Raw genomic sequence first — 116,670 nt, 5'->3', positions numbered from 1 at the left:
AGGACGGAGAGGGGAGCTATGTACTGACTGGGCATGAGTACCTCTTTACAGAGTCCTCTCTTGGCTAGCGGCTTTCAGCGGGATGTGGTTTGGCTCATTACTATCAGGATTATGAGTTATCTGCAGTCACTACCTGTGGCCTCAGGAAAAGATTCCCACATACTCTGGTCATTATTGAGGGTAATGTCATCTGTGATAAGGAACTCCATAGGGTTAATGCAACAAAAGTTTATTATTTTACCCATCCAGTGTGGGAGGCCTTAATTAGCAAGTGACTCTCCTCCATGTAGACGTTCAGGAGCCTGGAGTCCTTTCATCTTTTGATCTAGCACCCTCCCAAGACAGAGGTTCCCAAACAGTTTTTGCTACTGTTTATAAATGACCTGGAGTCTCAGTAATATATAGCCAAGGCTTCAGATCAAAAGAGATGCCTAACACCTTTAAAATGTATTTAATTTCTTCATGTGTCTGTATTTGGGTACCCACAGAGGGCAGGAGGCATCAGATTCCCTGGAAACTTCCTGGTGTGGATGTTGGGAACTGACCCCAGGCCCTCTGGTCTCTACCATGTGCTCTTAACCACGGAGTCGTCTCTCCAGCTCCTTTGCCCAAGGGTTTGTTCAGTACTAATGGCTCACCTGTTGCCCTGTTTGGAGTATCCAAAAGACGCTGCTCTTACACTCTGCAAACAGACTGAGATTGCCGGATGTTGGGGAAGAGCTGGCCCAAAGGCGCTGGGGTGTTTCCTTCCAACCACAGAAAAGCCAAAGGGTGGTGGGGAGTTATACCTGCTCCGCAATCATTTCTGCTCACTTCGTGGACAGGAGCCAGGCCTGCTGTCATAGCGATTATGCTAACAAGGTTGTGGGGTGCAGGGCTGAGCTGAGATGTCATCAGTCATTTCCGAAACAAGACACAGCTTTGGTGTGTCCATGGAGACCTTGAGAGAGAACACGGATCCTATGGAGGTCTTAGGTCCTTCCTCAGACTCCTCTCAACCTTGAGATACGGCAGTCCGCACTTAAAGATGTTTTGACCTGGTGTGCATCAGTTCATCTTGTGTGGGTCCGTCCCCCACCATGTTTGCCTTGCTCACTGCCATGCTACAGCCCCGGCACCACGTGGGTCTCTTGGCTGCTCTACAAGGCCTGCAAGTTCATGGGCTATGGTGTGGGAAGTTGTAGTATCGTCTCCTGGGAATTCAAAACCGGTCCCGCATTTTCTTACTAAATATCTCCACACCCTGAAACACCCTTGCAGGGTGACTCCACCCCGGCGTAGAACTGCACCCATTGTCTTGACGTCTGTATTTCTCTTAGCAGCTGCTCAGCTGTGTAGGCACCTCTGTGCCGACAGCTGGGCCTAGGAGTCAATCCCATGTTATTTATATATATATTTGCGATCTAATTTACTCTTCTTCAGTGTGCCCTGTGCCCTTTACCTCTGTATATGTTGTCCCATTTTCTAAATCAAGCTTTTGGATATTTCAAAAACACTTTTTCTTCTTCAAAGCCTTACAGATTTAGTGGCTTTGAAGGCATCTGTCTCTGTGCATATAAAGCCTCCAAAAACCACAAAGTGCATTCTGCTTTTCCAATGTGTTCGTTTTCCTCTCCCTTGAGCAATTAATTCTTAGAATGATCCTTATGGAAGAATATTTACTGAATTGAATTGTGTGTGTGTGTGTGTGTGTGTGTGTGTGAGTGTGTGTGTGTGTGTGTGTGTGTGTGTGTGTGTGAGAGAGAGAGAGAGAGAGAGAGAGAGAGAGAGAGAGAGAGAGGAAGAATGTATATGCAGTCATGGTCCATTTCTGGAGATTAGAGTGTGATTTTATGGGGTCACCTCTCTTCTCCCACCACTATAAGAATTCTACAGATTGACCTCAGATCATCAAACTTGTCCAGCCTTTCCCACTGAGCCGTCTCACCAGCACAAGAATGTTTTGAGACTGAAGGGTTGCAAAGCCCTATTCAGAGTTATGCCTAATTACTCTTACATGCACGCATATCTGTCACTGAGCTGCTTGCCTTTTCTGTTTCTTTTGCCTCTGTGCGCACGTACGGCCATTGGTAGTTAAACCTACCATCAGTTTATCAATATCATAGTTTTGAGTCAACTTACTGTAGAAATGAAGTATGAATGATCATTCCAGAGGCGTCAAGGTCTTGGGCTAATCCAGTCGGTGGTACTGGTCTCAGTTGCTTAAACAGGGTCTGTGCCATCTTTGCTAGCCCTGCATACATGCTACCTCCCATTGTAATCCAGCCTGCAGGTGCCTTGCAAATTGGGCATGGGAAGAAAAGAATGTCACTGATCCAGAAACTCTGGGGGAGGGGAGTCAAGTGTTGACCACAACACTGGGGCTGAAAAGGAGGACTCCAAAAGGTGGCTACCAACCGGACGAGGGTTATGGGGATTATTTATTTATCAGTTGGTCAATTGATTTGCTCATCATTTTGTCAAAGGCAAAGTTAGGAATGTCCCACTCTGTTACAAATCCTCTTCCTATCCTCCAAAGAGGCTGAAAACCCAACCACTCAGTACTTCTGGGGCCAAGAGTATTTCTGCATTGTTTAGAGCACATTGCTTTAAACCACACACACACACACACACACACACACACACACACACACACACTCTTCTTTCCTCATTGCTCCCCTAGGTATCTTCCTGCATCTCTTTCCTAAGTGGGATGGCTACATCCAAAAGCTGTTGTCAGCTTCCTCTGATTTGCTACATCGTCGGTGCTTATCTTCCTTGCACAAGACATGACCCTTCCCTAGTGGTACTTAAGTTTGTAGATGAAGAACATCTCTGTACCAAACCATGGCCTTGTGTTTACTTGACTCGTGCTATGCCCCTGGGTTTGGTTTTTTTTTTTTTGTGTGTGTGTGTGTGTGTGTGTGTGTGTGTGTGTGTGTGAGAGAGAGAGAGAGAGAGAGAGAGAGAGAGAGAGTAGAGGTCAGAGGTCAGAGGTCAACTTTCCGTGTCATTTCTAGACACCATCTGCCTGTTTGTGTGTGGTTGGGTTTTTAAGATTTCTTATTTTTATATCTATGTATTTGTGTATGGGCTTGGGGGGGCAGTTTATGCTCATGACTACAGATGCCTGTGGAGGCCAGTGGCATCATGTCTCCTAAAGCTGGAGTTCCAGTGGTTGTAAGCCACCTGATGTGGGTGCTGGGAACTGAACTTGGGTCCTCTGGACTCTGAACTGCTGACCTATCTTTCCAGTTCTTCATCTAGTTTTTGGAGACAGGGTCTCTCACTGGCTGGGAGCTTGCCAACTAGGCAAGGTTGGCTGGTCAGTGAGCCCCAGGGAGCTGCCTCCTCAGTGCTGGAGTTACAGGCAGTGCCACCATATCTGGTTTGATTTTCCGTGCATTCTGTGTATATGTATGTGGACGACAGAGAACGACACGAAGCAGTCTGTTCTCCCAGGGCCTCACGCAGACTGGCAATGCTCTTCTGCTGAGTGATACGTCCACCTTCCACATTGTTTTCGGGGGTTAGCTTTTAATGAACTTTTGCTCACTGGCTTTCTGGGCAGTGGGGTCTAGAACCTTCCTTTCCATGCCACTGCTCTCACCTAAGCCTGAGGTGCCCCCTGGGAGTCTACAAATCTCTTCTTGTCTCTTCTCTCCACAGAGGTGATGGCTACAGGCAGTGGAATAGCAGCCATAAAGAAAATAGCAGACTTGGGCACCGAGGAGCTGGCTCAGTGGGTAAGAGTGCCGTTCCTCTGCTCTTGCAAAGGAATTTGGTTCCCAGAACCCACGCTGGGAGGCTCACAGGTGTGTGTAAAACTCCAGCTCCAGAGAATCTGACTTCCTTTTCCTGGCCTCTGAGGATGCGCCCCCCCCCCCCCCCACAGAGAGAGAGAGAGAGAGAAAGAGAGAGAGAGACAGAGACAGAGAGCAACATAAATCTTTTTTTAAAACTGGAATTGGTACCCACTCAAAGAAGATAAATACTGTGAACATTCCAGAAGAGAGAGGGAGGAGGAATGTCACTGGTAGAGTATTAAAATCAAATTGACTTTCTCTTCTCTGTTATAAAATTCAAAATAATATAGAATACCATCCTCCGGATTTTTCTTTTTTTAGATTTGTTTTACAGGTATGAGTGTTCTATGCCGCTCTGTGTGCCTGGTGCCCACAGAGGTTGAAGGAGGGCCTTTGCTCCCTTGAACTCGTATTACAGATGACTGTGAGCCACCATGCTGGTTCTTAGACCTGAACTTGGAACCCCAGGAAGAGCAGCCACCTCTCCAGCCCATCTTCAGACTTCTTGAGGGGAAACGCTGATCATGACATTTTAGGCACAGTTAACTTCAGTTCAGGTGTGAAGGCGAATTCTCAGTCATGGGAAACATGAAACTTCTAGGAACTGTTTTTGAAAAAATTACTATGACGCCCGTCAACTAACTAGTGAGTACAAATTAAGACCTAATGCAGATGGAAGTAACAATGTGAAAAAATTCTAGGGGCTCTCCCACCTGGGTTGGTATAAGACTTCTCAGCTGGCTTCTGCCACCTGAGCACAGTTTGCCCTCAGCGTGTCTATCAGGGCTGAACTATCCTTTTTGCCAAGTGACGCAAGTATGTTCTCCAAACAATGCCCTCTCCAGCGTGACTCCCGTCTGTGTCTGTTTTGGGGTGATGATGGCACAAGGCACTTTTGAGGGAGGCTTTTCTTTGTGTCACTCACTACCAGGTAACTCGGATGGGTGGTTAGTCAACAAGAATTACATAACAGAAGCAGCATTACATAAAAACCATAATGGCCATTTCCATTGCCAAATAAATTGAGCAATGCCTTTGCGCATCCTGACAACTCCTAGTGAATTGTGTACTTTTAAAGCTAGCTATGGAAAGCAAGTGGCTAAGGGGTGCTGTGCAGCTGGCTCTCACTATCCCTGGGCTGTGCCTCCGGGGAGCAGGTCGACTGTAGGTCACAAGTACTGGAGAAGCAAACGTGGTGACTGTGTTAGGCATGGACACACTTTAGTTTATGGAGACGAGGTCTCACTGTGTAATCCTGGCTGGTCTAGAACTCATGAGGTTTGACAGCTTCTGTTTCCTTCCAAGCTGGGATTTCAATCATTGCACCACTGTGCCTTGCTGTGCAACACCTATTAGCACTTACAGAAGATTCTGTAAGTTATCAAAAAAAAAAAAAAACACTTTAAAGAAAACAGAAGAAGGATCTGGTAGCACACACCAGTAATTCCAGCAGAGGGAAGCTGACACAGGAGATCACCATTACAAGGTCAGCCTAGATTATGCAGCAAGACCTTGCCTCAGATCCAACAGACAATAGAAAAAAAAAAAAGAAAAAAGAAAGAAGCCAGATGTGGAAACTCACACCCTTAATCCCTGCACTCTGGAGACTGAGGCAGGACAATTTCTAGAAATTGGAAGTCAGCCTGGGCTGTAGTCATCGAAGCCATTGTGATTGGCTAGTTTTGAAAAGCTTTGTCAAGTCGACCTGGTTTTTCAGAAGACCTTTGTGGGCTATTGTTTTGAAAACAAAACAAAACAAAACAAAAACCAGCGAACCCAATAAGAACATGAATCTTATTTCACCTTAGAAAGGTAAGTACAAATATCAAGACCTTGGGACAGGTCTGGGAGTCAAATAACGAGAGAATTGGAGGTGCTATTGGTTTTTAGCAGGTGAAGTAAATTATTTTAATTGTATTAAAATCAATAGTGAAGACAGAAGTGGGGTAGCTAGCCTCTAACACGGCATTTGAAAACTCTGGGCCCTGAACAGCTTGTGCCAAAAATGAAACCGGGACACTTTCAGGAAAATGGACGGGACTGGAGATTTCAAGCTAAGGTCAGAAAGACAAACTATTGCCTTTCTCTCACATGCAGAACTGAGATTCAAAATTACATGAGTGAGTATATATGTAAGTGTGTGTAACAAAAAGAGAAAAACAAAACTACTACCACTACTAGCGAAATAAATCTTATTTCCTACAGGATGAGCTTACTGGATAAAGTGCTTATTGTTTTAACAACTCAAGCCCCGGAACTTGAGTTTGATCCGTGAAGCCTAAATAAAGCCGGAAGGAGAGAATCAGCTCCTAAAATCCGTACTCTGACTTCCCTATGCGTACCATGATATGTAAACACCTGTCACTCACACGCATACACACGTACTCACATTAAAGCAAACAAACGGGTAAACCTTATATGGTCTCATACTGAGACTTCTTTGCAGGGCAGCCGCTTTAATTCTTGTACATCTTTAGCCCTTTCTCGTCTTCTGTAACCTGCTCATCACTGTGGCAGGTACATTTTGATCTGAGCATTAGTGTTAGCAAACAAAAGGGGGGGGTGGCTTAATTTAGTATGTGCCTGCCATGTAAGCATGAGTCCCAGCATCCATGTAAGAGCCAGGTATGGTGGTGTGTGCCGGTTGGCTCAGAGCTGGGAGGCAGAGATCCCCGCCAGCCATCCCAGCTCCAGGTCCAGTAATAGATTCTGTCTCAAAAACCAAGGCAGAAAGTAATCCCAGAAGACACTTGGTGTGGACCGCTGGGCTCTGCACACATGTTCATATTCACCGTCACACACACGCACGCACATGCACACGCACACACACGACTCCCCTGCTAGACGGACACACCACAATCCTCAGTCCCAGGAGCTTCAAGGAGGGAGGAAGTCGAGACCCAGGCAGCTTTCCTGGGTTGCTTCAGGTCTGTCTGACACATTCCAAGGGCTACGCCGCCATTTGTCCCACCTGGGCCAGTATCTAGTTCACACCTGGTACAAACAGATCTATCTTCGGATCCCTTGAAATCAAGCGAAGTCTGTTTTTTGTCTGTTTGTTTGTTTTTAATTAAGAGTTTTGTTCCACAGTCTAGGCTTGCCTTGAACTCAAGTTCTTCTCCAGTTGGCCCCAAAGTGCTTGGGTTGCAGGAGTGACAGATACCATGCTTGACTTGCAAGGTAAAATCCAAATGAATCCTGTCTTTCCCGAGAGCACCCCGACACAGTGAGGTCCCTGTGTTGTCTGTAGCAGGATTGTAGCTGAGGTGGGTCATCAACCATCTGAATGAGGGGCTCACAGTGGCTCTGAAAAGGGACCAGCTTTAAACTCTCCACCTTCCCATGCCAAGTTTGTTCTCTAACCTCCCCACCACGGACCTAGTTTCCCGTGTGGAAATTTTGGTGCGCTTAGGAGGATGAAGGTGGAGTTTTATCTTTGGGTACCCTCTGTGTGCTCCATAAACCCCTTATGGACACCGTCAGCCGTGTCCATCCTCAACCACCAGGTGACCACGAGAGGCCAAACTCAGCTCTGAATGCAGCCTAACACTAAATGGTAAATTTACTTAACACAGTAGGTTTGGGGGTGGGGTGGGGTGCAGTGAGGTGCGGTGGTGTGTGGAGGAGTGGGGTAGGGTAGAAAGTTTCTTTTGTGGTTTGACTTCCTCATTCTTAGGTGTAGATTTTGGAGATGATAATGTTGCTTCACAATGTGACAAGATTGGACATCCCTTTTTGTTTCTTTTAGATTGAATATTAGTATTATTTTAAGTTATGTGGGTGCCTGTGTGTCTGTGTGTGGGGATGGACACATGTGTACAGGCACCTGAGGAGGCCAGAGGCACTAGGTTTCCCTGGAGGTGGAGTTACAGGTGGTTATGAGCCTCCTGACATAGGTGCTGGGAACTTGTAAGGTTCCCCACAAGAGCAGTATGGGATTTAACCACTGACCCGCCTTTCCAGCTCCTGGACACATGTACTTCCTCCCTTCCACCCCTTGTTCTGCTGAATGAAACTTGATAAGGTATACCTCTTTGGGGTAAAATCATACCATTCCAAAGTTTCATTTGGCCACTAACTGACGCTTCCACACGGTTGTTTTCTCTCTGTATAACTGCCCTAATGACAGTCCCTAGTTCATAGGTTTTTCTGTTTTGGTTAGCTTAGCTGTTTTGGTTTTCCGAGACAGGGCTTCACTCTGTAGTCTAGGCTATTTATAAACTCACTATGAAAACCAGGCTTGGTGTCACATTCTTGGCAATCCTCCTGCCTCAGGCTCTCCTGTTTGAAGGCTGCCTCAGTGGCTGTTTCAGTGCTGCTTAGCCCAACCTTGGAGTCACCCCTAAACTCTCCCAGTTCCTCTTTGTGAGCAGTTTGCTAAGTTCCTCCGTGCCAGCTACTTCCCACGTCAGGGTCCAGTCCTGGATTCACAGCCACCCTTGACTCACAACATCCAAGTCACCTTGTCAGTGCCTCCAGCCTGCACAAGGCTCAGGGATACCCGGAAGCCCCAAGCTGAGCTAACCCAGCCTACTTGCTAGGCGCCCCTTCCGCTATGGATAACTCAGTTACCTGAGCCCAATGGCCAATGCAGATGCGGCCCTCCTGTGGCTCCGCAATCTCTCTCAGGAGGCCCCAAGAAACAAAAGCTGTGCCTTTTGGTGTTTGTTCAATCCTGTTTCTTTCTCATTCACTTTTCTGCCACTCAAGACTTCAGAGCTCTGGGCTGTGAGCCCAAACAAACCCCTCCTTCCCTGGTTGCTGTTTTCTTTGTCCTTTGTCTCAGCAAGGGGATAAGTAACTCAGCCAAGCTGCAGCGGGTGGCTCCTCATCTGCCTAGTCCACTTCCCGTGCTGGGGTTACAGGTGTGCCCCCCATTGTGCCCATGCCATGAAAATCCAGCTCCATCATGAAAATTACAGATTTTAAGCCCCACTGGAACAAAGTCCATACACTATACACATCAGATCAATAATCTCTGGGTCTGCCTCTCCAACTCTGGGGTTGTAGGTATGTACCACCATAGCCGGCAACCATTTACCCTCTTTATGCACATTTGAATTGTTTCCAATGTCTGGCTGTGATAATTAAGGATGCTCTGAACATGTAGGCCTAAGTCTTTGTATGGACATTGGCCTTTAGTTAGGAAACCACCCTTGAGTGAAGTGGATGATTAACATGAATATGTTAAACCTTTAAAGACTCTGCCAGCTCATCCTGTGAAGAGGTTGCACAGTTTATGTTTCCACCAGCAGGTAAGAATGTTACTACCACCTTTTGGTATTTGCCAACACTTATTATGATCTGTGTCAAACTTTAGCCATTACTTACTAATGGCTACTTAATTACACTTCATTGGGGTTTTAGTTTGCATTTCCCTAATGGTTTATGCTGTCAAGCTTTTTGTTTGTTTGTTTGTTTTGTTTAGAGACCAGGTGTTGCTGCTAGGCAGTCCTGGCTGGCCTGGAACTCCCTTTGTAGACAAGGTTGGCCTTGCACTCTGTCTTGTCTACTTTTCTATTGCTGTAAGGAGACACCAAGGTCATTTCAAATGCACTCTCTTTGCTTTGTACTCAGGGTTCAAGATGTGAGCTTCCAGCTGTTGTTCTAACCACTATGACTGCTGTCCACTGCCAGATGCCCACTGCCCAATGTCTGCTGCCCGCTGTGTGCTGCCCGCTGCCCACTGCCCACTGTCCGCTGCCCACTGCCCACTCACCGCTATGTGCTTCCCGCTGCCCGCTGCCCGTTGCCTGCTGCCTTGGCTCTGCTATCACGGGCTCTAACCCTCCAGAGTGACAGAGTCCATCTTGGGAGAAGGTATCACAACAGGCAGGAAGAGCATGATAGCAGGATCAGAAAGATGGATGATCATCTTTTATATGACATACAGGAAGAAGGTCTGGGGTAGGGTGGCGGATAGGATATTCGGTGAGGCTGTAAACCTCAAAGCCCATCCCGAGTGATGAATTCCCTCCAGCTGGGCTCTATTCCTGGAGGTCTCACAACCTCCCCACCGAGCATCACTGACTGTGGACTAATTCAAATACATGAGCCTATCAGGGACATTTCTCCTTCAAACCCCCGTCACTGCTGAGCGTGCCTTCAGTCCTGGAAGCGTCTCCTTTAGTCCACTGAACATGGCACTCCTTCTCCTCTGCTCTGCAGGGCTTCTGTGAATGAAGTTCACTTCAGAACCTAGGAGCTCCTCCAGCTCTGGCTAGAAAAACCCGAATTTCCTCCGCTGCCTTAAGACTTTCCTTTGACTTTTGGCAGCTTTATTATAACCGATGTTGGTGATAGTGAGAATTTCCTTGGGTTGATCTTAACCAGTGTCCCCTGGATTGCTTTGATCTGAATGTCCGGTTCTTTCCCAAGACTAGGGAGTTTTTGCCTCGTATTATTTTTATACGTTTTGCTGTCTTTTTGCTTCTTCTGAGGCTATACTGGGTACTGTTTTCATTTCATGGACCTCCTCAAGCTCTTCTCACTTTTAAAACTTCATTCTAATTTTTGCTTCTCTAGCAGGTAGCTTCAAACAATCTACCCTTGGGCTTGCCAGTTCTTCCTCCTGCCTGCTCTAGTCTGTTTTTGAAACTTTCGATTGAGATTTAATTTAGCTAATTTTTTTTAGCTTCAAGCTTTCTGCTTTATTCTTTATTAGTTGATGGGTATTTTAAAGTTAAGCCTCTAGAAGTGATATTTAGAGTTCAAAGGGTAAATGCATGTGTAGTTTAGTCATGTTAGTTCCACCATTCCACAGCACTGTGCTGGACCCTGTGCCCAGCACCGAGTGTTAGAGCTCCTACTTCCTCAGGCCTTGCCCAAGGAACGTAGGTGGGCCTTTCAGTATTGCTTTAGCTTGTTTCCCTAGCATTGAACTTGAGCGCTCCTTCATATGTTTGAGAGCCATTTGATATGCTTCTTATCAGCCATCCACAGCTTCCTGCATAGTTTTCTGCTGCTTGATTGATCATTCATTCCTGAAATTGCAGAGCTCTTTCTGAGTGAAGAATACTAGATCTCATTGAAGACACATGTTAAAAAAAAATGTTTTAACATGTTTGCAATAACTGAGCTGTGGATGTAGCTCAGTGGGAAGGCCATAGCAAGGCTTTGGGTTCCGTTCCCAACAGGAAACACACGCACACAGACACACACACAGGGAAGCACAGAAGAACATACATGTGCATATACAGACACGTACAAGCACAAAGTTTGCAGTTACCTTTTACAGACATACACACGGAAGCACAGATGCATACACACACACACATGTGCATACACAGACATGTACACACACAAAGTTTGCAGTTACCTTTTACAGGCATACACACGGAAGCACAGATGCATACACACACACACACATGTGCATACACAGACATGTACAAGCACAAAGTTTGCAGTTACCTTTTACAGACATACACACGGAAGCACAGATGCATACACACACACACACATGTGCATACACAGACACGTACAAGCACAAAGTTTGCAGTTACCTTTTACAGACATACACATGGAAGCACGGATACATACACACACACACACACACATGTGCATACACAGACATGCACACACACAAAGTTTGCAGTTACCTTTTAACTTTGCTTTTTATAATTGTCTTTGCCAAGAAGACGCATATACCCCACATAGCCACACTGATAAACTCTTCATTGTCTTCTCTCTGGATGCTGGAGATTCTGAAGCTCCTCCTCATACGACAGCTGAACACGCCTACACTCTTGCTTTATTTCGATATTTGCAGGGCTTCTTTCTCTTTATATTCCTGACACACTGGGAGATTTTATTATTTGTTTAATCATTTGAGATGTGGTCTTGCTATATAGCTCAGGCTGGCCTCAAATTCAAGATCCTTCTGCCTCAGTCTCCCAAGTGCTGGGGTTTACAGGTGTGCAGTGCACAGCAACACGCCCTGTTGAATTTTATTTTCTTGTGTGAAGAATACCATTTTATCTTTTCCAGATGGCTGAACAGTTATCCCAGCACACTCCCACAAACCTTCATTGCTGCCCACGTGACTTAGGACACCATCTTTATAATGCACTGATTTCTAGGCTTAGCTGATTCTATTTCTTTTCTCTTCTATCCAGCTGTGCATCTACCATGTTGTTTTAACTATTAAGGCATTACACTATATGCTAACGTTTGTCTTCCTTGGTTTGTTTGTCTTAGTGTTTTCCTGTTTGCGCCTGCGTATTTTGACTTTATTAAACCCTTGTCTGCCTCTGTAAGAGTTTGGTTGGCATTTTATTGAAATCATGTTTAGTTTTACAAATTAGTTTAAGAAGTCTAACATTATTTACTTATTTGAAAACTAGGTCTCACTGTATAGTCTTGGCTGGCCTGGAACTTCCTGTGTAGACAGTCCTGAACGCTGGGCATAAAGACACCCATAAACACACCCAGGCCTAACATCCTTAGACCGATGAATCTTATTACCTCAGAGCACGATTCCCAAGAACATGTTTTCTGTTAAAAAAGCAAATCATGGCATAGTGTTCATCAATAAGACACTTCAGTTCTGCCTCCAGGTTTCTGCCTTGAGTTCCTGCTGGCTTCCCTCCCTGATGGATGGATACCTGGACGCATACGATAAAATAAAACCTTCTGTCTCTAAGTTGCTCATAGTCATGATGTTTTATCATAGCAACCAAAACCATTAAGCCATCAGCCAACAAAATACCTAGCTGAATCCAGCTAGGTGCTTTGTCAGTCACCACTATCAGAACACTGACAAAGAAAAATCTCCTTAGCTCTTACTTCAAACTGTTTTCATTTTTCAAGCTTCCCTTAGCACGAATTTTGTTCTGAGTAGGCAGCCCGCCTCCTCCTACAAAGAGAAAGCAGAAGTTGTAGTGTGGGAACCCCCACAACTTCCCCATAAGAGCCATAGACAGCTACCTACATTTCCGCTTAGCATCTTTCTGTGCCGGTGAGGCGTTTTCCCCATCCGAGTCCTGCCTTCTCATTTGCTTGCTCTCTGGTCCTTCCAGCTTCCTTTCCCTTTCCACTCATGGCTGAGCCTTAGGGTCTAAGGGTCCAGCCTCTCTTATCTATCCTTGGCCTCTCTCTTGACCCTTTCCATTTGTAAAGTATGTCAGCCTGCTCAAATGGAACACTAAAGGCAGGGCGGGGTCAAAGATGTGGCTTAGGGGTAGAGCACTTTCTTAGGATGTGCAAGGTCTTCGGTTCAATCCTTACCCCAAGAAAAGTCAACAACAGTAACAAGACCGCACACCTCCTTCCTTTAACGACCACTCTTCTCTTCTCTTCTCTTCTCTTCTCTTCTCTTCTCTTCTCTTCTCTTCTCTTCTCTTCTCTTCTCTTCTCTTCTCCTCTCCTCTCCTCTCCTCTCCTCTCCTCTCCTCTCCTCTCCTCTCCTCTCCTCTCCTCTCTTTTCCTCTCTTTTCCTCTCCTTTCCTCTCCTCTTCCTTTTTCTTCTCTCCTCTCCTCTCCTCAACTTGCTTCATCTTGTTTCATCTCTTCTCATCTTTTCTCTTTTTTTCTTCATAGTCCTAATTTCTCAAGTGACAGATCTTGGGGTTTGTGGTACACAATAGAGACAACTCATACACAAATGCCTGGACACCGAGAAGAGAAGGAAGCTAGAAAGGAAACATGAGGAAATAGTAGTCTACCAGAGAGCCTGGATATAGTAGGAGGCTGCTTGTTCATTTCCCTGGCAGCCCAGATTCCTGAAATAACCACACAGAAACTGTATTAATTACAACACTGCTTGGCCCATTAGCTCTAGCTTCTTATTGGCTAACTCTTACATCCCAATTTAACCCATTTCAATTAATCTGTATATCGCCACATGGTTGTGGCTTACCGGCTAAAGTTCCGTCCAGCATCTGGCATCTGTCTCCAGTGGGACTACATAGCTTCTCCTGACTCCACCTTCTTTCTCCCAGCATTCAGTTTTGTTTTCCCCACCTAGCTCTATTCTGCTAAGCCACTGGCCAAAACAGATTCTTTATTTACTAACCAATAAAAGCAACACATGTACAGAAGGAACTCCTACATCACCTGGGTGTCACAGTTGATGAGACGCCTTTAATTGTTATTTGGCAGATTAGTATAATTTTAAGAATACAACTTTATATAGGTCTGTTTTTCATCTCTTTGTCTAATAAAAGAATAATCGCTGCCTTTGACTGCTATAGTATTGTTTTGAAGATTCAGAAGTTAAGGGATGCAGTCTGGGCATGGTGGTTCAAGGCCAGCCAGGACTATGTAGTGAGACCTAGTCTCAAACAAACAAACAAGCAAAAAGCTAACGGATGCAAAGACCCTGCATCCTAGCATATAATTAAAGTTCCTCATTGCTGTTTCTGTAATGTAATTGCGTGATTAGGTGGTCAGGCTTACTCAACTAAATATGAAATAGACAAGATGGCCAAAGTGCAGATAAACACGCAGTAGTTCAACTGTCCTTGGCCTCCAGGTTGGGCGAGCGCTTTAGACCTGTCACTGGGGACACACAGAAGAATGGACTAGAAGTTGTCCTCTCAGTGATCTCACAGCCTTGGGATGGGCAGGGCGAGCACACGCCACTCAAAGGCAATTTAGTCATTTTGGTAACAGCAGAGGGTGTTCTGGAAGTTCAAAGGAGGAAGCACACAGTTTAGAATAAGGCGGGGCTTGCAAGAGGTCATCCGGAGTGAGGCCAAGTGAGATGTTAGCAGTGGGGAGAAGCATGCAGGGAACCGGCTTAATGTTTCTCTGTCCACGTACTTCAATTCAGAGGCATTTATGCTTTATTTAGTAAAACAAAGTGACGGCCCTACAAAGTTATTTGATGCTTACTGGTCCATGAGAATGATGTGTGAGTATCAAGGTGTTAGAAGATGATACGACAATGGGACACAGCTTTCGTTGCCAGGAGTGGAGTCGAGCAGGAAGGTCTGTGGGCTGAGTGACACAATACATCCTAGGAAGCTGGTAGCTGCGAGCCCAGATGGGGCGCTGCCAGTGAGAAAATCACCCAAGCGGTGTCCCCATAGTCTGGGATTTTAATTCAACTTTGCATGTGCAGAAAGTTGATTGCCTGGTGCTAATCTCCTGGGAACTGCTTCACTCAGAAACAGGAGTGAACTGCATAAAGGTGAATGATTTAACTCACAATAAGTACAATGTTCGTGTAGGTGAAAACATAGCATGCTGCAGACTGGCGTGGCCAGTAGTGCCACGCTGCAGACCGGCGTGCCCGGTAGTGCCATGCTGCAGACTGGCGTGCCCGGTAGTGCCACGCTGCAGACTGGCGTGCCCGGTAGTGCCACGCTGTAGACTGGCATTCCTGGTAGTGCCTTGAGATTCAGACATCAGAGGAAAAAAGAGCAAGAAATTGCTGGCTTGGATGGGAACTTGTTGAGAATTAGACCACTATCACAATTTAAAGCCAAATTTGAAGCAAACTTTAATTAGATACCAGCCAGGTGAATGGACCCTGGCCAATTTCACTTGGGAATCTCTGCTTCCCCAGAAAAATGATCCTGAATCAAGTTTTGCAATGGCTTAATTACTTCCCATCAGGTTCAATCCCAAGTGTACATCCTGACCTGTTTCCTACCTGTGAACCTCTGCCCACTGTGATCAAGCATGTCTGTGTGCAGATGCATCAAACAAACTTATTTAGGGGAGTGAAAACATGTGGTTTGTTATCTTCCACAAACAACAGCCTCCAGCGTTTCAGGAATGTCAAGTCCTCTGGGGAAAGAATATAGTGTGAGACTGTAGAGCTCACAAAGAGCGAGAGCAGGAGATGCCAAGATGGGGTTCCTCTGTACCTCTGAGAGTTAGGGGTTTCATTACATGAATTTGTTGCTTATGCACGTGACTCTCATCAGACAGAATCACCACGTGCACAAGCTTATACAGAACATGGAGAACGGTTTACCAGTCAGACTCCGCTTCTGGGTCTGCCCTGAGTTCTGTTGTCTTATTGGCCCCATGGAACAAACAGCTGTCATGCCTTCATGCTGCTGTGGGGAGAGCCTTGTGCCAAGCTTTTTCTACCATAGTGGATTGCAGCCCTCGCACCATGAGCCCAGGATAAGCCCTTCCTCCCTTCAGTTACCCTCAGCAGGAGTTTGCCTCAGTGATGTAAAAGGTCGCTACCCCATTTCTAAATTCATGTGAAGAGTTTCTGTAGCCTCCTTGTTCTGTCATTAAGTTCCTCCCTGGCAACCATACCCATCTGCATGTTCCCTGTGGTTTGTTCACACGTCATTCCAAAACAACTTATCACTGCTTTCCTAGCCTGAGATCAAAATACCACAGGATGCACTCCATGCAAAAGGTCCGCAAGGTCACAATCACATTCAACACTCCTGGTGGCAGGTTTGCTACAGGGCTTCTCTGTCACACCGAGACTATTACCTCTCCCTTCTTACAGAATTGCTTGTGTTGGCGTCTTCTCTGCTTTCCCGTTTCCTTACGTTCTGGCTCTAATTGGTCCCTGGATTCTATTTGAACTTTCAAATACCCATTGCTACCACAGCAGACACATGTCTCCTCATGCCTAGACTTGAGGGGTTTCCCAATCGAAGGCGAGTGTGGGAAGCTTTTTTTCTCCGTCCGTCATGTTTACTCCTGTGTGCCTCTGCCAGCTTGCCTGTCTAAAGCCCGGGTTTCCGTGTGTCATGCTCCTTCTCTACCATATTTCCTGACCTGTCCAAGAACAAACCAAATCCTTGAATCTGGACTCAGGGCCTTCAACAACTTGACCTCAGGCTTCCTTCTCTAAAGTTTGTTTTTAATTTTGTGTTTCACCTGTGTGCAGTTACCCGAGATGGCCAGAAGAGGGAGCCAGGAAACAAACTAAAGATCTGCAATGTATTTTTTTTCAAGCCACTTTGCTGTCAGTGGTGGTGGTCTCGGCTAGGAAAAAAATACAAAGGAAAGGCTCACACAGATTTGCAGAAGATGCGGGACAGCTTATTTGGAGCGAAGTGATAGTGCAGGCTGTAGAGGGAGACCCTGTCCAGGCTGACAGTGGACCGCTTGAATGATGTTACTATTTGGGACTCATTTTTATGCAAAGAGAAGGAGCTGATTCCTAAAGGGCAAAGTTTGGGTACCAGATTACGTCACACATGATCGATTTTCTTACAGCACATGACCCTACCATGCATGGATTTTTCTCACGTTGATCACGCAGGTGCAGTTGGGCAGAGCTGTGTAGTGATGAGCGGTGTGTGACCACCGAGGGCTTTTAATGTGCTGTAAAAAAACAATTCTTTTAGAATTACCATGAAAATGCCCAATTAATGATTCCGTATTGATTTCATACAAGCTGAATCTAAAAGTTTATCTGGTGAGTGTGGTGGGGCCCAAATGGGCTCATGTATTGAGACACTTGGTCCCCACTTGGTGGCACTGTTTGGGGAGGTTATGGAACCTTAGGAGGTGGAGCCCTGCTGAAGGATGGACTTCCCTGGGGGTGGCTTTTTATAGCCGTCTACACTTCCAGGTCACACTCTCTGCTTCCTGAATGCTGCTGGTAAAGATATGACCTCTCAGCCCTTGCTCTTGCTACCATAACATCCTGCTGTTGCGGACTCTCTGCCTCTGGAACCATAAACTTAAATAAACTCTTTCTTCTATAAGCTGCCTTTGCCGTGCTATTTTATCACAGCGACTAAAGCAGCTAATACAAAGGGGGTGTGTACACATATCAAAACATATACACACATAGACATCACATGTGATACGTATGAACTGTCACATACTCAGTGAGAGCCATGTATCACTTAAGGAAGGGGTTACACCGTCAGAGAGCAGATGCTTAGTGATAATGGTGACCTCCTAGGCAGAACAAAGCAGCGTAGGAGTCGAACCTCTGCCTGGTCCCTTCTCAGATCTCTCCCACGACACATGCTGTGCATTCATGTTGCTAAGTAGTCAGGTCGAGGCAAAACCGCTGGTTTAAATCAATAATGTCCCCATGCACAGAGGGTGCTAGTGACCTTCAAGGATCTTGCCCCTGAGCCTTGTCTGATTCTTTCAGCATGCAGGAGTTGATGGCTGGTAGCCCCAGGAAGAGGAGCAGAAAATAGAAACACATACCAGACTCTAAAAATGTTTATTTCTACCAAATATACAGCAGGATTTCTGCAAAAATCACGAGTTAACCATACTTTCACTGAGATAGGCCACTTAAAATATAATTGAGACAATTTAAAAAAAAAAATTCTCTCATGTGTGCAGAAGAAAGAGCCAGTAAACAAAACAAAAAGAAATGAAATAAGAACAAAAACCCAAGTTCTAGATAGCATCTTCCTCCCTTCTCTGCTCCAGGCTGATGCTCTGGGACAACCATGGGATGTGGCTCTGGACAGACAGGGCCATCACACTGCCAAGGACACACGTCTCAGTGGGGAGGTAGCGGTGGGAGCATCTTAGAAGTTCAAGGTCATCCACTGCTCCACAGATCGAGGACATTTGGCATCCGTGAGACTCTAACACAACAAAAAAACCACCCTCCCCCCCGCAAAAAAAAAAAAAAAAAAACAAAACCAGAACACCCATGTGACTTGCAGAGGAATTCTGTGTTCCAGGCAGGGCAGCAAGCATAAGCGCTTGACTGTGTCATGGAGGTCTCTGGAAATTGCAGACCCGGGACACTGGAGGTCGCTACTGTCAGTTCTTAGACCTCACCTAGGTCTAGAAGTAGGTGTTCTCGTGGTCCGAGTTGTTCAGCTGCAGATATTCTAAGGCGCCTTTTTTGTAGCTGGCTACCCGTGTGGGCCTCCGGCTCTTCACGCCCGAGGCCTCTCTCTTCTGTAAGGAGCTGGCAATCATGTCTGAAAACTCTGCTTGCAGGCGCTGTTGGTTCTCCCTGGAAAGCGTGTGGGCAGAGAAAACGTTGTCAGCAATCCACGGGGAACGTTGCTTAGCTTCAGACCTTACCCAGTGGGTGCCTGTTCTGTGCTACGTACAGGAAGCGCAGAGAGTATAAAATCATCACTGCTGTGGATAATTCCAGAGAACCGGCTTCCCTGCCCTATGTCAGTATTATAGACAGGAAACGGGTCTTTCTCTTTCAAAGTGAGACATGTTGCTAGAATTGGGGAACACAGCAGAAGAGCCACTGAGATCCGAAAGAGAGATGAGGGAGCCCGGGACTCTACCACACAGCCCTGGAAACACACGGGTCCTCCACATAGCCATGAATGTGGGGGTTGTGTGGAGAGGGCTCAGGATGGCAGCGGGTCTCCAAAGTTTAGAATGATCTGGGCAGTTCTAGTCTGAAGCCAGGCTTCCCAGGTTGACTCAGCTTACCTTCTGTTTGTCTAGCCTCTTGGCCTCTGAACCAGAGGCCCTCTCCTCCAGCCAAAGCCATCACAACAGCCACAGGGCGAGGGCAGGAGGCTTGCTAACGGAGTGGACAACCTGAGTCTCCTTCAGAACTGAAACTGCTAGCTAGACAGAAAATCCTCCTATCACAGGGCTAATGCAGACTCCGTGGTAAGACCTAGCACTGTGTCTTTAGGCGAGGCTGGTGCCTTCCTTGTCAGGGACACCAGAGGACAGAAGGAGGCAGGAGTGGAAATGCAGAGAGCCTCTCTGCTTCCAGCGTTTTCTATCCTTGTTATTGTTGCTGGGGTTGTTTATTGTGTATGGGTGCTTTGTCTGCTTGTGTGTCTTGTACCATAGGTGTGCCTGCTGCCCAGGTGGCCGGAAGGGAGTATCTGGAACTAGAAATACTGATGGTTGTGAGTTGCCATGTGGGTGCTGAGATTCAAACCTGGGTCTTCTGGACTCAAGTCCTCTGAAACAACTGCTAGTGCTCTCAACCTCTGAGCCCTCTCGCCAGCTCCCATGCTCTGTTCTTGTAGGAAGCAAACAGGCATGGCGTGAGCTCCCAGCTGCCTGCTTTTGTTCTGCAGGAATGCAGGAACACAACCCTAGCTTTCTGAGGCTTGCTGAGCAGAATGTGACCAGCTTTTCACCACGCGAAAGAGGCTTGCATCTTCATGATTTTCATTTCTGTGTGTTTCTGTGTGTGAATGTATGCCATGTGTGGAGGTACCTGTGGAAGCCAGAAAGAAAGTATCTGACCCTTTGGAAGTGGAGTTGCAGGCATTCATAACAGGATGCGTGTGTTGGGAAACACACTCATGTCCACTGGAAGAGCAGCAGGTATTCTTAGATGCTGAACCAACTCTGTAGCCCTCAGATTTATTTTATTTTTAATTACAGGTGGCTGGAGATGGGGTGGGGTGTATTGCAGTACTCACAGAATCCAGAGGAGGGCATCAAATCCCCTGGGACTGGAGTTACAGAACCAATGGGATGGGACGTGAACTCTGGTCCCCTGGTCAATAAGCCACCTCTCTGGGGCTTTCCCCTCCCTTTGCCTTTGAGACAGTGTCAGTGCAGATTAGCCTGGCCTCACACCCACAGAGATCTACTTGCCTCTGCCTCCTGAGTGCTGAGATTAAAAGTATATGCCACCACACCTGGCAAATCAAGTCGATTTTAAGGGAGACAAACTGTTTACAATATAAACATATGCCTAGAGAAAGCCAGCATTTGGGAGACTGAGACGTGGAGGCCAGTCTGGGCTACATAGTGACCTTGTCTCAGTCTGTGTGTCCGTGTGTGTGTGTGTGTGTGTGTGTGTGTGTGTGTGTGTGTGTGTGTCCGTGTGTCCGTGTGTATGTGCACGTGTGTGCATGTGTGTGCATGTGTATATTCATATATCATGTACTCTATTTCATCTATCAATCTATCATCTTGATCTACATGATCTACATCATTGGCACAACCAGAAAACAACCTTAGGAGGACAGAAGGAAAGGAAGGAGTCAGTGAAACAAAATGAAACCAAAGTCAGCTAACTTAACTAAGAACAGAATCTCTTCTAGGTCTAGAGTAGCCTCCTTCCCCTTTCCCAGGTGGAGCCTCCCTGGGACAATGGGACAAGAGTAGCCCCGTGTGACTTCTCTGAGAACGCACATCTGACTGACTCATGAGGGAAGGAAACCTAGGGCTCCAGAGCAGCAGAGGTTGTGCGTCTTCTGTGTCACGGAGTCCCAGGAAGATACAGGCATTCTGGACACTCCAGTCCAGCAGCTGGAGAAGGGAACATTCTAGACTTTCTTGTGCCCCCAGGCACTTGTCAGGTTAAATACCTCTAAATAGCGTAGAGTGCCGCCTGACCCAGGACTTCTGGGCTTCTCTCCCTCCTCGCCCTGATCCAGGACTCCCAGCTCCTCCCCTTTCCCTGCCCCCACCCCCCGCTGTACCCCGGGCTCCTAGTTCCTCTCCCTCCCGCTGACCCCAGACTCCCAGTTCCTCCCCCTCCCTACTAACCCCGGATTCCCAGCTCCTCTTTCTCCCTGCCAGACCCAGGGCTCTCAGTTCCTTCCCCTCTCTGCTACCCCTGAAGCTTACACAGTGGGTGGCGTTGGCAGGTTGTACTCTTGGTCCTTCATCCCAGTCAGCCAGTACGTGGTCTCTGTCCCTCTTCCCTAGTGAGACAAAAGAAGGTCCCATGAAGGTGCTGTCCTCACCCACAGCCCCGTGGTGGCACCAAGAGGCACACCACCCCTCCTTTGCCTATCAGGGCCCGTGTTTAAGCACATGGCACATCCCTAAAATTTAGAAAAAAAAATTAAGAAGTCTCTCACCAGGCTGGTCTTTTTATTTTCCTTTTCCCTCCCTTTCTGTTTTTGAAATTTTATCATTTATATTAATTAATTAATTAATTAATTAATTTGGAGACAGGATCTTACACTCTGGTCCAGGCAGGTCTGGCGCTCACCATGCACTCACCCAGGTTGTCTCAAACTCATAGCAGCTCTCCTGGTTCAGACCTCCAGAGTACCACAATCTCAGACACGAGCCCAGCCAGACAGAAAAAAAGTTCTTTTTTTCCCCAAGAAGATATTTCAGATTACAGTATAGCAACATTTTAAGACCCCTACCGTAAAAACAAAGGCATTCAGGCCCGAGGAGCTGGAAGGTGTCTGCCGTGAGAACGTGAGGACCTGAGTTAAGATCACCAGCGCCCCAGTACAGAGTGGGGTGCAGCATCAGTCTGTAACTCCCATTCTGGGGAACAGGGACAGATGGGCCCCTGGAGCTCACTGAGCAGCCAGTCTAGAGAAGTCAGTGAGCTCCGGGTTTAGGGGGAGAGCCTGTCTCAGAAAGTAAGGTGAGGAGGTCAGCAGGGCAGACAGCTCCTATGGGCTAAAGGCACTTGCCACGAAAGCCTGGCAGCCTGAGATTGATCCCTGGGCATGCTCAGAGCGGGGGAGAGAGAAAACAGACTCCACAGGGGTGTCCTCTGGTCACACAGACACACAGGCACACCAATAATACAAAATAAAAGTTAGAACTTAAATAAGGCTTAGAGCAACTAGAGATGACAGCCAGTTTTGGCATCTGGTATCCACACATCACACACAAGAACGTATTCAATACACACGCAAAGTAAAGTTTAAAGAAAGGAAGAAATGTGTTTTGATTCTGCCGTGCTAACAAACATATCAGTTCCCAGTGTGTGTGTTTTCTTTGTTTTGATCACGTGTGTGTGTGTTTAAGACAACACACATGTGCTAGTTAGAGACCAGATATCTCCTTCCAGCCTGTGGGACTGTTCTCTGGCAGACAGCCTTGGCAGCAAGAACCGTCTCTCTCCAGCTCTGTGTGTCCTTTTAACCTTTTACAACAAAGTTTTGAGACAAAATTGTTGCACTAGCTTCATTATCTTGGCGCGTAATTACGAAAACATGCACCATAATAAGCACCTGGAAGTAACATTTGCTCACAGTGGGTGAGTGAGTGGGGCTAATGGATACTTACACAAAAGTCCACATTTGCTAAGTTCTGTATCTAAGGAGGTCAGACGGGTCTAGATGAAGAGAGGATTCATAGCTCTACATTTTTTACAAGACCACAAACAGCATTTTAGGGGAATGATTCTAGATTAGTAATATATTTGTAGAAGACTCAAAAACTGAGTGCTTTATTAGACAAATTTCATGTAATATGTGACATTTCCCAATTTGCAACTGCAATTACATGGCACAGAATTTATGGGTCCCAGTGACAAAAACAGTGTCTGGTCAGTTGCTGGCTTCAGACCAATGGTGAAAAGATTCTGATCATTTTAAAGAGCATCTGAGAGGGGACAATTGGTGATGTCACAGGGCAGTTGTACCAATCATGAGAAGCAGGTAAAGTGTTTGTCATACTGGCAAGAGGACCAGGGTCTGAATCCTCAAAACTCACACAAATGCTGGGTGGGTTTTCTTCCTACCCATAACTCCAGCCTCAGAAGACAGACAGAGAAGCCTCAGGCCAGCCGGGCCATCTAGATGAGCCATATTTAGCCAGCTTTAGATTTGAATGGGAGACTCTGCTTCGGAGAATGAAGGAGAGTCCTGATATCGACTTCAGGTCTTTACATTGCAAGTGTACACACATAAGTGTGCTCTCATACATGTATGTGTATCCAACACACATACACAAGAAAGAAAAAGTGAGACAGAGCATAGAGAACCTATAGCCTTGATCCTCAAACATCCGTGTGTCATAAACATCAGAATGCTTGGTCTGTTCATTCAGAGAGTCTCCGGAGGCCCAGCAAGGTGTCTGGACTCCTGCAGTTCAACAAGGACTCAGTAGTGAGGAGTAGCCACATCTTAGTAGCCAATGGTCCACAGCTTCAGAATGGTAAAAGCAGCTGTTGAGACAGCTATATTAAAAAATGAGCAAACAGGGGTTTTGACTTCGGTAAATCCTGACTGGTTTGAGCTCTCGGGTTGGGAAGAGCAGCTAGGGACAGATGTATATAGATGGGGAGGAGATGATGGCAGTGTTTTGACACTGTCATTGGAGTTGTTTTATTATTTAATTATTTTTAGATTTATTTATTTTACTATATGTATATGTATATGCATATGTATATGAGTGTTTTTGCCTGCTTGTATAGTGTGTGCATGCAATACCTGTGGAGACCCAGAGAGGGCACCAGATTTCTTAGAACTAGAGTTACAGATGGCGGTGACCCACCAAGTGGATGTTGGGAATTGAACCTGGGACCTCTACAAAAGCAGCCAGCTCTCTTAACCTCTGAGCCACCTCTCCAGCTTGGGAGCAATGCTTTTTAGCATGTTGGTCCCAGCACAGGGTATCTAAAGGGCTTGCTGGAGCACAGAGCAATCTGGATTCACAGCTTGGATGGATGCTCTTTCTTCAGTGATGATGGATGGAGGTCCCTGCAAGGAGGAAGGGAAGGGCTCTTCACCTTTGTCTTTTCTAACTTTCTTGGTGGAGGGTCGCACGTGGTCCGCGTGTGTCTGAGTGCGTGCGGGTCACATGTGGCCCGCATGTGTCTGAGTGCTTGTGGGTCACATGTGGCCCACATGTGTCTGCGTGCTTGCTTGCATGCGTCTGCCGCCTCCTTACCTTTAAGTACGTTTCTCCCCTCACTTCATACAGGAACTGGCAGTCTGTTCTCTTCAGGATGGCTATTGTGGAGCTGCTCATGTGGATCCGCAAGGCTGGAAACACAAACCAGACCAATGAACGTCCCCCCCGTGTTGACGTCTGCTGTGGCCACATTGGATTCTACCTGACTCTCGGTGTCAACAACACTCTAAGCATCTCCTCCATTGTGGAGAAACACTCACGGATGTTTTAGTGAATGGCCTTTAAAAACAGCGTCAGTGAGAAGAGAAAATACTACCCACACAGGAAAAAGGGTCTGGCATTGCGTTTTTAGGGTTCTGAATGTTGCCACTCCTAACAGCTAAGGTACTGCCAACAAGGTGAAGATTTGGGTTCTGAGTTTTTTCAAACTTTCCTCTTCAACAGCACTATTATCCTTCTGAAAAACAAGTGATGAGGGAGTCCCACCTAAAGGCCCAATGATAGATGCTCGACAGCCACACCACAAACCATGACAGTGGCCAGAATAGCGGACATCCTCCATCAACCAGAGGACCGCCAAGTGCTTAACGGCACATCATCCAAGTCCTGTCCAGAAACCCTCCTAACAAGAGAGACATCTCATCCTCTGTGTTCCTCTTCCTGAGGCCTTGAGAGATGGAGTAACTCCCCCAACATTTGCAGGTGACAGTTTGTATTTTAGTCTAAATCTGTTTGACTCCCACCTCGTTCTTTTCTTGATGATTTGATTCTGTGGTACACGCTAAGAACACATTGCCAGTTTAACCACCAAAATCCTGTCCTGGATCCTGCTTTCGCCAGCTTTTAGACATCACCGGCTACTGCTTTTCTTCCCTCTACTATACATTTTTTACTATTATCACTGTTATTAATATAGATAGAGCATCTACTGTATGTTTATCACTATCATTAACACTGATTGTCTACTGCATGCCGTGCAGGGTTCCTCAGTTCTGCCAGACACACGCCTTTGAAGAATGTCAAGGGCTGATCCAATCTGAAGAGGAACCTGAAACCTTGTGCACTAACGAATTTCTAGAACAAATCAGTTTCTAGAGAAATCAAATAAATGGGAAAGGTGAAGCCGAGCCAGTGTGGGTCTGGTCGATAGCTTTCCCATTGGAGACCACACGGTTTACACAGGTCTATGCTAAAGTTCATGGCTAGTCCAGCTAGAACATGCCTGAATTCATTGCACGTGGTCCAGAAATACAGAACCAGTCTAAAGCTGAAGGAAAAAAAGGCTAAAATAATCAGGGTAAATACAACAAAATCAAACATGGTGAGTCTGCTAACACAGGCTCAATCAAGTCTGGCCCATGTGAGGGTCCATCTGCCTTCCGCTGACACTTTGCACCTCACCACGATGTAGCGAATTCTACAAGTGCATCTGCTGGAAGAGAGAATCTCCGTTCTCTAAGGAAAGCAGCAACCCCCCTTCTTACGGAGGCCAGTGGATTCCATTCTAGAGGCGGTGTTGACTGTATCTCCAAATAGGCAATAACGAGGCATCTTGATGCCCACAACACCAGCAGCACAGGGGCCTAGAATAAAGGACAAAGAGGAGCATCATTGCACATTGAAAAATGGAGCTGGGATGGGTGAGCCTCTCTCACAGTCAGGTTGTGAGGCTGAATACTTCAAGGCATGGAGACACGGCTGAACACGTGTGATTCTTTTAATGAATAAATGCATTCTCTCAGGTTTGGGTTATAGCAAAAAACACTCAGATTTTCAATGAACACAATAACATCAGGGGTTCAGGTCACAAAAATGCCAACATTTAAAAATCAAGGGCTCCCAAGAAGGGCTCAGACGGCCCCACAGCTTGCCTGCTGTCCTGAAGCACACAGCCCTGAACTCTGGATTGCTAGAAGGAACCGCAGAGCCGAAGACACAGTTGTCCACATTTGTGTCTGTTTCAGGGTGCTGTTTCTAGGACTGGTGGCAGATCATGGAACGCTCAGAAGACAGGGACTTGGCAGAGTCTTCTGTACGCATCCCAGGCCACACAAATGCGGCTAGATTAAGTCTGTGGCACAAGGATGTTCCTAACACGCAGAACAAGGAAAGAGTTGCATTATCGCATCACGGGTGGGCGCTTGGGGCTTGCATCTCTTAAGCATACACAGCCACAGTCTTGGTCAGAGCAGCTGCTGATGTTGCTTTATAGAAGGATCCTTAGACCCTTATCTGAGATTCAGGCCCTCCCTCTCTCCATTCCTCTCTCTCTCTCTCCATCCTTCCCTCCTTTGTTCGCTTCCTCCCATTTCTTTCTCCTAGCTGTGGTTCTGCCCTAGTTGCATGTGATCCGGGGAGATGCTACAGTTTTTATGTATGAGGTGGGAGACGTACTGAAGCAGGGACACCATCCGTGCAACAGGAGGGAGCCATCATCCTAGGGACTTTTGAGTGATGTGGTTATTTGAGATCACCCAAACTCTTGTAAGCAAACCCAATGAAGGACTTCCTGGCCCACCAAGCTCTCTCTGGTAGCTGCCCTAAGTAGATGTTCATGTCTCCTCAGGAAAAGTTAATGTGACCACTGGGAAGAAGGGTCATCGCATCAGGGTTTGCAGGGACGACTGGATGCAGAGTCAAACATCAACACGTGAACTGAAGACTGGCTTTCCAGCTAGGACAGTGGTTCTCAACCTTACTAATGCTGAGACCTTTTAATACAGTTCCTTATGTCGTGGTGACCCCAATCCATAAATTATTTTTGTTACTTTTTCATAACTGTGATTTTGCTACTGTATGAATCATAATGTAAATATTTGCAGGATGTGCCTCTCCACTGGGCCTATGTGCCACATGCTCTTTTTCCATTCCTCTGCTGTTGGACACCTAGGGTGGATATGACTTACCCTCAGCTATGTGTTTCTATAAGACTGACTACTTATCTTCTCAAGTCTCTATATTCAAGGCTGTAAACTACATTGGAGGCCTAGGCCGCTCCCTACCTTGAGTCTCTCACCTCTGCTCTCTCCCCCACCTCAGTTTTCCAGACGGCCTCCAGTTTGAGACCTTCCTGACTCGGCCTTGCAGGGCGAGGATCAGAGCAGGCGCCGCCCCACCAATCTCACTTCTGTTTTCTGTCTGTAGATGCTCCCTGTCCATGTTGCCTGCTGAAACACTTTGGATCTGAAGGACACAGTCTGTGAATTGTTCTTTCTTAAGTAAACTCATTAGTTTGATCTGGGGTCCAGGGCTATCACCATGTGCTTTCTGTGGAGTAGGTATAAATGTTGGAGGAATCCACCCAGCTGTTTTCCTCTGAACCGCATATTTTTAAGAAAATATTTTTCCTTTTCTAAAACGGATTTTACTTTTCATTCCGTGCATGCGTCCATTTCGTGTGGGGAGGTGCATGTGAACGCAAGCGCTGGAGGGGACAGGAAGAGGGCCTCAGATCTCCAGGTTGTGAGCCGCCCAGCATGGCTGCTGGGAACTAAACTCAGGCGCTCGCCATGTGTAGCGTGCTTTCTTCACCATTAAGGCTTCGCTCCAGCCCCAGGGATTGCACTGTTCTAATGGGAGATGAACAGGAAGTCAGAACTGGGGGGGGGGGGGGGAGACGATAAGTGAGACAGTAGAGGTAACGACTTCACTGGAAATTCAGAATGTCTGTGACGACAGTCCTATCCGTGGTGTTGCTTCAAGTGTTCTCTAGGAACTGGGTCTAATTGTGCCAGGACGTGTAATGAACCCCACATTTGGCATGCAGAATTTAAGGAGTCTTTGACGAAAAGCAAATCATATCAAGATGCTCCTGTGTGCTCTGTTGTAAGTAACTCCCACTTGCTAGGACGCCCAGCGCCTTACCAGAATGAACTCCAATGCGAATCCATACTGGGAGGCCAGGGAGGTGCTCCAACTCAAAGGTCCCTATGAAGCTGAGGATGTCCAGGGCCATCTTGGAAATGTCTACCGCATGTCGGTTGCCGTTTCTCATAGGCAAACCGCTGGCCACCACATAGGCATCGCCGATGGTTTCTACCTGTGGGAACATGCTCTCATCAGTGGCTCTGCCCCGTGGGAAGACACCAGGATTGAACGGAAGTCTGCACTGAATGCATACACAAATCGGGGCTGGGAGCTCTGTAGGGGCACAGTTCTGTGCACCTCGCTCAGGGCCAGTTCTATGCCAGTTTCTCCAGGTAACTTTTCTTCTAGTAGTCAGTTAACCTGACGACGAAACAGCTCCGGAGGACTTTAACCATGTCACATTGTCTCATAATTATACAGACTGTGCAGATGGAGCGACAGTTCTGCCAATGTTCAAATAATCTGGTTGTGTGTCTGGAGACCTGGCTCAGTGGCTGAGACTGAGACCGCCTGCTGCACTCGCAAAAGACCAAGGCGCAGCTCCCAGCCCCACACAGTGGCTCACACCTGCTTGTAACCTCAGCTCCAGGGGAGCAGATGCTCTACTCTGCCCCCTGTGGGCACCTACATGAAAGTCAGTCAGTTTATTAAATTATTTACTTTTAATTTCAGTTGTTAAGTGTATGGGTATGTGAGTGCCTCCTTCTCTGGACCAATTAAATAATCCAACTGACCCTATAAAATTTTAGTAATATACTAAATGACCGGAAAATCATCTTCAGTGGTTATCATTTTCTACATAGGTTTTTTCCCCCAACAGTAATTGTAGGTTCCTTTGGGAATCGGGCATTTTTGCAGTCTTGTGCTGTGCTTATCCTGACTCCACTTTGTTCGCAGTCAGCTTCAATGCTACCCATTGTTTTGGAGGTGATTTGAAACTCTGTCACCCCCTCTACATTTGTCGCCCGAATTTATTTTTGTTGTAATTTGGTCCTCTGTGCCGCTCCTTAGAAGGTGGGGCTCGTTTGGACATTTGACATCTCTCCATCCTTCCACACCTCTTCCGTTTCAGCTCGGATTCAGCCATCACTTCATCAAGTGTTAGAGGTTTGTCTATTTATTTTGGGTGTGTGTTTGTATGTGCCTATGTGTGGCTTCTGCACGCATATAAACGCAGGTGCCTGGGGAAGACAGACGAGGGTGACAGGTCCCTTGGAGCTGGAGTTACGGGCAGTTCTGAGCCCCCTGAATTGAGAGCTGCGAACTGAACTCAGGACCTCTGGAAGAACAGGGAGTGTTCTTATCAACCGCTTGGTGTCTGCTGGACAAGGGGCGACAGGAAGCAGGAGCAAGGGTGTAGGCCCTGTGGCCTTGGGCTGCCCAGCTGTCGCAGCCTGAGGGCCAGTCTGTTACCTTATAGACATCATGGTGATCCACAATCTGGTCGAAACTCTTGTAGATGTCATTGAGCATGTCCACCACCTCCATGGGGGTGCTGTACTTGCAGATAGTTGTGAAACCAACGATGTCACTGAAATAGATCGTGACTTCTTCATACAGCTCTGGCTCCACGATGCCTTTCTCCTTCAAGGACTTCACCACTGGCCTGGATGAAGGAGGACCGAAAACCATGGTTAACCTCTGTAGGGTTTTCTTGCCTTAACATAAACAATTTGGATGGTAGCAACCGTCACCAGGATTCAGAAATTTGAGCTTTTTAATGAATTCCAGTGACTGCCCAGGAAGCAAAAGGAAGAGATTGCATACACTGTGTAGATGAATACATTGCCCACATGCATGTATATGTATGTATTTAAACTTGGATGAATAAAAGCATTTTCAACATTAACTTAGATTATCAATGATACACATAAATGCACAGCCCTAACACCTGTCTAACTCTAATACCTATACGTGTCTCCATTGACAACCAACTTCAAACAAGCACAGCGCCATTTTCAGAAGCCTACATAAGGAGTGCATCACTGACGGAAGAAATTGACCCCAAGGCTACGTGCACTACCCCTGTCCTCAAAGCCAACACTTGTGCTCCTGTCACACGCGTCATGGTATTATTTAATATCATGCCAAATGAATAATGCTGTCATCGTTCATTTTGATATATTTAAATTGGAATTTGTTGGCTATTTTGAACTAGATTTAAGTCCTTTGAAAAGTAAAGTCAACCACACTGTGTCTGAGCTGCAACTTCAGCAAAGGATGCCAAAGGAAACCACAACAGAAAGCCTCACTGGGGGCTGGAATGATGCCACAGCAGTTAAGAACACTGGCTGCTCTTCCAGAGGACCAGGGTTCAATTCCTAGCACCCACATGGCAGCTCATAGCTGTCTGTAACTCCGGTTCCGGGTCTCTGACACCCTCATGCAGGCGAAACACCAATGCACATAAATTTAAAAAACAAAAACAAAAAGAGAAGTCTCACTGAAGAGATGGAAGGGGAGGTTTCTCAGAGCAAGCAATACAACAGAAGCATCCAAATGGATTGGGACTTCCATTAGGGGCCAAGTTGCCTTTCCCTTGGAGGAGGAGGCATGGGAGGTGACTGGAGTCTCTGCTGCCATTGGGGTCATTCTGAGGGGAGTCTGAGTAGAAATACAGAACCTTAGTATCAGAACCAAAAAGTTGGGAATGTTACAGCAGATCATGAGAACCAATCCCTCATTTTACTTTATTTTGTACAAGTGTTTGCTTGCATGTATGTATATACTACATGCGTGCCTGGTACCTGCAGAGGCCAGAGGAGGGCATAAGATCCCTTAGGACAGGAGTTAGGGATGGTTGTGGGCCGCCAAGTGAATGCTGGGAACTCAGGTCTTTTTCAAGAGCAGCAAATGCTCCTAACCACTGAAGTGTCCCTAACTCCTCCATTTTTATATATAGAAGAAAATGAAGGGCTGAAAAGGAAGTGGGAATTTCCGGTGATCCCTTTGGACAGAGCTGTCACTAGGACCGAGCAACACCAATCTGTGCACTGTGAGCCGTCTGCGACCCAGACCCTGGATGTTCAGGGAGATGGAGGAGATTTGGAGGTGAGAGTAACAATTGCAGAATGCCTGTGGATCTTCCAGAAAATCCATGCCTATCACCTGGTAGCGAAAGTATTATTTTTGTCAACTAAGCATTACTTTCCAGGCGAGGGATTCTGAAGAATACAATGAGGTTATGGTACGCTGCGACACCTACCCTCTTTGACAAAGAGGTGGCGGTGGAGGAGGGGGCTCTAGTGTATTTTCAGAATGCTCTCCCAGCCTGTGTGTAAGAGCGGAAAGGCTCATGGTTCCATTGGGCTTCTCCTAGATTCAGGGATTAAGTGGGACATGTGTGCACCCCCCCTCCACCTCTCTGCCCAGGCTAATGGAGAAGAAACTATTTTTCTATTTGGAAAAAAGTCATTAGATTGGGAGGGGGTGGATCTGGGAGGGGTTGAGAGAGGAGTAACCCGGACAAGCCACCATTACTGTAGAGTCCAGCATGGATGTCACGGGAAAGTGACGGTTTCCTTTCTGTGACACCGGCCTCGGTTTCCATGATTTTACTGGAACTCCTTCACACACTGAAGTGACCGCTCACCACACCATAATGGGAAAAGACCGTCATTTCTTGCTTGTACAAAGCCACGGGCCAAACCATCATGGTGTAATTCCCTGTTTATCTTAACACCCCTCAGGAACGTATTCGAATGCCAGTGCTTGGAAAACATGAAGTTGTCTTGGGACTTCTGTCCCGAGTGTGCTCCAGCTTCACAGAGAAGAGGCCAATGTTGGCTCCTGGACGCCCGGGTGGCGAGGCATCTGAGGAGCGTTGCCCACCTACTCTCCCTCTGGCAACTTCTACTTACAACTCAGAGTTCCCTTGTGATACAAAGAAAGAAAGCAAAGAACCTAACACTGAAGGTCTCATGGTTCACACATTGCACAGGAGACTTGACTTGAGTTTCCGCTTTTGAGACCAAGGGCAGACAGACAGCGCTTGCCTGAAGGCTGTAAGCTTAACAAGGTGTCGGAACTCACATCTCTCTGCTCAGTCCAGGATTCTCCCAAAATGCCTTGCTTTAGGAAGTGGGGCTTGGCAAGGCATAAGCACCTTCAACCCCAATAATCTGTTCACGGGTCTATAAAAGGAAGACATCCTACACAGTCCCAAGTGAATACAAGGCCAGACCAAATCTAGAACAATCCCAGCAACAGTGAGAGGCGGGAACGCTGAAGGGTTCAGCTGGGAGCCCCGGAGCCTGGCTGTGGGACCAGGGAAGCCACGACTGCAGGAGAGTCGCCTTACCGTGGGAGCAGCATGAAGTTCAGGCGGTCAGCCCTGTCCCGCTCCGCCTTGTACAGCTGCGTCCTCTCCTCCACCAAGTGTTCCAGGTTTCGAGAATACAGCTGGAGACGTCGGATCAAGGTGTCCATGTAGGATTCATTCTTTTGGTCATGAAAAAGGCTGCGGGTGGTAACAGACAAAGAGCTCTTACGTGTGTCACGGAAGGGGCGCGTGGGGTTTTCACATGTCATGGATGTTAAAGATAATGCTTACAATGTGCGAAGGCATGGTGGGGGAGGTTCTAAGATGCCACGTCATTGACAAGTTCCCACTTCGGCTCTCAGGAGGAGATGGCTCGCTTTGTGTGAATGTGTGTGTGTGTGTGTGTGTGTGTGTGTCTGTCTGTCTGTCTGTCTGTGTGTGTGTGTGTCTGTCTGTCTGTCTCTGTGTCTATCTTTGTCTCTCTGTGTGTCTGTCTCTGTCCCCCACCGTGTGTGTGTGTGTGTGTGTGTGTGTGTGTGAGAGAGAGAGAGAGAGAGAGAGAGAGAGAAAGAGAAAGTGCCATGATATGGGTTTAGAGGCCAGAGGACAACTTGGTTGTTCTGGGGATTGAACTCACTGCAGTCCTTCTGTGACAACTGTTCAGCCATCTCTACAGTCCCAAGAGACATATTTTTTTTTTTGTAAACAGGCTCCCAAGGGATGCTTACTTGGCTCCACTGATAGAGGTTAGCTGAGCAGAATGGAATCAGGAGCAGGTACAAGAAATAATGATCGATTGTTTTATTCCCTTTGAATGGATTCAATTAAAAGTTTTCATGTCTTGACTGTGAATCTTCATCACCTGAGGAGCTATTAAAACTTCCAATGCCAGGTTACACCTGAGACCAATTGCATCAAATGTTTTAGGGTAGAAGTCGGGTGTCATGTTTTCTTGAAGTTCCTCAGGGGATTTCAGTTGGGCAGCCATGTTTGAGAACCACAGTCAAAGCTGAAGACTGGGGGCCCCTGTATCTCCATGAGGGTTCATGTTATTGATACTAACCTCAGTGAGAGGTCCGGGAAGGAGTGCAAAGGGAGGGATTTAATCTGTTGTTCTTTCCTGCTACAAACAGTGGGCTGTTCTGCCAATCAGACCACAGTCTCAATTAGCTTCAGCTCCCACCCTGGCCTTGGATTTCCACCTTCCCAGGTATCTGAATCTTTGGAAATAATGATACCTCCAGAAAGTCAGAAATAGAAGGAATGATAGAAACCATTCAGTTCACTCCAATTTTATGAACAAGGAAGTTGGTAGCCTGTGAGGGGAAGTGTTTTACCCTCTGTCCCTCAGCAAGCCATTATGGTTCCTACCATGGAAACTTGAATTCCTAGCTCTCGTCTGCACTGAACTAACTGAAATTACACAGCACCCAGTATCACTGGATAATGGGGTACAACCCCCCACTTTGACCTTGAACACTGTTCTGATTCAGAAAAGCAAATCTGATTCAGAAAGTGTCTGGGTCAAAGCTGGTGATTTTGGAGACCTTTCAAACTTGCCGACCTCAGGGGCTGGAGAGATGGCTCAGTACGATTGTGCTGGTTTTCCAGAGGACCCGAGTTCATCTCCCAGCGCCCCAGGAACCTGGCACCTTTATTTTCCTTGGGCACCTGTACACATATGCACAAACCTACACATCACACAAATAATTAATACTGAACAGTAGATCTTAAAAATATTAAGAACCTGCTAGTCTTAAGAATTACCCATTTGGGCCTGGAGAGTTGGGTAGGTGATTAAGGCCACTAGGTGCTCATCCTGAAAGTCTGGGTTGATTCCCAGCACCCTCATGGCAGCTCACAACTGTCTGTAACTTCAGTCCCAGGGTCAGAAGCCTTTTCTAGCCTCGGTGAGCACTGCTTGCACAGAGCACACAGACATCCATGCAAGCAAAACACCCATACATATGAAATAAGTAAACTTTAAAAAAAAAGAACTTCTCATAAGCTTTACAGAATCTTGGGACCCAGGTTAGACTTATAGAAGGGTCTGGATGTTTAATTCAATTTTTTCATACAGTATATTTTGACTCTGTTTTTTCCCACTCCCTTAACTCTTTTCAGGTCCTCCCAACTTGCCCATGCACCCCAACTTTTATGTTCTCTTGGAAATTTTATTTTCTTTAAGATTTATTTTTAACTTATGTATGTGTGTGTGGTGAAGGAACTGTGTCCTGAACACATTTGCCCAGGAAAGCCAGAAGCATCATAACCCTTGGAGGGGGAGTTAAATGCATTGTGAGCCTCCTGGTGTGCGTTATCTGAACCAAACTTGGATCCTCTGCAAGGACAGTACGTCTCTTTTTCTTCTTCTTCTTCTTCTTCTTCTTCTTCTTCTTCTTCTTCTTCTTCTTCTTCTTCTTCTTCTTCTTCTTCTTCTTCTTCTTCTCCTCCTCCTCCTCCTCCTTCTCCTCCTCTTCCTCCTCTTCCTCCTCCTCTTCCTCCTCCTCTTCTTCCTCCTCTTCCTCCTCCTCTTCCTCTTCCTCTCCTTCTCTTCCCCCCCTCCCTCTCCTTCCTCCTTCTTCCCTTTTTCTTGGTCTTTTGAGACAGGGTTTCTCTGTGCAGCTTTGGAGCCTGTCCTGGAACTAGCTCTGTAGACCAGGCTGGCCTCAAACTCTCAGAGATCCACCTGCCTGTGCCTCCCAAGTGCTGGGATTAAAGGCGTGTGCCACCACCGCCTGGCTACAGTACATGCTCTTAACTACTTAACCATCTTTCTAGCCTCTGGAAACTATTTTTTTAAATAAAAATATGATTGATTATTATTTATTTTGTCCCTGAGCTTTTAAAGTTATAAGTGAGTATATCCCTGAGAAGAGGCCTTTTTATCTCTGAATCATTTGACTTTCATGTGACAGGTGTTGGTTACAGCCTGAGAATTTTATAGACATAAGCATTTTCATTCCCTGGTGTGGCTAAATATCAGTTATCTATCACCGAGGAATCCAAAATTGAGGAAGAAAAGCAAAAATGTCAGCAATACCCAAATATCTTGGCTAGTGTGCTCTCGATTTTCTTGAAATCTGGCCTCTTTTCTGGATCCTCCTCCCAACAGTTTTTGACGAGTAGATAGACCTGCAAAGAAGATGAAGGTGGCTTAGCTCAGGGTGCTCACCATGTTCTCCTCCGTGATCAAGGCAGGGGGCATCTCACAAGAATCTGCCATGATGGTGAGGATCAATCTGAGGTTCTCCCCTTTTCATGGTATGAACCCTGCCACCTACACTACCACAACCAGCCGGCCTCTCGGGTGCAATTCATTGAAACGTGGTGACCGTTTGGATAAGGCTAGGTTTATGGGAGGGATTAAATGTTTTATGAGAACATGTGGTGTTTAGGGAGGGTAAAAAAATAATGAGGTTGTAAATGGTTTACTCTGGAATTCCCCGTTTAGTAATTTTGGACCTCAGTGGTTGCTGGTAACTGAAACCTCAAAGGGGGAATAAGCTACCAACAAAGGAGACCATTTGACCATCTCAAATGCAGTTAACCGAGAAATCTCGAGAGAGGCCAATTGTACTAGGTTCCCTGGGTGAGTCCATATGGAGTCACTGATGTTCTAATTGGCAGAAGAGATGAGAAAAAGCAAAACAGGAGAGGCAAGAGGATGTCACTAGGGGGCTACACGCCAAGGAAAGCCACAGAGAGTTTGTGGCATGGGCCACCTCCAAGGAACCTGGAGGCCGTAGCGTTTCTCTACATGAATACATTTTTGCGGTTTCGCCCACAGACTCTGTGGAAGACCGTTACAGCAGACCGACCGCGGAAGACTGGGAACACTGACTCACCTCCAGTTCCTTCTCATCTACAGTTTCCAGGAACAGATCCGGACGGAACGGTTTTATTCCATCTGAGTTTTCCACCCTGAAAATCTTCTCTGATTGGGATGAGAATAATGACATCACAAGAGGAACCCCAGCAAGGACTGTTGGGCACCTCTGAATTGGCTCACCCCATGCTGGCTCTTTAGTCCAGTAGGAGTGTGACTGAGGAGAGTCAGGTGGGAGGAGTCTTCTCCCACTTCACAACCCAGGAGCCGCCCTTCAGATAGACAGCTGACACTTGAACACCTAAACACCTCAGATTCTACCACTGCCTCCACGGGGCTCTCTCTGTCCCACGCTCTGTCCCCTGCCTCCCAGATCCCTCAGTCACCTGACCTCCAGTCATGGGTTAGTGCATAGTAAATGCTCAGAAAGTGAAGATCAGATGAACGGAGCAAAGTGCTTGCCCTCAGCGAGAACGGCACAGAAAACTAAGCGGTGTTTCCAAAAAGAATGAAGTGCACGTGCTGTCTCGCTAGCGTATGCTAGTATGCTAGTAGGCAGGTACCTTCCCTTCTGAGATCAGGAGGAGAGCTAGAGGGGGCAGGAAGAATGTGTATGTTGTTGTTGCTTTGTTTGTTTGTTTTTTGTTTTGGCTTTTTTTGGAGACAGGGTCTCATGCAGGCCGGGCTGACTTGAAAGTAGTCAGGAACTCCTGATTCTCCTGCCTCCAAGTGGTGGTTAGAAAAAAAAAAAAAAAAAGGCCCCCAAAGGGAGCAACACTCTCAGGAAGTGTGGCCTTGATGGAGAAAGTGTGTCACTGTGAGGACAGGTTTTGTGGTCTCTCTGGCTCAGTTTCCCTCAGTGTGGCTGTCAGTCAACTTCCTGTCGCCTGCACGATGTGGAACTCTCAGCTACCGTCTGCCTGCAAGCTGCCATGCTCCCCGTCATGCTGACAGTGGACTGAACCTCTGAAGCTGTCAGAAAGCCACCCCAGCTGAGCTGCCGTGATCATGGTGTCTCTTCACAGCAATAGAAACCCCTAACTAAGACACTCCACCCCGAGTGTTGGGATCACAGGTGTGGACAGCTAGAAAGAGAAGGCACAACCTTTAGCACCCAGATGTGATATATATACATAATAATGGCACTTGGCCAAGCGCTCTAATCCTGAGCCTTTGCAGTCCTAGAATGTGTAACTCAGAGAAAGAGTCATTCCTTGAGCAATTGAGAAAGAGGCCTGGGATGTGGGACCAGAGATGGGCCAGTGAGACTAGAGTGCAGATGGTCTGGCTCCCTGCCAGGCCGTGGGGGAGGTCTGACTCACCATTCTGGTCCCGGCAGCTCAGCGTGTAGAAAGTTTCCTTGCGGAGGATGATCTCCTGGGCAATGATCCCGAAGCTGTACACATCTCCTTTCTGAGAGATGTTGGCTTGGCGCAGGTGCTCCGGGGCAGTCCACAGGTCTGTGTGTGAGACGCCAACAGGACAAAGTTGAGGGAGGTGCTTTTATTAGGCTGAAAGTTCAGGTAACAGACATCCATAATCTGCAGATCCAGTTGGGAAAAGCTGAGGACGATGGGATATGTCTCACCTCATTAAATGCTCTGTTTCTTTACTTTAGGAACCAACATGGCACCCAGCAGGTCTTTTAGAAGATCTCATTAGGGTGTGGGAGGACGGCCCCGTGGGCAGAGCACTTGTGTGACAGTGACCACCTGAGTTTGGAGACCTCAGAACCCATGTGAGTGGTGGGAGGATTGGTGACTGCCTGCCAAGTCAGCTCTCAGACTGTGGAGACCGATTCCCCAGGCCAAGCTGGTCAGTCAGAAAGGCCCGATGGGCAGGCCTGGTTTAGATGTGAGACCACCTCAGTAAATAAAGTGGAGAGGGACCGAAGGCTCCTGCCTAGACTCAGGCTTGTCTGGAGCTCACAAGTGAATGTGCACACACACACCAATGGAAATATTTAGTCCAATGCTATGTTAAACTTCACAGGATTGTGGAAATAGAGGCAGGATTATATTTTTTCTTCTATTTTGGAGGACAAAACCCAAAGGATTGTTACACAGAGTTGGAAATGAGACCTTCAGTTTTGGAGCTAGAAAATATGTCGGAATGAAGTCTAGATTTCTGAGGTCACTTCTCTGTGACTTGTGCTAAAGAACGGGGCGGGGGGGAAAGGTTTGCATTCCTTCCTCACACAACTCGTGTGTCTTCGTGGTCTTTTTCTGGGCCCTTCCGATGATACTGAAAATGACTATGTAAGTTAGGTAGAAATTTCAATAAAGAAAGTAAAAAAAATGCACAGACCTTTTCTTGGAGGTAGGATGGAATTGCACCCAAAATCTGTGATCTTCACCACCATCCGACTGTCCACCACGCAGTTGGTGGACTTCAGACGCCCATGGACCTCAATCTTACTGGAGTGCAGATATGACATTCCCTGCAATGTTTCAGATGGTGAGAAAACAAAGAGCCATCGCAGGCTTTGGCTGAATGACCGTTTGAAGGACAGGAACGACATTTTGAGTTGATTTCTCTGTACATGTTGCCATGCTATCCGATTTTAAATTCGGTGCTGTAAACCTTGCTTTAAAGGGACTGTGAAAACCCTGGTGCTTGCTGGTACGCTGCGGGGTACAGCCCATAACAGGAACAAAAAGGATGGCGCATGTCAGCTCTAGTGGAGTAGCTGCACACTATACAGGACATAGGGCTTTGGGATTATGCATGTGTGGGGGTGGGGACACTGTGGGTGCATGGGAAGAAAGGTCAGAGGTCAGCCTCTGGTTGTGTTGTTACTCAGGTTCCGTCTACCTCGTTATTTTTTCTTAAATCGTGTTTTCTTTTGGTTGCTGTGTGTTTGATGCATGTGTGTGGGTGCATGCGTGCCACAGAATGCATGAGGAGGTCAGAGAACAACGCCCAGGAGTTGGTTGTCTCTCCCCTGTGAGTTTTGGGGGTTCTACTCACACCATCAGGCTTGTGGGACGAGTGAGTCATCCCTGAAGCCATCTGGAAAGCCCCCCCGCCTTGTGTGTCTGACAGTTAGGCCAGGCTGATTGGCCAGTGAGCCCGGGCCAATCTGCCTGTCTCCTCCTTCCCAGTTCTAGAATTACAGATGTGCGCCACCATGGCTGATAATTTTTACGTGGGTTCTGAGATTGGACTCAGTTCTTGTGTTTGAGCAGCAAGTGCTTTACCGACTGAGCCACCTCACCAGCCCTGCTTTTCCTGGTCCCGTGTCTTCACTTACTGTTCGTTTGGACTGTTCATTTGTGATCATGTACATGTCTAGCTCTCTGCTGCCTTGATCCAAAAGGACTGATAAGACAGTCTTACATTTAGGAAGGAAATGACTGGACTGGATTTCTTCCTAAAATCTAGCAGACTGGAAATTATCTTATATGGGTTTTATTTCTGACAAATCAACGAAAATGCGTGAGTGCACACATCATTTCATCAACTCCTATATACACCATAGCTACTCTATCACTGTTGTCACAGTGATACCGGTGTGAGTGACACCTGGTAACTTGTTACATTGTCTCACTTTCATGAATGCGTCTGTGTATGCGCCTCTTACCTTAGCAATGTCATATAACACAGAGATCTTAAACTCCCAGTCCATGAATGTGCCATCAGGGTAGGAAATCGTGTCGTTTAGAACTTCCTGAGGACAAGAGAAGAACACACACACAAGGAAGAGGATGAAACACTGTGGGAAAGATGGCATGGAGAGATTAGAGTTCAGTGATGTACGAGGGCCTTCTGTCTATGTGTTACTTTCATTGGTCAAATAAAGAGACTGCCTTCGTGAGGCTGTTGAGTCAGGAACACACTGGGACACCACCACCGTGGTTTTATCATCACACACCATCATGGGTTGCTTGACAGAGCTACAGGCTGAGAAGTGTGTTAGACGATTTTACTGTGTGACTGTCATGCGGTGTTCTCACAGAAACCTAGAGCCTAGGGCCTTCAAAGTCCAGACTACAGGGCACAAAGCCTCTATATCATGGACATGCTTTAGTGTAGAATGGCTTTCTCTCCCTCACTCTGACACAGACACACACACACGCACGCACACACAGTCTCTTTCTCTCTGCCTCTCTTTTTCTTTTCCTCTCTGCACAATCTTGCTCCCAGGGTCACGAGAAACAAAACAACACAAGAATAAATCAATTACCATCAAAATGAGGAATCTTAAACAAGAGAATTTCTACCAGTGTGAGGTCAGCCTGGGCTATGTAGTGAAACCCTCTCTCAAGAAAGTAAAAAGAAAAGAAAAGAGGAAGGAAGGAAGGAAGGAAGAAAGGAAGGAAGGAAGGAAGGAAGGAAAGAAGAAAGGAAAAGAAAGCTGAGATGAATTATGTAGCTGGCTAACAGAACGTGCTTCTCTAAAGTAAGGTATTTTTTTCAATAAATGGAAGTATGTTCTAAAATAATCAATACTATAGCATAATAACCTAAGATAATGATAAAACATATAGTACAGGAAATACATAAACCAGAAACACAGCCATTAGCTGTCACTATCAAACATGTACTATACTTAGGAGGTGGAGACAGGAGGACCAGAATTTCAAGGGCAACCTGGGCTATATAATTAGTTAGAGGTCAGCCTGGGCTGTGTGAGACTGTCTCCGAACCTCTAAAGAAACAAATCAGGTGTTGGGTGAATCTCACCATCAGGTAGGGGGGGAAAGATGAGCAGACGCTGCCTGGAAACTGGCCTTGGGGAGTCACACTGAACAGTATCTGCCTTGCCTGCTCCATCTCACCAAGACTGGTTAGATGGATTTGTTTTCTATGCTTTTAAACACTTTGCTTTTGAGGCAGGGTCTCCTGAAGCACCCTGTGTATCTGGCACACACAGCCTGGAGGCAGAAATCCCTGTGTTACCTTGAAGTTGTAATTCTCCTCACCTGCCTCCTGAGAGCCATTGGCCTCCTGAGAGCCGGAATTACAGGTGTGTGCCACCACCGCTGGAGCAGTGTTTTCAAGCAGGGAATTGCTTCTGGGAATTCCTTCATTAGGCCTCTGTCCCTATTCTCAATGCTAATTGTTTCAGGTGACTTAATTGCTCTGGGTTTTCTTTAAGTCAGCTAAGCTCTCTGTCCTTAGAGAGCTCTCCTAGGAATTGGAGGAAGTAGGCCTTATACTAATCTGACATTATGGTGGATCCTATGAAGGCTCAGTTAAACCAGGAAGCCACTGTTTTCAGTATAACCTGGAGGAGAACAATTGCTTGTTTTAGGAAAAAGCCTAATTAGAGTCTTGCTTTAACTTGGGCGTGGCACCAATAATTTCTCAGGAGGTTCTAGAGTTGTTAGTCATTTGTGATGCGGCCATGGCGCAAGGAGGGAGCTGTGAGCAGCCAGGACTCTCTGGAACTCTTTCCTTCCACTCCTGGGCTCAGCACTTGCCCATCCTAGCCTGCTCTCATCTGTCCACGTGCACCACTCGGCAGGATTCTGTTTCGAATACAAAAAGAACATATCTATTGAAGAGCCCAGGAATGTGAAAAGTTGTACGCTTGTAGCCTATTTGCTTATTTCTGAGTGTAGGAGGACGGATAGCCACTTTAACCCTCCGCCCTGCGCTCTCCCAGGCAGGGGAAGGCAACTGAAATGAACCCACGACTATGTAAACATTTTGAACTAACATTGTAGTCAGAAGTCACCAATCCCGTGTGCCCCTCAGATCTCAGAGGTGCCCGGAGAGTGCCAGCTCAAGTCTTGAGACACTGAGATGCCCTGAACGCAGTCAATCCCAGTATGTACTGTGCCCTGTGTATCACCTTTGGCTATGAAAAGGAGCCTGTAGCCCTCTCTCAGGGCTACAGAGTCAAATAATTCTCTGCTGCCCTGACTGGTTAGAAGCCCCACACTCCACCCCATCACCCGCAGTGCTTTTAAATAGAATGGCTTCTGGTTAATGGACTTCGGAGATCTGATCCCCATTATTTGCACAATTCCAGGACCCAACAGTATCTTCCACAAAGTGTGAGCAGAATTTGAAAGATATCAAGAGGTAGAAGAGAAAATCACTGCCGGCTGTATCACCTGGTCTCATTCTGGCGTGCCCCCTCTCTAATTCTTTATATCCTTAAAGCACACACCCCTGCACTATAAAGTCAGATACGAGGGCTTATCGTATCCACATACAGAGCATATGATTGTTCTATGACCTTTGGTATAAAACATTATCATATTTTTACTACACACAGAATTAACCAAATTCTATTGGTTGTGTCTTGCTTTGGATACAACTAGCTTAATATTCAGCACTTCATTGATATTTCCCTGAGTGTTCATAACCATAGTGAGGCTATAGTCAGTTACACGGTCAGCTTTACTCTAGCCTTGTTAAGTGTCCAACGAGTCTGGAGGGCGTTATCTTAGGTTTGCTTTCAAACAGTGTTTATACAGAGAATAGGAATTAGTCATCAAAGTTTAAAGGAGTTGAGCTGACAGTTTCCGTGTGTGAATCGCGATTTCGTCCTTTACTGGTGGGGTGAGGACATGAGAAAACATGAAATATGTTTGCTCTTCATGTCCCTCCTTCCTGGCACCCAGTTTCTAAACCCCAGGTCATTTCCTGACAGGGAAAATGGGGAAAGGAAAGAGAAAGAAAAGCTCTGTCGCTCTTTGTGATGAGACTCTTCGAACATCACAGCGTGTGCCGACGACAGTTAGTTCTCCGTGGACCTCCGCAGTGCGGGGGCGGGGGGAGGCGGTCACCTGAGAGGGCCTCCTGAGCGCCGCCATTCCCTGCACCCCAGCCTCCTAAGCGCCGCCATTCCCTGCACCCCAGCCTCCTGAGCGCCGCCATTCCCTGCACCCCAGCCTCCTGGGTGACGCCATTCCCTGCACTCCAGCCTCCTGAGTGCCTCCATTCCCTGCACCCCCAGCCTCCTGAGTGCCTCCATTCCCTGCACCCCAGCCTCCTGAGTGCCTCCATTCCCTGCACCCCCAGCCTCCTGAGTGCCTCCATTCCCTGCACCCCAGCCTCCTGAGCGCCTCCATTCCCTGCACCCCCAGCCTCCTGAGTGACGCCATTCCCTGCACCCCGGCCTTCTGAGTGACACCATTCCCTGCACCCCAGCCTCCTGAGTGCCTCCATTCCCTGCACCCCCTGCCTCCTGAGTGCCGCCATTACATGCACCCCTAGCAAGTCTCTGTGTTTGTTTATAAAATAAGGGCTGACAAGAAGGCTCAGTGGCTAAAGCTGCCACCAAGCTTTGTTATGAGGTTCTAGATTATTATGAAGACCGATTTATTTATTTTGTATACATGGGGTGGGGGTGAATTTGCTACAGCGCTCTCGTGAAGTTCAGACAATTTGAGTCTCTCCCTCTGTGATCACATGGGACCCAGAGACTGAACTCAGACCATCAGAATTACCTTGCCCACTGGTAACCAGAGTTCATGCCCAGCCGACCTGAAGAGTTGGGATCAAATTCTTTAGCCCCGCCCGGAGTCCTTGCGCTGGATTCCAGCCTATTCTTGCCTTTTTCGAGGCCTGTTTCTGACACCTGCCCCTGTGCGCGTTGTGCACGCCCTTCAGGGTGCTCTGTGGCTTGAGGGTCCTAGCTTAATGCTAGGCTCTTCTGGACACCTTCTTTTCCAGCTCTGAACTTGCTCCGCCCACCTGGCTCCTGCTGAGTCATCCACTCCATTTGAGGGAGCATGGGGTGAAAACTCCGTGGGGGCAGAAACAGGTCGTATAGCAGGTCACCTGATGCTACCTGAGCACCTGCCCCTTGTGCCTTCGACACCAAAACAAGCGAAGTAATGTAAAATGTGCTGAAGCAGGCACTTGATTTCCCTGTACTCTGTCCCTGTCTATTCCGCTTTTCCGAATGGCTTGATTGTAATGATGTCATAGGACGGGGGGGGGGGGGGGGGATGCAGCCTGACGACTCTGCTCACTCACTCTGACAGCCCTCTGATGTCATTTCATTAGGGACAATTCTTAATTTGTTTTATGTGCATGCGCACTTTGCCTGCATGTATGTGCACCACATGTGTGCAGGGCCCATAGAGACCAGAAGGGGATGTTAGATCCCCAGGTGCTGGAGTTACAGGCACACAGGGAACCATCTCCAGTATGTTTTCTTGTTTGTTTGTTTTTCTTTTTCACGTAGTGAACCACTTCTGCAATAGGAAGTGACCATGGTTCCTTACCCGGAGGGATCCTCTCTCACAGTATTCAATCACCCCAAAGATCCTGGTGTCCAGCTTCACGGTACCGTAGAACTTGGTCAGGTTGTAGTAGTCGGACTGCAGCAGCTAGGAGGGCAGACAGCGAGGCTGGTTACAAACCAAAGCGGCAGGGGGCAGGTGGGGGTGCCAGGGTGGAGCTTGATGCACCAGTGAAATGTGCTCCCTTTGAGATCTTCGGGAAGAAGATCCACATAACAGCTGAATGCCAGCATCCGCTTCTTCCCCCAAACATCATCTTACTCGACCATACTGAATAAACACCAGGTCCCACTCTCCAGCATCCCTTGGTAGGCGGCCAACAAGAAGCCTTGTCACCCTTTCCTCTGCCTGGGGTTCTCTGTCAGCAGTGGCACCCGGGGGACCGCAGTGTTTGGGGAAATGGGATGAAGTCAGTTCGGAAGGGCGGTCCAAGCACATACCTTGTTCAGTTCAATCTTCTGCTTCTCGGTGAAGTTGCCGTCGCTGTGTTTGAGGTCTTTCAGAATCACTTTCTGCCAAGATCAATTGCGGAAAGGGGGGATTGCTGCAGCTTATGCATCTTTCCACAGACAATCTCCAGCCAACTGAGCCCCAGGACGGCAGAGGTGATACCTGCCACTCACTATGAGCATTTCCCAGAAGTCTGCCTGTGGGCCCCATTGTACAGTAAACTTTCTGGCGCGGTCACAGCCTGTGACTAAGGCTTCAAACTCTGGTGCCTCGTAACTGGGATTTAGTAGGCTGGAGTTTGCACATTTCATACAGAATGGAAGAGAGGAAGGGAGGAGAGACAGAAGGAGGAAATGAGGAAAACTGGGAAGGAAAGAGAGAAAAAAAAGGAAAAGCGAGGAAGGAAGGACGAGCCCCTCCCTGATAGGAGAGCCTTGAGAAGGAACCAAAGTAGAAGGGCTTCCTTGAGTGACTGACTCTCAGGCTTCCTTTTCCTTCCTGTTCTCGACTGCTGCCAAGAAAGCTTCATCTGTTACTCCATGTTCCCAGAGCTCTTCCTTCCATGTGAGTCTCTTACCTGGGTACCTCTACCGCTGCATTGGACAACTGTGTGTCAGAGCGCCCAAAGTACACCGGACAGGGTTCAGGGCAGTGAGGGCCGTTCAAACTACCTACCGGGTTCAGGGGAGCAGGGGTGCAGTGGAGCAGAGGAAGGAGATTGTACTAACCGGAAGGGTTTAGAACAGTTGCGGGGACATGATGATGACAAAGCTGGCTGTACAAACTGACGGGGTTTGGGACAGAGGGGGTTGTACTGACTGCAAGGGTTCCCGAGTGGTCGCGGGGTGGGGAGTATTATGCCAACCTTTTTGTCGTATTTGCATTGCCGTAGTCTCTGGATTGTATCCCGTCTTTTGTCGTCGTCAATCTGGCAGAGAAAGGAGCAGTTGTTACAGAACTTCCTGTCTGTCTCATCCACTGCCAAAGGCGAAGGGACTCTGGGGGTGGGGTGTCCGCTGAGTCCTCTACACCATTCACGGCAGGCCCCCTGATGCGATCCGGGGTGCACCCTTTGCTCCTTCTGATCTCGCCCTTCTCCCCAGGTGTCTACCACCTCGTACTCTGGGCTTTCCTCACTTCCTCTCGTGGTCCTGGTAGAACCCAGAATTCTCTTGGCTTCCTGCCCCTCTGATTCTTCTCCTGGGGGAAAGCTTGGCCTATGCCAGCTCCCGGCAGGTGCTCCCAGAGGAGGATGCTTCAAAAGCTCACTGAATTTGTGCTGCAACTTTAGACGGAAAGGGCCAGCAGAGATGCAAGTGAGATGGCAGGACCAGGTCTCCGTCAATCCTGGGTTTGGCTAGAACTGCCAAGTCAGCTGGGGTTTCAAAAGAAGCCTGAAATGCCAATTTTTATATGATATTCCATGATTTTATATGTTGGCAATTGATTTAAAAAAATGTCAACACAGGCCGGGTGGCAGTGGCACACACTTTTAATCCTAGCACTTGGGAGGCAGAGGCAGGCCTCTCTGTGAGTTCAAGGCCAGCCTGGTCTACAAGAGCTAGTCCAGGACCGCTAGGGTACAGAGAAACCCTGTCTCAAACAAAACAAAACAAAACAAAACAAAACAAAACAAAAGGTCAACACAGAACAACACATAAATGTGTGTGCACCCATGTAAATGAACATATGTACACCACTGCAGGTTAAATATAGCTCCTGCCTCTTCTGCCACTGACTTCTGCTCTAAGCACAGAAAAGCAAGTTAAGACTTGCATGTCTTTCAGTTTGCAAATCATTGAAACTTGGGGTGCTGTGCTGGCTAGTTTTATATCAACTTGACACCTGAGTCTCTATCTACAAATGGTGCCAGCATGGGGTAACTACATCCACATAAAAACTGAGAGAGCTTGGGAAGGAATTCTAGACACAAGAGAACAGAGTTCAGCACAGCTTCTTGGTAGCTGCATTAGGCTCTGTTTGCTGGCAGCGTGCATAGACATGGCTCCTCTAAGAGGTTTCCTGAGATAGCATTAGCAGAAAAAACAAAACAAAACCCCGGCAACTTCCCAGTTCGTGCTAGTAACAAGAGCTCTGACTCTTTCGGGAGGTCCTGACTTAAATGGTGTTTGTAAGCAGTGGGCTACAACTTGTTTAATGGCAGCACATACCTACTGCTTCCCTGGAGCTGGGGCAGTGAGCATGGCTCCTAGAGCTGCCAGTAAACATACCTCTACCACATTCAAAAGGTCAAGAGAGGCAGAGCCAGCATCTAGGGCTACTGCGACCAAGCTGCTTAGCATTTTAAAAGCTTTTCTGACCATTTTCTCCTGGTCAGAAAATAATTACAGATACACAATAGGACAGATACAGACATAAAAGACTTCTAAACAAGACACAGTATGTTTTAAAAAATGTATGTAGGCTTGGGAGATAGAGGAAAAAGAGTATAGCCAGTTATAAAAAGAAGTAAATGGTTTTAAAAAATAAAACAAAGTCTTTAAAGAGACAATAAAAGTAATATAAATGTGTACAGATAGTCATATATTAAAGGAATAAAGAAAAATAAGCCATATAAAGATGGAATATACACAGAGTCTAGATTATGCATATGATTGTGTTTTCTTTGTTTTGTTCTGTTTTGTTTTTGACTTCAGAGAGACATTTGATTCTGGGAGCTGCTAAGATAAACCAACTTAAAGGTATCTTGGTTTCAAAATTTGGTTGTAAGGTTGTGTTGCTTTGGAAAAAGAAGTTATGCTTTTCTTTCCAGAGAAGATGAGAACTTGTAGATTCCTTCCAGGCTAATAATGTGGTTTGATGGAACAAGACCTCCCTAAAAGATCTCCATGAACCCCTAAAAATACTTCACCCAAGAAATAGCAGAAAGTAGTGGAGAAAACTACTACACCCAAATTACCAAAATGATTGTTTATAAATGTTAATTTTCATTTAAAGGGGGGATATGATATAGAAATAAATACTTTGCATTGATATGGATCTTTGTTTATTGATACAAATTTAAGGTCAATTTTGTTATATGTATATTTCTACTTTTGTTTAAGATATTCTATTTGTACAGGTCATTTAAAAATGTAATGTATAATTAAGAAATACAGATTAATAAATAGTCATTTATAGTAGTCAAACTTGTAGTCATGTTAGTTAGATTTTCTAGATTACAGAGATATATTTCAAATGGATATGTGTTTTTCAAACCTTTCAATGGCCTATAGAACATGTTATTTAAAATGTTTTAAGAACTTAGGACTTTCCATGATAATGAGATACATCTGCTCCTGGCAGCACCAATCTACTTCAAGAGGATGGTGGGCATCAAAGAGGCTCCTTATGGAGTTGGTTAGCCATTTGAGCAAGAAACTGCTCTTGCCTGGACTGCTTGATGGTGTATTGTAAGAACTGGACATGTAGGACCCACAGAGAAATGACTGCTGAAATTGCCTAAAGTAGGTGAGACAATCCTTCAGGGTTTCATGAAAGAGTCTGCAGACATTCAGTAGGACACAGAAGAAATTTCCTGCTTCATTGAAAAGTCTGCCAGATACTAAGGGCCTGTAGGCTGAAGATGGGTGCCCCAACGGTACAGAGAACTCTGGGGGAATGTCCAGGCAGTGAGATGTCTCTGTCAATTCTAGAGTTAGAGTGAGATTTGCTTACAATGCACTTCCTGTTTACTTAGGTAATATTATATCCTTCTGTGGTCTTTGTTGGTGTTGAAGACAGTTATAGTTTTCCTTAGTTATGATAAAAGATAAATTAGATATAAAACTTTCCAGATACAAATAGACTAAATCTTGTAAGTGTAATTCTTGCTTGATACCTGTTTTTATTATATGTAATTTTACTATGTTAAAGTTAAAACCTTTTTTATTTAGACCAAAAAGGGGAGATGATGTGGGATTCCCCTCCATATGTTGTAAATATGTTTTCTTACCATTGGTTAATAAAGAAGCTGTTTTGGCCAATGGCTTAGCAGAGTAAAGCCAGGCAGAAAATCTGAACAGAGGTAGAGAGTAGCAGAGTCAGCGAGATGCCATGTAGCTGCTCAAGGAAGAAGACACCCAGAACCTTTTCCTGTAAGCCACAGTCTTGTGGTGATACACAGATTAATAGAAATGGGTTAATCTAAGATGTAAGAGTTAGTAAATAAGAAGCCTGAGCTAAAAGGCCAAACAGTGTTGTAATTACTATGGTTTCTGTGTGATAAATTTGAGTCTGAGCGGTCGGTAAACAAATGAGTAGTCTCTACCTACAAGGGCAACACTAGTTGAGAAAATGCTTCCATAAGATATGGCTGTATGCAGGCCTGAAGTGCATTTTCTTAATTAATGATTGATGGGGGAAGGTTTAGTCTACTGTAGGTGGGGCCACCCTGGGCTGTGGTCCTGGTTTCTATAAGAAAGCAGGCTGAGTGAAGACGCCATGGAGAGCAAGCCAATGAGCAGAACTCATCCATGGTTTCTGCATCAGTTTCTGCTTCTTGGTTCCTGCCCTGTTTGAGTCCTTATCTTGATTTCCTTCAGTGATGAACAGTGACACAGAAGTGTAGCCCTTTTCTACAAAGTCACTTTGGTCACAATGTTTCATCACAGCAATAGAAACCTGGACTAAGACAAAAATTGGTATCAGGAATAGGAATATTGATATGATAGACCTGATCATGTTTTGAGGGGGAGGACTGTGGAAGGACTTTGGAAATTTGAACTAGAAAAACCATTTAGTATTCAAACATCGGTGAACTATTCTGCAGGTACTTGGAAGATAAAAATGTTGAGAGAAATGAAGATGAAGGAGGCCTGGCTTGTGAAAATCCAAGGAAAAGTTTGAGAGTTGCTTAAAGACTTTTATCAGGCCCATTTCTATTCTGAGGTAAGAATCGGTGTTTCTGGCTAGCTGGCACTGAAGAATCAGCTGTGATTAACGAGATACCAGAATCACTGAAGTAAAACATTTGCTCTTCTGGGACAATTGATGCTGGTCTGCTGGATGTGAGAAATTAGCAGTGATTGATTAAGAAGAGACCAGCATCACTGAGGTAAGATCTTTTGGGAAGTGCTTCCTCAGAGGTAGCACTCAGGAGCTATGTTCTAGAGGTGAGCAAGGTTACACCTTGTGCTGCCAGCCAAACCTGGTTGTGTAAGAGTCAGGTGGTACTGATTTTGAAGGTATGAGTGGTCAGGGGAATAACTGAGGCTTAGTACTGTGTGGTAGGCTGGAGTCCCTGAAGAGAGGCCAGGAGAGGCTATTGGTGAAAGCACAGCTCGGATGCAGCAGGAGGCCCCAGCATTTTGGAGATGCCAGTACCATGGGATGACCGCCAAGAGCAGCAGCAGAGGTGGAGTGGAGTTTAGAGGACAAGCTGTGTGCACTTCAGAGGATGAAGTCAGAGAAGGGACCGAGCTCCTTGGAGAGACCCAGAGGACTATGAGTAAATCTGAGATATTAGACAGTGAGTTGTATATGCGGGCGAAGCTTGGTTTTGCTTTATTTGGCTTGTGACTGTACCCTGGTTCTTCTCTCTCAAAGTAAGAAAATATTTAATTAATCTTAATTTTTCAGGAGCCCATGGTAGAAAGACTTTAAACTTAAAAAAAAAAGAGAGAGAGATTTTAGAATTTTATAGATTGCATTTTAAAGGAGACCGGATATTTTTAAAAAGACAACTTTTAAAGTGTTTAAAAATTTGAGTTTGTAAAATATTCTGTTATGATGTTGATATTAATGTATGACCTTGGGGATGAAGAGAAAAAGAAAGATTATGGCTTAATAGTGATGTGTTTGTGTCAAGTTTGACAAGGGATCAATTGTTCTGGCCAGTTTTATGTCAACTGGACACACGCCATAGTCATTTGTGAGGAGGGAGCCTCAGTTGAGAAAATGCCTCCATTTTTCTTTTACCTACATTGCTAGTTAAAGAATAAAGAAGGCCAAACTTAGGGTTCTTCTGAACAGGAGTGCCTGGACACCGTGCCTCTTTGCAAGTGTCATGTTTTCCTTTCGGGGTGGGTGGGGTGAGGTGAGGAGCTATCATGTCCTGCAAAGACAATTTGAGATTGTGAGATTTAAGACACCCCCTGGAAAGGCTCGCTCCTTCTGTGTATGTGCCTATGTGTTTTCCAACTGTAGGCAGGTCTGTAGGACATTCTCTTAATTAGTGACTGACAGTGGAAAGCCAGCCCATTATGGGTGAAGCCACCCCTCGGCTGTGGCCTTGGGTTCTATAAGAAATCAGGTTGAACAAGCCATAGAGAACAAGCCAGTAAGCAGCACCCCTCCATGTCCTCCGCATCAGCTCCTGTCTCCAGGTCCCTGCCCTGCTTGAGTTCCTGTCTTGACTTCCTTCGGTGATCAACAGTGATGTGAAAGCATAGCCAATTAGATTCTTTTCTCCCCAAGTTGCTGGCGGTCACCGTGTTTCATTACAGCAATAGTGACCCTAAGCAGGACAGGTGCATTATTATACTTGCTAAATTTATGAGGCTATTCTTTTTTTTTTAAATCATAAACTGATTGGCCCAGTATCTCAGACTCTTCTTATTAACTATTCTTATAACTTATATTAGCCCATATTTCTTGTCTATGTTAGCCACGTGATTTGGTATCTTTTTTCAGCAAGGCAGTCACATCTTGTGTCCTATGAGGCTATTCTTTAATGTAACTAAAATAGTTTGATCAACTTCCAAGGGTGATGACTGGCACACTACCCATGCGGAAGTGGGCCAAGGTCTGAATTGAAAATCCTCGCTCAAATAGCAAAGTTTTAAAGTTGATTTTTGGGGAAAGCTTCCAGAATCCACTCAAAGGCTCTCTAGAATGAGCTTTTTAGCGTGCATGGGCACAGAAGGAGGCATCCTCCTCAGGAGGCGATTTTTAACCTAGTAGTCTCAAATTGTCTTTGTGGAGCAAAACAACCACTCATCCCCCAACAGAGACAAGAGACTTGTAAAAAGGCATGGTGTCAAGGGACTTTTGATCAGAAAAATCCTAAACTTGGCCTCCTTATCAGCCACCTAGCAAACAGTTTCTCTCTTCTTCCTACATATTCTCTTGCTAAAATTCACGGGAGGCAGTTTGACTGTATCCCGGGTCCTTGCTGGCCAGCTAGCATGTAACAGTCTTTTTTTCCCAAAAATCTCAGTGATACAGTAGTAATTCTTGCTTGGTATCAGTAATTGTGGCTTCCTCTTCTTCCTCTTCCTCCTCTTCTTCCTCCTCCTCTCCAGCTCCCTGAGTTTTTCTCTCCTCCTCCCTTTATTTCCTTATTCTTCATCTTCTTCCTCTTCTCTTCCATTTCTTTTTCATTTTACAAATGTATTATTTGCATGTTCATGATGACAAATATCGCCTAAGAATTTAATGGATCCAAAGCTTTTCTTAGAACACTGTGAGGACCAATTCAAAAATGTAAGTCAGCAAATTTTATGGTCATTTACTCTTCACTGTAATACTGGAGATAAATCTCATTCTCACACTTATCTGAGACTGATCAGTCTTTGTGAAGAACATTTTTATGTGTGAGATTCAGAAGACTACAGGAGGGCTGCTGGAGCATGGAGTAAGTCTGGGGCAAAGGAACATGCCACCCATGTACAGTCGTGAGTAGGTTCAAACCACCAGAAGGCAGCATGCAGGATGTGGAGGTAGAATACCCATAAGGCTTGGCACCACTTCCTGTTCTCTTTCTCTGCTTTCTGTGTGTGGTGACATCATGTGATCACATTGCTGGTGGAGAAGCTCCAAACTGTAATATGATTTTATGTCTCCCTATCAGCTCTTGCCTGACTTGAGAGAATTCACAAGCTCCTTTCTGTGCTTCAGCATAGAAATGCTGATAATTCTATGGCATGTGTCAGGAGGTAAGATCTTCAAGTCTACAATTAATTTGTATCCAAACTGTAGTCACATTTCTGGAATTCCAGTCCTGTTACCTGATGGGCTCAGAAGAAGATAAAGCAGAGTAATAATGCATCTGGTGTGTAAGTTCTCAGTAAGTGTTCACTAATAATCTGTCTATCTATCTATCTATCTATCTATCTATCTATCTATCTATCTATCTATCTATCTATCATCTCTATATCTATTATCTATCTATCATCTTTATATTATCTATCTATCTATCTATCTATCAATCAATCAATCAATCATCTACCTATCTACCTTCTGTCTATCTATCAATCTATCTATCTATCTATCTATCATATCTATATCTATGATCTATCATCTATCTATTATCTTTATATTATCTATCTATCTATCTATCATATCTATATCTATGATCTATCATCTATCTATTATCTTTATATTATCTATCTATCTATCTATCTATCTATCTATCTATCTATGACCCTACACTTATGTGGGAAGTCCTTCTGTATATGTGTTGCTTTTGTTTGTTAATGAATAAAGAGAAGCTGCCTTATCCTGTGATAGGGCAGAGTAGAGCTAGGTTGGGAAAACTAAACTGAATGCTGGGAGAAAGAAAGGCGGAATTGAGAGAAGCCATGTGCCACTGCAGATAGAAGTGCTGGAACCTTGATGGTAAGCCACAGCCACAAAGTGATACACAGATTAATGGAAATGGGTTAACCAAAGATATAAGAGCTAGCTAGACATATGCTTAAGTGATTGGCCAAGCAGTGTTGTAATTAATACAGTCCCTGTGTGATTATTTTGGGGGCTGAGCAGCTGGGAATGAACACATGACTTCTACCAACACCTTCACAGCTTCTCCATCCTTTGTCTTCCAGTGTCGTCATCACAGGCATGCCAATAAAGCTGAAGCAGAGGCTCTATATGGGGAGTTGGCCTCCTGCAGTAAATGCGGGTGAGTTGCTCACACTGGCTACTATTTGCATTTCTTGGCAAATCTCAGCAGAGGCCTCCTCAGCAATGACCAAAACATGTGGCAGCTACTGAGTGTGAGGAGATGAATACCCAGGGTGAGAAGAGCCTACCAGCATTTATTTCTCTTCCAGGTCAGATGCAAGACTAACACACTGTTGGGGTTTGAAGGTGAAATTCCTCCCATAGACTCATGTGCTTGAAGACTTGATGCCCAGCTGGTGATGTTACTGGGGGATGTTCTAGAACCTTTAAGAGGTGGGACTTAGCTGGGGGAAGGGGGTCACTGGGAGGAAAGTGGTGGGACAATCCTTACAGATTGGAATATCGCAGGGCTCTGTCCTGACTGCTCTCTCTTTGCTGACCCACTGAGTCATGGGCAAGCCATTCAGCAAGTCACTACGGTCACAACCAGAAGTAGTCCTGAAACCATGGGCCAAAACCATCCTTCCTCCTTTAAGTTGCAAACATCTAAATCTTGGATTCCTGAATGAACTAAAGTGTCCATGCATGGCACATTTACTACCACGCCACCAAAGTCCTATCATCACAGAGTCCTCATCAATAGGTAGATCACACCCAACTTACCTTCAGGCTGATCTGGCTGGTCTCGTTGGTCTCCAGAGGAAAGATATTTTCAGAAGGAATGTGGGACCATTTTTTCTGTCGAAGTTCATTATCTCTTCTATATTTTCTGTAAAATGAATAGAACCACCAGGAGGCATTTATAAGTATCTGTCATAGTTAGGGTTTCTGCTGCTGTGAAGAGACACTATGATCACAGCAACTCTTACAAAGGAAAATATTTAATTGAGTGGCTTGCAGTTCAGAGGTTTAGTTCATTATCATCATGGTGGTACATGGCAGCATGAAGGCAGGCATGGTGCTGGAGAAGGAATTGAGGATTCTACATCTTGATCCAAAAAGGCAACAGGAAGTGGTCTGAGACATTGGGTGTAGCTTGAGCATATATGAGACCTCAAAGCCCGCCTCCACAGGGACACACTTCCTCCAATAATGTCATACCAACTCCAACAAAGCCATACCTCCTAACAGTACCACTGTCTATAAGTTTATGGGGGCTGTTACATTCAAACCACCACAGCATCCATTCTGTTTGGCTTCCAGACTCTAGGAGAGACTTAGGACCTTGGCCTGCAGTCCTCAGGCTGGCAGACACCGAGTGTGGCCCCTTGCTCTTCCATCTGCTAAGCGGGCTACTGTGGGCTTTGCTGTCCTCTTCTCTTCACTTCCCTTTCCCAAGCTCTACGCTAAGACAATCATTTAGTATAATAAAGGATCTGGACTGAAGGTGAAAAGGATGACAGACAATAAAAGCAAAACCAGAAGCAAACAAAACCCTGACAGCCTTGAGGGCCAAAAAAATGTAAAATCTGAAACCACCATTGATTCTACAATACTCCTAAATAACCCATTTCCTTTCATGCCTTGTCCTTAAAACAAAAAGTTTAAGTCATACCAAGAGGATCATACCTGGAACCCAGCATTTGGGAGGAGGAGCAGGAAGATGAGGAGTTCAAGACGAGCTTTGGCTACATAATAATTTCAAGGCCAGCTTGAGCTGTATGAGGTCCTATTTCAACAATTATTCCAAGGTACAAAGACAGTTTTCTAATTCCTTTCTTCAGGTACTACACATGATACCATTTTGGGTTACAGTGGAGGAACACACTTTCAACTTCACGGATACCACGAAATCCTTTTCCAAAGTAGTATGCCAAATTCCCAACATGAAAACTCTCATTTCCAATATTCTTGATATCATTATACATTTTAAAACATTTATGATGTCTGTAAAATTGTGGCCCATTGCTTCTTAATTTTGTGTTTGTTTGACTTCTGTGGAGAGGCTATTTCCAGATATTTGCCGGCTATGTTGTGGCATCAAAGAGTTGGTATAGAGTTGTTTGTGTTTTCTCAGTTTCATTATTGTATCATTTTCTTTTATTATCTTACATGAATTTTGATCTCTCTTTCTGTGTGTGTCTATATGGATTGTATGTGATTGAATGTATATGAATTGGGGTGTGTGTGTGTGTGTGTATGTCTATGTGGATTGATGTATGTGTCAGTTTATGCGCATGTATTTAGTGTATGAGCATGTGTGTTATGGTTGTGTGTCTATGGATTTGTGGGGGTGGGGTGTATTTCATGTTTGTGAGAGCGTGTGAGCATGTATGTGTGTATGTGTTGGAGAGTTGCTGTGGTCCGCAGGAATCATGCAGTGAGATTTCAGCTGATGGAGCAGAAGCCTGGTGGGTCCACTAGAATAAATGTGTTCTGATGGAGATAAACCCAGTTCTCAAGGCGCTGGGCCACCACCTTTTAATACAGGGGACCCCTGAGTACCAGCCTCAGTGTCCCCTTCAGGGCTCAGAAGAAGACTTACAGCAAGCACAGGACTTAGATCTGAGGGTGAAATGAATTCTCCACTATGTACTTTTCTGCATCAGTTTCTTTATTCTTCTCCTGCTCTTCTCCTCCTGTTCTGTAAAGTTTCCAGTTTATATACACACGCAAAACAACGGCAATTCTCTGAGCTTGGATGTCCCTTTATCTCTGAAGGTCCCAAATGTGATCTAAATGAAAGACTCCTTTGCTGACCACATGTCCTACCAAATGGAAAATAGTTGCAGAGAGATGACTTCTAATGTATCGCAGGGAATGAAGCAGAGATTAGACTGTGGGAACCAAGGTTATTGACTGTGTGACTAAATTTCCCACTGGAAGTCCCACAGAGTGGGGGGAGGATGACCCAATATACCAGTACATGGGAAAGAGTTATGCCCGATAATCCATACTCTGCTGAATCTTGCACCAAAGGAAAGTGTTTACAACTTTACAAGAGAATCAGTCGATATGCAAAAAGTGGTAGGCCCAGCACTTGGTACACTGGGTTTGCCTCTATCAGAACACATTCGTTCTGCTCTTTTTTTTTTTTTTTTTTTTTCTTGAGGCAAGGTTTCTCTGTAGCTTTGGAACCTGTCCTGGAACTAGATCCTGTAGATCAGGCTGGCCTCGAACTCACAGAAATCTGCCTGTCTCTGCCTCTGTCTCTGCCTCCTGAGTGCTGAGATTAAAGGTGTGCACTTCCATCATCCAGCCAACCTTCTGCTCTATCAGCTGAAATCTCACTGCATGATTCCTGCGACCACAGTATCGAGTGTGTGTGTGTGTGTGTGTGTGTGTGTGTGTGTGTGGATTGGCATGGGGGTTGATGTATGCATGTGTATGTGGATTGATGTTTGTGTGACTGAGTGTGCGTGTGTGTGTTGGTGTGTTTTATGTATACGTGTGTACACCACAGAGTGGTTCTTCCAAAGGTCCTGAGTTCAATTCCCACCAACCACATGGTGGCTCACAACCATCTGGAATGGGATCTGATGCCTTCTTGAGGAAGAGACCTGGTCAGTCGTCCTCATCAACTTAGACCATGAAACCCTATATGGACAAGTTCAACAGAACCGCCATATGCGGGCTGCCCATGCATGCTTCAGCACTGCCGGGGTATAAATTTCAAATTTTCAAATTCTTACTATGTAGTGCAAGCTGGTTTCAAACTTCCTTTTTTTTTTTCTCAGCCAGGAATTACAGGCTTGAACCATCACACCAGGTTACGCGGATGGTTTCTCAGCTTCTTCTAGCCTCCACACTATACCATACAAGAATTCTGCGATCTCTCACAACACACCATAAGAACTCTGAAGCAAGCTAGTTACACACTGCTTATATAATGTGGCCATCTGGACACTGGACACACAGCTCTTTCACAATCTTCCCAAGCACACACAAGACTTCAGACAGGCAGATCCCTTTACTTGGGATTCTAACCTGCCCATATCGGCTTCTGCCTTTGACACCGCTTTTGATGCAGAACGCCTTCACGATCCCAGGTCTGCCTGCTGCATCCAGCAGTGCTAACAGACACCAGACCTGTGCCCCCTCTCCTCCCCACCAGGAGGGAAAGCCTGTGGGAAGGCGGTAGGTACCTCAGCACCAGGAGAGCAATCAGCAGCAGCAGAACCACAATCCCCGCGAGCGTGAAGACAGCGATCATCAGGATTTGAGGGCCTGTGGCAAGGGAGGCAGGAGCAGCGCATTAGCAGGACCATGGATTAGTGTGAACGCGCCCCAGGCTTCTCCTGCTGTAACATAACTTGAGGACAGGAGAAGCAAGAGCCTCTTTGAAGAATCCCAACCTTTTAAAAATTTCTTCATTGGTGATAGGCATCCAGCATTCCCAAGCTCCGAAGAAAGCTGTTGTCTGTGCCCAGGGAAAAATGCTAACTACTTGGGCAGTAATGGCATGCACCTTTAATTCCAGCACTCTGGTGGCAGAGTTCAAGGCCCATATGAACTACACAGAAAAGCCCTGTCTTGAAAAATCAAAAAACCTAAAACAAAAAACAATAAAATCCAACCAACCAACCGAACAAACAAACAGAAAAAGGATTCCTTTTAGCATTGCTTGTTTTTCTTGGCATGTGAGGATTATAGGGTTATAGGCACACGACAACAGACAAGGCTGTGTAACACTTTATTTCTGACCCAAAACATACCACTGTCATAAGAACATTAAGTGGTATTCAACACACATAATTTGGAGGGCTCTAAGCCTATCTGCCATTCTCCAGAACTGTGTGTCTAAGGAGATTCTCTGCAGGAAGAAAGTGAAGGGGATTCTCAAATGCAGGGCTCGCAGCCTAAGAAACTACAGTGCTGTTTTGCTGGTCCTTTCCAAGCCTTCTAGATTGTTGAGGGAAGACAATAATGAGATTTTATTTGTTATGGGGAGTGTGTGTGTGTGTGTGTGTGTGTGTGTGTGTGTGTGTGTGTATTGAGGAATAAGTTCATAGATTCTCAGAAGACTAAGTGGAATCCAGGAAAATGGGACTCTATCTAAGGAAGCCCTGGATGGACATCTGAGGAAGCAAGGGGACAGTTCAGAGTGAGAAGGCCACAGTGATAAACCCTCATAGGGGCGTCCTGGCTCCCATGTACCAGGAGTTTCCCCAGGAGACAGGAAGTTAGTGGACTCTGTCAGGACTCAAGGTGAGAGAGTAATGTGTAAGAAGCTGGAAGATAATGGTATGTGGTAAAGAAGACATAATTTTTCTTATAGCAAGGAGAGAGAGAGAGAGAGAGAGAGAGAGAGAGAGAGAGAGAGAGAGAGAGAGAGAGAGAAAGAACACACTTAGGGAGAGTTTCTTTAAAAAGGCAGGAGATCATTTCTAAATAATGAATGAAGTTACTTCAGGAAAAGAGATAACAGATTTCCCATCAAAGTGGCAGACACTCCACCCCGCATGAATCTCTAATGTGGCACCTGAACACATAATATCCTTGCAGGCAGCAGCAGCCCAATGCCTACCAGTTCGCCTGTACTCATCTGGAGTAAATTATTATAATGGCTGAAAAATCTGAATAAAAGTTTGTCCTTTCTCCTACTTTTACTGAGACAAGAAAAACGTGCCCAAATATTAAAACGTGTTTAAAAATTCCTCTACCATAAACGTATGTCATGCTAGGGCCTCCTAAAAAGTTTTCTCTCCCCTCTCTCTCCTCTCTCCCTCCACGTCCCCAGGCAGAGATCTAGCAAATGGCAAAAACCGGGGCACTGTTCAGCAAGGTCTTCTCGACAAGTGTAGTGACCTGCCTTTGCTCATCAGATCACTTTCCAAGGGACCTTTCTCCTCTCCGCTCCCACCTTGGGGCTCCTGCCTCTATGGCTGTGTTTATTTGGATGGATTCTGTCCAGGACTGTGATGGGCACCTTCCACCACACCCACTGCCATCACAGTCCTGCTGCAACACACCCCTACCCCAGACAAAAAACCCGTTGAAAAAACACAATGCCCACAGCGTGGAACCATTTCAGTCTCTATGTGGAGAAAATGAGCGCCTCACTGTGCTAGACAAAGTCACCATAGTTAGATACTTAAGCGTACTATCTAAACAGGATCACTGTTGTTGAGGTGGAGTCACATTCTGTCCAGTTGGCCTAGAACTCGCTTTGTAGCTCAGGATTGCTTCAACCTCATGGCGGTCTTCCCGCCTGAGTATTTCAAATGCTGTGATTACAGATGTGAGCTACCCCCACATCAGGTTAAATGCAGTTTTTCCACGGCTCTTCCTGGTTTAGCCGGGCGCATGCTGCTTCTAAGGCAAGCCTTCTGCTGCCCTCTAGTGGCTACTATGGTTACTCTAGTCTGCCGGCTTCACAATGAATGAAATACGGCAGGATCATGTCTAAGTCACATGACAGTACACCTGCGCTCGTCTCTGGGTCATCTTTTGTTCGGTAGGATACACTGCCCTCTCACACCTTTCTTAAGGCTTTAAGTCAGTCATGTCTACTTAGTAGGAGTTCCAGACCAGAAGACATTTAGAAACAGCTGTAGTTTGAATACAAGCAAGCCTGTCAGACCACGGATGCTCTCGTAAAAGTGGATCAAACTTCTAATTCCTGGCACAGAACACTGTCAGAATAAAAATATTTTTCAGTTTTTTGCTTGTTTGTTTGTTTTTGCTGCTGTTGTTTTTCGAGACAGGGTTTCTCTGTGTAGGCCCGGTTGTCCTGGAACTCAGTCTGTAGACCAGGCTGGCCTCGAACTAACAGAGATCCACCTGCCTCTGCCTCCTAACTACTGGGATTAAAGGGGTGTGCTACCACTGTCCAGCTCTCTAACTCAGTTTTTAATACTTTAAGAAATGATAAATGAATACAAATATTGTGAAAAAAATTGAAAATTCTGAAATATGTAGAAAGGATAAAATTCTTTCAGGCTTTTATTATTCAATGGAAACTAACATTAAGATTTTATGTATTTCATTTTGCTTTTATTCCTGCAAAGTTAGGACCTTGTTAAATAGTCACTTTTTTCTATTCTTCGGTGTTACTAGCTTCCTATCACTTAAAATTCTTTGCAAACAAATTTCACGTGGTTGTGTGGTGTTCAATTTAAGAATGCATCATAATTTTCTAGGAACCATTAATGGTATTTTCACATCTTTGAGCATAACTGTGTGTCTGAATTTAAGATCTTCGTCTTAAATTTAAGATGTTAGATTAGTAGTAATACAGAATTACTGATCTTACATTAAGTGCTGACCAAGCTAGTTACAGAATATGCTGTGCATCTAATGGTCCGTGGAGGCCCCTGACTTCCTTGCTGAATAGGGCTAATAGTGTATGTTCTCCTTGTGTCTTGTTCCACGAAGGCCAAGCCATGGTAAGGTTTGTAGAACCTCATCTCCTGTGTGTCCCCATCATTGTCACCAAATGTACGTCCTGTGAAGGAATGCAGGAGGCTTTCAGGGCCATGAACACTGTCTTTCAACCTGATATAGCAAATATTCCTTGCTAAAATGTAGAGAATGTTCCTTGAGTCTGCTGCATTAGAATGCAAGCAGAGTAAAGCAAGGATTTCTATGGCTATTTACAGTTTGCCCATTTTATGTCTTTGTTTTCTAGGGGACTTGCTTATGTGGGATCCATCTTCAAAACAGGGTTAGCTGAATTAGAATGTGGCTATATTTATGTAACTCACTGGGTTTGTAAAACCCACGTTTACAAGCCCAGAAAGTCTATGTGAGATGAGAAGAGAAGAAAAACAAGCTGCTTCATACAGATTACATGGATATAATGCTGGGGAAAAAAGCCCATTAAGAATGTCTTACCCAGCCCAGGAACATCATTAGGGAGCCTGTGGTCCTTCCAGATGAAGTTGGGGTTCGTAACCATTGGGATAGTTTTGTTTTTATGGGTGTCATACTTCATAAGAATCTCATACTGTGTTGGACATTAAAGAAAGAAGAAGAAAAGAAAAACATGAAAACATGTTTTCACAATTGAGATGAGACTGACTATATGTGCATGTGGCTTTGGCAGGGCAGGATCTTGATATTGTACACAAGTCTGATCTTGAACTCATAATCCTCCTGCCTCAGCCTCTCAAATTCTGAGATTACAAATGTGAGTCATCATTGCCAGTTCTTAGTTAGGCCTCTATGATTAAAGTCTTCATTTGACTTCATCTGCTAATGGAAACACTACTACAGGGTAGCCATGATTTCTTGTTGTAGATATCGATAATGCTGTGTAAAATATGTTTGAAACATGGCCGCCTGTCTACAGTTACTATCATTTCCTGAAAATATTCCCCTTAGAAAACTTACATCTAAAGGCCTTTACTGTGGAGAACCAAACCTATAATTGCATCTATGGAAGGTCAAAGTTAGCCTGTACACTAGGCTATGGCATTCTGACCCTCTGCTGACACCTTCTCTGGATGTGGACTAGCATCTTGCTAGCTCCCATACTTTGAGAGTTCATCTCTAGGTTCCCCCAAATAGACACACTATGTCCTGCGATTGGAAGCAGTCAATTGCTAAAAAGTTTGACCAAATTTGCTTTGGGAGAGCTGTGTAGGGTAGAGTTCTCATGTGAAGAGCAGAGGCATGGGCGAGGAAAGGTCTCACACGTCTTTGTCTCTCTTCCACGGGCAGCAAGGACGTCATCCAGTTGGGTAAGGATGTGGGTCTATGTGATTAGCAATGGAAGCCTTTAGGGGATCTGACTAAGAGGCTTACCCATGGCATGGATGCCCACGACATGTTCCTTTTTGCATTTCTTTATTTGGGAGGTGGGTATGTGTATTATGCATGTGGAGGTCAGGGGACAATTTTCAGGAGTTGGATGTCTCCTGATGTCTCCTTCCACCATGTGGGTCCCAGGGATCAAACTCAGGTTGTCCAGTTTACAGCCAAGCACCCTTACCCACTGAGCCATCTTATTGGCTTTAAATACAGTATTTCATTCAAGGTCCAATATAGTAACAAAAACTGTGGATTATATGAAACGCTGCCCCAAATTTCCTGGGTCCCTTTCGCAGGAAGAACATCTTTTCTGTAATTTTCACACTTGTCATGGTTGGTATGTCTCAAAACCAGTGTCAATACATATGCTCACATACGACTTAAGTGTGTCACAATGCCCACTCTTGGAACATTTTACAAATGAATTTTCTCCTGGAGTTCCAGTTTTGTCAGGACCTGACCTCTTGCAGGGAAAAGGTGTTCAGTGGCCACTTCTTGACTGGCTGGAACAGTGGCTTCCACAGTTTCTATGGCCCAGCTTTGGAAGGTCTAAGGGCAGCAGTTCCATTTTTAGGTTCAGTGCTGATCAGCCATGAACTCCGTACTAGACGAGAATCTCTGTGTGGAGATATGGTGCCCTGCTCCTTTTTAGAGGCTCTGTCCTAGTCAGGGTTTCCAATGCTGTGATGAAACACCGTGGCCAAAACAACTTGGGGAGGAAAGGGTTTCTTTGGTGATGCTTCATCATCTCTGTTCACAATTAAAGGAAGTGAGGGCAGAAACTCCAACCAGGCAGGAACCTGGAGGCAGGAGCTGAGGCAGAGCCCATGGAGGGGTGCTGCTTACTGGCTTGTTCACCATAGATTGTTCAGTCTGTTTTCTTACAGAACCCAGTACCTAAATGCCCAGGGGTTGTACCATCCACAATGGTCCGAGCCTTCCCACATCAATCACCAATTAAGAAAATACTCTACAGGCTATCTGATGGGGGCATTCTCTTAACTGGGGTGCCCTCCTTTCAGACAGCTAGAGCTTGGGTCAAGTTGAGACCAAACTAACCAGTACAGGCCTTAACACGGAAGTGAGGAGAACCAGTGTGTGATGTGAGCGGAAGTGTAGTGTCAGAGTATTTTATGTTTGCCTGAGGGACTGGACAGTCCACAAGCGTCCTGGGAGTGCTGATGGGGAGAGCGAGTTCCTCGGAATCCGTGGTTTGTAAAAATGATTTCCAGTCTTTAGAAAAAGCTTGTCATCACCTTATTATCTGTTCATTGACTCTATCCCTAGTCTGATGTGTGTGTGTGTGTGTGTGTGTGTTGATTTCTGATTAGACGTTCTATGAACTAACATGTTCAGGGACTCCTACCCTAAGTGAAGTACAAGTATGAGAACCAAGAAAGCTGAGATGATCTACCTGTAGACCCTGAACAGGAGCCCTCCTTCAGGGTTGGCCCCGGTCCAGATTAACTATACCTCACCCAGTCTTGTCTCCCCTCCATGTTCTAATAAGAGGCCAGACATACTTTCCTGGTATCCAAAGACACATACAGAAGACACATAATGTTGTCAATGTCTCCACTGTCATCCAGAGTCACAGGTCCCGAAAAACCTAAGGGAGAGAGAGGAGAGCATGTTGGAAAGCATCACTGGCTTTGGTCCTGACACAGTAGGGTCCTGATGGAGACGGTACAATGGATTCAAATCACTCTATTATATTCTTTTCAGACAGCCTTTAACTGCTTCTTTTCCCTGGGATTTGTGAAGGGTGTTTTTAGGGAAGATGTTCATTCAGAAGGAGAATTCTCTTTCTCTCATTTAGGATGTGGCAGGTTGACACACCACTCAATTGTCCATGGCACATATTTACTAGGGATGCTAGCTCACTCAGTTGCACAGTGTATGGTTCACGGCACAGTCTGCATTGTACAAAGAACAAAATTGCTTCTCTATCATTCTTTGGTTAAAACACGGAAAAAAAGATACTTATGTTGTTTATAGTTCAATTACCTAACTACAAAATAATAGCAGTGTAAATTGACCATACATAATGTGTGGTTAGGAGGTGGGAAATGTTTGCATCTTCAAATATAACAGCTAGCCTTTGGGCTGCCGAGACAGTTCAGGGAGAAGGGAGCTTCCTGAAGACCTGAGTTCAAACCCCTAGAACCCACATGGTAGGAGAGGCCCAACTCCCCCAAGTCACCCTCTGGCCTCTGCACCCTATGGCACACACATATGAATATTCTCACTTATATGGGCAGCCCCAAGTAAATACATTCAAATTTAAACCTGACACTTTTTTCGTGTTTACCAAACACCAGGTCTGTGCTAAATGAATGGATCATGTACATTTGCCATTTTCTTCTCTCCAGAACACACGACATAAAAACTGCCATTCCTATTTTATTGATGAGAAGTAATTTTCATGAGACTCAGGGATAGTAAGATTCTTTCTCAGGGCTGCAGAGTAATAAACGACCAAGTTAGGACAGGTAGATGTCTCCTGGTTCTGAGCCTGTGACAATGGCCATTGGGACACTTGACTGTGACCATGGCTATGAATTCCTAAGTGTCTGTCAGAACTCAGGACACATGGGTGATCAATACACGTCTCTCCCTGCTTCTTTGAGGAAGCAGAAACCATCTCCTCCTCTTCCTATGGAAACTCACAGCCATGGGCACAGTTCTCAGACCAGATGCTAACCATTTTCTACCTTCTGGAGCTGACAGAGGCTCACTTTCGAACAGACAAAGGTTTCCTAGGGCAAGACTTTAAGATAACATCTTCTTTCCCTTCCCTTCCCTTCCCTTCCCTTCCCTTCCCTTCCCTTCCCTTCCCTTCCCTTCCCTTCCCTTCCCTTCCCTTCCCTTCCCTTCCCTTCCCTTCCCTTCCCTTCCCTTCCCTTCCCTTCCCTTCCCTTCCCTTCCCTTCCCTTCCCTTCCCTTCCCTTCCCTTCCCTTCCCTTCCCTTCCCTTCCCTCCTTCTCCTCCTCCTTCTTCACTTATTTATTATGTATACAGTGTTCTGCCTGCATGTGAGCCGGCAGGCCAGAAGAGGGCACCAGATCTCATTAAAGATGATAGTGAGCCACAATATGTTTGCTGGGACTAGAACTCAGGTCCTCTGGCAGAGCAGCCAGTGCTCTTAATCTCTGAACTATCTCTCCAGCCCCAAGATAATTTCTTAAAATGAAATCTCTTCATAGCTCCTGCCTGAGACCCAAGACGCAAAAGAGGAGCTTCAAGAGGAGCGTTAAGGATGGGGGTGTCAATTCAGCAGCTGGGGGTGGTACTGTGAAGGATGGGGGTGTCAGTCCAGCAGCTGGGGGGTTTGGGTGGTACTGTGAAGGATGAGAGCATCAATCCCACAGTTGGGCGGGTTGGGGGCACATGCTGCTTTTGGTGGTGTTGTCATGAGGGGGTTTGGAAAATAGAGGCTTAACACAGGAGGGGGGAGAGCTATCATGATATAAAGAGGTAAAAATAAACCGACAAATAAGAACCTGTGAATGAGAGCACAAAGGAGACCAGGGGACAGGTCATACGGTGGGTTTCGGGGACCAGGAGACTAGAGAAGATGAGTGGAGAAGAGACTGTACGCACACTCCATTTGAAATGCCGCAATTGTATCTTGTATGCCAATTTAAAAAAAATAAAAATAAACTGCCAGAGTGTCTCTTCCTGCTAATCTCCAAGCCCAGGCCACACACCACTGTTATAACAACCCTCTGTAAAAGGCTGCTCACGAATACCTGAGCTGCACGCTCATTCTGCAGCATCGCTGCGAACAGACAGGTCTGTTTCATAAACCGCAGTCTAGTTATGCATCCCAGTGTCCCGCAGAGTGTGTGGAAACATTTCCTTCAGTTGAGTTCCAGAGTCTTTTGCAATTGAAGCATCAAATGCTGAAGCCTGTCGGGGTTCCCACCGCCTCCTCCCAAAGCCTGAATTTCTTTGACTTTAATGCTGTTTTCTCTTAAAGAGACTGGGTACCTTGAAACGTGAGGTTCCTGAACGCACGAGCAAATTTGGTCGTGGTGATATTTTCTTTATTTTCAAGAAATGTCTTCAGCATGTGCCCAAACAGCAAGGTTCCCTCCAAGTAGGCGAGAGAAAAGTCATTTCTTCTCTGAAGAAGAAAGAAAAAAAATCTTTTAATGGGAAAAAGGGGGTGGGTTTCTGGTCTTGAGTTTGGAGCAAAATGTTCTTGGGATCAGTGAGTAACCGGAAAGATGAAATAGCATCATGGAACCTGGAAGAAGGACTGGAAATACCTCCTTGGGCCAGGGCTCTATTGTCAGAATGAAGCCTGTCTTTAGAGAAAGGTCTAGAAGCCATTATACTTCCTTCTCATGATGGAGGAATACACAATGAAGCTAAAAAAAATCAACATCCAGCATTTTCATGTTTATAAGATTGCATGCAGAAACACAATTTGCTCTAAGTTAATGCTTTCATCAGAATCTAAAAGAGAAACCCGAAGCCCAGAAAACAAGCCCTGCCCCCAGTATCCAGGGTGGGATGTGGGGAATTTTGATTGGTTGATATCATGGAATGCCCTTTGAAGATGGTTTTAACTTAGGGTCACTTCAGTCCCCTCACATCTGTCCTGACAAAATAATAGAGTTAGCCACCTCTGCATCCACTACATGATGCCTGTTGCAGGATTATGAATTGAAAGCTCTTGCCCCCTGAACCAGATAGGTTCTGTTTTCTCATGCACTTGGGACCTCTCTTCTGCCAAAGCCAAGAGATAATTCAAGTTCGATGCACCTGGAATTATGCTTTGCAGAAATAGTAAAAGGAAAGACAAACCCCTGTTTCTTTTGCTGACATCATCATTTCATGACATTTATTTATTTATTTATTGGGGAACTGCAGATAGTGGTCAAAGGATAACTTCTGGGACTTAGATCTCTCCTTCTACCATGTGGGACCGTGGGATCAAACTCAACTGATTAGGCTTGGTGGCAGGTGTCTTTACCCACTGAGCTATGTGACCAGTTCACAAAAAAATCATCATTTCATGCGATAAACAGAGCTCAGTTAAGACCTTGCCTTAAAGGGACTTATAACCTCTAATTTTGACAGGTCCGTGAACTGGTGTGCTCGGAACATATGCTCTAGGTAAAGCGGTGATGCTCACACCTCCTTACAGCACGCAGGGACTTGTGCTCACTTCTCATGGAAAAGCTGTTTGGGCGTCTTTGGATTGCCCCTTCTTCCTTTGCCATAAACCTCTTTCAGCTGAGAGCAGAAGGCGGCAGATGGCCAGCTGCATCTCATTAGGGCTCAGTGACTGACAGAGCCTAACGTGTCTTCAGATCTTTGCAATGTAATAAGGTGACTATGATTTAACGGGAAGTGGAGGCCCTTTTCTGGGACAAGTGCCAAACCAGATAGGACCCTGAAACAATTGGGATACGTTAGCATTCTCCTGGCACACCTCTGGACAATGGTCAACTTCATTATGATGGACGCCACCGTCATGTCGTCACATAGGAGCACCTATCGGGGTACTAGCAACAGGAAGGCATGGCTTTAGGATGGAGAGAACTTTCTGGTACCTCTTTAGTTATTTTATGCTGTGTAATTTCTACCTCTCCTAAGTGTGGGACTGACTCTCAGTAGCAAGGCTTCCTCTTCCTATATTCCCATATGGGGACTTGCTCTCCGATGCTATGGAAATGTTCGCTGCTCTCACGGTCTAGAGTCTCACACAGTGACCTGCAGGATGAGGTTTGATGGGATGCTGCACCTGCAAGAGCTCTGTACACAGCAGGAGCCCTTGGCATCTACTGAGTCAAGTGGCATTAGCAAAAGTGCTTGCAGGGCCTGAGAGATGGCTCATTCAGCAACGAACATGAGCTCCTGAGTTCAGATCTCCAGCATCCATGTAAGGGCTAGGTGTCGTGGTACACTCCTGAATCCCAGCACTTGGCGGGTGGGCTAGGTGTCGTGGTACACTCCTGTATTCCAGCACTTGGTGGGTGGGCTAGGTGTCATGGTACACTCCTGTATCCTAGAACTTGGCAGGTGGACTCTGGGACCAGTGCAGGGATCGGATCAGGTGAATTCCTAGAACTTCTCATTCAGCTCGTTCAGCTGCATCAGTAGCTCTAGGTCTAGCAGTTAAGAGCACTTGCTGTTCTTACAGAGGACCTAAGTTCAGCTCTCAATATCCCAGCAGCTCACACCTGCCTATAACTCCAGCTCCAAGGGATCTGATACCTTCTTCTGACCTTGGCAAGACTCTCACCCACTTGGCACCCCCCTCATATACACACAAATAAGAAAGAAAGTAGCGATGGACAGAGGAAGACAATATCCACCTTGGCTTCCTCATGCACGTGCATGGTGCGGGAGAATTGTCTGTAATCTGTCAATCATATTTTAAATAAATGCTGATTGGCCAGGCAGGAAGTACAGGCTGGAAAACCAGACAGGAAGTAGAGGTGATGCAATGAGAACAGGAGAATTCTGGGAAGCAGGAAGCTCCCTCCACCATTCCTGCCCAGATCACCGAAGAAGCAACATGTGAGCTGACAGCTGAAAAAGGTACCAAGCCATATGGCTAACACAGACAAGAATTATGGATTACCGTAAGATGTAAGAATTAGTTAATAAGAAGACTGAGCTAATGGGCCAATCAGTTTATAATCTTATGGAGTCCTGTGTGTGATTTTCTTTGGGGCTTGCCAACAGTGGGTACTGGGCGGGACCCAAACCCCAACAAGCAGGCCCCTTCATATTACACGTGCACATACACACACCTGCACAATGAACACAGACACATATACATACATGCAAAACTTACTTGCAAATATAAGACTCTTGGCTCAAATAGACCAACTTAACTGCCTTACCCTGCACTATCTTTAAGGAATGGTTACATAAACATACACACACAACTAACTCACCTGTGAAAACTGTTTGGAGAAAGAGGTGTTTGAGAGGGCGTTCTGAGGAGGCAGTGTCAGCACCAGGACATTGTCCATATACTCAGGAGCCACGGTGTCGTTCTCAAAGTAATGGTTGCTACAGTAAAAACACAGGTTCCTCGTCAAATGAGCATCCCCACACAGATGGACACGTTACAACTCAGGCAAACTACAGTGTAAGCTTTGAAAACTGTGGTTGTTGCTGTTTAAATTGAGCCATCAGAAAATCTTTCCACTCCCCCCGTTAGTTTCCCACTTTCCCCAGTTCTAATTCCCTTCTCCACCTGCTAAAGTCAACAGCAGAACTTCGGCCGCTCTTGTTATTACCCGAGGATGGAGAAGAGCCCAGCATACCAACACATTGAGGGAATGTTTGCATTTGCTCTTAAGGAGGCCTAACTCCTTTGATCTCTGCTGGAAAACATTTTTTTTGTTTAAGTGTGCAAAACAAATTGGAAACGTTGGGATATGTGACATGGAAAATGGGATTACGCCCCGCAATGCCGAGTAACACAGAAGGCTACCATAGGCTCAGGACTGATCGGAAGATGGCAGGTCATGACACAGAACTGCTAGACATGGCAAGGCTCTGTGTGTGTGTGTGTGTGTGTGTGTGTGTGTGTGTGTGTGTGTGTGTTGGGGATGGGGGAGGTATGTACAATGTGTGTGTGCACATACATACCTGTGTGTGTGTGTGTTTGTGTGTGTGTGTGCATTCACGTGTGTGAATGCCAACACCTTTGTGGCACCCCTGTGGAGGTCCGAGGACAGCCCCAGCTGTCAGCTCATGCCGTCTAACTGGGGATAGAGCTCTTTTGCTGTGGCTGTAAACATCTGGAAATGGGACTGATCAGCACATAGAGCACCTATTACCAACTCAGAGACAACGCTCGGCATGCTGCAGACTGAGATCACTCTGAAAATCCTGGGGTTTCTGTGCTTGCTGACCATGGGGTGCTTTAGTATACAAACAGGGTGACAGCTGAGCTGCTGTAATTAAGATGACCTCGTTTGATGCTCAGTCTGTGCTGTGCTGAGAACCGCATCAGTGCTCGTGCGAACAATGCTATCTTACCCTAAAAACAGACATCCTCAGTGTCATTCCACCGTGCGACTTAATCCCAAAAGGCTAACAAACACCCAATAGAATCCCACGTCGGGGTTTGATGTTGAGCGCATTAGGTTTAGTTTTGAAATCTCACATCGTTCTTTAAACTTAGTCATCCGTCCCTTGGACCGGCGTCACAAGGAAAGCCAGTACGGTTGGTGGAAAAGGAAATCATCCCAAACTGGCCACACTGATGACGCCTTCCCCAGAGCAAATCCGCTGTTGAAATCAGCAGGAGGGTGGGAGCACATGCTGATAACTTTGCTCTTGTCCCTGCACGTAGGCAGCTAGAGAGCTAGATGGGCTGTCCATTTCCGTGAACATTTAACTGTCAGTCAGACCCACACTTCTAGTACTCCCTTCCCTCCCATGCTGGGAAAAGTATGTTTAGTAGCAAGTGATAACTTGGCAAGCACGGGGGAGCCACAGCGGAATGTGGCTCTCAGAGGAGGGCTCGCAGGTAATGATTAATTATCTGGGTGGATACGTGAGTCATGTGATGTGCTTATGGGACAAGGGGCACAGTGCATCAGTGGCTCCTCCTCTGAGCAAAACTTAAGTATTGCTTTAGTACGGTTTGCTAGTGTAGTCTTTCTCTCTCTCTCTCTCTCTCTCTCTCTCTCTCTCTCTCTCTCTCTCACACACACACACACACACACACACACATGCTTTTCTCTGTTCCATGTCAGAGAAAAGAGCCAGCCCTGAGTAACTGTGCCATGAAGGACAAAGAATAACTATATAAATCAGATCCAGTTGACTGCAACTTCAGTCTTTCCAAAGATGGCTGCTGAAAAAAATAACCTGAGGCTGAAGACCATTAGCTACTAAAGCAAAGCAGTGAGGTCTACATCCTCAGAGAAACCATTGAGAATCTGGTTGTTGGATTGTTTACTGAGCAAAGATCTTACGATCAGCCTGGGAATCAGGATACCGGATACTGAGTGGACCTCAGAGATGAGCGGCCTGGGGCTGCAGATGTAAGGCAGGTGTCAGTGAATACATTTCTGCTTAAGATCATGGATGAGCAGGTAAACATGAGATGTTCTGAGAAAGGAACGAGGCTTTAGTTCAAACGTTGTCATCATAGAGGCTGCCTATCACAGCAGAGAGGAGGATGTGCTGTGGCCATTGATATGCTACCCTTCTTAGGGGAGGAGGCTTTCCCTGAATTGTCATTATACCAACCTGAACAGGTCCACCAGGATAATAACAGTGTTTTCAGCCACTTTGATGTCAGCCTTCACACTATAGAAGCTTTCTGGTGTGCCGCACATGACAATCACTGGAAGTAGAAATGGAGACTGAGTGAGAGGCCACGCGCACATCAACCAGGAGCAGGCAGATCCCTGAGCCTGAACCCAGCATGTTCACACTGTCTGTTGATACCATTACGTTTCCCTCTCCTTCCCTCCCTCCCCTCTTTCTTTTTGAGACAGAATCTCATTGTGTATTCCAGAGTCAACCTCACTACGCAGTCCAGGCTGGCTTCTAATTCACCGTGATCCCCCTGCCTCAGCTTCCGAGTGCTAGGATTATAGGCATGAAATACCACACCTGTCTCTCAAGTTACCTTTTGAAAGATTAACCCCGGTTCCCCAAATCTCTCCTGTCCTGTTTTACATCTAGATACGGAATCAGAATAGAACTGTGTCGGGTCTTTAAAATAGAAGCCAATACCAAAGGGGTTAAGGGTTGGAAGAAGAGAGACAGCTTGTAGTAGGACTCACGTTTGTGAGTCCTGCTGCACTGTGTATTCTACCATACAGGGTGTGGTGAGTTCCCAGGCTGTTTTCATCAATGAGTGGCCCATATTTCATCATTTGTGTTGAAAAAATATAAAGAAAAAGGCAATGTGAGAACAACTTATAGTATCCGTAAGCAACCGTCTTTGGTCTGTGCCTGTAGTTACTTAACTCAGAACCCATCTTAGCCATTGGAAGGGCAGAATTACTCTGAGCCTTTACCACTAATCTAGCTACTGCCTGAACATGTGTTTAGGTGTGGAAAGAGCTAGAGGGGACATTTCCTTGGATTTTCGTTGTTTAGAGATATGGTCTCACTATGCAGTCATGGCTGTCCTGGAATTTGCTACATAGACCAGGCTGGCCTCACACTGTCTCCAAAATCCTGGATTAAAGAAAAGTAAGCACCACCACGCAGGATTTTGTTAGATCTTCTTGTATGCTCTGCCACCCAGGTGAACTGCAAACTCTTCAGGATCTTGAATGGTTTTATGCTTCCCCAGCCATGCCCCCGGTTTTATGTTCTCCCCAGCTCTCCCCTTCCCCCCGGCAGATCTTAAAAGAGCAAATTAAAATAGATATGTTCTTAAAATAGCAAATCCTTGGTCATGCGAGCAAATGATTATTTGAATGTCAGGAAGCTGCCACGTGAGGGTCTTCCCTTATAAGAAGTTACTGGAAGTCATTCTTTACTTCTGAGGTCCTGAAGAAGGGGCGGCCCTGCAAGGTGTAGCAGATCACTTTATAGTTTCGTGAGAAGGTTTTTATCCACTGACCTTTCACACCTAACCTTTAGCTCATTGGACAGGCGAGATCGGGACCAGAAAAATGAGGAAGTGCGATCATCTTTGCTTGCTTGTACTTCTGTCTGAGGGGCGATGTAACAGTGACTAGACCACAGCTGGTGCGGTCACAAAGCCAGTAAAATGTTGGATTTGTTACAGGGTAAAGACCCAAAGACCACTCAGCATGGCCGATGTTTGAACTGAGAGTCTGCTTCAAGAGACTGCCTGGAGAGAAACCCTTCCCCCAGAGCAGCTAAATGCATGCTGTAGGAAGTTTTTAAAGACAGAGAACACAGAAAACTACCCACTGACCGGCAGTTCAGCGGGAAGCAAGCAAACAGCTTTAAAAAAGCCAAGAATATACAGTTAGCTGGTGCATTTCGACCGTGAGTTTCTAGAACAGGGCTGGGTGCCTTCCCAAGCGAGAGCACATCAGAAGAAAAGAACGAATTGTGTCAATTTCCTGTAAGGGAAGACCCTCAGTTGGCAGGTAACTGACATTGTGCAAATAATCATTGACTGCTATCACAAGAATTTGTTATTTTAATAACTGACCAAGATCTGGGGCGGTGAGGCATAAAGCCATTCATGATCCTAAAGATCAGGGGCATGCAAAAATTCTACCAAGGGACTTCTACAACTCATAAACACTTTAAGTAATGTAGCAGGATACAAGATTGACTCAAAAAACTCAGTAGCCCTCCTGTATACAGATGATAAGAGGGCTGGGGAAGAAATCAGAGAAACATCACCCTTCACAATAGCCACAAATAGCATAACATATCTCGGAGTAACTCTAACCAAACAAGTAGAAGACTTGTATGACAAGAACTTTAAATCTTTGAGGAAAGAAATTGAAGAAGACACCAGAAAGTGGGAAGATCCCCCATTCTCTTGGGTAGGCAGAATTAACATAGTAAAAATGGCAATCTTACCAAAAGCAACCTACAGATTCAATGCAATACCCATCAAAATCCCAGCAAAATTCTTCACAGACCTCAAAAGAATGGTATTCAACTTCATATGGAATAGCAAAAAACCCAGGATAGCCAAAACAATCCTGTACAATAAAAGAACTTTTGAAGGCATCACAATCCCTGACTTCAAACTCTACTACAGAGCACCAGTACTGAAAACAGCCTGGTATTAGCATAAGAACAGACAGGAGGACCAATGGAACTGAATCGAAGACCCGGATATTAATCCACACACCTTTGAACACCTGATTTTTGACAAAGAAGCAAAAAATATCAAATGAAAAAAAGAAAGCATATTTAACCAATGGTGCTGGCATAACCGGATATCAACATGTAGAAGAATGAAAACAGACCCATATCTATTACCATGCACAAAACTCAAGTCCGAATGGTTCAAAGACCTTAACATGAAGCCAGCCACACTGAACCTCATAGAAGAGAAAGTGGGAAGTACACTTGAACACATTGGCCCGGGAGACCACTTCCTAAATATAACCCTAGCAGCACAGATACTGAGAGAAACAATTAATAAATGGGACTCCTGAAACTGAAAAGTTTCTGTAAAGCAAAGGATAAAACAAGACAAAACGACAGCCTACAAAATGGGAAAAGATCTACACTAACCCCACATCAGACAGATGTCTGATCTTCAAAATATACAAAAGAACTCAAGAAATTGGTCATCAAAAGAACAAATAATCCAATAAAAAAAATGGAGTACATACCTAAACAGAGAACTCTCAACAGAGGACTCTAAAATGGCTGAAAGACACTTAAGGAAATGTTCAATATCCTTAGTCATCAGAGAAATGCAAATCGAAACAACTCTGAGATTCCATCTTACACCTGTAAGAATGGCCAAAATCAAAAACACTGATGACAACTTATGCTGGAGAGGTTGTGGGGAAAGGGAACACTGCTGCATTGCTGGTGGGAGTGCAAATTGGTACAACCCCTTTGGATGTCAGTGTAGCAACTTCTCAGAAAATTAGGAAAAATCCTTCCCCAAGACCCAGCAATACCACTTTTGGGATGCTCAATCGAATCATGCCAAAAGGACATGTGCTCAATTATGTTCATAGCAGCATTGTTTGTCATAGCCAGGACCTGGAAACAACCTAAATGCCTCTCAACCGAAGAATGGATAAGGAAAATGTGGTGCATTTACACAATGGAATATTACACAGAAGAAAAAAAATAATGACATCTTGAATTTTGCAGGAAAATGGATGGAGCTAGAAAACATTATTTTGAGTGAGGTGACCCAGACCCAGAAAGACAATTATCACATGTACTCACTCATAAGTGGTTTTTAAACACAAAGCAAAGAAAACCAGCCCACAAATCACAATCCCAGAGAATCTAGACAACAATGAGGACCCTAAGAGAGACATACATAGATCTAATCTACATGGAAAGCAGAAAAACACAAGATCTCCTAAGAAAATTGGGAGCATGGGAACCTTGGAAGAGGGTTGAAGGGGAGGGGAGCAGAGAAAAATGTAGAGCTCATCAAAAATCAATAATAATAAGAAGAATAATAAGAATAAGAATAAGAATAAGATCAGGGCACGGGGTGGAAGTCAAAGAAGGCTTCAGCTGAGGCAAGATAGAGGAATCTTTTCCCTCTTATAGGCTGAAGTGAATTTCAAAGCCGTTTACCCATGGTGGCTCACACACTTGGTGTGTCAGACCTGGCTGTTGGCATTGTCATCTAGCACACCCATGCTTGTTTCATGTGACTTTGTCACTACTCTCTCAGAGAGTTAGGTGTCAGGCAACAGAAATCACGACATGATGAGGCTGTTTTCAAACACACAGCTTGTAGGCAGGCAGTGAAGCCAGTTCTACAGAGACAGATTAGCCTGCAGGACCTGGAAGGAGGTGACAGCCTTGAGGAAGGCTGCGTGCAATCTTACCATTGCTCTTCCTGTTACGGCCAATTAAGATTTCCTGGAACTGTTCACTGCGTCTCAAGACATCCTTGAAGCTGAGCATCCCAGAAAAATAGGATACGCTAGCCTCCAGAGCATTGAGGTACCTGGAGCAGGAGGGAGAGGAGCTGAGCATTGGCTTTGTTTCTTTATGGTCACCCCACTTTTAATCTCATTCTTTATTATTATCTGTGTTGGCATCTTTATCTCACCCTCAGTTCTTCTGTGAATAGACAGTACACACCATGATACCTTTCCTTTGGATTTTAGCTAGCTAACGGAGGCAGAGAGCATGGGAGGCATTTTAGGAACTCTTGATGCGTATGAACACAATGTAGACATTTGAGGGGTTCCTTCTACTATTTTCCTCCTGCTATGGAAAGAAGGTTCAAGCCCTCTAGAACCCTCTGATGTCTGCTCTGGTGTGAATTGGAAGCTTATATATTCCAGTTTCACGCCAAGGTTTCTAGGGTGAGCTCCTGGGGCTGATTGCCATGGGTTCCCAGATGCTTGCGCCTGGTGACACCCTGTCTTAAACCTCCACGCAAGCCCTCTGTTGAGAGAGAGGGTAGCACCAGCTAGCATCCTGGGTCACCACAACCAGACACGACAAACATGCTACTTCCACCACATTGCCAGAGTTGCATGGCCTTATGATTCTTAAAGTTATGTTTTATTATGTTACGTGGCTAGTGTGCATGTGTGAACATACATACATGTGTCTCAGCACATGTGTGGCAAACAGATGACAACTTACAGGAAATGGTTCTCTCCTTCCACCGAGTGAGTCCTCCGGATCCAAGTCAGGTCATGTTTGGCGGCAAGCGCCTTAACACACTGAACCATCTTTTGGACCCAGACTTAAGGTTTTTAAAAGGACCCATTGTTCCTGCATTCTCCTGTCCCTTTTTCCCTCTAAGAAAATGGAGAGACATCATTTTTGTTTCTTGGTTTAAGCAGAATGAACATTTTTTTTTAATTTATATTCCACAGTAATGTGGAAACATTGACTTCTTGCTATCATTTTTATTACCTATGAACAAGACCATATGCATTTGTCTTTAGAGGATTTACCCCGGCGAATCATTAGGACGGACAAGAATTCACTTTCAAACCGAGTTCTCCACATACAGTCTGTGCTGAGCATCCTCATCTTGCCCCTTTGATGAGTAAGAAAGTAGACTGGTGTCCATCCCACCACTGTCCCAGATAGGAGGTGACATGTCTTCATGGCGTACACTCATTAACAGCCTTCCTTACCAGAAGCAGTCTTCAGGCTCTGAACCATTCTTGTAGACATACGAAGAGCTCCAGGAGAAGGTTTTGAATGGAGCATCGTTGACTCTCCAGAAGTCAACCAAGAAGTACATCAGCTTCCTGGCTGGAGGCAGCACCCTGGTCAGGGTTTCCTTATAGTCACAGGACAATCCAAAACTTCCGGCTGAAATCATGGGGTAGCTCAGTTGTGTGTCAAGACTGTGCCAAAAGTGAGAGGAAAACCAACGCCAAGGTTAGCTCCAATAGCATAGAGAAAAGCCCCCTCACCCGCGTTTTCACAGGTGTACAGAGTGAGAAGGATGAAGTAGGGTCAGAAAACAGGTGTATGGGTTTTCTGAGGTGACTTTAAAACTTTAAAACTACAGTGACGGGTCATGTTGTGTGTTTAGAGCTAAATGACTCCATGGCTTGACCACTTTGCTCCATTTCTGACTTCTCATGCTGTCTGGGCTGAGAACTCTGTGCTTTGACTGGGGAGGAGTGAGAACTACAGGTTAAAAAAGCCATGGCTCTTCTGGTAGGTAGGTTCTTTGATTTGTCAACTGACACAAGCTAGAGTCATCCAAGAAGAGGGGACAACAATTGGGCAATTGCCTCCATCAGGTTGGACTCTAGGCAAATTTGTAGGCATTTTCTTTACTGATGGCTGATGTGGGAGGGCCTGGGCCAATGTGGATGATATCACCACTGAGTGGGTGGCCCTGGATTCTATAAGAAAACGGTCTGAGCAAGCCACGGGGAGCAAGTCAGCAAACAGCATCCCTCCATGGCTGCTGCATCAGCTCCTGCCTCCATGTTCCTGCCTCTGGGTTCCTATCCTGGCTTCTCTCCATTAGGCACTGTGAGCTGAAACAAACCCTTTCCTTCCCAAGTTGCCTTCCATCATGGAGTTTATTGCCGCAACAGAAGCAAACCTGAAGAGCCAACATAATTGTGATAAAACTGGAAGCGTGCCTATGCCTTTTCTTCCTCTCAGTGCCTGCTTTTTGGCTCTGCCTCTGAGAGGGGGCATCAGCTGGGGAGCTTAAGGCCTTTCTGCCCTTGCTTAGCAGGGACCTTTTATTTTTGTATTCTCAAACTTACCAAGTTCTCTTCTCAATCAGTAACTCATCCTTTACAGGCCCCAGGCTGGCTTCCTGGCTGACTTCCTAAACTCTCAGGTCCCTGGCTGAACCTGTCTTTATCATGGAAATGCTCCTTGACACCCAAGAGCAGCCGCTGATGCTGCCTTCCTCCACTCCACTGGAAGTTCCTTGAAGTGGGGGGTCTCGGCTGGGTGGCTCATCTCTGGCTACCCAGCTCACACAGGTGCTCAAGGTCTGTGTGATGAAGGACAGAAAGAGGTGCTCTGCCCCACCTCCCCAGACTGTCTGCCTTCATCCCAAGCTCACGTTCTAGTTCGTTATCCTTTCTTCTTGCCCCTCAAAACTTTAGCTTGATTGTGTTCACATTTCTTTCAGTGTTTCCACATCCCGAAGACTTCTCTGGTCCTACCCCAGCTCTCACCTCCACATCCAACACTATCAAATGTCATTGACTCTACAGTGTCAGCTGGCTTCTTTTGCTTTCTGGTTTTGGCTAAGCCAGGCCCCAGGCCCCTCTTGTTTCCTGGGGTCTTTTCTATTGTCGGTCTCTGCTGTGTTTCGGCTACACCACTGGTGGTTTTTATTAACTGTAGACCGTTAACAAAATAAATGTCAAATAAAATGACTCGACAAACGACAGCGTTGTCAAGGCAACAAACGAGCTTTTCATGACCCTCCCATGCTCAGAAGCTTAGGGGTGTCTATTGGCGTCCTCATTCAGTACAACCCAGGGATCCTGTTGCCTAAGCTACCAAATATGGTCAATGCAACTCTTCTGGCCTTCATCATCCTTCTGGACATTTCCCAGACTGCAGTAGCTATAAACACTTGCGAACTTTCTTCATCTCCCTAAGTCTTTGTTTCACGTTCACTTTTACCTCTACCTGGCTGCAAAGTTACTGCCTCTCTTCTACCCATTGACATCTTACCTGCGCTGGCTAGTTTCATGCCAACCTGACACAAGCTATGGTCACCTAAGAGGAGGGAGCCTCAATTGAGAAAATGCATCCGTAAGATCCAGCTGTGGAGAACCTGGAGGGCATTTTCTTAGTTAGTGATTGACACAGGAGGACCCAGCCTTTTGTGGGTGGTGCCAGCCTCGGGCTGGTGGTTCTGGGTTCTGTAAGAAAGCAGGCTGGGCAAGCCATGGGGAGTAAGCCAGTCAGCAGCAATGCTCCGTGGCCTCTGCGTTGGCTCCTGGCTCCTGGTTCCCACTCTGTTTGAATTCCTTCCTTGGCATCCCTCAGCAGACAGTGACTCAAGATATGTAAAATATGTAAATCAAATAAACCCTTTCTTCCTTGAGTTGTTTTTGGTCATGTGTTCCCTCACAGCAATAGTGACCCTAACTAAGACATTATCTGTCCTCAACACAAAACCCAACGATCTTCATCATGAAGTATTTCCCTCCCTGCCCCTCAGCCCTCAAGCACAAATGTTTGTGGGTAAAAAGCTTTCATAGTGGTGGACCAATTTTCTGGATTCCCCTTTTGTTTTGAGCAATATCAGTATGTGATCCGTGAGATGAGGAAGAACAAGATTCCACGTGTGTCTGTTTGGGTGCGGTAGACTGGCTGGAAAGCGCTTCTGCGGTGTGCCTGAGCTTCTGGGGCTGCTGTGTCGCTGGGCACGAGGCAACATGTCGACTTCCATTAGAAATCTCAGGTTTGTGTCGGCCCCGAGAAACCTACACTAGTGTGGCTTCCTCTGGATCAGCGAACGGCATTTCTCAATTGGGAAGACTGAGCAAGGGAGAGAAAGCATGCCAGAGGAGTTCTGGCTGGGGAATGTGTGATCTGGCAGAACAAAGCCAGTTACACTGAGCGAAACGAATGGAAGGAGTCAGGCCAAGATTTCCAGAGAAAGATTTTCCATTCTAGAAAAGGTCGAAGGCTTTTCTCTAAGCTGCTAAGAGTGTCACACAGAGAGCTCCAACATGTCATTCCTAGCCCACTCGAGCATGTGGCTCTGGCAGGCCTTGCCTTGCTCCCCCGTTCCCAGATGACGTTCCTGAAGCTAGCCACGAAAGCCTAGTCCTGTATTTGGCCACTTCCTCCTCTTGAAGCTGACTACCAGCAATCAAAAGCTCCCTTTGACTCACTTAACATTCTCAATTAAAATTAAACACACTATCCTAACACGGGGTCCCCCTTTACTTTTGTAAGCTGGCATTTGTTTATGGATCACATCTGTCTCTCCTCTATCCAGAGGCAGTCCTTTGTCCCTCTGGGGCAAATACCCCTGCCCCCTTTCCCTTGTCTCCTTCCCCTTCTCTCTGTTCCCTGTCTCCTTTACCAGCGCATCCTAGCCCCTTCTAATACAGACCTCCCCTCTTCTCCTCTTAAAATGACCCCTGCATGGCCATTTGCTGCTGTTTGCTGCCCGAGTCAGAAAGCAGTCACTGTAACTTTTTTTCCCTGCTGAATACAGGAGCTCTCTGTGAAAACGGGTGTTTGGTGTGGTTTGTGCCTAATCCGGGGTGTGGGAGGAAACCCCAACTGTTTGGGGTTCTCCTTCACTATTCATCTCAAATAAGCATAGGAAAGAAGCAGCCGGTTGTTTCCCCACATCTGCAAGCTAACGACAGGACAGAGTTCTAGGACTCTCCCTCCTCTGCCTCTCCCTCCTCTCCCTCTGCCATTATGTGTGAGGGAATTTCCCTCACTAAGGTCAAGTGTTCAAGGCTGCCAACTTTCTTTTTTCCTGATGTAGTTCTCACTCACAGCTTGCTCTCTCTTGCACTCAAGCGTGAGTGGCTGCACCTGGCAGTAGGATCACACCCTGTAATCATCACACCCTGAAGGGAAACAGCAAGATAGAGAGATGGCAAAATACAAGGGGGCCCAGCATGCATCTTTATGTTGCCTTGACAACACGGTTGTTTGTTTAGTTATTTAACACTCAAAAGTACTTACTACATCTGGAAGGTGGAGTATGTGCACGAGGGCCCCATGAGGACACAGCCCATATTATGTTCTCTCTGTGGGAGAAAAAGAAAATTACTGAGCCCTAAAAGAAATCCAAGCAGCCCATAGACAGAAAAGAGGTGAGCTGGGACACTGTGAGAAATGAGATTCCTGAGAGTCTGTATGAGGAGCAGGGAGGCGCTGCTCAGGTGATGGGGGTGGGAGGGGGGAGAGTCTTGCCTACTCCTCCTCCCCATTGCTAACTCTGACTCTAAACAGGTTTAAAGAACTCAAGAGAATTACAAGCTCTCTAAAATCATGTAGGTGTGCAAGGCATCTTGTAAAAGGGCTTCTACCAGGTGATGGTGGCACACATCTTTAATCCCAGCACGTGGGAGGCAAAGGCAGGCAGATCTTTAGGAGTTTGAGGCCAGCCTGGTCTACAGAGCAAATTCCTGAACAGCCAGACCTGTTACACAGAGAAATCCTGTCTCGAAAAGCCAAAATTAAAAAAGGAAGAGAGACATTTTTGCAAAATTAGCTGTTTCGATCCTTGAACACTTAAGGCTTTCTGATGTCCTTTTCAACTTTCTTTAAGTTTAACGTGGTAGAGGCTTTTCACTTACTTTATTCCAAGACGTACACTCTAGGCAATTGTGCATTTGTGATTTTCACGATTGCATTTTCCTGATTTCTTGCATGCATTTCTGCAGCCTATAATAAGGCTGTTGGGTTTATGCTAACTTTGTGTCCTAACACTTTTACTGAAGGTGTTCAGCAGCTCTGAGAGCTTCCTGGTAGAGCCTTGGGGGGCTCTTCTCCCATTTACAAAGAGAATACTTGACTTCTTCCTTTTGTATTAGTATCAGATTCACTTCTTTCTCTTGTCATATTCCTGTAGCTGAGACTGTCAACATTTTAGCAACAAGAGTGGAAAAAGAAGACGCCTTTGCCCCTTTTTTCTCATCTTTGTAGAAATGGTTTTTCCTTCATTTATTATGATGTCAACTGTATGTTTATTATATATCACAAATATGTTTGTCATATATATTTGATTGTGTTGAGATAGAACCCCTCCACTCGTAATATCTTCAGTGCCTTTATCATGAATGGATGTTGGATTTTTTTCAAAGGTATCTATTGAAATGGTAATATGATTTCTATTTTTGAATGTGATATACTGTATTTATTGACTTTTTTTATTATCTAGTGACTTATTATTAAACTAGACCATGTCCCTCTCTAGAATGAAGGTAGCTTTATCATTATGAATGATCTCTCTGATAAATCTGTGTGTGTGTGTTCTTGTGCACATCAACTACTGCATGCACACGTAGAGACCTAAAATCATTACTGTATGCCTTACTCAGTCTGTTTCAACTTTATTTTATGAGATAATGATTTTTCACTAAACCTGGAGTTTATTAGTTCTTGTAGGCTGGCTCTTGAGCAAACCACAGGGATTCCCCTGTCTCTACTTCTCCAGCGTTAGAATTACAGGCACACACCGTCACGCCTGGCTGTCCTAGGGAACCAGATTCCGGTCTCCTCATGCTTACAGACAAGACTTTACTTCTGGGCCACTTCCTCAGTCCTCTGCTGCCTTCTTGAGTTTGTTTTACAGTTTTTTGTTTGTTTGTTGAATCTTTGGCTTATCAGGGAGACTGGGCTGTAATGTTCCTTTTTTTATACATCTTTATCTGGTTTTGGTGTCAGAACTGGTTCCATAAACGGAGTTTGCAAGTGTTTACTCCCTTTATGTTTTATGGAATGATTTGAGAAAGGTTGATACTATCTCTTTCATGGTCTGGTAGATTCCTGAGTTGAAACTGTTAGGTGATTAAAACAAAAAAAAACAAAAAAAAACCCTCAAAACTATTGCTTCAGTTTCATGGTTTGTTACAGATCTGTTTAAATTGTTTATCTCATCTTTGTCTCACTTTGTAGGTCATATACATCTAGAATTTTACCTAAAGTTCCTAGATTTTCCAATTGATGAAACTAATTTTCCAGGTGCGTCCTATATCTTTCTGGATTTCTTTGGTGTGTGTCGTGATGTCTCTATTTACCTCTGATGTTATTAACTTGGTTTAGCTCCCTTTCAGCTAGTTTGGCTAAGACTTTGTTGGCTTTTTTTGCCTTTTCAAAGAATTAACTTTTTGTTTAATAGATTCCTATATCTTTCCCATTACTGTTTAATTAATGTGAATTCTAATCGTAGTTACTTCTGTCCACTCCTTGCTCCTGTGTTTCAAGGGTGCTGAGATATGTATGTCACTAGGTTTTTCGTGTCATCTAGCTGACATTCTAATGTAAGGACTCACAGTTATGAGTTTCCCTCCTAGGAATGTGTTCATTGTATCCCAGGGTTTGATAGGTTGCATTTTAATTTTCATTTGGCTCTAAGGATATTGAACAGGTTTTTTTTAATGCCTTCAATAACCCATTCGTTACACAGTAACGTATTGTTTGATCTCTGTCACCTGTCAATTTCCTGTGATTTTTCTTGCTGTAGGCTTCTAGCCATGTTCCGTTTGTGTTCAAATAGAACACAAGAAGCCATTTTAGGTTTCTTGTATTTGCTGAGCCTTGCTTTGTGACCTAAGATGTTATCTGTTTTAAGGAATATTCCATAGGCTGCTGAGAAGACACTCTACAGTATTGCTGTGGAAAGCTGCTATTTCTATTGTCTTAGGCCCATTTAAACTATTAAATCATTTAATGTGAAGTTGTCCTATTTGTTTGTTTGTCCGAGACAGGGTTTCTCTGTGTAACAGCTCTGACTGTCCTGGAACTCACTTTGTAGACCAGGCTGGCCTCAAACTCACAGAGATCCACCCACTTCTGCCTTCTGAGTGCTGGGATCAAAGGTGTGTGCCACCACTGCCTGGCACTGTTTGTTTTTCCCTCCCCTCAGGATATCTACTAGTTAGAGTAGGATATTGATGTCATATGCAATAACAAAAAATTTTAAACATATATCCAAAATAATAAATCTTTAAAAGATAAAAATTTAAAACTTTTACAGATTCAACACAATGCCCATCAAAATCCCAGCAAAATTTTTCAAAGACCTGAAAGAACAGTACTCAACTTCATATGGAAAGCAAAAAAACCCAAGATAGTCAAAACAATCTTGTACAATAAAAGAACTTCTGAAGGCATCACAATCCCTGACTTCAAGCTCTACTACAGAGCTACAGTACTGAAAACAGCCTGGTATTAGCATAAAAACAGACAGGAGGACCAATGGAACCGAATAGAAGACCCAGATATCAATCCACACATTTTCAAACACCTGATTTTTGACAAAGAAGAAAAAAAAATCAAGGGAAAAAAGAAAATATATTTAACAAGTGGTGCTGGCATAACTGGATATCAACATGTAGAAGAATGAAAATAGACCCATATCTATTACCATGCAATAAACTCAAGTCCAAATGGATCAAAGACCTCAACATAAAGCCAGCCACACTGAACCTTATAGAAGAGAAAGTGGGAAGTACACCTGAACGCATTGGCACAGGAGACCACTTCCTAAATATAACCCCAATAGCATAGACACTGAGAGAAATAATTAATAAATGGGACCTCCTGAAACTGAAAAGCTTCTGTAAAGCAAAGGATATGGTCAACAAGACAAAACGACAGCCTACAGAATGAGAAAAGATCTTCATTAACCCCACATCAGACAGAGGCCTGATCTCCAGAATATACAAAGAACTTAAGAAATTTGTCATCAAAAGAACACATAATCCAATAAAAAAAAATGGAGTACAGACCAAAACAGAGAGCTCTAAACAGAGGAATCTAAAATGGCTGAAAGACACTAAAGGAAATGTTCAACATCCTTAGTCATCAGAGAAATGCAAATCAAAACAACTTTGAGATTCCATCTTACACCTGTAAGAATGGCCAAGATCAAAATCACTGATGACAACTTACGCTGGAGAGGCTGTGGGGAAAAGGGAACACTTCTACATTGCTGGGCGGAATGCAAGCTGGTACAGCCCCTTTGGATGTATGTCAGTGTGGTGATTTCTCAGAAAGTTAGGAAAGCAACCTTCCTCAAGACCCAGTAATACCACTTTTGGGTATATATCCAAAGGATGCTCAATCGTGCCACAAGGACATGTGATCAACTATGTTCATAGCAGCTTTGCTTGTCATAGCCAGAACCTGGAAACAACCTAAATGCCCCTCGACCAAAGAATAGATAAGGAAAATGTGGTACATTTACACAATGGATTACTACACAGCAGAAAAAAAAAAAAAAACAATGACATCTTGAATTTTGCAGGAAAATGGATGGAGCTAGAAAACATCATTTAGAGTGAGGTAACCCAGACACAGAGAGACAATTATCACATGTACTCACTTATAGGTGGTTTTTAAACATAAAACAAAGAAAGCCAACCTATAAACCACAATCCCCAAGAACTTAGACAACAATGCAGACACTAAGAGAGACTTACATAGATCTAATCTACATGGGATGTAGAAAAAGACAAGATCTCCTGTGTAAATTGGGAGCATGGGGACCTTGGGAGAGGGTTGAAGGGAGGAGGGGAGAGGCAGGGAGGGGAGCAGAGAAAAATGTAGAGTTCAATAATAATCAATTTAAAAAAAATTAAAACTTTTAAAATTAACTTAAAATAACAGTTCCCCTTATACCACAGTGTACACATAGTACGTTCCAGGAGAACCCCATCCTTTGGGAACTCTGTGGTATAAAGTCAGGGTACCCTGGCATCAGATCATTCAGCGGTGAGGCAGGAGATACTTTGCGTACACATGCCTGCATTTCACATAGCGATCACCCCAAACTTGACGCATGACCTATCCAAGAGCAGACGGTACTTACTGTGATTTCCCTGAGCAGGTCAAGGCCTTCACAGGTGCTGCTCCGGCAGTCACCTGACTTGTGGATTAGACCGTCTGAGTACATGAAAGTCGCGTTCACCGTCACATTTAGGCCTGTTACCAGAAATTAGGGGGAAAAATCGGAAAGCAGTGTTATGGCTCCACAATGTACCCAGCTGTGAGACACCGCCGTTGCTAATGGATTTCGGGCCAGGGGTGCGGGGGCGGTATCTGTGCCGGCTAATCTTGGTAGTCAACTTAACTACATTAACTAAAACCAAGCAGCCGCCACACCTGTGAGGAATTTCTCTTGGCTGGATGACTTGAGGTGGGAGACCCATCCTAAATACAGATCGCAGGGTGTCAGAAGACCCACCCTAAATCTGGGCCACTCCTTCCGGCGGCAGCCCACACAAAGCACCGGGAGAGCCAGCCTGCACCTTTCTAGCCTCCTGTCTTCGCTCTCACTGCCAAGCTCACCCATTGGAGCCATTCCTGTGCTGGCGGCGGCACCAACTTCTTCAGGATTTAACACAGACTGGAGGCCAGCCACTCTCCAGGACTCCCTGGGACTCCAGCACCAGACTGGGACTGCTGAGACCTCCAGTCTCACGGACTGAGCAATCCTCGATTCATGGTCTTTCTGTCAGGAGACAGCCTTTGTTGGATTATTCAGACCACGGCCTGCGAGCCACTCCAATCAATCCCTTACCAATATATAGATAGATGTTGGTTCATTCTGTCAGCTCTGTTCCTTAGAGAGCCCCGCCCGACAAAATATCCAAATTCAGGTCTGAGCATATTCTAATTCTGAGTTCTTCTTCTTCTTCTCTTTCCCCTCTTTTCCATCTTTCCTAAATTTTTCTTTCTCTCATTCTATTGAGGCATCATTTACCCATCATAGAACTCATCCATCATGAAAATATGATGAAAGCGTGATTTAATAATGGATATACAGTATATGTACAGAGTATGTACAGAGTCAAGCAATCACTATGGTCCAGTCTGAAAGCATTTTCATTATGCTCATAGACCTCTTCATCTTTACATAACCCCAGATTAGCATGCCTCCGCCATGGACTGGAAAGCGCTAGAGAAGCAGATGCAGATGGCATCTTGTTCGTCCTGTTCCCAAGTCGCTGCTACTTCGTGTGAGGTGCAGTCCTCCTTGGGCTCTGCTTATCACCCATCCAGCAGCCCACTCCATCCCTCCAGTGTTCCCTGAACTCCTCTATGTGCTCAGGATACAGCAGGGAGCAAAACCAGACCCTGGCTCCCTGAGGTCTACATAGTCTCTGGGAGATCACACAGAATGGTGCTGTTACCAATGACATGGTGATGGGAGCCCCACTCCCGGAGCCAGGACCTGAGAGACGTAAAGATGTGAGTAAAAATGCAAATTTACAGTCTCTGGGTGGAGGGAAAACAAACAGATAGGGGCATCCTTGGCGCATCTCAGAAGCAGAAAGGAGCCTGTGGACTTGTTAGTGTACGAGTGGGAGGCTAGACATGGAGTGGTACTGAACGGTCATATCAGGCGTGCATGGACATTCCATTGAGGAGTGGGATAGTTCTGGGGTATTTTGAGTAAAGATATTATAATATCTTACTGCCATTTTAAAGGAGAGAGTAGATTGTGGGGAACAAGCAGAGAAAGAAGCAGGGAGACTGGTTAGGAGACTATTGGCAGCTTAGACAAGCTTGGAGCAAACTAGGGCCAGCAAATGGGAGGCAATAAGTGGTTGCATTTTAAGGGTAGAGAGTAAGAAATTGATGATGAGTGCTGCTTGAGAAAAAGAGGGTGCGGGTGTCTTCAGTACTTTTGTCCTGAGGAAATGGACAACGGACACTGTTCCTGGAGAGTGAGGGCCAATTAAGGGGAGGGCATGGTTGTGAAGGTGGAGTGGTGAAGAAGGGATCAAGAGCTTGGTGGGAAGTCAGACTTCATGAGCCTAACAGCTGAGAAGCAGAGACAGGAGGACCTGGAATTCACAGCCAACCTCTTTTCAAACAATGCAAAAATACAAAACAAAGCAAAACCTCAGCAGGTATGCATTTCGGGTGTGAGCTGCCTGTTGAGATTTCCCAGCGGATGTGACAAGCCACTAAACATACCAGTAGGAATAGTCACCAGTGCAGAAACAGTTAGGGACTTTAAAGGGTCAAGAAAACACAGCCTGAGCCAACACTGCATTGGGAGCATCATCCCATGTCTCACGTGTAATGAAGTATGGGCTTTGACACTGAAGCCCCCAGAGGCCAGGAGAGGGCATAGGATGTTTCAGATAGTTGTGAGCTGCTATGGGTGCTGGGAACTGAACCCAGATCCTCTGTTAGAACAGCAAGTGTCTTACAGGCTGAGCCATCTCACAGCCTAGAACACCACTCTTTTGTTTGTTGGTTTGTTTGTTGTTGCTGCTGTTTTTGAGACAGGTTTTTATATGTGTATCTCATGTCCAGTTTAGAACATCACTCTTTATATTGAGCATTTCCTGAAGTCAAAGTGACCTGTATTCATCCTTGCTTGGGCTGTTTAGATAACAAAGAGTTCCTATATTTAGGTGCAGATAAAGGTGTGGTGGTAAAATTCCCGGGTGTTGCCAGGTACCACATCTTAAGGATAATAAAGAGCTGTCAGAACCGTTTAAACAGCTCTTCCTCTGAAATGTTCCTCTCCTTCCAGTGGCAAGAACTCAGGACAAATGTGGACTGGCCCTCTGGAAGTCAGGAGACCCTAGTGACATAATGAGTGATATCTGTGTGTTCTCGCACAAACCGTTTGAATCCTTGCATGTAAAGGTGAGTCAAAACCAAGTTTGTCCGACATGACACACTGGAACAATATTGTGTTTAAAAGAGCAAAGTCTGCCCAAAACAGAAGGAATTTCCCAGAGCATTCAAAAGTATGTGTTCCTAAAACTTGAGGCCTCCTACAAAAGTAACCCTGCCCTACAGTTGCTGCAGAGATGTGACTGTTCTATAGGAAAGCAGGCTGAGCAAGCCATGAAGAGCAAGCCAGTAAGCAGCACCCCTCCATGGCCACTGTATCAGCTCCTGTCTCTGGGTCCCTAGCCTGATTTCCCTTGATGATGGACTATAAGGGATAAGATGAAATAAACCCTTTCCTGCCCAAGTTGCTCTTGGCCATGGTGTTTTATCCCAGCAGCTGAAATCTTAAATAAGATGCCCCCCAAGTAACGCTTTCCATCCTAACCCCAGCACAGCCCGACCCCACCAGAGAGCTCAAGCCTCAGAAGATGGTAGAAAGCTGAAGACCTTACTGTGGTCTCGGAAACCCCACTTTCCTCCCCAGGGCTTTGAGGATGGGGTTGAAGTGGCATCTACATGCTGAGTGAGGTCTGGGGGGACGGACCTCATCACATGAGACCACACACAGGTAAGGGCTGTGTGTTTAGCCATGGAACACACATCCCCAAGGATCTGAGGCATTGGGTCTGAAGGAGTCTTTTTCCATACTAGCTCTACCATTTTCCCCAGTCCTTTCTAATAATTCTTCAGTATCCACGTAGCCTAACTAAGTTCTAAATCAAACAAACAAAAAACCTGATCGCTTATGTTGAAATATCACCCACAATTTAAATTATCAATATTTCCCAATATAGCCCTCACACAGTGTTTTAAATTAGTTTCCAAATGACATGCTTGACATATTTAGAATACAATGTGTCTTTCTCGTCTCTAACCTGCTCCTCTTGTGTTTAGTGTGTTTGAAAATATTACAGAATGGGTTTTCAAGTGCCAGCTTCTAGGCATCTCTGTTTCTTCTTCCACCTCCATACAACATCTACTTATTAACCCTTTCTTCCCCCTCAGCATTATAACTGTTACATGACTGAAATGCCACTCAGTTGGTAAGTGGTGGAGCAGAATTTCAGATTCTGAGTTCTGCATGAACTCAGATTCCAAGAAGTGACCCACTATCCTCCCCTGTTTATTTGATGCACCAGGCAATGCATTCTCTTAACGACATCAGCATGGATCGCAGAGATGCTAAAACAACCGCCGTTTACGGAGTGCTCTTGTGTTTCAGTACAGAAGTACTCCTATAGTTTTCCCATTGAACCCACACTTTACCCGCACGCCATGACGGCCACTTATCCTGGTTTTATAGGTGAGGACACTGAGCTTCAGGGAAGTTAGGTAACTTGTTTCAGCTTGCTCAATGGTAAATAGACAGGAATACAAGCCAAGTTCTATCCGAATGGAAATCTTTGCTGCTGATAATATCCCATTGTTTTGCCTTAATGAAAAGTTCGGTTAGTGGTGGGGTATTACAATGGCAGTATGGTACACTCGCGGGACTCGGACGGACATGGGTCTACATCTCATTTAAATGATACACTCGCGGAACTCGAACAGACATGAGTAGTCTGCATCTCATTTAAATGATACACTCTTTGAACTCAGACAGACACGGGTCTGCATCTCGTTTAAATGGACCTTGTACAAAGTGACCGAGACCAGTGTCCACCATGGCACCATGCCCACAGAGTTGCCGTAACTGAGGAGACGGTGTACCAAAACTCTCCAGAACTTCCCTGGCACATGACGGACACTCAGGAAACAAATGGAGTCTCCGAGAGATGGAGATGGAAATGGTGTTGACAGCCAGGGTGACACAGAGAATCTTAATCTTAAGTTCTTAGATTTCAGACCCAGCGTCCCTCCCACTGGTCCACACTGCCTCAGTACGCATGTGTGAATTATTACATGACCTCAGCAGACATGTACGTGTTATTACACAGCCTCCCAGTTCTAGTACAGACCTTTTCATGTGTATCTGAATCTAGCATTGACACAGCTGGGGAGGTAACACAGAAATCAGTGCAGTTCTTATGTATATACAACTGTTGCTCTCAACCCTGTGAGATTTTAAACAGAAAATTAATATATGCCATCTTTAAGACTGGAAGTAACCATTAGGATGTATCAAGTACTTACTGACTCAGTAATTCTACTTGTGGTAATGTAGTCTCAGGGGATGGAGCAAACTATGCGTAAGGAAAAGGTTTGTAGTATTATAAAAAAGAACCACAAGAAACTAAAAGCAATTAGATATTTTTCTACAAGAGACTTTTGTAGATGGTTTTCGGTGGTATCTAGTCCAAGGGACACCTTGTGAACATTCACATGGCGATGTAGCCCTACGAAAGTCACGCATGGGACAATATGGCAAGACACCGACACCGAGGCTGCGAGATGTCCCTGTGCCATACTGATCAACACATTCCCCAAGACAAGTCACCAATAAAGAGCGTGCAGGCGGTGCCAAATTATTGTAGGCTCTTGCTTTTTCTTTACATGTTTTACGTCAAGTTATAAAATTGGTTTTTATTAGTAGACGATAAGGTCAAGAAAGGCAATGATCAGCACCGACTGCAAACGTTTAACCTGGCCGTATCTGATAGTGGGAGCCATGGGAGACAGGAAGAACACACAGTCAGAGAAAATCTTTCCATGGACACAAGGTCCAGAGAAAGTTTCAATACCTATGTGAGTTTCTTCCCTCTTGACCAGAAACCCTCTGAGACCCCAGGTCCAGGCCACATCTTGCATCTGAATGGCTACAGAAGGAAGCGCGGTGTCTCAGGCTAGGCACCAGATCCGGTTTTAAGCTGGGTCTGTCACTACTGTAAGGGATTCCCCTTTTCTTCCAGCAGGGTGGGGTGGACCGTAAGCTCACCCTTCTCCACAGGAAGGAACGCATGGGGTTTCGAGATAAACGTAGAGGAGTTTGGGCCATCAGGCAATCTACAAGGTCTCTGCCCAGAAGCCTAGCAAAGGGTGGTACGAAGAAGGGCGGATTCCTTTCCCACATGCTTACCGGCTTCACTCAGGCGCTCCCGCACTATGTCCAGGCCGTCATTCACAGCCTTTTTCAAGTTATCCAAGGGCTCATTGTAGGCCGAATTGTTCATCATCAGGACACTGATATGGTAGTTGCCATTATAGCAGTTCTTCCTTAACTGAGAGGTCCAGAATGTCCTCCCGGGCTGGAAGAGCAGCAACCACACAGCCAAGGCCAGCAGTGATGTCTTCATGACCCGGCTCACCTCAGCACCATGCCCCCGGGGTTGATGGCTTATGGAGACGCAGTGAGTCTGTTTAGACAGCCGCTAGCAGAATCCTCTCTTCCCCACGCACCTTTCTGGTCTCGCCACACTGGTCACACGGGCCGTGAGACTCAGCCTGCCTGCCGGTAATTAGCAGGTACATTATGGTCGGAGGTAAAGCAAAGTTCACTTTGTGTGTTTGCACACAGAAAGGTCAGAGCTATAAACGGCAGGATTACCAGGGCCTCGTCCAATAAAAATACACCAGTTTGTGCCACATCACTGGGAAGAGGGAAGAGAGGAAGGGAGCAGTATATTTTACATAACAGGCTTTATGAAATGGAAAATAAAGGTCGAAGGGCTTCGGGAAAGCACACACGTGATGGCTTTAGCTGCACATCAAAATGGAAACCTCTACCAGGAAGAGCCGTGCATCCCTCATTCAGGGAGCCTCCATGTAGCGCTACTTCACCATGTGTTGGACAGTAGCAAGGCTCTGGAGACACAATCATGAATGATGTGGATACGTGAATGTCCTTCTGGATCATGCATTCGTTCGGATGGGGCAGATAAACATCAGGCTGATGGACAGCTAACATCAACAATGAAGAAAACAATGAGTGGTCTGGGAACACACGGAAAATTAGCCTAATGTATTCCAGAAAGTGAAGGAAGCTTCCCTGAGACCGTAAGTGTCTCTAAGCTGAGATCTGAAGGAAAGGGGCTTTAGCTGAACGGGAAGAGGACAAACGCTAGTCAGGGGAATGGATTGTGTGAAGACACAGGGGTGGGAAGAGGCGAGGTGTGTTTGAGGAACTGAGAGCTACAGCGTGGCTGGGAAGTAGCGAGCTATGAGTCAGGTGGTAACAGATATCAGAAGAACAGGCGGAGGCAGACCATGGCCTGGATAATATATTAGGGGTTTAGACTGTGTTCTAAAAGTCATAGAGGGAATTTTCCATGGTGAATTTTTTATTTTTTTAAATTTGTGATGCTGAGGATTTAACTTAGTCATTGACATGAATCAAATAACTTAAGAAAAAAAAAGAACCTTGTGTGTATGCACACAGAGAGGTCAGAGGGCAGCCTTCAGTGTTGGTACCAGTGTTCCATCTCAAGACGGGATCTCTGAGATTGCAGCTGTGCATGGTAGACCAGCTGGCCTGGTAGTTCCCCTGTGGCCATGCTGGGATTCCGTCGTACACTACCGTATCTGATTGCCCGTGAGTCCTGAGAATCCAAATTCAGGTTCTCACACTTGTGTGGTAAGCTCCTTGCTTACTGACCCAAGTACACAGTCCATCGTGTGACTTTTGAGAAGACCACTCTTGTGTTGAGGAGGAAATGTCCTAGAGAGAGGCAAACATAGGATCAGAGAATTCACAAGGAGTCTATGTCTGTGGTCCACGAGAGTTGAAGGAGACCCAGGGGGAGACGGAGGAAGTGGAGATGGTTCAACACAGCCAAAAAACGAGATGGATGGGACTTGATATTTTATTGAATTCGAGATCTCAAGGAGAGGGAGGACTCAAGGGCGGCTCCTGAGGGGCTCGGCGAGGCTGATGTTAGTGGTGTCTGCTGAGCACTGGGCGCTAAAAGAGCAGCAGGTTTCAGAGGTCGCAACTTCTGTCTGGGGCAGGTGGATTTTATGCCCCTCTGTGCAGATGGGGGGAGGAGAACCTGCCTTTAAACAGAGGTTAGGGATTAAAAACAGAGGCACTGTCTGCTGGGTCAAACTATCATTGCTTCCAACATTGACTTAAAACTGGGAAAATAAGTATGTTAATTAGCAGTATGCATCTTAGTTCATAGATGTAATTAAATTGCATTTTCAATATTCCCAAGAAAAGTATTTGAACTGCTGGTAAGTCCAACCTATCTACACAGAAGTAAGCTTTCCGCCCCAATGACATCTGTAAAATCTATACTGCAACTCCTTATAGGGGGTTGAATGGCATTTCTGGGGTGTCTGTTTCCTAATTTCCTAGCTGATGTCATCCACTTTTGCAGGACCTACGAGGATATGATTGATCTTCAGGACATAGCTCGGAACAGACTCTATGGGTGATTAGCGGTAGGAAGTCTGCCTCCTGGCACAGGATTGGGATTGTTTGCTTTAGCATTGGTTCCTTTGCCCGAGCCTGACTGGTTCTGGTGTTTGGTTCAGGTGCAGTTAGTACAGGTAAAAGAACCACATTGTGAACTGTTCCTTAAATCAGATACCAGTGGAAAGGATTACTAAAAATAAATGGCACTTTACATCGGACTCATTTTTTTTAAAGATCTGTCTATCTATCTATCTATCTATCTATCTATCTATCTATCTATCTATCTATCTATGTGTGTGTGTGCCTTCATAAGTTTATTTGCAGCATGTGCATCCAGGTACCCACGGAGGCCAGAAGAGAGTGTCGGATCCCCTGAAACCACAGCTACAGTGGTTCTGTGCTTGGAATCAAGCCTAGATTCCCTGCAAGAGCAATAAGCACCTTTAACTGCTGAGCAATCTCTCCAAATCAATGCGCTCATGAGCCTTCTCTGTTCATGGCAGCCAAGAACCTGAAAATTAGGCGGATCCCAGAAGCCTACTCAGCTGTTGAAAAGGACTGTCTGTCTTGATGGAAGTGGAGGGGAAGCAGAGGGCCAACTGGAAAGCGGACCTCAGTACAAGGGTTGTTTTTCTTAGGGCAGAAGTTGGATTGTTGAAATGTTGATAGGAAAGAGTTGGTATAAAGGGAGGGGGAAAGGCAGAGACGAAGAGAGGTAATTAAGAGATGGTTCACGGGGCTGGAGAGATGGCTCAGAGGTTAAGAGCACTGACTGCTGAGTTCAATTCCCAGCAACCCCATGGTGGATCATAACCATCTCTAACAAGATCTGGTGCCCTCTTCTGGCTTGCAAGGACACATGCAGGCAGAACACTGTACACATAACTAAATAAATAAATCTTAAAAAAAAATGGTTTGGGAAACTGCAAAGCAAGGGATTCTCAAGACAGCGGGCAGCAGTTTGATGTGATGCTTGAAACATGTGCTTGCTGCTAGACATGACTTCGAGCCCCATGGTGAATGTGGCGTCTTGATTTAAATTCTCCTCCCAAGGTGTCTGCTGAGTTGGAGAGCTGGAATAGCCACAGGCTTAGAGAGAAAGGCGGACCTTAGGAAGCTCCTGTAATGAGTGAATGAAGGAGCTATGGGGCGCGCCAGAGGCTGCTTAGCTGTGGATGGTGAGGTTCTGATACTTGTCACTTGGGTTTTATGATTTTTTTTTTCTCCAGCAAAGTTCAACTGCTTAGGAATAGACACAGGAAAATGAGTGACTGGCTACTTAGTAATGGGAAATTTCTAGGGAGGAGCAATAAAAAGAAATTAGCGGGTTTGAAAAATTAGAATAAAAAAGGAGTATCTAAAGAGGCAGACTGCAACACCAAACTGAATGAAGAGCTAGACATAGCGGTATGCAGCAATGCCAGCACTGGGTGGGTGGAGGAGGTTTGTGAGCAAGGCCAGCCTGAGTTACACTGCAGCACCCTGTCTAAAAACCAAACAGCAACAGCAACAACAAACAACCGAATCCAAACAAGTGGCTGCAGACAGGAATGGGGAAATGAATGGAATAGAGATTTTGAAGGCTTGGTGAGCCAGTGGTGTAGAAATGCAGAATAACCTGGAGCTCTTGGAGTAGTGACCTAGAGGGCAGGCTGAAGCAGGGGCTGAGTTCTCTGCATCACTGATTTAAATAGCTCAGGGTGGCTGACTAAGGAGGTGGAGGGCAATACATTTGAATAAAGGGGCTAAAGGAACTGTGAGTCTGGTTTGCTAGGCAGGACCTCCATCAGCAAGAATATCGCTGAAGTAAATGGCAGGCCCTTGCTTGAGGGTAAGACCAGTCCATGCAATAGCAGACTGGGGAGAAGAAAAGCTCCAGAAATCACAGCAGTTCACAGAAAGGGCCGGAGAGTGGTGACTACATCATATATAAATCAAAGACCAGAGGCTGCCTTTTAAATAACTCTTTCCAAATGACAAAGTACATCAACATACAAAGGATAAGTATGCAGGTTGGAAGAATGGCCGTGAACATGTACAGGTTAAGATGTAAAATGAAGACTCACATGTCACATTTCGAACACCTAAGATACAGAATACTATGACCTTTGCACCCCTGTGCACCACATCCCTAAGGCCTCATCTCTTTATCCTGCTGAAATAAGCAAGGGGGGGGGGGGTAGGAAACAGTCTATGAAGAAATACAGCATAACAAGGCATTTGTTGGTTATGGCACAGGTAGTCCTGAGGACCCAGGTGACTGAATAAAGGACGGGAAGTCCAGGATATCAGGGGAGAGAGGGTAGTAGGGTCAGGAAAGGAAGCTGGAGGAGATGCACAGGATATCGGGGGAGAGAGGGTAGTAGGGTCAGGAAAGGAAGCTGGAGGAGATGCAATACAAGGGCTGGAGCTTTGGGCATGGTTGATGTGGAGCGTAGTGAGTTCAACCCCAAGTCTCCCAGAGAAAGCAGGTGGGTGCTCAGGCTTCACAGGGCTCCGTTTCTATGGAAGAGAAGGCTGCTGTGGTCATCTAACAGGGCCGGGTGGGCTGTACTGAGGGATAGATGGTGGTCATGGTCCTTAGAGAGTATGATGGTCGGTCTCGACTGTTAACTTGCAGGGACTTAGATTCACCTCGGAGACCAACACTAGAAGGGTGTTTCCAGAAAGGATTAGCTGAGGGAGGCAGACTCACTTTGAAAGTGGGTTTCTGGGCTCCCAGACTGAGTGGAGGGGAGAAAGGGAGTGGGACCCCAAGACTAATTCTGCTGTTCTTCTCGACTCTGGACACAGTGTACCAACCTCCTCCGGCTCTTGGCCGTAGCTAAAGCGGTTTCCGTCACCATGCCTATCCTACTCTGATGGGCTGGGCCTGCAAACTACAAGCCAATAAAACCTTCCCCTCTGAAGCTGTTTTTGTCCAATATTTTGCCACAGCAATGAGACAGTAAGTAAGACAGGAGCTTGGTACTAAAGGAAGGTCGTGGCTATGGTAAACCTGACCACGTGGTTCTTAGAACTGAACTCTGTGGGAGAGTTCACAGGCGCTGATTGCAGAAACCCTCAGAGTCCAGAAGACTAGAAGTCTGAGATACGTTCAGACAGCAAGAGCCTGGCTCATGAAGCTTCAAAGAGAAAAAAGCCTCCACTGAGAATTAGACCAGAGGCCGTTTATGCAACATTATGGAGGAGAATCAGGCTGTATTCTGCCAGTGCCCTGAAGTAAACCTTGAGTAAGGCTAAATTGAAGAGCAAGGGATAAGGTGGTTTGGGGGAGAAGATTTCAAGACAGTATAACATCGGGTTGTGTCATGGTTATTGCTTAGTGCTGTTGGCGGAGGCTGCTTGTTCGTGCTCCCGAACACCCAGACCTGAAATAACCACACAGAAACTATATGAATTACGTACTATTTGGTCAATAGCTTAAGTGTATTTCTGTAAGTAATAACTCACATCTTACATCTTAAATTAACCCATCCCTATTAATCTGTGTTGCCATGTGGTTGTGGCTTGTGGCTTACTGGTAAGGTTCCATCTGTCTGGTGTCTGTCTTCTGCTGTGACTACATGGTGTCTCCTTGACTCCGCCTACTTTCTCCTCCTCTCTCTGCTTGGAATTCCTGCCTTGCTCTATTCTGCGATGCAATAGGCCCAAAGCAGCTTCTTTATTACCTAATGGTATTCATAGCATACAGAGGGGAATCCCACATCCTAGTGTTCTAAGTCAGAAATACAATAAGACAGAGTAGAAAAATCTGAAAAAATGTACTGTTGATGAAGGAAGGAATAGGAATGGCCTGAAAATTGCTGACAAGCAGGGTTCAAATCAAGCATCTGTAATTGTTAAAAAGAATTAGAATCGGGGGGAGGGAGGAAGGATGGCTGTGGGAGCAGGGAGGTTTATATCTCAGCTAAGGGAGCCATTTTAGGGTTTGCAAGAGACTTGATTCTGGAGGGGTTCCCAGTAAAAATTAAATAAAAAAATAAAAAAAAATAAAAAAATAAAAAAAAATAAAAAAATAATAATTAAAAAAAAGAATTAGAATCAATAAAGGGAAACTTCCTGCTATGCACTGGGACAATAGGTGAGGGGACCGAGTTCAAGTCCAACCTACAGTTAACTCCAGCTTGTATTCAAATTAATTGGAAAGAAGAGAGCACCAACTGAGATGCTTCCAAATGGCTTCAGAGGTGTGGAAAATGTAATGTTAAGGAGGTCGCAGAGGCTTGCACCAAGGTTCCAGAAATCCTCTGAGGCCAAGCAATACGGGGTACCATCAGATTCTTAGCAAGCGGCTCCAGGAGACCAATGCATGAGACCAGAAAGGTGAAACTTGAGTTGCAACAGAGACTCCCAAGGCGCTGGAGGTGCCAGCACTGCAGGTGTCAGCTGAGGAAAGCCACAGGTGTGTTGGAGAGGTCACATGATCTAGAGGGGCATGGCTACCCAAGGCTTTTGGAGCCCGGATGACTCCACCACAAGCTCTCCCTGTTGGACCTGGAAATGGAAAATTTGGTGTTGTCTGGTTGGGTTTTATTGTGCTTCCCATTCTTTCTTTTTATAATGGCAATGTTTAATTTGTTTTGTTATATAATGGAAGTGAAAGACTCTAAATGCATTTGTAAGCCTCCTCAACCCTAAGACATTTTTCTAAAACCTTACACTCACTCTCTCTTGGAAACGGGACAGTCGCCCACACACACATACATGCTGGACTGCTCATCCTCCTGTGTCCTTGTGAATAACCTTCAAACATAACTCCATTCTGGGAATTAAGGCAAAGAGAACCCACAGATGTTGACTCGGTTCCTGATGTTTGATTTAGTCACTAGAACAAGGCCAGGATGGCCCACAGATGCTCCCTTTATCTCACCTGACCACGCAGCTATTCTCCTGCCCTGAAATAGACCAATCACTGCTAGTGACCTTTTAAATAAGCCAATCCAATAAGTTGGAAAACAACCTACAGGTTCCCCCCTTGTGTCTGTGGCTTTTTGCTTTAAAAGATGGACTGTAATAGCTATCGGATGTCCTTTATATCCCGAACCTGAAGGGCCCTGTCATGACAGAATAAAAATCCTCTTGCTTTTGCATCAATTGTGGTTATGAGAGTGGTGTCTGGAGCAACTCCTTCCTGATGTTTGGACTTCTAGTCCAACAGAAGATGTAGCTTATTGCAAGATTTTACATTGGTTTATAGTTAAGAGATTGCCATGAGTCTCACAAGAGTCTTCGGGTCTTTTGAACAATTTTGGGACAATTAAGACATTGAGGAGCTACGTTCTCTCCTGTCGCGTTGTATGACCATGAGACTTTAGGGATCGCCGTAGAATCTCATGACTTGAAAGTGACAAGCTGACGAGGCCTGGACTCGTGGTGGTTAATCTTCATTGTTAGCTTGGTGGAGATTTAGAACCATTTGGAAACATCCGGGTGGAACCTTTAGAACCATCTGGGCATGTCTGTAAGGGTGTGTCCCAAGAGGACTAACTGAACAGACAAGACCTGCCTGCAGAGTGAGTGGTCCCATTCCATGGCCCGGGGCGTGAATAGAATACAAAGGAGAAAATAGGTGGAATCTCTCTCTTGTCTGATTCTGCAGTGCTGAAGCAATGTGACCCACCCTGTTAGTTCACCTGGACCTCCTCTTTGTGGCACAGCTTTCCCACATTGATGGATTATACCCTCAAACAGCAAGTCAAATACTGCCCACCCCCTTCTTTAAGATGTGCCTGTATTGTCATGGCAACAAAACAGACATTTTGGTGGATGTCTGGAGAATGAACACAGGCTGTAGAAAGCACGCACTCATCAGAAACACGTAGGCACCTTTGCTGTGGGGGATGGTTCATGAGTTACTGGGTTTGTTTTCATTAGTCCATTGCCTTTCTCATTTTCTGAGGCAGGAGGAGAAGCGGGGGCATAAACCAATGTTCTTTTAAAATTCCTCCTGGAAATTGCAAGCGTGAAGGAAAGTCATGTCAGGGGTCGGGGAGGCAATCAAACGCAAAGAACAGCGGAAGCAAAGAGAAAGAAAAAAAAAGCAAAGAGAAAGAAAAAAAGAAAGAATGATAACAAGTAAAGGCAGGTTCTGGAACCCTCTGGCAACGCTGTGTTACCGGGACAAGAACTTCAAATGTGAGGGACCAAGATAACAGTCTCCTCTGAATCCTTTAAGATGAAGTTATCCGTCTTTATGTTGTAAAACTATTAACACGGAGGCTGTCATAAAGGGAGGCAGGTTGTGCTGAAAGAGTTTCAAGGTCAGAGCTAAACAGCGAAGCAAGGGGGTTGGAGTGATTGGCAGCGATGTGTCCCGTGTCCTTTGGGTTTACCTCCCTAAAGTCAGAGTGCTGAGCAAACCACCTGCATTTGCTACTGCTTGTTTCGGGCAACATGTGGGAGGACTCTTACGTGCTTTCTGTTCGTAATGGGAGCATTGGCTCCTCCCACATTTGCCCCAAAGGACACAGTTGTTCAGTCCAGAATCCTCCCTTCTTGTCCCCTCATCTCAGCATGGCTACCCTTCAGAAGGACCGTTAGCAAAGAAGAATGAAACTGAAACTTGAAGACTTGGTGGTGAGCACCACACAAGAGATTCTGCCTGAATCTGGACAGAAGAATGCTTTGGTGAGCCCTTCTAGCTGACTGCCCCAGAGACTCAGAGGTTAGCCACAATGGGCAACGACTCCGTGGAGCCAGCGGACGCCTGGATTTTTGTTCCTTCCGTATACGTTGTGTGCTTACTAAGGCTCCCTCTGCACTCAAATTTGCTAGTTTTACCTATTTTTTCGTTCATCCACTGTAGCATAAATTCTAGTTGGTCTTAATAATAAAAATTCATCGATATAGAGGTTAATGCTGAAGATCAGAGAAGCCGAGGGGCCAGGTGAAAATGTCCGGCAGAAATGAGGAGAGAACATGAGACAGGAATGAACCCATGTAGGAGTTTATTAAGGATTATGTGCACACGAGCTTCAGGAAATGGTGTGGACAGAAGAGAAGAGGAAGAGAGCGTAGGAATGGTGCGTTTAGCTTTTGAAGGCTTCCTAGCACATGCACACGGTGGGGGGGGAGGGGGGGAGGAGAGGAGGGAACACGTGACCCCGTCAGACGCTGATGATGGGCGATGCTACGCCCTGCGCCTGCCACGGGCGAGGGGGGGGGGCTTCTGCGTCAGACACTGGTGACACAGATGGTGGGTGACCCACTCATGCACACACAGAGGGGTACATGCGCCGGCTTCAGAACCCAAAAGTGCAGCCTTACCGGTGGCTAAAGGAATTACACCAGGCACATGAGAATTTTTTTACCTCTACCAATGCTCACATCAAGGGGGTGATCCTGTCCTCAGACTGCATTCCCAGACTTCATCTGTCTCCACCAAACCCCAGACTACACTGAGTTCCTGTTTCCTCCCACCTTATATTCCATTCTCTGCCCAGCCATATCACTCCTGTCTCCACCTCCCTAGTGCCTCGATTAAAGGTGTGGAATCACAGGGCTGGAGAGGTGGCTCAGAGGTTAAGAGCACTGACTGTTCTTCCAGAGGTCCTGAGTCCAATTCCCAGCAACCACATGGTGGTTCACAATCATCTTCAATGAGATCTGGTGCCCTCTTGTATACGCAATAAAAATAAATAAATAAATAAATAAATGAATAAGTGAGATTCCAAGTGCTGGAATCACCTTTGTGGGATCTCTGTTTCTCTTTTAGACAGACTCAATCTTGTGTAGCTCAGGGTGGCCTTGAACTAATAGAATTCCCTCTGCCTCTGTCTCCCAAGTCCAGGGATTAAAGGTGTGTACCACCATTCCCTGGTCTAAAGTGGCTTAGTTCTGCACTCTGATCCTCAGGCAAGCTTTATTTGTTAAGACATAAACAGAATATCATTACTGAACAGTCCAAGAATAAGGATATAGAAATGTAGGTTCCAGAAATAGTAATGTAAACTTAAAGAAATATAAAGTTGTAAGGCTAGGAGAATGAGAGCAGACCGTCAGCAGTTTTTTCAGCAGCTTAAGGATTAACTATTAACAGTGGATTGCTTTGCTTTACAACTGATAGCTAGCCCCGTCTGCAAACTGAGGGTCCCTCTGCAAACTGACGGTCAGCTTTTAGATAACCTCCCAGCCACTCATGAAGAGCAACTGACGAGAGCTGAGTTAACTTTTAAATGATGGGATGTATGTGACAATTTGGTTGTGTAGTGTCCCATACCCTTCCCTGCTGTGCAATGAGGGGAGTGCAGAGCTTTGATAAAAACCATCAGAAAGCGCCAGGATCAATGGGCTAAACACAAACACTAGTTTAACAGAAAAACTCTGTTAATGAAAGTTGTTTTAATAAAGCAATTTGTATCTGAGTTTTACCTCGAGATTGTAGAAGTTCTCTTGTTCATGCTTGCTTCTTGCTATAGTAAGGGAAGCTCAGAAACAGTCCATGGCCACGGCTACAGAAGTCCCATCTCTGGCTGTGGTCACAGCTTTAGCTGAGAAGCTTTGTGTGCTGCTGTGGGACAATGATCTTGTACCCTGTGAAGATTTGAGTTGTACTGCTTTAATACAATGCTAATTGGCCAGTAGCCAGACAGGAAGTATAGGTGGGGTGACCAGGCAGGAAGTAGAGGCAGGGCAATGAGAAGAATTCTGGGAAAAAGAAAGATGCAGTCTGCAGTCATCACCCAGACATGAGGGAAGCAAGATGAGAATGCCTCACTGATAAAAGATATCAAGCCATGTGGCTAGCGCAGAGAAGAATTATGGGTTATTATTATTATTATTTGTTTTTTTTGAGACAGGGTTTCTCTGTAGCTTTGGAACCTGTCCTAGAACTAGCTCTTGTACACCAGGCTGGTCTCGAACTCACAGAGATCCACCTGCCTCTGCCTCCCAAGTGCTGGGACTAAAGGCGTGCACCACCACCCCCCGGCATAATTATAAATTTTATAAGTTATAAGAGTTAATAAGAAGCCTGAGATAATAGACCAAGTAGTTTATAATTAATGCAGACTTCTGTGTTTCTTTGGAACTGAATGGCTGCGGGACCTGGCGGGACAGAAACTACTGTCAAGTGTGTTCCATGGAGATTTTTTTTTTCTTTTTCTGGAATAAAGTTTGCTTCTGATTTAATAGACTTCAGTGGTCTGTTCCCCATCATTGTGCGATACCACCTGGATCCAACAATTACAATCCACTCATTCATTAATTCAATCACTCATTTACTGGAGATTGAACACTGGGCCTCACGGATGCTATGCAAGTAATTTCCCTCTGAGCTATACCCCGAGCCCTTTTATCCACTTCAGATAACAAAGTTTGATGGAGGAGGGTTAACTGTCTGTGTTACTTTCATTGGTTAATAAAGAAACTGCCTTGGCCTTTTTGATAGGCCAGCCCTTAGGTGGGTGGAGTAGACAGAACAGGATTGTGGGAGGAAGAAAGCAGAGGCAGTCAGACGCCATGACTCTCCTCTCCGAGAGAGTCGCAGGTTAGAATCCTCCTGGTAAGCCACCACTTCGTGGTGCTACACAGATTATTAGAAATGGGTTAGGTCAATATGTAAGAGTTAGCCAATAAGAGGCTGCAGATAATGGGCCAAGCAGTGTTTAAAAGAATACAGTTTCCGTGGAATTATTTCGGGTAAAGCTAGCTGGGAGGCGGGCGGCGGGAAGCGGCCCACCGCTCCTTCTACAAAAGTTTAAGACAGGTCTTTGCTAACTTTCCTAAACTGGATGTGAACTCACTCTGTAGCCCAGGCAGGCTTTGAACTTGAGATTCTTCTGCCCCAGCCTCCCCAGTACTCAGATTACAAACACAAGCCCCCATGCCCAGCTCCAATTCCTGAATTAACAAATTTGTGTTTCTTTGAGGAGGAAATACTGGTTTTTATGTACTATTTACACAGAAAAACCAAATACCAGTTTGGGTTTAGACATGCAGTCTTCTCTCCTTCTTTTCTTCCCTTCCTCCCTCCCTCCCTCCTTCCTTCCTAATGTAGTTCAGGCTTACTTCAACTCCCTATGTTGCTGAGGATGACTTTGATCTCCTGATGGCTCTGTTTCTTCCTCCCAAGTGCTGGGATTACAAGAATGTGCCACCACACCTGACTGAACATGCGAACATATACAGACATATCATTTTTATATAACAAGAAATGGAAATGTAAGAATTCTCAGGGACCATGAAGCAGAAGCAGGCGAGGAAAGAGTAGAAACAGCAGAACGCTGAGCGTCTGGGATCTGCTCAGACAGAACCGGTCGGGGAGACCCACTGGTCCGGAGTCTGGTGACGTTAAAAGAGCAAGGTGAGTAAAATAAACAAGGCATTGCTGTGTTTCCTTAAGGAAGCATGTTTTATTTCTGGGAACAGATGTAGGTATTGAAGGCTCTGCAGTTGGTCTGTACTGGTGCATAGCATGAATGAACAAATCAGCCACTGTGGTGATTGTATTTAAACCAGTCACACAGTAACTTAAAATATCCGCTGAATCCTTCTGATCTGTCCCTTGTATCATGTGCCTAATTTGCAGGAATATGAGAAGATGTCCAGGTCTCTGCAGAACACAACATCCAAAGGAAATTCCTAACGTTCCAATTGCTGTAGATAGGATCACCTGCCAGTACATATTCACCAGGACACCCCTAGACAAATGTCAGTCAATCAGGGGTCCTGAACCTTAGAAATTCCTCACCTTTACTACTATAAAAACCCAACTCTAATTGAACTCAGGACTCTCCAATCATTCCAACACATTAGACACATGGAGAGTCTGAATTTGCAGACTCATGTAGAATAAAGGCTCTTTGCTTTTACATATGGGACTCAGTCTCCTTGTTTGTTTTGGGGGGCTTTGTGGATCTGGGCATAACATTGTCAGTACTCCCTCCTCCTGCCTCCTCTCTACTCAGCAGGCTGTGTTTATGTACCATGGCAAGCATAAGTTGGAGAAAGCTATGGTGTCGTTTAGCTGTAACAAAGATCCCTAGGTCTTGCAACTAGCTCTGTTGTCTCACCTCAGACATAAGCAAGGAAACAGGACTGTGGACTTCACTGACACAGTTACCTGGGGTGATCCTTCAATCCTGATGAAGGGTTTCTGCCTTCTGGTGAAAAAGCCAGGTTTTACTTTGGGGCTTGTACCCTGGAGTGCCTGAAGGGTTACTTTCTCTGTTACTAAAGCCATAGCTTGGAAAAGCAGTGAAAAACATGGCGTGTTCTCTGAAGCGCAGACAGAGGCTCTGCCAGGCTAGGTCAGCAATGCATCCTTAGAACATGTCTGCAAGTGCAGGAAAAGCATCAGGATGGTGCGGTGTGTCTTGAGACAATGAGCTTTTCGAAGTTCCAGAAGGCAGCCTGACATTCTTAATAAATGCAACACGATGGGTGGGACTTGAACCTAACTTGGCTGCTTGTTAAGCGAATGAATGGTGGCAGGTTGCCTAAATTTGTCAGTGCTCAGCTCTCCGCTTTCCAAGGTGAATCTACTGTTTATTCTAGCACATTCGACAGCTTAAATACTAAGCCACAACTGGTGCTGGAGTTTGGACGTGGGTAGGTGTGCCAGGTGGTTAACGGGATTTACTCAGAGAAAGCCACTTATGTGAGGCCGAGATGCCACCTGGGAGGTGATTCATTGTTTCCCAGAGAAACAGCCAAACACTGAACTACAGCACTCAGCTGCCAAATTTTGCAAATCTTGTCTCTAGTTCAGCCCTGTAGATGAATGCCACAGTCGGGGGAACAGAGCCTGGAATTTAAAGGACAGCAACAACAATAACAACGACCTGAAGGAATGACCTGACAGAGTGCTTGGTGGGTAATAAATATTAGCTGTCTTTGCATCTCACCAGCCCCACCACACTCACAGAAGCTGATGACCTCTGCTCCTACCCTGATTTGTCACCTTGAGGGTCCACAGCATCAGGAAAAGGAAAGGCTGTGGCAGCAAGCAAGAGAGACTGCAGGACAGCACCATTTGGCATCTGCTGTGGCAGAGGCATCCTCTGGAGATCTTCCTGCTCAGTGGGTCATAACAGAACACAGCGTTGTAAGTAAGATTATTGGAGAAGCGTCGAGATGTGCCTCGTAGCTTCTAGAAATAAATATTGGAGCTGCCAGCAAAAGGCCGATCTCAGGTGGGGAAGTTTGTGTTAATTCAGTTAAAACACGGTATTATGAAGTACTTGGTGCCCAGCAGGGGTCCAGTGAAATCATCCCCTCCTCCTCCTTGGAGAAAGTCTCACGTATTTCACACCGGCCCAGGTGATCTTGAACTTCTGTCCCTATAGCTTCCATTGCAGACAGCTGGAATTACCAGTTTGTCACACCACATCTGGCTTACATGATGCCGGGAATAGAACCTAGGACTTAATGCACGGAGAGGAAGCAGCCTCACCACTGAACTTCACCCCAGCTCCACTGCTGTTGGTGTTCTCTAGCCCCCTTTAAACAGCAGAATTAACTTCTCCATCCTGCTTGCGCAGTAGTTACATCGTCTGTAATTTTAATTTAGAGTGTGTTCAGCTGAAACCGATTTCACTGAGGGTGGTGAGAAAATGCCAACTCCAGCATAGCAAAGTAATAGCGGGAAGAAGTTTCAGTCTTATTCAAGAAACGATGGTGCGGGTTGGAGAGAGATGGCTCAGCGGTTAGGAACACAGGCTGTTCTCGCAAATGACCTGAGTTTGAATGTCAGCGCCCATGTCAAGAGCTCATGCTCACCTATACATCCAATACATCCAGCGCCGGGGGGATTTGACGTCTCTGGCCTCCACAGGCACCTGCACACTTGGGCAGGTACCTGCATATATTTAAAAATTAAAGACATCTTAAAAAGAGGAAGAAACAAGGATAGGGCAAGATGTGAGTTAAAAGGCTATCCCAGAGTTGGCAAGATGGCTTAGTCGGAAGGCACGGAACGCCAAGACCAGTATGGTGGGAGGAGAAAACAGAGCCTTTCGGGTTGTGCTCTGACACACACACACACACACACACACACACACACACACACGTATACACACACTGTGGTTCTGCATATTCATGTTCTCTTTCTCTCCCTGAGGAAATAAAATGTAATTTAAAATTTTTGATTTCATCATCAAGAAAGCTGCAGAGGCAGATTAAGACATTGGTAGAGAAATAGTAGGGTTTGGGCTGGAGAGATGGTTCAGAGGTTAAGAGCACTGGCTACTATTCCAGAGGACCTGAGTTCAATTCCCAGCAACCACATGGTGACTCACAGCCATCTATAATGAGACCTGGTACCCTCTTCTGACCTGTAGGCATACATGCCAACAGCACACTGTATGCATAATAAATATGTATTTTTTAAAAAAGAAATAGTAGGGGTGATGGCCGTAGTGATGATTTGATTGTTTTCCAAGTTGTTGGATTTTTATCACCATTTGTGTATTTTATAGGGAACAAGATGTAGTAAACAGGTCAGCGCCTCATGAGAAACAAAACCAGGTTGATTGGCATCGCTCTGTCTATACACATAGCAGCATCGGTGTCTCCAAGTCAGGAGCAGGAACTGCAGAGGCTTGAGAGCATCTGGGTCTGGCTAGGCTGGCGATGCAGGGAGAGTGGCGAGGAGGTTGATGGACTACGGGAGGCACAGTCTGGTGTTTACTGCAAGAAAATGAAGGAACACGGGTCATAATGAGACAATTCAGCTTCCAAACTAAGGAGAACAGCAAATGACAAAAGGCAAAGAAAACATCAGTGAGGTCAAATCCGTCTTCAAACACTACATGGGCAGCAAGCTTGCAGGAGGTCGGAGACCCTAGGAGCGGGAGGGAAGTGAGGAAAATGAGTTGTTATGTGCAATACATTTAAATAGATTTATAAAGATATTTTATTGGCAGCTTGTTTAAGACAATAGTGGAGCCCTAGAAAAATCACCTAGGTATAAGATTTATCTCATTAAAACAGTAAAACTCACACCTCAAGTTGTAGATTTAAACTTCCAAGACTATAGGGCAAACACAAATACGGCGCGTGGGAGGGGCGCGTGGGAGGGCACTGGCTCAGGGTAGGCTGGCACTCACATGGACATCCAAAGACACTGGGTGCCTGTCACCCTCAGGCCGCTCACAAGGCTCCTCTTCTCGCTTACTTGAGTATGCTTTCGTTTTCCCTCACGTTGGTTCCTTGGTGCCTGGATACAAGAGAGTCTTTTTTTTTTTTTTTCCTGTGACCCGCATCCCTGTCTTAGTCTTAGTCTCCCAACAACATGAGAGACTGCAGGGTCAGTATTCATCAAGTAAACGCCTGTTGACAGTTTTCTCTTGTGTTCCTGCTGTGCCCCTGACGCTCCACAGGAAAATCGTGTTGTTGTTTGTTTAAGGAACACTAAAATCGCACCTTAATGAATTTTGGCGTTTAAAAGAAGAAACAAGGGCCGAGAGGCGGGCTCAGGTTTGAAATACCCCTGGTCCCAGAGGCACAATTCCGGGGGATGATGTATCCATATCAAGAGAAAACAAACAGACGAACAAACAAAAACAATTCCAGACAGAGCACACGAAGAGAAGGTGGTGATCTACTCAGGGGCGGAGCAGGGTCTACCTAGTGTGCGGGCCAGAGCTTTAACCCAGTGTCCAGGGTGGGGAAATGAGGAGGAAAGGAGAGCCTGGTGGAGGGAATGCTGAGGGGGATGTGGTATGCGGGTGGCTTGGGGACGGGGGTAGGGTTGAGGGGGCGGGGTTGGGAGGGTGGAAGTTGGAGTGGGGAAGGGGAACTGGGGGTTGTGGGTAGGAGGAGGAGGGGTTGGGTCCGGGAACTCGTGCTCAGGAAAGTCTGAGGGAGGAAAATCATGACCTAAGGCTTGATGAGAGAGGACAGGGTTTGGCTTCTCGAACCTCGTCTCCTTGCCTCAACACTTCTATCTCTGAGGCAAATGAGGGATCTGCATCGAAAACAGAAAGTGCTAGCTCTAAAGATAAGAGCTTAGACCTTCCAAGGGCCGAGGGTCGAGGTGGAAGTGAATGCGGAAGTTCGAGAGGGCAAAAGGGAACGTCTTTCATTCAGTGAAAGTCCGCAAAGAGCTCAGTAAGAGGCTGAAGACCACGCACAAAAGCTCCCTGCCGTGGGTGTGGGAGGAGCACGTTGCTGTGTCCTCAGGGTTTTCTCAGAATTCACTGATCACGTCTGGTCCCCCAAAGCGCTTTGTTTAATTTTCCCAGCAGCATTTCAGAGGGTTTTATTAGCCTCTCTTTGTTTTATAGAAGAAGGAAATTCACGAAGGGGTAAGCGATTGAGCCAGTGTTTCGATTAGTTCTGGCAGGCTTCGGTTTCATTTCCTTGGGTCTTTATATCGAGAGGCTCCTGAGAGCGCGGGTATGGAACTGGCTAGAAAGACATGGCATTAACTCAGTTTAAATAACAGAATATATAGGAGAAAATAAAAGAGATTGGGAAGAAATGAAGAAAACCTGACACTTGACTTATAAAGGATAACAGAAATATAAGACAGCAGAACACGGAAGTGAAAATGATTCAAATGTGCGCTAAGGATATGATCATATACTTCGTACTTTATATAGCTTTAACTTATCAAAAAATAACAAAAGGCAGTTTTAGAAATCAAAAATAAGAGCTATAGGTTTGCACCAATAGTCATTTCCACTCTTTGCTTGGAACATTATCTCTTTATATGTTGATCTTAGTTTACATCTTGAACCCTGTGTTTCCTTCCTGAACTCTATGTTTAAGTATCCAAGTCAGGGCAGCTCCAGGGAATCAGATGCCCTCTTCTGGCCTCCATGGGTACTGCATGCACACATGCACACATACACACACACACACACACACACACACACACACACACACACTCACACACACACACATCTGTGCACAGTGTGCATGTATGCACATGTATATATACAAGGCAAAATGACCGTACAAATAGAATAAAAATAATTCTCAAACCAATTTAACAACAACAGCAAAGAAGGAACCTGATATATTGTGACAGCCTATGGGGATGTGAAAATGAAACCCAAACAGCTTGCCCAGAACAGGGCCCTAGGCTACTTACCCCTCTGCCTTTCTCCTCTTCCAACCTCATTATCTGTTGTAGCTTAACTATCAGCTCGACATAGCCTAGCATCTTCTCAGAGGAAGGTGGCCACCAAGAAATTGTCTAGATCAGACTGTCTGTGTGGGAATATCTTGACTGTTAATTGATGTTAGGAGGGGACAGTTGGTGCGGGACAATTGTCTATATTCTGTAAATTATGTTTTAAATAAATGCTGGTTGGCCAGTAGCCAGGTAGGAAGTATAGGTGGGATAACCAGATAGGAAGTAGAGGTGGGTCAATGAGAATAGGAGGATTCTGGGGAGAGGGAAGCTCCCTCTGTAGTCCTGTCCAGACACAGAAGAAGAAGGATGTAACTACACCACTGAAAAAGGTACTGTGTGGCTAGCACAGATAAGAATAATGGACTAATATAAGTTACAAGAGTTAATAAGAAGCCTGAGCTAATGGGCCAATCAGTTTGTAGTGAAGGACCCCAACTCATTTTAGCCACAGTTATGTCATTTTGCAAAGAAGCTCAGTTCAGAGAAGGGCCCCCCGGAATGCTGAGCAAAGCAGGATACCTGAGGTCAGAACGAGGACAGCCTTGTCAGGCTGCAGGACAGGGGATTTATGGTCAGACATCTGGTGAGATATCCAGGACAGCCTTATCAGGATGCAGGACAGGGGATTTATGGTCCAGATGTTCTGGCCTGAGTGAAAACAAAGACTTCAAAAGACGACCATATGTGCTTGAGATAGGGTCTGGTCAGTTATCTGGTTTCTTTGATCCAGGCCAAGGACCATGAGGCCTGCCCTCAAATTCACCCCTCGCCTCATTCAAACTGGCCAATGGGACCCCTGTAACCGCGCTTTTGCTTCTGTAACATTGCTTCTGCCTATATAAAGATACCCCAAGACGTAGCTCGGGGTGCTCAGTTCTCCATGTGACTGCAGCACCCACAGGCCTGTGAACAATAAAGTTTGCCTCTTGTTCTTGCATCCAGTGGCTCTCAGACCTGGTTCTTGGGCATGGGTCTCCACGCGTGTGAGACACCCTCCGGGTGCTCTTTCAGTAGTTAATGTAGACCTCTGTGTGATTTCTTTGGGACTTAACGACTGTGGGAGCTGGACAGGACAGAAACCTCAAACAACAGCCAGTCACTGTGGGCAGCACCATCCCTAGGCAGGTGGTCCTGGGCTATCAGTAAGTGACATTCCTCCACAGTCTCAAATTTCTGCTTGAATTCCTGCCCTGACTCCTCTCAGTGATGGACTGTGACCTAGAAATGTCCCTTCCTTCCCTGAGTTGCTTTTGGTCAGAGTACTTGATGGCTCTGCAGACAGAATACTTCTAAAAAGGCCTCATCTCTGCCCCTGTACTGGCTGACATTCCTGTCCACACCCCCTCTCTTTTACACAGGATGCTGTCAGACCCTTCTAACTGCTCTCCCTGCTAGGGCTTCTGTCTCTTATGGCTCATTTCCCACACTGTGGCCAAAAGACATTTTCAAAATACTGAACCAGATTGCTATTCTTTCTAAGACTCCAAGTAGATTGTCATTTTACTAGTATGGCAATAAGAACATACAGTATTTACCAAGGGCCCAAAATAGTCTACATGCTTTATAAAATTATCCAGTCATGACAAAAATTCATGATGTGAAAGAAATTATTTTTTCATATTTATTTTAATTATTTTTTTAAATTTTTTTCCAAGACAGTTTTCCTGTAGCTTTGGAGCCTGTCCTGGAATTAGCTCTTACAGACCAGACTGGCCTTGAACTCGCAAGATCCTTCTGCCTCTGCCTCCTGAGTGCTGGGATTAAAGGCGTGTGCCACCACCTCTCGGCGATTTTCAAAATTTTTACTATCTTATGTGTATAGGTATTTTACCTGCATGTATGTCTGTGCATCACATGTACGCCTGGTCCCTGCAGAGGCCAGAAGATTCCCAGAATTGGAGTTACAGACAGTTGTGAATTGCCATGTATGGGCTGAGAATTGAGCCCAGGTCCTCCAGAAGAGCAGCCAGTGCTCTTAACTGCTAAGCCATCTCTTCCAGCCGCCATTCTTTATTTTTTTTTTTTTACATCATCTTTCTGTTACTATCAAAAAAATCTAGATGAGAAGAATGATGTATTTGTTTTCATGGCTTTAGTTCTAGAATAACTTCTTAAATAAAAGCATTCAATAATATCAAGAAAAACATTTACTGCAGAGAAAGAAAACATACAAACTGATTTCAAATACAGCTCAAATAAAACTCTTTTAGTATGATAAAATACATGTTGTTTTAGTCAAGACCCATGAATGCCAGTTGTTTTCAGTTAAGATGGTTTCCAAGAACAAAATCTGCCTGCCTTCGTGATTTTCTTTCCCTTTGGTCCCAGGCACCCGCCAGCCAGGCTCACAGCTCTGTTCTATCACTTCCTGGGGCAGCATGAACAGACTCATCTCAGAGAGGAAACCATGCCAGATCATAAATGAAGTGAAAAGCCTTCGGCAAACATGTGTGAGGGTTATGGAGCATGGAAAATGAAATTGCTCCAAACATTAGAAAACAAGCTATCCCGGCTCTCAGACAATGTGGGAAAACTAAACAAAAATTTGCTGAACTTCTAGCTCCAATTTGATATTCTTTAAAAGGTGAGCTAAGGCCAGGTGGTGGTGCACATACCTTTAATCCCAATACTCTGGGAGCAGGAGAGGCGGATCTCTGAGTTATACAGAGAAACTGTGTCATGTCTTAGAAGAGAAATAAAGAGAAAAAGAAAGAAAGAAAGAAAGAAAGAAAGAAAGAAAGAAAGAAAGGAAGGAAGGAAGAAAGAAAGAAAGGGGGTGCTTGGCAAATATGCACAATTCAAATATAAAAACTGACTTTCTGATGTACATTTCTTCCTCTCACACCGTTTATAGGTGAGATGAATTGGAAATCTCCAGATAGGAAAGGGTAATTCGCCACCTAGCCACTAGCCACACAGACACGAGAACTGGAGTAGAAATTGTTTACATAATGCAATTTGTTTTCACATATTATTCAACACGAACAAATAAAAAGAATCTTTCATTGTGATTTACAACATTCAGATTGACTATGAATATTACAAGAAACATTTGAAGAGAGTTTTTTTTTAGTACTGGTAAATTTAGTTTTGTGTGTGTGTGTGTGCATGTGTCTTTGCCTGTGGAAGTATATGAGTCTACATGTGTGTGTCCGTGTTTGTGTATCTTGGTCTGTGTAGGTGTGACTGTGTCTGTGTGTCTTTGCCTGTGTAGGTGTGTGTGTGTGTTTGTGTGTAGGCACCTGAGGAGACCAGAGAAGGACATCTGATCTCTAGGAACTGCGGAATGCAGCAGCTGGGAGCTGGGAAGCCAACACAGGTCCTCTACAAGAACAACAAGTGTTCTTAACTGCTGAACCATCTCTTCCGCCCTGAAACTGTAAATTTGGAGTCAACTTTCAAGTAATGTAACAGTTGTTAGACCTAAGGGGGAAAAACAATTCCAGGACTGTCTGATGAAGCAAGCTTTATTTAAAACTGGCCAGTCAGCTTCCTCTACTAAAGAGTGGATTTCTGAAAGCAGCTTTTGAGGTCCCTTTTATGGGGAAGGGTCAGAAAACAGCTGTCTAGATAATTGGCTGTTAGCGCCAGGACAGAGGAGTGGGCTCTTAGGGCTCAAGGCCACCTGTGTTGCAAGTGTGACAAAAAGTAACTGTTGGGATAAACTGGCTGTTACAAAGGAGGCAATAAAGGTAAGCGCAAGAATAAGTTAGGTGGAAGGGTGTGGAGGGCCGGACCACATTCTCCATTGCTTCTAGGAACAAAGGTAGAGATTGACCTCTGTGACCCCAAGGTGTGGCGGTACACGCCTTTAGTCCCAATGCCTGGGAGGCAGAGACAAGCAGATCTCTGTGAGTTCAAGGTGATGTAGCACACGCCTTTAATCCCAGCGCACGTGCTTGGTAACTCTCTACCACTGCGTCCCTGCCTACTCCCGAGGCATCATCTGGGATAATGGGCAGTGGACCCATCCAAGAGTGACACGTCAAAAGTGAGGACTGTTTCCTTTATAAGGGTTGGATTCCATCTTATCTGGGTCTCCGCCATGTTGGCTGATGCCCGCTCTCCCAAGGGGCATTAAAGCTTTACTGCAGAAGTATCCTATGTGTACCGCGTGGTTCTTGCTGGCGAGACGGTAGTGCGGGACATCTGGTGCCGATACCCGGGAAGAAGAAGAAAAAGAAGAACTTTGCACCGCCGGAGACCCCTTGGACACAAGGAGGATTCAGAACTGCAGGCATGCAAGCTTAGAGAGGTACGCTCTAAAGTCCAGAGAGCATATCAGAAACTGAGCAGCAGTGGGAGGTTGTGCGCGCACCCAGATAAGTTAAAAAATGACCCTCCGGTAAAGAATGGGGGAGACAGAAAAGAAGATAAGTTAAAAAGGACCCCCCAATGATTTTAAAAAAGTAAAAATGGGGGAGAAGGCTGATTTACAAGGTCAAAAGCTTTATGTTATGTTGTTTGTGTTGTCTGTTGTGTACTGGATAGGAGAAAGATATTTAAACTTAGAAACTGCTAAGGATATGATGTTTTGGGAAAGAGGTTCTGTTTTCGTCTCCACAGAAAAGGAGAGCCTAAGGGTGTACTTGGGATTTATATGGTTTAAATCACCGAGACCTCCTGAAATGTTGTAGTGTATACCCCTAAGAATGCAACGGCCCAATAACAGCAGGAAGCAGCCAGAGACTAACGACGCCCAAATTCCCTAAAAGATTAAATGAGGTCCTTGCAGAGCAGCAAGCCTGCTTCTCTGAATTCCGCTTTGCTCCGTACACCGGTTTGGGCTCGGAATGGGTACAGCTGGGGCTGGAGGGCGGCTGGAGCGGAGTTTTGCTCTATGGCTATGGTGGGGAGCATGTTGCGCCGGCTCAATTGGTGCGGCTCGGTTGGTGCCTGGCCTGGAGGATGTCACAGCGGTGCTACAGGCAGCCGGGCCAGAAGGCTTACAATGTACCTAAAACTGTGAGGGTCTCTGAGGATAAAATGGCTCTGATTCCATTTGGCTATGCTAAACGATGCTGACTTCAGGCAGGGCTGGTCGTATTTATCATAATAAAAGCACAATTAAGGTTTAAATGCAGTAAACAGACAGTACCGTATTACATCTACATAGTGCGACTTAAGTTTTTAAGAACTGCTTAGCATTTTAAGAACTCAAGTCCTCCTAAAAGATTGCTGTGTGTACGCTTGGCTTGTCTGGTGTTTCAGGATCCGCAGGGAGGTGGATGCGAAGGGCCCTTGGATTTTGGGGTGATTGGGTCGTTGGCTGAATCTGTGAGAGTTTACAGCCGCTTTTGCTGTGGCACAGGTGTTGAGAGTTGGCTAGTAGGAAAGCGGCCCTGTTCGCCGCCTCTCCCATCGGCCCCTTGAGCTGCAGCGGCTCTGGCGCGGACCTGCCTGTGCCGCCTCGGTCTGGGTGTCGGCTCCCGCCACACCACACTCCGCCACCAACACAGCCTCAGAGAACTAGGCTAGCCCCGCGGGGAAGGCAGGGGCGCCTGGGGGTGGAGCCGCCACTTCCTGGCCTGGGACACATGGGAGCCCTGCAGCCGCACACAGCCCTTGGATGGCGGGCGGGCTCTGGAACCCAAGGCCACCGTACTGGCAAGGAATACAGGAGCCAATAAATCTTAAACCTTATATCAACAAACAGGGCCTGGGTTTTTCCTAGGCGCCACTGGGACAGCACGGCCTATATCATAAAAAACAGAGACCCTCAATCAGTTATCTACCACAGTGGCTACAGCCCTGGATCAACAGGCTACCATAGATACATCTATTAGAGGTAGAATAAAGAACAGGTGGATATCTTATGGCAGCTTGCCCAATTGGGCTATGAATGGAAAACTCCAGCCTTATGTATGACCAGTGTACCATATGAAAACTTTATAAAAATGGCTAACTTGTCCCGAGAACTGTCTTTGTATCTTACAGGAGAATTTTGATGATTTGCTGTCCTCCTTGAGATGGTCCATCGTGACAATCAACTCCACGCGAGTGGACTTAAGCCTGGCCGTAGGACTCCAGTCCTGGGCCATATCCCTCATTCCCCTACTTCAAAAAATGGGTGGGGGTGGAAATGTTTTGAAACAGTCCTATGCTATGGATTAGTGTTTCTCCTCTGGATGGTCTGCTGACTCAAATCCCAAAATCGTAGGGACAAAATGGTTATTACACAAGCGTTGGCTGCCCTAAAACAGGGGCCTCTACTGATGTGTAGTTATTTATGTTAAAGCAGTAAGGTTTAAGCCAACCAGCTCCTGCACCCCTAGGACTGTGGTCCATTGCACTGGGTGGAATGCTTGGCTTAGCTAGCCCTGAAGGTTGTCGAGCTGAAGAGCATCGCACAGAGAATGGCCCTCTCTGAGAGATAAGTCGCTCTGCTTAAGGGTTTCCTGCCGTATATTCCCTTTCCCAGAAAATTGGCAGAGGGCAGGCCGGATAGGTTCCAGATGTCATGAGCCTAGGGACAGATTCCATGTAAGCCCATTTTTATGTTTTCATTTTGGGAAATGCGACCTCTATCTTTACCTTCCTAGGGAGT

The 116,670-nt window shown here is 45.6% G+C and overlaps 1 protein-coding gene across 1 annotated transcript; it reads right to left on the bottom strand.

Moving 5' to 3' along the window:
* Positions 1-17,878: 17,878 nt before the first annotated feature.
* Gucy2c (guanylate cyclase 2C) lies at positions 17,879-92,190 on the bottom strand. The gene is made up of 27 exons (XM_087904041.1): positions 91,760-92,190; positions 85,916-86,028; positions 81,061-81,125; positions 77,043-77,258; positions 75,768-75,889; positions 71,530-71,626; positions 69,213-69,330; positions 66,286-66,421; positions 63,816-63,901; positions 61,375-61,486; positions 57,684-57,765; positions 54,262-54,367; positions 45,677-45,739; positions 44,802-44,873; positions 44,344-44,448; positions 39,738-39,824; positions 38,462-38,594; positions 37,477-37,614; positions 36,174-36,262; positions 35,369-35,460; positions 32,365-32,523; positions 29,478-29,670; positions 28,062-28,236; positions 25,682-25,780; positions 24,234-24,328; positions 21,213-21,289; positions 17,879-18,651 (listed from the first exon to the last, which is right to left on the bottom strand). The coding sequence occupies exons 1-27, from the start codon at positions 91,974-91,976 to the stop codon at positions 18,477-18,479; spliced, it is 3,222 nt and encodes a 1,073-aa protein (XP_087760167.1). The 5' UTR covers positions 91,977-92,190; the 3' UTR covers positions 17,879-18,476.
* Positions 92,191-116,670: the final 24,480 nt, after the last annotated feature.

The sequence above is a fragment of the Myodes glareolus genome, chromosome 3 (genome assembly GCF_982192425.1).
Source record: "Myodes glareolus chromosome 3, mMyoGla1.1, whole genome shotgun sequence".
Classification (NCBI taxonomy): Eukaryota; Metazoa; Chordata; class Mammalia; order Rodentia; family Cricetidae; genus Myodes; species Myodes glareolus.
This window is presented reverse-complemented; position numbering and strand designations above follow the sequence as displayed.

What these genes read in the sequence shown, in the direction of transcription:
- Gucy2c (XM_087904041.1), bottom strand. Translation starts at nt 91,976, where the DNA reads ATGAAGACATCACTGCTGGCCTTGGCTGTGTGGTTGCTGCTCTTCCAG. An exon ending in ATTGCTCTCCTGGTGCTGAG is followed by an intron (nt 54,368 to 57,683) that starts GTACCTACCGCC and finishes TTCATTTTACAG; the next exon opens with AAAATATAGAAGAGATAATG. An exon ending in TGTTATATGACATTGCTAAG is followed by an intron (nt 38,595 to 39,737) that starts GTAAGAGGCGCA and finishes GAAACATTGCAG; the next exon opens with GGAATGTCATATCTGCACTC.